General features: G+C 40.9%; 1 protein-coding gene across 1 annotated transcript; it reads right to left on the reverse strand.

Annotated features, from left to right (window-relative positions):
* Positions 1–38,015: 38,015 nt before the first annotated feature.
* On the reverse strand, positions 38,016–99,739 carry RAMP3 (receptor activity modifying protein 3). The gene is made up of 4 exons (XM_072851398.1): positions 99,664–99,739; positions 80,950–80,979; positions 78,111–78,243; positions 38,016–38,290 (listed from the first exon to the last, which is right to left on the reverse strand). The coding sequence occupies exons 1-4, from the start codon at positions 99,713–99,715 to the stop codon at positions 38,035–38,037; spliced, it is 471 nt and encodes a 156-aa protein (XP_072707499.1). The 5' UTR covers positions 99,716–99,739; the 3' UTR covers positions 38,016–38,034.
* Between the last annotated feature and the right edge of the window lie 44,440 nt (positions 99,740–144,179).

Raw genomic sequence — 144,179 nt, forward strand, 5'->3', positions numbered from 1 at the left:
ACTTGTGGAGCTAGGATTTCCAATTGTAAGTTTCTTCTAAATTGCCTGGCACTGAGCCACAGAAGATGAAATCTTTTAAAGAGGCCTTAAACAGGATCCACCAAACAAATGCAATACTCAGAGACAGGGTATTCAATCTCTACGACTGAATTGTCATCTTATACGACAAGGTGACCCGCCTAGTGGATGAGGGAAAGGCTGTGGATTTTGTCTACCTAGACTTCAGTAAAGCCTTTGACACGGTTTCCCACAGCATTCTCCTGGAGAAACTGGCTGCTCATGGCTTGGACGGGTGTACTCTTCGCTGGGTAAAGAACTGGCTGGATGACTGGGCCCAAAGAGTGGTGGTGAATGGAGTTTACTCCAGTTGGCGGCCGGTCACAAGTGGTGTCCCCCAGGGCTCTGTGTTGGGGCCAGTCCTGTTTAATATCTTTATCAGTGATCTGGACGAAGGGATCGAGTGCACCCTCAGTAAGTTTGCAGATGACACCAAGTTGGGCGGGAGTGTTGATCTGCTTGAGGGGAGGAAGGCTCTACAGAGGGACCTGGACAGGCTGGATCGATGGGCCGAGGCCAATTGTATGAGGTTCAACAAGGCTAATTGCTGGGTCCTGCACTTGGGCCACAACAACCCCATGCAACGCTACAGGCTTGGGGAAGAGTGGCCGGAAAGCTGCCAGGCAGAAAAGGACCTGGGGGTGTTGGTTGACAGCTGCCTGAATATGAGCCAGCAGTGTGCCCAGGTGGCCAAGAAAGTCAATAGCATCCTGGCTTGTATCAAAAATAGTGTGGCCAGCAGGACTAGGGAAGTGATTGTCCCCCTGTACTCGGCACTGGTGAGACTGCACCTCGAATACTGTGTTCAGTTTTGGGCCCCTCACTACAAGAGAGACACTGAGGTGCTGGAGCGTGTCCAAAGAAGGGCAATGAAGCTGGTGAAGGGTCTAGAGCAGAAGTCTTATGAGGAGTGGCTGAGGAAACTGGGGTTGTTTAGCCTGGAGAAAAGGAGGCTGAGGGGAGACCTTATCGCTCTCTACAACTACCTGAAAGGAGGTTGTAGAGAGGTGGGTGTTGGTCTCTTCTCCCAGGTAACAAGTGATAGGATGAGAGGAAATGGCCTCAACTTGCACCAGGGGAGGTTTAGGCTGGATATTAGGAAATTTTACTTCACTGAAAGGGTTATCAAGCATTGGAATAGACTGGCCAGGGAAGTGGTTGAGTCGACATCCCTGGAGGTATTTAAAAGACATTTGGATGAGGTGCTTAGGGTCATGGTATAGTGGTGGTCTTGGTAGTGTTAGGTTTACAGTTGGACTCGATGATCTTAAAGGTCTTTTCCAACCTATGCGATTCTGTGATTCTGTGATTCTGAGATACTAGCTACTTTTGAAAATTCTAAGTGTTAATTGCTGCAGTGATGGTCTTGTGATTTCGGTTCATTCCAATGTCAGCTTTGAATATGTCTTTTCACGATGACAGAGTTCTATTTTTGAATGCCACATGTTTAGTTATTGGGGGATGGAGGTTAATTCCAACATTCAAATTTAAGCAAGGTCTTTGGATGTAACATCAAGACTAATACGGACTGTGGTTATCACTAACTAATTTTTAGTTGGGATTCTGGTCTAAATTCAAAAGGTAGCAAATAGATAGTCAGTATTTATCATTCGAGAGTAAGTAATGTAGTAAACCAAATATCTGATATCCTAAATAGAGAGAACACTGTGATTAATGAATGTATCTGATGAACATGGAGCTATATTTAATATTTCCCATACACCAAACACCAGAGCTGTCATGCCACACTAAGATAACACCTGTTCCACATTGAGCTGCTGACACTTCCACTTTAATCCTCCATGATTTCAACAGACATTGAGGAGAAAAGGTGAAGGAGTATGTGTAACATTTTCAATGCTCCTTGCTAAAATCCATATGGAGGGCTGCACAGAATCCATTAAATTTAAATGTATTGTATGTAAGCATAGGAGGTAAGGAAAACAATGGACCATACCATCTTAAATTGCAGATTTTGTACCAAAGAGAAGTTGTGGAGCAGAATAACTGATACAAAACTGCTCAGCCGTAGAAAAAAATAAATAAATCATTATCTCTTGGCATTGAGGGATACAGCAGCAGTAAGATTACCGTCTACTCTTCCCTGCAATAAAACACATGCAACTCTTGAAATCATCAGCTACTTGTGTATGCGGCACAGCTATAATTTGTCAGGATTTATGATGGCTTAATTCAGTCATTAATCCTGTAATAATTTTACCATTGGTAGTTAATGGAAAAAAGTAGATATCAGATTTTATAGACTAGTGAATTTTAAAATAAACTAACTCCACCTTGAACTTTCATTGGCAAATAATACCTAATCATGGTTACCAGCTAGCCGAAATTGCAGAAATCTCTTTGCCTATTTATGTAAAGGAAACAAAGAAATAAATATAAATTAAATACAAATGCGAGTGTATTAATTTCATGACTTGCTCTTGCTAAATGCTAATTCACCTTATCCACTAAAAAGGTAGCACAAATAGAAAAGCTGCATACCATAGGGCAGTAAAGAGGCAAAGAATGAGGAGGATTGTATGGAATATTGACATTCCAAAACACAGATTGTGCAGAGAAGTATATCACCAACAAATGGTTGTATGTGTAAACAGATGAGAAAAGCTTGATGGCAGCAAAGAACGGTGCATATACAGTTGTTGCCAGTTGCTATGCAGATGTGACTAAACCTTGCTAATGAAATGAAACTCCAGAAAGGTCCAAAAGCATAGAAGATAAATGCTTTAAGGGAATTGTTACAAAACTACATCAGTCACAGATTATTTTGCTTATAGGAATTTTGGCACATTTTAGAGGACCGCTTATGTGAGTGTCATGTGGAACTCATTTTGAAAATGTGGGAGCGAAGCACATGCTTCCACTGGCAGGATGGCATACAGCTTGTGTCCTGGAAAAATCTGAAGCCTGCATAGAGGAGCCCATAGATTTTTCGCCAGTTCTATCCCTTCTTTTCTAAAAGTACAAAATGTCAGAGGTAATCTAGCAGCTCAGTGAATCATGCAGCAGCACAGAGTACAAACTGTTCTGGTTTGAAGAGTTACATAAAGATTGCAAAGGATATTTCTTTTTTTCTATTCATCCACCTCATCCATCCACTTCAGTGATTAAAGTATTACCTGCAGCACACTGACACAAGAAAACAGGAGAAATTATAACTCCTTGTTAAAGCCCTGATGAACCAAAGTTCATAGGCAATGAAGAGGCACACACAACTACACTAGCTAAGTCACCAGGTGTGGAACTTGTCCCTTTCTGTAAGCCTCTCACAGATTGATTTCATGGGATATTGAAAGTCTCATCACCTTGCAAGACTGGACCGCAAGATCTAATTTTTCTCATTCTGTTTAGTGGAAAAGGGAGAAAAAGACAGCTAATTTCCCTCTTTTTCATTTCAAAGCCAGTTTTCTATATGTATAATTTTGATTCAATATTATGATGTAAACACAGTCATCTGAACAAACCAAATCCTTCATATCCCAAACAGTCTATAAACTAGAAACAGATGAAACAGGAGAGGTACAACACTTGAATGGTCTGAGACACTTAGGACCCTCTGAGACCCTTGAGACCTAATCACTGGCAAATTACTCCTTACAAACATTTCCTCATTACATTAGTGAGAAAAAAAGAAGCCAGCTAGGTTCCCATATATGCAATCAATAGGCAGAACACACAGCCCAGGTTATTCATTTGTTAAGACCACAGCACTGATAACGGGATGCAGTTTATTTGCTTAGTGTATTCATACCATATGTCCACTTACCCAACACATGGAGCTCTGAATTATGTACACCGTACAAGCTGGCCATTGCAGGCAAAGATGTATTTGGAATAAAATATATGGATGTTGGTGGGAGCATTTTCCTGAGATTTGCCCACCTCGAAGAGCTGAGAGCACTGGATAGATCTCTGGAAATCCCATTAAAAAGTCCTGGGAGGGCATGCTTTAGGGGAGAACATGCAGAAGAGCTACAACAGGTTTCTACACTTGAAATAAGGTGCAAAAACCCCACTAAGTGTCAAAGCTGACTGAAGTCCACAGGCTCAGTGAACTGAGCTCAAAGGGTTTTGGATCAGGCCCAAAATGGCTACTCACACCTGTGTGAAATTTCATATAAGATTTGTCTCCTGGCTTCTATTTTTTTTTTTTTAAAGCAGCTTATAAACACTTCAGAAACGTGGGAAATCTTCCTGTATGTATCAGTAATGGACTTACTTTTTACCTGTCATAAGCCCATGAGGTCTAACATTTATGAATCTGCTTACGGTAACATTGCTGATTTCGACCATATTTCAGATTCTTTAGCCAGGCAATGACATTATTCACTTCATAAATATATCAGGTCTCACGTCCAACTGCTATTCTTTTTATAATAAGAATAACTAACATAATATAACTTTTTGGAAAGGAACTCAGATCTTGCTGAAGGGAAGTCTTACCTCTGAATTGATATATAATATTACATCCTCAGTGTGCTCCAAAGCCATTCTGAAAGAGAAATCTTTGTAAAAGTTCAGTAGCTGTGAGACAAAATATCATGCTTTGCTTTGGGATTTGCAAGGCTTTAGTCTTTGAGCTTTCATTTTTATTATATTTTGTGAATCACTGGAAGGTGTATTTCTCTAGCCAGAGTTGCAAGTGTTTCAAATTACATAAAACCACAAATGTAAATACACAATTCAAGTATAACCTGAAGACTACAAGGACGATCTCCAGTTTGATCCCTCTCTTGTTAAGACTGCAGTTTCTATGCCATAAAAGTGTTCTTCAAAATACTTTTCAGTTTTCCATGCTATCAAGCTAAATAAATTTAAGTAAGTCTGTTAGCACTAGCAGAGAAAGCCACCAGTCCTAAACTACTATAGACAGCTGAGCACACTCAGACAGAGCACTATTCAAAACAAGAGCTATTCAAAATGCAGCATCATGATTTGGGACAGGTCATCAGCAATTGTAAATCATTGCCATCCTTGGAAGTAATTTATATCAACTAAGAGCCTGGTTGGAAGCATTGACCAGTTTCTGTTTAAAACCTTTCCATCTGCCTTTGGGTTATGAAGCAAAGCACAAACTCTAAGCAGCAAAGTACCCTGTTCTTCACATTGTAAGCTTCTGATATCAATAACCTCCACTGGCTTCCATCCAGAAATACAGTTCAGGATGTGTTCATGTAAAACACAGCTTTCATCTGTCAATCACAGTTTCAATGCTCAGGACTATTGAACAATAAATGATACCCAGTTTATGGGCAGAAAACTGAGAATTTGCAAACAACATGCATGTTGAAGGTTTCACTGGGAGATGGTTGAAGAGTTAGAAATAATACTTGGGTACTTTCTGAGACAAGATCGTCTTCATCTTGATGTTAAGTTGCTTAACATCTGTAAAGCAATTTGAGATGCTAAGACTGCAATAAAATGCCATAATAAATAATAAATAATAGATAATAAATATCTATTACTATTTTCATCATTACTATTAATTTTGAGCTTTTCTTTCATTTTCCTTCTCTTTCTTTCTGTCCTTTAATTGTCTTTGGTTTTCACTATCTTTGTCTCCTTAAGACTGTAACATCTTCAAGACGGGAACCATTACTTAACATGCTGCAGGTTCATTGCTTGCCACACTGTGGCCCTGACTGCTACCTAAAACTATATATGTTACACATATTGTATAATGTAAAGATTAAATCTCCAAGGAGTTTCTGTTTAAAATATATACATGGATAATTTTTCAGCTAATGTAAAATAAATGCTGGCCTCTGTCAAGATTACAGAAACATAAAACATTAATCTGTAATTCTAGAGCACAAGTTTCATCTGATGAGCATGACCTGCATTTACCTTAGGGTTAATTTTCAGCTGAATTGCTCTTAAGCACAGCTAGAGAGACAGGTAGCTTCTATATATTGTAGGAAAGATCACAGCATGGCTTTTCTGCCTGTTTTGTCATTTCCAAAACTCAGAAAGAGTGTGAGTGTTTAAGAGGACAGGTACTTAGAATTTTGGTGCTCACTACTCCAAGAGCAGTGGTTACTACCTCCACACCACATTTTCCCCCCATGGCAGCAAGCCTCCCACATTTAGATCTTCAGGAAGGTTGTCGAGGTTTCCATTTTAGCTCTGGCCATTCCCCTTCCTGTAACAAGGGCAACCATGCCAGAGCCTCACTGTAGTCCAACATCCTTGACTCAGAAAAATTTGTTTTTGCTTGCACTGCAGACAAATTTTGAGCAGCCTTTCAAGTCATTAGCTTTCGTCCACTTTTGCTGTCATATCTTAACAGTTGCAGGTGCAATGACTTCTTATGCTGGCACGTGTGCAGGGACAATAGTCTGCCCGGTGCTGCAGCCTTTGAAATAGGCTGCAGCCCTTTCCCTGAGGACTTGTTACCAATGGAGTGAACATGATTTTATGAGGAATCTGACTGACTGTGAATAGCTCCTGAAAGCATCAAAATGGAAATAGTACTTCCTTTTCACATTTTGAAGTTTTAGCTTTGGGTAGTTTAAGCATTTGAACCAAGCCAGATGTCAAATACTCTCAAGGGGAAATAACCACAATGTTACCTTTGGATCCAAATTTTCTGAAGACAAAACATTTTACTGGATCAATACCATAAAAAGGGAGTTAAATCTGGACTGCAAATATGAAATAAGCAGTATGGATGCAAATGTTGTTCTAATGCTTAGACATACTTTAAAAGTATGTTAATGATTTGACTTTGTTCTAATAAGACTGATTCTGGGTTTGTGTGCAATTGCAGAGCATGATTCACTCAGTTCTAACACTTCCTAGACTAATCCAGTCATTTCTGCTCATAGAAAATTATGGAAATTCAGAAAGTTGTTAAATTGTGCCTTGAGCAACATACATAGATGTGGCCCAGGAGGAAGGTATTAAATGAGAAGTCCTCTTACCAAAGCAAAGGAGTTAATTTCTAGAAAAATACAAAGGAGTCAAGCAACTGAAAATTCTCAGACATAGAACATAGCTAATTTAGAGATACATTAAGGAATAATGTGTCCACACTACATCTGAAATTAGTTTCATTTGGTATAGCTAGAATATCAACACAAATTTGTTAAATGACATAATTTGTTTTCTTTTTTTAAATAACCCTTCCTTCCTACATAGTCAAAGACCTCTTTTTGTATAGCTCCATAAACCAAGCCTGAAAAAAAAGGTAAATAAAATGAACCAATTAATTTAATCCAAGATTTTTCCTAAGCGAATCTACTTTTGGGGTACCTACACCTTTTGGATACATCTGTGACATTAAGTGAAAGCTTACACTTGAAATAAGGAGTAGAATCACAGAATCAGAGCATCACCGTGGTTGGAAGGTACCTCTGGATATTGTCTAGTCCAACCCTCTTGCTCAAAACTCAATCAGCTAGAGCAGGCTGCCGATGACCAAATACATAATCACATTGCTAGATAACTTAACAGTTTAGATGTAGTTACTTGAAAGTCTTGGTTGACAACAGATCAGAATTACAGCTAAAAAGCATGAACTTTTCTAAAAAGTTAAATTCTGAGCTTAAAACATGGATGCTGTCGCAAATGGATGATTTAGATCGCTTAAAGAACCACTGTCAAAGGTATTAGCAAAATTGGTTTTAATATGATGTCATAAAAGTGCAACTTAACAAAGTTTGATGGCAAGTTCACTCTATTACTCTACGGCACAATCATTTGAACAATGGCTCGGAACTACCAAGGCACAAATCAAAGTTACCAAGACAAAATCAAAGTTACCATACTACTGCGTGATATCGGTCACTTACCAGGGATCTGCTGTTGGTAAAAGGTCTCTCTGCCTTGAGGAGCAACCTTGAGAGGCGTCCCAGCTCAAGGGGAGATCACCGCCATGCAGCCATGCTGCCTAGCAGGGAGAGCTCAAAGAAGGCTCACTTAGGCTGTCATATTTATGGAATAAAGTGGTTGGCTTGTAGTCAAATTACATGCTATGGGAAAGGTATGGATGAGACTCCTTGTACCCACAACTTTCTTTGTTCCTTGATAAATGAGTTGGAAAAGCCACCCGCTATTCATGTGTTAATGGCATGATCGGTGTTCCAAGCTCATATGCATTGATGCTCACTGTGTCACTCTGCTCCTTTGTGGGTTTTCAGAGAACCGATTGGAACTAGAGGAGTTCTTGGCCAGGCTACGGCTCAGGCCTTTATCTCCTTTGGAGCCTGTACCAAACTACCAGTAGTTTGATTAAGAGGTCAAGTGCATCCATCACAGATGCTGAAAGTAGGAATTTGTTTTAGTTTTAATAGTCACTACAATTCTTAAACAGAATACATTTAATGAATGTTCAGGAACTACTAATTAGAAAGCAGAAAGTAACTGGTCAGGATTCATTCCATTTTAAAATTAGGCTTCCATATTAAAATCAGCTTCTAATGTGACCATGGTTTTGTTTTGCCAGGCCCATGAGGCAAGTTTCAAGCTGTGAGCAGAAGAGAATTCATACTTATTTTCATAGTCAAGGCTTTTATACTCGCACTCATAGATTTGCTGACAATTAAGCCATCAAGCAATTCTCACCACAGAATCCAAATATTCTTCTTTAATAGGATCATACCTATCTTTAATAGGTATTCTTCTTTAATAGGATCACATGCATACACATTTTCTATGTCAACAAACAGAGACTGTGTTGTATTTCATACCACATATATCCAGACTATGGCAATAGCAGGAGTTCTCTACTTGTGAACAGAGCTGCCTAGAAGCAGTCTCCATGCACTATTGAAAGTGCAAGCATTAATTACAGCAGCTGTTCAATACAGATGTGTGTTCCCTAGGGAGGAGCTGGAAGACAATGTTTCTAATTTTAAAGACTGGCAATTTGGAGCAATAAACAATAAATGCAACATGTCTGGCCAAATCCTTGGATAGGAGAGGAAAGGTAATTTAGACAGGCCATACATTTGGATTCAAATAGAAGGTGCTACTCAGAAAAAGAGGATTCCTCCTATGCCAATTCAATTTCTGTACTAATCTTAAGTAGTAATGATCATCCAAGATAAGGATACACAGACAATCTTCCATTCTCTTCAGTGAACAATTTAGGTAGAGTCTAAATAAGAAAGCCTCAAAATAGTCTTGTTTTGAATGTGTCATGTCTTGATACAGACAGCTGACTTCATATTCTGCTCGAAGGAGGCTAATCGGATTTCCATCACAGCACAAAAGCTAACTCAGTGTGGAGCCACTACAGACTCTAACTATATCCTGGAACATCCACATTTAGTGTAAAATCAATTCTCACCTACAGCAAAGTAATCACTTTATGGTGTCACAGTTCTACTGGAAAAAGGAAAAAGTGAAAAAGGACTGCAAGTGCAGTCAATATGAAATCATGCCACCTAGGAATAAACATGATGGAAACCTCTAGAGATGTAGCTGAAAGTATATGCTTTTTTACTGTGAGAAAGTGAATTAAATGTTTTCTTATACAGTCTGCTCCTCATGTAACCCAGAATAAGTCAGCTTGTTTTGAGGGTCTGGGCCAAATTATCAGAATGTAATTTGGTCTTTCACATAGTCTTCTTTGCTGGTCATCTCCTATAAAATAAACTCAACACAAAGGGAAAGCCTTCTTGCCTCCAGTTAGTATTTTCTTTCACTAGTTCCCCCAATGCAATCTCACCTGTTTTGCAAGGAGCTTCATTTTGTGTTTAAAGAAAAAGAGAGAGTCACAGAATACATATTTGCATGGCATTGCTTTGCTTCCATCAGTAAAAACAATAATTATAATTCACTGTCACACATTACAGCAGGAATATAGTCATTTCGTTATTCCATATCAGGTGATGCCTGATTAAGAATTCTTTCACCCAGTCTATGATTTAAACGTGGTTTTAGTTCAGAAGACTTTGTTCTTGTTCACATGTTTGTTGAAACAGAACAACAGCATGGCAAATGTTTATCTTTACAGTGTTTGTTCAAGAGAACAATGGTCTTGGAGGTAATGCGCTATCTATCAAACTTGGTTATACTGCAGGGAGCAATAAAAAACAAAAGTAGTTGTTTGAGTCTGATGAGGGAGATAATATATTGAAATAATGTTTCTTTTGTTTCCTTACTCCCCTGCTAACTCCATTAAGACATAAACTTCCCCTTGTGGTAAACCAGCATATGCTCCTGTGGGTAGCCCAGAGCTACCCACAAGTCTTGCTAACTGCAAGTCTGGCTTTTTGAGGAGACCACACTACCAGACATACAGAAGAATTGAGTATTTCAAATAAATAGAGATTCAATTAAATGGGATGTTGCTGTCCTTATCCATAGGAGAACTATAGTTAAGACACTGAATAAAGCTGAAATGATTCAATTTCACTGGAGGTTTAATCCCTTTAGAATTAGTTTTCATACTGAGAAAGGGACCTTATTTCTTTTCGAACTTTGTGCTAAAAGAAAACAAGTAAGTTTGTTATTAGCCTCTGTAAGTATTGATTTTTTCTTTTTGACATATTTCCTTACAGCCACAGAGTTGTCTTTTCCATTTTAATCAAACCCATTAGAAATTGTATTGTGGCAATGCCCTGTTATACCATTACACATAAGAATTTTTAGGTGCTTTTGTTGTGAACCTCCTGGGATTTATAGGTCAGCTATAAACATTTGTTGTGCTATCCCCACATTCCCTAAAGTGACTGAATAACTATGGGATACTGTCTGTGCATGTGCTGGAGTTAAGTGCATTCAGAAAGTCTGGAAGGTTCACAATGGACACATATATGAGCATGTTTTCTTTTTGGAACAAAAATAAACAACTCAAGTAGACTCAAGTTCAGAGGGATCAGAGATCACCCCTTTTCATCTACATATCCAGAACCACATATTAACCATGCAATAAAGACTAAGTATTTTGTTACAAGCAAGTTCTTCAGTCATTTAAAAATACTTTTGCCAGTTAGGTTAGGGGAATCTAAAGCAGAATTAGTCCCATTCACGATCACACAGTCATTGTGAGACTTTTGTATAACCTTCCTGCAAACTACTGAGGCAAGCTGTTACTTCAAGTACATTGTAAGCTTCTATAAATTGCAATATTTCACCTTTCTTCTTTAATATCTTTTTCCATTGCTTTTACATTGTTGCCGTATGGTCTTATACTCCATAATGAGACGGCATGCACTACATTCTTTATTACCTCTATAATCTAATGGGTCTGATCTGGATTCCTCTTGGTGTTCTTAACTCAGGCTCTTTCCATTGCTCTTCTTCTAACCTGACAATGTTCTTCATATGTATATTTACTATAATAATGTTATTGCTTATGACCATACACTTGCAATGCAATCAAACATTCTCCATTCCTTATAGATTGCTGAATCATTTCCCTAGCAAACTTTTTTCCAAAGCAGAGAGAGAGCAATTTATAGGGGTACACAGGTCTGTGGCCTCATCTATTCTGACTTAATATCCATCCCTCTCATATTCTTATGAATATGAAGCATGGAGGTAATCACTTCTGAAAACTGGTCTGTAGATTCGATAGTGGTATAGTAATACAGTGAGAAAGCTAGAGCAAAAAGACATTATTCTGGACCATCTGACTATCACTCAACCAAAAATCCCTGTGATTTTTAATGACTGATACAATCAGATATTTTTTATTCCTACAATGGCTTGAAGTTACTAATGCTTTAGATCTTTTTCTAAGCTTCACCCTGCAAAATGCTGTGTGTTTTAATAGATGTCAAATCATAGAATGTTATTCTAAAGTCAAATGAAAGTGAGATAACTCATCACTTCATAGAACTGATTTTTAAGATGGATCTTACCCTAAACTGATACTATGATTCCTGCATTCAGCCTTTGACTGTGAATTCAAAAATGAAATTAACCCAGTGTACAAGTAAAGATATTTTTTCCTGTTTCTGGAAACTCAGCATGAGATTCGTGAATAAAAATACAACATTTCCTCTCCCCATGTGATTGCTAAGAACTATGAGTATACTCAGGCTCTTCATTTCCACATAAAATGAACAGAACACAAATCCATACATCATGCTTCGATCCATATACTAAGTGGCCACTGAAAAGCTTTCCAGAACATAATACTTAGAGACATGTGTTGTTCTTTTCAGACTATGTGACAGAATTACCGTTGATCTATACTGCAGTTTTGCTATCTCCATGCAGCAGTTTGAGTACCGGATTTAAAGCTTAGCTTTACAGCTACTTCCGCTCAACTATGAATTGAAAAATAAGACAGCTGTTTTGTAGCATTTTCCAAAAGAGAACGGGTTCCAAAGCAAAGATACTATAAACTCCCTGAGAACAGTGAAACATAGTCAAATTACATTTGGATCCACCTTTTCCGTTACAAATCCCATAGGAAATTATAGTTTGCAGATGGGAAGTAAATGTCTCAATGAGATGTGATTTAAGTGGTCCAGCAAGAGTTTTTTTTATGAAAAGAGCAACTAAAAAAATAAAGGAGATTTTATTGCTTTTCTCTTCATTCCTATGTTTTTCTCTCACACGCATTCAAAGTCATACTCTAATTCATCAAGCAACCATTACTTTACAGGGATGTTTCAATTACTATTGTACAGAAGAAATGGAATATTTTTTTATGAACATGATATCCTCTGGACATACCAAATAATATGTTTGATAATCATTTAATGAACCAAAATTCAGATATGGAACTGACCTTTTCAAAGATTGCTCTACCGCTGCCTTCACAGATTCAGAGGAATCATCTTTTGTCATAGGAGAAGTCACTGTGCACACCCATTCATAGTAGTCAGCCAAGTCATATGCTAGAATCCCTAGTATCAAGAAGCTGTCAAGCAGTTGCATCAAAAATACCTCAGGATTATTGTCAGTGGAAGACCTCAGACTCCTGCAAAGAACTACTTTATTCAGAGTCTTTTAAATGCACTTACTCATGAATACCCTTACTTTGGTTTGGTATCACCATTGGTAAGAGTGGCAGCAGCAGCTTCTCTTTCCTCAGCTATACTCTTCAACTTTCTGATTTCTCAAACCAGAAGCTCAGCTTCGGTAGTCAACCCTTGTATTACATCTCCAAACTTTCCAAACAAGGACTCCAACCCCATGCCCTCATCTACTGTCTCCACTCTCCTACCACACACAGCATTTCAGAAGAGCTGAATATCAACCCATTACACAGGCCACCAATGGCATCTATCTTCCTACCATATGCATAGGAAAAGCCATCCCACTAGGGCATGGGATAGGACTCTGTTTCCCCTGAAGTCAATGACTGTACATGAGGATTATGTAAGATAAACACTGTTGATGAGGCCAAAGGTCCATCTGCTGATCCCTCACAGGACCTATGAAGTCCTAAGCAAAGTAGAAGAAATAAGGTAAGTGTAGAACATAGTTCTACAAGCTCCTCCCATATTCCAGCAATCACTGTCTTGGTGACAATCAGGAGTTTTGCATCAGACTAGGGTATTTAATAATCTTTGATGAACCTGCCTTCTATAAATTTGTCTGTTTGTTTCTTTGATTTTCATTTTTTCTGAGTAGTGATAACATATTCATGCCATAAGGTTATTATGATATGTGGCAAGTCAGAGCTAGCAAATTTAAGTGACTAATCCAAGGTTACTCACAGTTTTTCATCAGATGAGCTACTATTTGGTATTTTGACATCTGCTAAATCAACATTTCAACAAGTTGATAAACTACTGCCTTGTCTTTGTTCATTACTTTGCTTCTCTTGACTATTGCAGCAATTACTTACAGATTAAATATGCACAGGAGAGTATTGGGTGCATATTCATTTTTGGGGGGGTAGAGCAAGTACATTGTTTTCCATGTAATTACTCAAGGTTATAATTCAGGGACCATCCTAGGTATGAAACAAAGATATATTAATGACCTTTCCAAGGAAAAAAAATAAGGTCAGGCAGATACAGATAAAGAATGCATCTCAGAAACTATGTAAGACCTGACTCATCCTTATTACAGAAAAACCATTGCTTTGTTTTGATGCAAGAGGAAGAGAGCATATGGAAGACTATAACATGGAGTAATCCATCTGTAAATAGCATACTATACTCACAATCCCCTACACAGCATTTGTCTGATGCAGGAAAAAGTCATAGCCTGTGTCAAGCAAAATAGATTTTTCCAAAGTCTGAATAAATTTTGGATTTTATGTCTATCATGATGTAGAAGCTGACAATGTCTTTGCATTTGTCAAGAAAAGGCCTGCATCCTGAAACTCTTCCTCCCAGGGAAAAGACATAGTTAATTTCTGCAGCAGGTCCCGAACTGTGAATACCAGAATTCTGGACCACACACAGGTATAAAATGCTGAAGACGGATTTCTCAACAGGCAACTAATATGCTGTGAAGAACTGGCACATGAACAAACCTATAAAAATCTTCAGCATACAACAGAAGGGGACATATTTTAGCCTAAAGCCTAATGGAAAAATAGGATGTGTGCCCTGTAAGATTTCCATTTTAATTTTTGACGGAAGTGACTAATATTTTTTCCCCTGTAACAGTTTGCAACATAAATGTGGATATTAGCAGTTCCATGTATAGCAGTGAAAAATATCCATTACAGTGCCCATGGCACTCATTGTAACTGTTGTTACCTGTACATAACACTTATCATTGGTTATCTAGCACTATTAGCTTGACTTAAGTTGTCATATCTTCACTGATTCCCAGAAAACTACATTGGTGAAGTAAGACATATCACAGGGAGAAGAGAAGACATATCACAGCAAAGAAGAGACTGTTTCATTAAAACTAACTGTCATTCGGTCCCACTTAAATGTTACTTTTTTTTTTTTAAATTATGACATTTGTATCACTGATTGCGAACAGTCCAAGAGAAGTTTTATGCTTCTTACATAACTTTCTGAATCCATACAGCCAAATAGTAAAATATAACTGTTCTCACTTGGTGGACCATCTCAGTAGACAGGCCTACAACATCACAGTGTGGTCTTTGGGTAAGCAGAGCAGAAGCCAAACGAGCACGGCAGTTATTAGAAACATAAAGTCAGCAAGACTAAATTGCCTGAAGTTTATTTGCAAAATTAAAAACTAATTAACAGGAGGAAGCTGAATTAGAACATAAAGAACATGTCTGTATTCAAGATGGAATGAAATCATTGGAAGTAGTAGAACAGGGGAAAGAATTGCAAAGTTGAAGGATTAGTTGGAATATACAATGAACACTCAAGGGAAGGTGGTCCTGGGAATAGGGCACCAGAGCTAGGCTCAGGAAGCTTGACTCCACCATCAGCCTTTAAGGGTCCTAGTTTTAGGAAGCACTGACTATCCAAACTCTGAGAAGCTGGCCAATTTAAGGTAATAGGAAATCACAGACCACAGTGGTTCATTCTGGAAGGCCCCTCTTTGCTTACGGGAACAAAATATACCCAAGTTACAGTTCTGAATTCACTTAATTATAATCACTTCCCTAGCTCTGCTTCATGTGTTTCTTTCCCAAGAGATACATTTATTTATTTCCAAAGGGGCCCTGAGAGAAGCAAGAACATCAACAGCAGTACTGCAAAGCAAATAATTCACTGAGCTATCCTAACCAACCCTCTACACTCTAATACTTTTCTTTGAACTGCTGCCAAGTTTGCATCTTTAATATTCAGAAAAAGTATGTTTCCCCTTGTAGCTACTCTGTGAGGAGCAAGCATTATTTACTATATAACTTTTACATTCAGAAAGAAAAAAACCAAAGGCATAATTCATCATCACTAAGCTTTACTTCAGGTTGCTCAGTTGAATCAGTAGAATTCAACTGAGCAGAATAAAATTGGAGTAACTGGATGACGAATCAAACTCCCAGTCTCTGGAAATTTCAGGTTACTTGTGGCCTGTGAGATGGCAGCTGCTTACAAAATCACTGTAGCAATCAATTTTTTGATCTTGGTTTCCCTACAATTTACAGCGTGAATAGATTTATAGGAAAGATCACAATGAAATTTAGGAAAGTATAAATTTAATGGGAACTGAGGATCATGTAGATTAGGTTATGTAAGCAAGCCTGTGACTAGGGAATAAAGAAATTATTCTCACAATCCATGACAAAAAAATCAGTTTTCTTACTGAGAAGTTTTGAAAATGGTGAAGAAAAAGCTTAAAAGGAAAGTCAGTACCTGATCCACAGTCATACAGGGTTTGTGTTTTTGTAAAGTCATAAGTATGTTACCTTTCTAAACATTATTTCACATAACAAAATGTCAGCATAAATATCTTGGGGAATTTGGGGGTCTGTTTAAGCCAACACAGTCCAGCAACATAAATATTGATCAAAACCTTTGATCAACAAAAATATGTATTTGTTTTAATTGAAAAAAATTAAGCCAGAAAAGTCATAGAAACATAGAAGCACAGAATGGTTTGCGTTGGAAGGGACCATCAAAGATCATCTAGTCCAATGCCCCTGCCATATGCAGGGACATCTTGCACTAGATCTGGTTGCTCAAAGCCCCATCCAACCTGACCTTGAACACTTCCAATGATGGGGCATCCACAACTTCTCTGGGAAACCTGTTCCAGGGTCCTACCACCCTCATCATAAAAAAATCTCTTCCTTATATCCAGTCTAAACCTACTCCCTTTCAGTTTAAAACAGTTGCCCCTTGTCCTGTGATTCTATGCCCTGGTAAAAAATCTTCCCCCATCTTTCTTATAAGCCCTCTTTATATATTGGAGGCCTGCAATAAGGTCTCCCCTTGTCTCTCCTCCAGGCTGAACAACCCTAACTGTCTCAGCCTTTCTTTATAGGAGAGGCGGTCCAGCCTGCTGATCATTTTTGTGGCTCTCCTCTGGACCCACTCTGAGAGGTCCATGTCTTTCTTGTACAATCGTCTGTATCAACATAGTCCTGAGCACTGAGGCAACCAATCCCTTCTGAGCAAAACAAGCAAGCAAACACCAACTATTTTTCCTCCAAAGTGGCACAATTAATAGCAAATCAAAGTGTAGGAAAGGGAGTACCAAACACCAAGTAGCATTGCTTCATGTAGAAAATTCCTTCCTCTTCATATTCAGGACCTAATGCCATTCACACTCTGTTTGCAAAATTTCCATCAGTATCAAAGCCAATTCCTTGTGAGAACATTAAGGGTAAGGTGAGATCCGAAAGGGCTCCAAAAGCTCTGAAAATAGTTTTGATAAGGCCTGGGATGGTCCTGGCAGAAACAGTATAGAAAATAGAGAGATGACAATTAGAATAAGCACATTCAAAGCTTTGTAGCCCAAATTCAGGGCTTGACCAGTGATATTACAATCACACATAAATAATTTCAAACCTATGAAAAGACAGTTTGGCAACTTGCTCATAATTCTAGGTGCCAGATGGGTTGCCACCTTAAAACAAATGCTTGCTCTTTTTAGTACTTTAATTTGTATTAGAATTTAATTCCCACTGAAAGTAATGGTCTGAATAACAAGCAGATGCACTTTCCCTTCACAAATGTCCATGACAGATGGGATGACAAAACCCTGAGCTGCTCAGTAAATTACCTACAGTACAACATGCGATAATTCACCTACCCTACCATTTGTTCTTCATTTTTTACTAGGCTGGGCCAATCCCTTACTTATATATTCAATATAGTTTACACTTTTGCAACTAAGTATATAATTTCTAGTCATCCCAAGTTTGCAAAGAAAAAAGCACATTGCTTAATGCAGAAAGTACTTAAGAGTAGTTAGAGGTCTAAGTAAGTAGTAGCTACTTAATAGTAGTTAGTGGTCACCAGAGCCATCCCATCCCCATTCTAGGATTGCTGGCACCTCAGTTACACTGCAAACATATCAAAGCTTTCTGGAAATTAGCTGACTTGTAACATGCTCGTTGTGTAGAAATAAACTTCAAACTCAGTTGGCAAAGCTGACATACATTGTTAGCTTGCGAACAGCTCCACACTGGGAAGGCATCTATTCTCCTAATATGGCTCAGCCAGCTACTTCACAGCTAGCTCAAGCTTGTGTCCAGGAGACAGATTTTTTTTGCTGTCAGTAGCTTTACCTTTGGAAAAGTAGGGGAGTGTTGGAGGCTGTACTTTCTAAGAACTCTTCTCCCCTTCTCTACTCTTTCCTTTCCCCCTCACAGAAATCACTTGGAGGCTCAGTTGTGGCCAATGAGCCAAATCAGCTCCTTTAGGGAAAATTTAACTTCATTTTCGAGTACAATCCTCTCTGGGCTAAATGGCAATTTATTGTTTTCTACTGCAAGGTCATACTCAGCAAAGCTAGTACTTCTCCTCCTAAAATGCCTTCTCAATCTCCAGCAGGCAATATGTGGATTCAAGAAACCAAATGAAAGTTGGAAGTTATACATCAAGAACAAGAAGCATACACACTATTATCCGTTGCTCCTCCAAAGCCACTCTCTGCATTATATATTTTTTGATTTAGATTTCAAGGCAGAAACCTATATGGTCTCCAAAACTAACAAGGACTCCTGTATGCTTTGATAACATTAATATTCTTGATTTCCATACAGTAAGTCAATCTGCTTTTTACTGTCACTAAAATCTTCATCTCAACAGCTTCCTGGGGCAGTAAGTTCCACAATTTAACCATATTTCATGTGAAGAAGTTCACTAGATTAGAATTTTATACCTATTAAATCTGCCTAATATTTCCAGCTCGTGGGTTACACACCAGGGAAAATGTGGTTAATAAAAAAATCTAATTGGAAAGCCCAAGACTTCTCACAGCATCTACTGTATTCCATACAAAACCTGTGATGTATTCTTTGGCACAGCTCTCTCGTCAGTGGTTTAAAAAGCTTGGACAGAAATGTGAATGGAGATTTTCATACCAAGAATGTGAATATGCTACTGTATTTTGAACAAAATAAAGCAAATTATGACTATTTTAATTACCGCCAAATCTACTGTGTGCTTTTTTTTCCATTCAGTTAAGATTACTGATCTATGACATCCTCAGAACTTGTAAGGACCAGCTCCCAAAAAGTATCACTGCATAATTCTCATCTTTTGATCACTAATAAACATTCCCCAGTAAAACAAATTTATTTTCTGTGTCATTGTACTATGCAACTGCCTGGTACTGTAGCTTATGTACCTGGTAAGTGGCAAAAATCTTACCTTACTTCGTCAGACTTTTATTTTAAAATAGTAACAATAGACACAGAAATAATTAATTGCTTATTTTACTTTTTTTGTGCAAATTTCCATCCCCGCAGAGTTGTGTTTGGCTAATGCATCACCTTGGTTCACAAACGTCTCAAAATTCTCCAGTATTTGTAACTGTGAGTTTGTTGTGTATATATATATATGTACACACACACACATATATATATAGCACACCAGGACTCCAATTTCTGACCGTGGTTTCTAGCAGATCGTGCTTCCCAGTAGCCATACCAATTTACCTGAACGATATGAAAGCAGGCAAGCATGATAAATGTTCCATGGCCACTTTTTTTTTTCCTTTATATAAGAAATAATTTTGGAAGAGTACTCAGGGATATGATCAGATATCTTCACAGAGCATCTAAGGGAATTTGTATGCCTCTAATAACATCTGCACTGATGAATGAGTCCCACTGTCCAGATCTGTAAAGTCAATAGAAAGTGGTAGGCTCCCCTATTCAGATTATTTGCCACGGATTTATAACCTGGGTGTCATCCTTAATGCCCTCTGTATTGACTGTATTGGCAGAGATACAAAACATGGCACCTTTTTGAGAGAAGATCAACTCACTCTCCTGAGCTTAATCATTATATTACACACATTAAAGAAAAGTAGCTTTCAGGCACCATGTTGATTAATGGGCCAAACACATCCATCAGGCCAACCCTCCATCCTGGTCCATATGGACAAACTGGTGCATAGGAAACCTGGGGAGTGCCTGGTTTGCACTTCAACATCAGTGCAAAGAGCCCAAACCAGGGTAGAGGCAAAAGACATTCACATTAAGCGCGAGCAGAGTGATTTGAACGTTCAGAAGAAATCAACCCAAAAAAGCCTAGGCTAGGGTATGATCAGAGTGAAGTCTCCTGGGATTCTGCAGTTTCTTTGGACCCCTACAAAAACACAAGCCAGTTGAAATAAAAATGACCTAACTTTCTTATGAATTACATTATAAGCCAGCTGAAGTAAAAGTGACCCTACACCACCAAGTAGGTTTCTTATGAATTGCATTGTCCTTGTCAATTGCTCAGATGACTCCTTGTCAATCTAATGCTAGCCTCGAAAGAGGAGTATAAATAGAGCAGGGTAGTCACTGCATGCTTCTGATCCACTGCAGCAGCCAGAAACCCTGCTAACTACTTAAGAGAGAAACACATAACACAATGCTATAAATATTTCAATTTTCTTCTTTTCTCAGGCACTTTTTTCCCCCCAGAGAGTGGAAATAAGACTGAGGAGGCTGATCATATGAGCCTGGGAGTTACTGAAATGATTGCTCTGATATGAGCAGTCTCTGGTGGGATTCTAATGAACAGTATGCATTGGTGACATCATTAGCATCAGTCATTAACTTTTGGCCTAGATCTTAAGTCTCAGGAAATGTGTGGCTTGCAGCATGCTTCACAGTTACTGCTGCTGTTCTCATATATGGGTTACTACTAAAAATGATCTTCCATTTTGGAAGACTTGTGCCTGTCTCAGCTACATCATGTTTAGTGGGGGAAATGTAATAGGAACTTGTAGTGTGTCTTAAAGAAGGAGAAAAGTTTGACACAGGCTTCTGTATCTGTGATTTCAGGTGTATTTTCTGTTACTATCTGTAAAGCTGTAAGATAAAATATTGTAAGGGACAATAAACTGAGATTCAGTTTCAGATAATTTTTTCAGCCCTCCCTTTTCTTTGCCTTCTAAATCCCATGTATTTCCTTCTTCAAAAACAAAACTTTCCAAGAGGCTAGCTAATGACTGCTAGCACACACATTAATCATTTCCACAATGTCAAAGACTGGTGCAAGAAGCAAGTATCTGTTTTGAAAGTTCTTCTGCAGCTAGCAATATCCACTTGCCTTTTAATGCCCTTCAGCCACCAAAAAGGGCAAAATTTCCCCACAGTATTTGAGGCTTAATTTGTGATGACACTCAAAAGTCCAAATTGGTGTTATTAATGCTGAATCAAAAGTGCAACATCAGTCAAAGTCAAACTTTATTTTGGCATTGCTCTTTCTCTTCCATCAGTTTCAGAGCTGGATCCATTTTTTGCTTTGTATAAATGTCATGGTTCTAGCATGATCCAGCCAAAGGCAGGTCAGTGGATCAAAACCTCCATTGACTTCACTGGTGCATGAGTAGCTCCTTAAGTCATTTAAGAACAATTCAGGAAAGAACCATGGAAATGTACAAGCTTACAAGCTCGTACAGCAAGCAACTGAAGCCATTGAAGACACTGAAATTTTGAGCCAAAATAAACAAACTTCCCAGGTCAGGGGGTTACTTGCCACCCTAGGAGTACTGACTGGTAGATTGCGTTTTGATAGATGTGCACTTTAACACAAGTCTGCTCTCTGGCTTCAATTCAATTAAGACATTCCCAGGTTAACCAGGTGATTTAGCTCTACTGTTCTTACTGCCATTAACTTACAAACATTGAGTGACATTTGCCGTGGAGATTGCTCTTAAGTTACATATTGGAATTGCATCCTTTCACCCTGATTTGTAGTGGTTTATTTCATGTAATGTGAATGGGACAGAAGCACCTTGCGGTTGTCAGTAATCAGAGGCTTGTGAAAATAACTCCATTTGATGTTCTTTTGAGGCATGAAAGTGTGTATAATAAGTTAATCAGCTTTTCCTTAGTGTCCAGGTGTCAGGGAGCAAGGCAGCAGGCCCTAACCCCTGCAGCACCCAGCCAGGTGAGGTGGCGCGAGGCCCAGCTGCAGCCAGCAGGCTGTGGGGACAAGCCCAAGACGAGGCCTGGCCGGGAAGCCATGCTGGCAGGAAGGACATTGCTGGGCATGGCATGGCAATGACATGGTGCGGGCTGAGACTGAGGGCTGAGATTAAAGCAGCCGCTGACTGAGCAGGGAGGCCCCAAGGGGACTCCTCACAGCCCATACCCACACAGCTCCTTCCAAGCCATCCTGTCCCGGACCCACGGCTGCCCCCAGCAAGCCTGGCTGGGCACCACCACCAGGTCCCCCAGGGCAGGAGGGACAAGGCCACAGAGCCCTGGGAGGCAGGGGAGACAACATCATTCACTTTCAGCTATTCTTTTTCAGGCTACGTCATTAGCAATAATGTCCTCCTTGATAGAGGATTTTTTCGTAGCTTGTATATGCTGACTTCACTATCTTCTCTTCTTTAAAAGGCTGCCTCCCAAAACCCTATGTGCTTCCCTCAGTAAGTGGTCAAGTGACACAGCTTCAATGAGGGAACAGTGATGCCAACAGCTCGCATGCCACCATGGGACCGGGGTTTCTGCACTGCCCATGCGTCTCCTCTGCTTTGTGGTAAATGAGAAGCAGCTCACATCTGACAGTAGGAATCTTCTGCCTGGCTGGACCGAAAAAAAATTTGGAAGGACCTTCTAGAGAAGCTTTTTCTCTTAATGTCATACTGAGTTTTGATCAAGGACATGTACTGTCTGGGCTGGCTATCAGTGAAATGTGACACTTCACAGAAGTCATACATAAAAAGATGACTTGGAAAACCTAGTACATGAATCACAAGTGATAATGATCTACCATAAGTGGCAGATTAATTCTCCATGTCAATAAAGTGCATTGCATAAGAGCAAAATAGAGCCAACTTTTGTTGGATGCTCACCATACTGTATGGCTGGCCATTTGTAAATTCCACCAAACCCAGTTAGGCATCTATTCCCTTGGCTGTATCCTTGAACACTGAAAAAAATGCTTCATAAGAGACATCATGAACTGTAGTTTTTTTTATTCCAAGGCTTTTTTGGGGGATAGTACATTGCAGAAGGGGAAAAAGAAGTGAAGCATTCCATTTATAAGAAATATTTGGAAGATCAACAACCACATTTTTCCCTCCAATTAAGTATTCCCATGAGCTATAATAGCATATATTCAACAAAAAGAATGCTGCTTCTATTTTTGCCTGTGAGCTGGGTGGTCCAATTGGTTAGTGCATTGGCCTTTCTTCTCTGAATGCTTTGATTTTAATAACAGCTTTGGGCACAACAGAATATAAGTATGACAAATTCATCCTACTTGTCCCTACTTGTGTTATAAAACCTCTGTACAATATTTACTGTAATACACTGGGGAAATTTGGAAACCCAGGGAAAACATCAGTGTATAACTATTTTTGCATAAATTAATTTTACCAATATAACAAAAATTTAAACAAATACTTCATTGATCATATGATTTTTGACACCACACTTGTTACAGCTGCTGTAAAACTTCCATCAAGTTTTACGTAAGCTAGCAATTTTGTCATAATTTTTTTCTCAAGAAAATATGTGACCGTTTCTCTTTACTTTTCCTTATATACATCTTTCTAACCTATCTAGAAGTCAAGATAAAGGGAGATAGATAATCTTTTCCATCTGCTAACATATTAATACCGGCAACATTTTAAAAGAACCTTAAATGCTGATTGGCATATTTCTGGAGGCCAAAAGTTTGTAAGACTCTGTAGTCTGCATTGGGAGTGGAGAAATGCAGTGGTGAAGCTGATGTTTAACTGACATTTGTTTAAAGCCATTGAGCTAAAATGAAAGTTAACATCTTTAAAGGAGGGTGTTAAGACAGTCACACACTGAAGTCCAAAGAGAAAGTTCTTGTTCTTTGAATTCTCCAGACTGCAGAGTATCTTTATCATTGGACTCAAAGGCATTTGAGCCAAACAGAAAGTGTACTGGAGGACCAGGAAGGATCAGATCCAGAAGTGTATTTCTTTGGCTGTTCATAAGAAGAGAATGTAAAATGACTGCCAAAGGATACACTTCTCTACTTCTTACTTACTACTTCTCCCAGAACCTTCTCATCATGACCATCAGGGTGATATTAATCTGCACACTTAACATCCACAGGAGGAAAACTTTAGAAAGCACCTTGTGTCTCCAGCCAGAGAGATGGTCCTCCCTGTTACTGCTCTGAGAGCAAGGGAGTCCAACTCTGATCTCCTTCTATGAAGTACACTGGGAGAAAATTAATATTTTCACAACACTCTATAAATGCTATACACTTAGAGAATGCAAAGCACGGTTTGAACTGGTACAATTATCCCAATTCTAACCCAGTGAAATAAAAACTTTCACGTTTGAGAGCTTAAAGTGAGATACCCAAGTTAAAGGTAACTTGATTTTCAAGTACAGAGCAACTGCAGTTCTTAACCAACCTCTGTTTCAACTGTCTGCTTTCAAAAAGTACTATGCAGATGATATTGTACTCCAGCCACAAAAATGCATCATCTCTCAATCATACTACTCTAGACTTAAAAAAAAAAAAGAAAACACCAAACTTGCTCAGTATGGGGGCACAGGACTCTGCAGAGAGACTTCACAGTAAAGAAAGAACGAACTAGAATTCAGATAAATTGCTTTGATTACTGTGAGAGTTTTTAAGAAGATAAATTAACAGTTTAGAAAAAAACCAACAACCCTCACTTATTGCATTACTGCAATGTCTTACTAGGTAGAATTTTGGAGCATTTTCAGAAGGATGGACCACAGCCAACTATATAAAGATGCATGCAGAAAACACCTACGGAAGCATTATGCTTTATTGATTTTATATGTCAAACTTCTTATACCCTGGAAGATTTTGGGGTTTTATTATAGCCCCATATCGTGACAGGTTTCCAATACTGTATATTGTTTTGGAGCAATGGTCTTCAGTAATATGGAAGATACTCATTCACTGCACAGAAATTCATGTATTAGCTATACAAATCACTACTTGAGGAGGGATTTATGGATAGATCTCAGGATGCCTATTGTACATGATTAATTTGTATGCAACATGCTGTGAGCACAATTTATTGTCTCCTGTTAGCAATTTTTTTTAATGTAACAATCTGGGAGAAGCAGGTCTCAATGTATTCTTTCTTTACCATACACCTTTACCAACATACACCTTGCAGTAGATTTTATTAAATCTTTCCATTCTACCCGTGAAATGTTACACAGTGTACTTGTCTAAGCAGGATCCAAACCTTAATTTGCAAGTTTTTCATGCTCCTTGGAGAAGTATGAGACATTTTTAATTAGATTTTTAAAAGACTATTGGTACATGTTTACTAGGATTCAAGTGTTTTCAGTAAGACATAAATTATTTCTTTCCATAATCGTCTTTTCATGCTGAGTTAACAGCAATCAGACATTTTGTCTAAGTTCTCAATGTCTACAACTTTGGATTCATCTGGATACTTTTTACCCACTTCTTTCTTTCTTTTCTTTCAGCTAACCAATCACATAGATTTTTTAAATAGAATTACTGTCAGCAGAAAATTATAATGACTGACTTATATTTTGGTCTGATTGCACAAGTTCATTACAGAGAAAAAATGAAATTATTATTATTATTATTATTATTATTATTATTATTATTATTATTATTATTATTATTATTATTATTAATGCAGTAGAGCCTAGTGGCTAAGTACTGATAAAAGAGATATTGTAATTCCCCCATGTACTTTCCACAGCTGCTGATATATTCAGATAATTCGATTTGAAAGGCTAGATGAATGTTGATCCTTTTTCAGTGTGTATCTAACTCTGGCCCTTTTACAGACTGAGAAGCAGTATAATTGAAGAGTATTATCACATTTACATACACAGTCTTCCAAGTAAATTTTGCCATTATGGTGGTTACTGACCTGAAGACTCAGATTTCAGGCTAAAGTCAGATCCTCTGGTTTTCAGATTTCACTTCAAATCAATAGACATTCAGAGGCTAAAACTGTAATACAATAGATAACACTAGGAGAATGTGAGCAGGAATATTTGAAAAAAACACAAAACAAAACAAAACAAAAAAAAAAAAAACCAAACCAAAAAACAAACCACAAGATGAGCAATGTGGGTTTTTTAATGCAGAATTCACTGCATTATGGTCTCTGGAATCCATGTTACTTAAGCTGCACTCTGTTTTATAAATTTTACTTGATTAGCTGTGTTTGCTCTCTTGAATTTAATGTTCTTAAAACTTCTGGAAACCAGGACTATTAATCGTAGTAATCCACAGTGCGGCAAAAACATTTGACAGACTCAAATCAAACACTGTTTATATTTAGGAAAATTCAGAAGCTGATGCAGATCTAGGTCTTTGCTCTTTCAAGCCTTCACTTAACTGTATTCTTACTCTTTACCAGGGTTTGGTTTTTGTTTCCTTTTAATAAAAGCCTCATCTGGCATAAACTATCATACTGGATCCTTGATGTATCTAAGGAAATATTATAATGTTGTTTTTTCCTCAGGAAAACCCTCCAGTTTCATTAGTATACTTTTGCAGTATGTGAAATATGTGTGGCCTATTACTGTCCTTTATTTCTATTTCTAAACTGTCACCCTACAGCATAAATTGACAGTACTGCATGTTACACAAAACACTGTATCTTTCAGTCTTACAATCTGCCAAATTCATCGTATGTAGCCAGAGCCATAGCCATTTTCCTTCACTTTTTGCAGTTAAATCAAAATTATTCAACCCTGTTTCATAATTATTGCAGATTATACACAGCATGCAGATGGAGAGGCTCCAGTGATCAATCACCACAGTTGAAGTACTAAAATTGTGCTTATTGGTTTGACTTTCTTATACTTATTTCAGGAAAAGAAAGTTTATATAGTAGATTTATCAGAGTATTTTGCATTAAGTATTACAGATTTAGTTATTAAATGGTGTTTTTAAATTTGGACTGCCAGTTCTGCTACTCTGCTGAAGAAAGTACTCCTAAAATAGGCTCTTTTTGCTAGCAAAATCAAATTGTTGAAAGACAGAAAAAATGAGAAGTCTGCAAATATTCTGCCAACAAAGTTGTCAAATACTGGTGTTTCTCCAAAGGTTTTACAAAGTAGTTTTAATGCCCAGGTAAATTCCTAAAAAGGGTAAAATTTGCTGGCAAAGCTTTTCACTTTAAAATAATCTGGGACAAATTAGGCTCTCCAAAAGAGCTGGGATTCACTCACTGCTGACAGGAAAATTCATTGCAACCACCTCATGAGTATTATACTCTAAGCAAATATCTCTCCTTAGAGACTCAAGCTCATGGGAATCCACTTATTCAAAATCCCAGCAAAGGTACATAGGTCTTTAAGATGCTGATCCTATAAAATTTCTATAAATGGTCACTTCACTTATTAATAGTTATACTTAGAAATTATTCTCTTTTTCAAGACCCAGCAAACTTGAGTCTTCCCAAGTGAGGCTTTTAAGTCTGCAGACTGACTCCAGATAGCCCTAAGCTGAACCAAGCACTCCTATTACAGTGCCCCATTAGGACTAATAAGATTTCCTTTAAAATTTGACCCAGCTGTTCCTTCAAGTTCTGCTGGCTCAGAGACCGTGACCCTGCCACAACTGTCTCCAAGATCTTCATCTGAAGATGTCCCAAAAGACTAACCAGCAAACAACAGTGACATCTCACCATTCGCTAAACAGAAAGCAAGGCACCTACATTGCCAAAGGTGACTGGGTTAATAGCTTCATGCCTTTGAAAAAGTACACATGCTTGACCTTAAAGAAAGTAATGTACTTTTATACAAAGTCTACATTGCAGAGTAAACCAAAGCAATAATAAATAAATAATTTATTTATATGAATAAATAAAATTCTTGATACTTCATAGAATATTTTGGCATTTTTATTTCTCTTTCTTCTTTACCATTCTCTCTTCATTCAGGTTAAAATTCATGCAAGTGGTGAAGACCCACTTAAAAATCAATGTGTAACTTTGCATGCATCATTTTATTTAGAAGTGAGTATGTAGTTTATTTAAATTCCTACAGCTCACTCAAATCCAAGCCTCTTTCCAGTAATTTGGAATAGGAATGATTCAATGTGACATCGCCTTCAAAACTGGTTCCTACTCAAGTTCCTAACAAAAACCATTTGTTTGGATAAAGTATGTATCTTTGCTTTTACAGTAGTTGACCAAATATAAAATACCTAACAGCCCTCTCCTGCTCTAACTGACAAAATCTGTAGGTAACAGTGTTATAGGAGTCTGATCACACACAGGCACGCTTCAAGACTTGTATCAGTTGGTATCCCCTGAGTATTTTGGTTCCAGCGATGCTTGGCTCTGTGTTCCTGCTAGTGGCTGAAACATGCTGAAATGGCATACATACCTCAAATGGTTTGTCACGCAGATACACTGGTGGAATTTCCTCTTTCAGTGACAAGCACACACATCACCCTGACTGTTTTGTACAGAGTGTGTTTATGCATCAAATATTGAGTAGAAATACCATTCACACACAATCATACACACACAGTCATGGAGAGGAGTCTCCATAAAGTATACACAAACTATTAGCCCAGCTGGAAAATAGCAGCATATCGCCTTGCAGCTATGTTACAGTCCTGTTAAAGAGAAGGGAGAAATAAGGTAGTCTCTCATACACATGATGGAGCTAGTTAGGCTTTCTTCAGTTGTTTTTGAATTACTAAGCTGAGGTGTTTGTATGAGGTGAGCAATTAAATGTATCATAACTTCCTAGGATTTAAAGTTAAGTTGCCTAGGATTTAAAGTTAAGTCGTGCCAGTGGAATTATCTGTGTATTCCCACTCACTGTCTGTATACAGAAATATGCATTCCTTTGGTGTGCTCTCCAAGAATAGTTCAATTGGTTTCCAAGCCAGTCAACATATTTCAGTTTTAAGCAGCTATGTGCTAAAAAGCTTCCACTGTTGTCATTCTGCATCTTTAATGATACTGAAACTGGCAGACAAAAATTACATTCTTCTACTGCTCTGAGCAGCAGGAGAATGAAGATGACAGAAGACCCATGCTAATGTTAATCATAGAGGGGAGATACAATGGCATTTTTCAAATACATAGGGCTGTGCTTTAACAGGCATAGGCTCTTTATTTCTCCTTTCTAGTCCATTTATTGTTTAAAATGAATAACTGCAAAGCAAAGAAAAATATCAACAACAAAAACAATTAGCCAAATGAACTGAATCGTGAAAATTCTCCCTGCATGCATTTCCCATTTATTTTTTAATTGCTGTTGGTTTGAATTGTTCGGTTGTTGTAAATATGTTTTACGTACTCAGTATTGTTTAAGTAACTTGTGGTCATTCACGTTTTTATCCTCATAACACCCCTCTGAGATTATTCCCTTTTCAGACAGGGCACTGAAGAATAGAGGACTAAGGTGCTTGGGAGCATGATTAACGTCCTCTATAATTTAGCTGTCTACTTTGTAGCTGAGGCTACAGTAACACTGTAACTAGAATCCATTTGACAGTTCCTAGAGAGAATTTTTGACCATTAATCTGACCAAAACCAGGTGTCTCCCTTAGAAAGTGATGAAAATGAGATTAGAGAGCATGCTCTCATGTAGATACCTACACTCTAGATAGAAAAACTTACAAAGAAAAAAATATCCCACCCTGAGGGATTCATATAGAATTCAGATATCTCAGAATGGCAAATCTTCCAGCTACACTGGTGCCAGCCCTGCAGGTTCCCAAAAAAGCCAGTAATGTGCCTGGTAGTCTTGTCTGTATATGCATACTCCCAGGAAACTCTACAAAGGCACATCTTCTCCAGCCCCATGTTTCAAGTTGTCTCCAGCCCAGCAGTCAGGTCATTGCATTAGTAAGGCTCTATGCATAAGGCAATACAATAAGGCACATCTCTCAAAGCCAAGTACTGTGGCTCCAGCACTTTAGAGCAGAGTTAGCTTTCACAGCGAGCTCTAAGCAGATTGGTGCCTATGTGCTACCTGTGACCACCCGGGATCCAGAAACATGGCATTTTCCCACCTCCATTCCCTGAGTGTCTTGGCCCAGTTGGTGTTGACAGAATATGCCCATTATGCACCATTACTATTTGTCTCCTTTCTGAATGTTCTGCTGAGAGTTTACCTAAAGACAAGGTAGTAGCCTCAGTGCTCCAGAGCCTCTAGTACTCTCTAGCTCTCAGTACCTCAGCTTTCCTATTATGCATGCTTTTCTTATCAAATTCACACAGCTATTTTGGGGTCTCAGCTCATTCTTCCAAAGTTCTGTTAGAGTAGCAGAAAAAGAGATTCCTTAACTAAAATTAAATAGCTTGTGCTATGTCCTGAAGTACTTCTCAGTTTTAAGGTAACACCTCATGCTCTTAGGTATTTCTGTCTAAGCACTGACAGGGATTCATTCTTCTTTTATTCAGAAGCAATGGCAGTCATTAATTGCCCTTATCCTCCCAACACACCCATGAGGTAAAAAACTGCAACCTTTTGTTTTCCCTTTGGAACTCAGACACTGCAAATTCAGGTCAAGATCTTTAATTCCCTGGGGATGAAGTACCCTCATGCTTTTGATGATTACAGCTTAAGCAAAATAATGTCCAGCATTGCAGCATTACCTACACATTGTACTGCTGCCTCGCAAAATTCATACTTCGCATCAGGTTCCAAAAGATCCAAACAATGCATTGGAGCAGGTAGACACCTACCGCCAGGATCAACAGATGACATTTAGATAGGCAGAGACAACACCTAGACCAGGCAAAGAAGGGGATGATCCTAAGTCTTATTCCCCAAGGTAGCAAATCACAATCTGTCAGGCAGAGGGGTTCTCAGCCACAACTAACCTGCAGAAATTACTAAGCAAGGCCAGCCTGAAACACAGAGACTCTCCCCAAATCAAAAAGCTTTGTAAAGGTTAAGTAAGGCTATTTTCAAATATCCACTTAGCCTTCCCAGGATAGCAGATTAAATCCAGGATTCAATCAAGCATTGCTGGATTTTGCACCTGGGATGCAGTAACGCCAGGCACAAGCATAAACTGGGAGAGAAGTGGCTGGAGAGCAGCCCTGTAGAAAGCAGTCTCAGGGTACTGGCTGACAGGAGGCTCAACATGAGACAGCAGTGTGCCCTGGCAGCCAAGAGGGGAAACTGTATTCTGGGGTGCATTAAACACAGCATAAGCAGCTGATCAAAAGAGGTTATTATCCCACTGATTACCCTGCTGATTATCCCACTGGTTATCGCAATGATTATTCTGGCCTTTAGTTTCCTCTTTGCAAAGGCCCCTACAAGGAAAATGCATGTGGAAATAGCACGTCCTGAAATAATGCACTATAGCTGTACTAATTGCATTCCTGTCCTGTGGGGCATCACAGTATGGGAATCCAATCCCATAAAATGGGCCCCCAAATTTAAGAAGGATGTCAAGGTACTTGAATACATCCAGAGGAGTGCAACAAAGGTGGGGAAGGGGCTGGAAGGCATGTCCTATGAGGAGCAGGTGAGGACTCTGGGTTTGTCTCGTTTGGAGAGAAGGAGGCCAAGGGGCAGCTTCACTGCTCCCTACAGCTTCCTGAGGAGGCAAAGTGGAGCGGGAGGTGCTGATCTGTTCTCCCTGGGATCCAGTGGCAGGACATGAGGGAATGGCTCAAATCTGTGTCCGTCAGGGGACGTTCGGACTTGACGAGGAAACATTTCTTTACCAAGAGGGTGGTCAAACCCTGGAACAGGTTTCCTAGAGGGGTGGTTGATGCCCCATGCCTATCAGTGTTTAAAAGGCATTTGAACAACGCCCTTAATACCATACTTTAACTTTGGTCAGCCCTGAAGTGGTCAGGCAGTTGGACTAGATGGTCATTGTAGATCCCTTCCAGCTAAATTATTCTATTCTATTCTCTTTGGTTTTTCTTCCTACCTCCTTCTTTCCCTAACACTACATGCTGAGGAAACCTCTGATGACATTTCTTCCCAGCCCTGCACTAGCAGAAGGCATTGAATGGGCAGTCATGTCCCATCCTAGGCATTGGCTCTGTCACGTTGTGGGAAGGAGGCACGTACCTTCTGATGAGGGTGAGAGCTGTGGATTGTCTTGAGATAATTTGACCATCTGAACAAATTTGCAAAAAGCATGTGTGAAGTGCGATTTTGGAAAGTCTGCTATGTTCATCCAGTTTCGCTGGATGATCACAGGATGGCAAAACCCTATATCTCTGACACTAGCGAGGCTCAAAGACCAAGCACTCAGTCTGAAGCAGGACACGCTCCTGAACTAAATGGTTGCAAATCTTTTTGAGGTGAGCAATGCCTGTTCATTTCTCCGTGGATTTTTTTTTCTCCTTGTACTCATTTTTAGAAATACCTGAGCTGTTTCCCTTGGAAAAACATACTAAAACACAAGAGCCCCAGAGCAGTGCTCCCTCAAAGCAAACATCCATCTGGCCCAATACTCTTGTCTCCAAAGTGGCCAACCATCAATGTCTAAAGGAGAGCATATGAGCAGTGCAAGTCTACTTCTGCCAGGGTCCTGGGCGTGCTCATAGGCCTCAATGGCTGGGAGTGGCCTCCCCTGGCACCCCCACCCACACCATCTCCCACCAAGGGCCCAGGGAATGTGTCTCAGCTCAGCCTGGGGCCGAGCAATGGTGTAGGTGTGCCCGTTTCTGCCCCTCTCTCCTGCATGGGCCTGGGACCTGCACTGCAGAGAGCTGCTCTCCTGGATGGCCCCCTCAGACCTAAGTCATGGCTTGTCATGCAGAACTCTAGGCATAACATAGCATAACTATTCTATTCAATTTGATTTAATCTTCTATTCAATTCTATTTTCTATTCTCTTCTATTCCCTGTGCTCACCATGAGTTAAATAACCATGAGACAGTTATTTGCCTCAAATGCCAGGGGTTTTTCAGCTCCAAAAACACTTTCAGGACACATATCACAAAGGTTACAAGATTTGGTTTGATTTTATTTTTCTGAATCCGTTTCAGAACCCATGCTCACCAGCATTAACACAATATGCATGTGTTGCCAGGAGCAGGCTGATGCATTCTTCAGTTTAGCTTGAAAAAACATTCCTTGCAGTCTGGCAAAGGAAAGCCATAGAGCCACAGAAAGTAGCAGCAGTAATACGGGCCAAGCAGTCCCTCTTTTCTGAACACTGAGAACTTGAAGAATGAGCATTGGTACCGACCACACACAAACGCAGAAGAAGAAGAGGTGCATGGTACTGCACGATATTTTCAAATGTGTGACACGTATCGATGACAAGCACACTTTTTGCCTTCCAAAACTTGCTCTGCTGTGCTCCTTGGCCAGTGATGCATGAAAAGTGCTCTTGTGCCTGCCCTGTGCTTGTATTGCACGCAGGGAGGGCTGCAAAGTGGCAGCTCCGGATAGTGCAGCAAGCCTGGAGCCCTTCCAAGCACAGGCTATTTTGCATAACAAAGAACACCTGGGGACACGGAGCCAAGGCAAGAGTGGAGCTCACTCCCCCTCCAACCTTGCACTGGGCAAGAGAGCCTGAGAGACCCAGGGCACGAGTGTCACCTTGGAGGTGCAAGAGCAGCAGGCAAGAACCTAACCAACAGGGCCCAGAGGAGCCCTGACAAGGGGCTGTGCTCAGTGCTACAGAGGAAAAGAAGCAAGCCCCAGGGGCCACCCTGGGGGCCCACCCTGGGAGTCTAGAAAGCTTCCTCTCCCCGCATGCGGGGCACGAGGGCCACCTTAGTGGAGCAGGAGCAGCAGGCACCTAGCCAAAATGGCCCAAAGGAGCCCTGGCAAGGGGCCGTGCTCAATGCTGCAAAGGAAGGCAAAAAACCCCCACGGACACTTGCTAGCCCAACGTGGGGGGAAAAAAGCCTTCCTCCCCAGAGCCGCAGGGCACAAGAGGCCATCATCGTGGTGCATGAGCAGCAGGCAGTAACATAGCCAAAATGGACCAGAGGAGCACTGATAAGTGGTCATGGTCAATGCTGCAGAGGAAGGCAAAAAACCCCCGGGGACCAGTGCCAATCTGCCCTGGGGGAACATTCCTTCCTGACCTCAGCGCTGGCCTGAGCACGTGAGCAAGACCTGCCTCCTCTTCCCACAGGCTGGTCGCGCCTCCCAGGAGATGCCCAAGCCCTATTCTTCCTCAACCTGGAGCCATCTCAGGGGCTTCCAAGAGTGGCAAAAGGCCCCCAGTCTGATCGTCCTTGGGGGCAAGAATCCTTCCTGCACCTGGCAGGGCACCAGTGACTGCTCCACAGCACTGGCACTCCTGGCAACATCTCTGCATCCCATTTCTTATGGCTGCTGCCCCTGGCTCCGCAGGGGATGAGGACGGCGAGCTCTGCAGTGCTCCTCAAGAAGGCATTCCCTTGGTCCGGCCACTGCTATCCAGCTGAAAAGGCCTGATAGCCTCGGGCACCTCCAGGTGTTGGTGGTTCTTCTAATCTCCAGCAGCCTTGTCCAGCCTCCTCTGGTCTTCCTCCCTCAGCTCCCTCCAAATAATTCCACCAGCTCCTCAAGCACTTCCTCTCACATGTCTTCAGGCTGTCCCCAGGCCATCTCTGGCAGCAGGACACAGGAGAAATATTCCCTTTTATCCTGCCCCGGGGCACTGTGACATGGGGATGATGGGGCCCCCCCACCCCTCCCCCCCCACCCTTCAGAGGAAGGCCTTTGGGGTGCTGGCCCTGAGGCACTCCTTGTGTCCAGGAGGCCCAGGGGGCTGTCCCTGCCCTTGGTGGCCATGCACTGGGCACAGCTGCTGAGTGTCCTTGTAAATTCATCTGTATGCTCAGACTATGTGAATAAGGGCATTTATAAATTTGTTTGGATGTGAGGATGCCAGAGGTGGAAGAAAGGCTTTTGGTTGCCTCTGCATGAACTTTGCAGAGACGTAGAGAGCATGCAGGATTTCCTCACCATTCCTTACGAATGCACCAAGGCACATTTGCTACTACCCTGCTTATGATGAGGTCATCCTCTTGGAAAAAAGTCCTGAATTGTTTTGTGCTCTTGACCATGTTTTTCCTTGCACTTTGGTAGCTCTTTTCCTCCTTTGGCCTTCACCCTTGATACCTTTCTTGAAAGAGATAGCAGCCCTCTCAGCCTTTGTCTTGCTTCTGGTAGTCATCATCTTCTACTGTCAACTCTTTGCTGAAGCTCTTATACCCCATGGAAACACACACTTTCCCAGTTCTTCCTGAATGCAAAAAGTCCCACAACACACAGGAATTAAGCAATGTCAGCTATCTGCTTAGCAAGCCTGTCACTTCTCTTCCAGCCTAAGCATTGCTTGGCATCAAACACTTTTCCAGTTCTAGGAAGGATTTTGAACCAGTTATTTTCTTTCTGTTTGAATCTCTGCCTATTTTCCTCTGAGATTCTGTTGTAACATAGAATTAATTTGCAATTACAAACCGAACCAGATTCTTGGTCCCAGATGTGATTTTCTTGGCAATGGAAACAGGCTTTGGGGGAAAGGTAGCAAGCTCCATGCAGTACATAACCACTAACTCTCACTAACACATACTACAAGTTGTGTCAAAAGATCCAACAGTTACCATTCTGGTTCCCTATTAATGTGCACATCTGTTAAGAACTGGACACTATAGTTGCTTTTTTCCTTAAAACACTATAAATGTTTCTCCAGATTTAACCACTGAGGCTGCATTAAATTAGCAGTGTCATTTCCCATGCAGTGTTTCGACTTCTCTGCCCTTCTATCAAGTATATAAAAAAAATAGTGGAAGATCACACTTTGGATGGGGAAGACACACAAAAAAGACTACATTTTCACATCCAAAGCACACAGCAGTGACAGAACCCTTCCCCCTCCCCCACAGCACATGAACGAAAATCCACTACCTTTTATTCTTTGAATCTTACATTTCTTAGACTCTTTGAAAAGTTCACACTAGATTTTATTTTCAAATTAAACAGAATCTGTTTAAACATGGCATTTGTTTAAAGAACACAATACACATCTAGTAACATGATGTCATCAAGGTGACAGTTTCTTCTCCATTTAGCATCCAGGCCAATCTGTTTTCTATTGAATTAAGCTGCCCGATATCTCTCAGATGACCAGGTGAACACAGTTTCAAATGAGCCAGAACTGGTTCAGAACTGAAGAATTTGCACCAAATATGGCAATTAAATTGAAATGAACATATTTCCGAAAAAATCAAAATTTTTGCTATGTGGTTTCCAAACTAAAGTTTTGAAACTTGCTTTGAAGGTTGTTGAAATTCAAAGTAAAATGAAGATTAAAATGAAACTCCATGCAGAAAATAAAATTATTTGGTTTTGGCCACACAAAATGCTTAACCAAACTATCTTTTGGATCAAACGAATGGGTTGGTTTTTTTACTTCACAACTAGTTTTGGTGGACCAAAGCATTTTAATACAGAAAATAATAGTTAAGTAGAAAACTAAACCAAAATCCTTAGTACATATTTCATTCTTCTTTTACAAAGAGCAATTTTCTGCTAACATCTAGAGAATGAAAAAGTAATCTTTGGAAAAACAGACAGGAAACACCTTAGAAAATGAACCATTCTAACATTAGGGTAATGAAAAAACAAGCCAGTGCCTTCAACCCTTGTGAAAGGATGTGAAAACAAACCCGTACAGCTACAGGTGTTCTTTATCTATCTACATATAAACAATTCTAGTAAAGGGGGCACTTCTAATTTGATTCAAGCCTGGAAACGCTTCTCATACACACAGACCTAAATCTCAACACTGGGCCAGAATCTTAAAGGAGAAAATCTAACTAGCAGAGATAAGAAACACCATTACTTGGCCATTCAACCTGTATTGTATTTGTGTGCATAAGGTATGGAAAAATGAAGAGTCACTTTTAACAGATATTGCTCACTTATAATAGAAGAGTGTTCGACTGAAAGGCATTTTGTGAAATGACAGAAAAGAAAGGTTTACAACACAAACATAGAAGTTGGTTTATTTTGGGTATATGATCTTTATTTAAACTGTTACATAGGAATAGCTTCATAGAATAAGATTTCTGAGTAGCATTTTTTCATCTTTCCTCCCATGTCTGTTCCAAGCTTTGATGTTCATACTTTAGTTCCCACACTCTTCATGGGATGAATAATTATTTATGTACAAAACTGTACTCTAAAAGGCACCTCAATCAACATGACACCTTTATATTTATTTGGAGGACATCACTTGCACAAATTGAAGTGAAGAGCAGGGAGTATACAGTGAACACAAGTCATCAAGAATAATAATTATAAAAGAGGAAAAATAAAGAGTCTGGCATATGAAAGTTTCTTCATTACTCCTTAGTATATTTATAATCAATCAATTTCCTCTCACATTTTCCAGCTCTGTAAAATAAGACCTGTATATCTTCCCAGAGTTTTTGTAAGCCATACAATTCCAAGTAGCCATGCTTAAAGGAATTTTATAAACTATTTTATAACATGGCATGATAATTTCCCTGTGGGGATAGTCACTAGACACATAAATTCTTCCTTTGCCAGGACAATACTTCCAGTTCTTGATAATGATGTTTTTGACTAGCTTCCAGGAAAAGCTGCCACTTGGTTACCTCCACGTTCAGTTCCTTTTCCAGCGATCTTCTATGCAAGTCACAAGGTTCACAGATTAAAACCTCAAGTGTCCTGCACAAAAACTCAAGAGATATCTCCCCCGCAGTCAATGTTACACCATGCGTACATACACTTACATGCAGTTTTGCAAAACTTAAGTTTACCAACCAGCTTTACCCATGGGAAAGTAACTTTACCCCTTTTGCAGCTAAGGGGTCCATTTTCTGGGGACTCTGCTGTTTCTGGGAGCTGCCTGTGAATTCCATGTTGATGAGGCCCAATGGAAGCAGAGAGCTTTGCACCAGCAACACCAATAGCCAAGCTGAGAAGCAGTGACTTTTGGCAGCAGCTGCAGGCAGCTCTGTTCACAGCAGCATTGTCTCTGTCTCAGTATCTCACAGGTTCTGTTTCAGCAGATCTGAAATCCTTATGTCAAGTTTCTCTTTGTCCTCCTTTCTTACTGTTTTTGGAAGAAGGAAATGGAGAAAAAGAAAGCCCAAAAGAACAACTTACAGCAGGATATCACTTCTCTTGCTGCACCATACTACCAGTGTTATCATGGCACATGTCAACATGACTGGGATCAAGATCAGAGTTATGAGAATTTCATCCGGTGGATCTTCCCAGTGAACCTTTTCTGAAGTACAGTTTGAAAAGAATTGTTTATGAATTCCAGTGATAAAGCCCTCTGCAAGGGGGTTTGGCCAAAAGCAACTCGCATTGTTGGCTTCACGTTCTGTGCACTGGGTAAAGTTGTCGTAATACCTACGAGAAGAAGAAAATGAAGAGAAGTTTAAATAGAACACATATGCATATTACACTTAGAGAAAGCTCCACAGGGTGCCATATAGAATCTATAAGAGTGGGTCTATCATGTAGATACTCTGCTGAAGGACCTTTAATGGAAGCTGTGGGTACCAAATACTACAGTGAGCCAGAAGGAGAACTGACTCACACGTACTCATACAACTAAGAGATTTCATGTGAAATCCTGAGATCCTGGATGGACAGTGGTCAAAACCCTGTCTTTTGGGTGCTGTTACTACAGCCAGGACCTCCTAATGCCACTTAAGTAGAATTAGAATCCCCTCACTACAGACATCTACAGTATCTTTAAAAACCATACACACAAATGTGCCAAGAACAGGACATTTTGAGCAAAATGTGGATAATTCATGCCTCATCTGTCATTGGACATGAAGTTGCAGTGAAAATGATGATGTGATGCTGGGACTGAGCCACAACATGCATTACTGTGTAACAATTTCAGTTCTGTTGTACCCGCACTAATAAGATAATGGGAAAATAAACACACAGAAAGTTAGCTTTTGACAACCTTTATCTTTTTCCCAACTCCAGCAAATGCCCAGCAGGGGGAAAAAAAAATCATCCCTAATTACATGCTTGCAATGCTCATGAAAGACTAGGAACCCCTTGTAATGCCTAACACTTGATTTCAACACAGCATGTGCTGAAATTTACCTGTCCAGGGATAACTTAGGAGATATTTATGAGAATTGGCTACCCCTCAGGAAAAAAAAGGAAACAATAAGCTTAAGTGAGTGATCAGATGGGTTTTGTGGTGTTATCATAAGCCAAAGAAATTCAGGAAACGAATGGAGTTTGAGGACAGAGATAGGAAATTAAGACGATGAAGGGTGTCTGGTCAGTACATGAACAGGGCAAGAAATAAGGAAGCTGAATTATTGTCTGTTGCATTTTTAAATATTTATTTCAGTCCTGTGTCACTCAATAAACTCACTTCAAAGGGAAATTAAAAATAGAAAGGAGAGAGCAAGAAAACACATGACACCTCAAGGGACAGTATTCTGCACTACCCTCCTCCCTTTCAGTATGTATAAATACGGTAACTCCTGATGAATGACTCGTTCTGACATTAAGTACCACAGGGGACTAATGCTGACTCAATCCTTTGCTGTGAAGTAGTGGAGGAGAGACATTCAGTGTTTGGGTCAAGACTGAAGTCCACTGTCTATTGCCTGTCTGTCAGGGGAAATGTATGCCCATGCTACAAGCCCATAGGTTGAGAATACAGGCTGCAGAGCATCTGTGCTCTCAGGGCTGTGTTCACACATGAAGAAAAAGCCTCACAGAAAGGTCCTTCTGCAACCTCCTCACAGTTCTCATTCTCAGGGAGTTTGAGCTGATACCGCTTTATTCATAAGCAAATACACTGGACGATCTGGCAAGTCCATACCCAGATGCTCTGGCACGCAGATACATATATGCACAATGTATGTATATTTTAAGCAAACCAACTAGAAAGGAAGCTTTTGTGACAACATCAGCAGCCGCATGGAAACAACAGGAAATAAGCTAAAAATAAAATACAAATATTAGCTGTTTGTTATTTTAATAGTGTCATTCTTCCATGCGACCCAGTAGCATCCATTCTTTATGTCCTTGGACTAAATTAGAAGCTGAAGATGTCTAGCTGAATATGGGAGACACAGTCCCAGAGGACCTGAAGAATAATACATCTAAAGGCATGCCTACAAGGTTCAACAGACTACAATGGAGAGACGGTGGAGCTAGCATCCAGTTGCCCAGACAGGTCAGGGCTCCGTCTAGCACAGACACCAGGCAGGGCTCCAGAGAGCATTGGGCTCTGCTCCAGCCCTGCTCTGGGCCATGCTCTGGTGAGCAAGCTTGTCCCATCAATGGCTGCTTCAGCTCCCCACTGCCACAGCCACCTCAATTTGCCCATCTGTTCATGCAGAATAACAAAACCAACAATAAATCATAGTGACCTGAGTGGAGTTTATATAAAGTACCCTAAACTGAAAGATTTAATGATATAAAACCTTTCTTTTTTCTCCCCCCCCCCCCCCGGGTATAAAATCCTATGGAAAGTTCACTGTCCTTCCAAGAATTCTGTAGATTTTTTTCATAAATGTTAGATTGTGTAAACAAAAACATTTCCCACTGATTTTGCATTACAAGTACAGCATAGCTAGAAAAATCTGATTAAATGTTGCCAAAAGGCCAGATAAAAATAATTAGGGAGTTCTATTGTATTTGAAAGACTGAATCCCTAAGAGCCAAAATAGAATAAAAATGTTATCTTAATAGTTTGAATTCCTTACAATTTTCCCTTAATACCCTCTCTCAAAAAAAAAAAAAAGCTACCTGCACTATGACTTTTTTCACACAATTGTGAGAATGTAGATAAGAAAAAAATCTCAACTATTTGAGAATTACATGTCTGCCAGCAAAGCTCAATTCACTTAAATATATTTAGTAATTTAGAGTTTATGCACTGCAACAAAAAGTTCACGTTAAAAAAAATCCTCTGCATGGTACTGTGTAACAGCTGCCTCAGAAGGGAGCAACTGAATCCTCATTACTACAGCATGGGCGTTTGTAGGTGATCAATTGGTTTGCAAGTTGTTGGGCTTTTTTAAGAGGGAGGTAGGGGTTAATAGATATTTAACTCAAATTTCATTCTCCTATGCTTAATTCTCTTATGCCTTATGTAATTCTCTTTATTCAAATGGTAAAGGCTAGAGTAGGAAACCTTTTTATTCTGTAAAATAAAATGCCTATCACAAAGATGCGCTGGCCTCTGACTGGAGTACTTCAACAAAAATGCATAAAAGTTACATACTTTATGAAAGGAAAGAATGAGAATTTACATTTTCTACTTATTCCCAGAACAAGTGATTGGAGAGCAGTACAGTAGCACAAGCTCCTTCACCTCTTGGATTATATGGAGGTGTGGGAAGGTTATTGTCTGTGCTGAGTCACATTTTCATCTCTTTCAGGCTAGCTACAAAGACCCTAGTTAGTTAATACTCAGAAAAGGTATATTCACTGGGAGCCAGGTCACAAGCTTTGTGATCAGTGGGCTGAAAAATTAATGTATCTGTGACTTTCAACTCAGTTCAGTAGGCCAGTACTGAAAAACAAAAACTAAGCATAGTTTGAGCACCAAAATTCATATAAAGCTATGCTTTCCCCTGATATGCTCAGGAGAATCATTGTAAGTTTTACTGAGGAGCCAACTACTTGGTCATGCAGCATATTACTGAAAACACTCACTTTCAGAGAACATGAAAAATACTTAATTCCTCTTTGGAGCAATGTCTGAGCTATAACACATTTGTCTTGAAAGACAATTTTCAGTATTCTAGAACAATACTTCATTTTCAGAGCACAAACACTTTTTCTCCTATACTTTATGTTTCCACTAAAACACATAATAACAATTGTATGGTTAGTTTTTGTAAAAACTGTGGAAAATTTTATTTTGTGAGTTATTTTACCCATGAGAAAACCTTATGTATATATATTTACCTATAACCAAGAACCGGGACAATAGGCCCTTATCAGGAATGCTAGTGCACACATTTGCCTTAATGGGACAGTGTTTCATGGAGTGCCCACTCAAACTATTTAAATACACAGCTGGATGTATTACATTCACCCACCTCAGGCTACCCAGTTGCCTACCACTCAGGGCATTGCTCAGTCTAAGTGGGGGCTTGAATCTCATCCATAGTTTCCCACATCCCCAGGGAGGAATGTGGTAAATTCTTGCTCTTTTTTCCTCAACATCCCTGCACAGAAAAACTGCAGAGATGATTGGTTTACAAACACAAAAAAAATACAACTTCCCCCTCTAAACAGATTGTTTGGGGACAAACAAGAAAACAAATAGATTGTTTCATTATGAGTTTCAACAAATAAGCACTTTCCAAAGAAACATTGTTCTTTCAAAAAATCCCAAACAATTCTCAAAAAGCAGAGTACCATATATCATGTTACTAAAACCAAACTTTTGAAGGCATTCACTGGCTGTAGGCAGTAGACCCACCGGCAGTTCCAGTAGGAGAATTTTGCCATCTCTCCAGCACTCATGGCTAGACCACCCCAGAGACACTCTGCACACATGCAGTCAGGGATGTTTTGCCATTGCTTAATGAGATGGGTCAGGAATTAAAAAACAAAACAATCACCACACTTTCACTACCCCATTTTACATAAATCAGCCTCATGATTAGTGATATAATTATGGAAGGGTACAGCAGGGTACATACATTATGAGTTAATTTTTGTTATTTTGAGTCCACTAAGTATTCAGAAAATACTGGGAAAATTCTCTCTAGCATAAACGAGTTTTAACGTAAATCAGGCAATAAATACTCCAGGGACACATACTCCTTCTGCTACTCTACAATACTGGACAGGAATCTAGAGGCACTGTTCCAGGATAGTACAAGTTATGTGGTGTATTTTAATAAAGATGTTTTAAAATTCTTTTTCCCCCCCCAGATGGTTCAACCAAGAAATTTCTTTATACATAGTCATATATTAAATTAGAGTTCAAAGTGAACGGATCATCCTTGTAACCTCCACCCAGTCTGGAATGAGAAATGCTGAAATAATAATAATTATAAATATCATATGATGAGAAAGACTCTTCTTACAGCATTTCCAGATGAAGTGGAGGCAGGAAGTACCAAACAACCTCACAAAAAAAAGCCTATTCTTGTGTGATATGCAGCCAGATTTTATAGAATTTAAGGGTGTAACAGTCTGGATGAACTTCAAATAAGGATCCAATCCTTAAGATGATTATCTCCTGAGGTTTCACCATCACATTAAAAGGAAAGCTTTAGTTTTATAATCAGCTATGAACATACAAATATGGTGGAATATTTCTGAGCTTTTTTCCTTCAACATCTCTCCAAACAGATTTGTGGCTGTATCCCACCATTCCTTTAATCACATATCTTCTGCCAAGAGGAATATTCTTACAGACACACTTCTACCTCCCTAATCAGATCAGATCTGCTGTTGTGGATCTCCAATACAGAATTCATCCAGAAGAAAATAATGCACTACAAAGCATAAAGAAGGAAGGGGTGGGGGTGGCACAAAAAAACCCTTGCTGGTTTAATGACAACTTTATAAAGTATAGTTTACTGTCATGGCGCTAAATAATGGGCATTGTGACAGATTTACTCACTTGGGTTAAAAATAAATACATTCTGGTGTCCTTTGAAATAATTACAGATCTCCACCCTTGGCTTCACATCAACAGCTGTCTGGAAAATGAAAAATGGTTGAATAAACCTAACTGAAAACCCTAAAATGCACAACTATTACTAAATTGTTGTTAATTTCCTAAATATACAGTAAGAAAATGTAAATATAAAGAGGAACTGTAGATGTAAGCAGTAGTTTATATACCTAACGTCCATCTCCAATGAGCAACAGAAACTACTACATTAACCAAATGTAGAACAAGGAGGGAAATGTAGCCTGACACCAGGTACTATGTTATAAAGATGAAAAATTTAGTAGCACTGGAATTTTACCAAGCCAGAAGCTTCTACTAGCAAGTGGGCTTTGCCCTCCACCACTCCTAAGCTATATTTTAATGATTACTTATTTGTAAACTCAGCCCATTTTTGGGGAACACCAGTTCACAAGAGAAGTACTCTCTGAAGCCATCAATGTGCCACGTAACTCCCTTGAATTAGAGTCCCATAACTCCCTTGAATTTGACAAAAATCAAAAGAGTAAGCAAAGGCAAATCCTAATCCCACAAAAACTTGAGCATATGTATCCAGCTTCTTATATGCACCACACCTCCTAAATAGTGATGATGTGTGGAAAAAGATGTACTTAACACGCTGAAGAATCTGCACTGCGTCTCGGATGCTGTCAGCCACCTCACGAATTCCCACCTCTCCAGCCAAGAGAGAAACAGAAATACAGGGGATGCACTGTGGAGGACACAGGAAAATGCTGGATGCAAGAGCAGCACATGGAACTGGCAACCTGCAATCCAAACGCTGAAACGCTCTGCAAATGTCTGGCTTGCCAAGGTTCGTTCACATACTGTATCTTCCAGGTAAGAGTTTGTTTAGCTCCTCAGAGATGATTACAACATTGCAGTGTCACTCTGCTCTATGCAGTGATCTGGGTCAAGAGCTGTGGCTTTAATATAGTTTGTCTAAACCATTATTTACTATGCTGTTGCATGAACAATGAATTATGTCAGAATACATTACTTAATCATGAACTCAGAGACAAAGACTAAAATGAAGAAGGCTGAACTCCTCCAAATAAATCCTTCTTGAGTTAACTTTCAGAGTAGCAATGAAGAAACACGTGCTAGTTTAGTGGTGAACGTGAATTCTCCTGGAAGTTGCCAAGTTGAGGCAAATCCCTTCACCAGTTTGACACAACAGATATTAAGCTGCTATGTTAATTAACACACACATCAGACACTTTGCATGTCTGGCTTGAAATTGTACATCTCTTTATCATAAGAATAGGGTCATCTGTGACTCACTGCTTTCAAATCATCACTCACTGGTCAGTTTCTAAAGTTGACTTGAATTACAACTTTGATGATAGAGCAGCTGATTGAGACCACAGTTACAACTGCAGCTCATTTCTGCGTAAGCTCCTGAGACATAGCAAAGTTGCTCGTTAACAAGTTCATTGGTAAATAGATGTCCCCAGGTTTGCAGCAGCAACCCCACTATCTCAATTTGGAATGAGCTTAACATGTAACAGTGCAAACAGGACTGAGGATTTGGTACTATTTTAGGAAGTCTGATGCCTGCTCTCTGCCCTGGTCCAACACCAGCAGCTATTGTCATAACACTCACATTTGATGGAAAACAGAGAGAATGGCAAGGGGGAAAGAAGGGCCAAATTTTATTCACTGAAAGCTGAAAGAAAGCAGAGTAATTTTTAAGACAGACTTTAGTGCTGTGAGCTAAAGAAGACACCTCCAATTCCCAAACCTTGAGAAGAAAGCTTAACCACAAAATGGTATTTGGAAGGACAATGAGACTGTATGTGGAGGATAAAGAGGATTAATTAAAAATGTACCTTTTTACTATACTGTACCTTTCATTTTAGAAAACTATGATATTACAGCTAATGAAGATAACAGTAATTCCGATATATTTTCTCACTTTTCCTCTTTCTTCTGTCTTGTGTGAAGGGTTGTTTGGGACATACTTGTTTAATATTTTGTGCTTAATTTTATTTTATAAACAGAGCTTAAGTGTGTAGTGTGGGTCTGGAGGGACATGAGCCTTTATGAGATCTACAGAAATTGTTTAGAGACAGATTTTTTAAAACTAGGGAAATCCCTAAAGACAGTCACTAAAAGTCCTTGAAATCATGTGTATTATTTGTAATTTCAGCTACAATCATTCCAAAGTGATTGGAAGATAGGGATGGGAACCAGAATGGAGCCCCCATAATCCAGGGGGAAATGGTTAGTGACCTGCTACACCACTTAGACACTCACAAGTCTATGGGGCCTGATGAGATCCACCCAAGAGTACTGAAGGAACTGGCAGAAGTGCTCACCAAGCCCCTTTCCATCATTTACCAGCAGTCCTGGCTAACTGGGGAGGTCCCTGCTGACTGGAGATTAGCTAATGTGAGACACCCATCTACAAGAAGGGCCGGAAGAAGGACCCAGGGAACTACAGGCCTGTCAGCCTGACCTTGGTACCGGGGAAGCTGATGGAGCAGATCATCCTTAGTGCCATCACATGGCATGTAGAGGATAACCAAGGGATCAAGCCCAGCCAGCATGGGTTTAGGAAAGGCAGGTCCTGCTTGATCAACCTGATCTCCTTCTATGACAAGGTGACCTGCCTAGTGGATGAGGGAAAGGCTGTGGATGTTGTCTACCTAGACTTCAGTAAAGCCTTTGACACGGTTTCCCACAGCATTCTCCTGGAGAAACTGGCTGCTCATGGCTTGGACGGGTGTACTCTTTGCTGGGTAAAGAACTGGCTGGATGACTGGGCCCAAAGAGTGGTGGTGAATGGAGTTTACTCCAGTTGGCGGCCGGTCACAAGTGGTGTCCCCCAGGGCTCTGTGTTGGGGCCAGTCCTGTTTAATATCTTTATCAGTGATCTGGACGAAGGGATCGAGTGCACCCTCAGTAAGTTTGCAGATGACACCAAGTTGGGCGGGAGTGTTGATCTGCTTGAAGGTAGGAAGGCTCTATAGAGGGACCTGGACAGGCTGGATCGATGGGCTGGGGCCAATTGTCTGAGGTTCAACAAGGCTAAGTGCAAGGTCCTGCACTTGGGCCACAACAACCCCATGCAACGCTACAGGCTTGGGGAAGAGTGGCTGGAAAGTTGCGTGGCGGAAAAGGACCTGGGGGTGTCGGTTGACAGCTGCCTGAATATGAGCCAGCAGTGTGCCCAGGTGGCCAAGAAAGCCAATGGTATCCTGGCTTGTATCAAAAATAGTGTGGCCAGCAGGACTAGGGAAGTGATTGTCCCCCTGTACTCAGCACTGGTGAGACTGCACCTCGAATACTGTGTTCAGTTTTGGGCCCCTCACTACAAGAGAGACACTGAGGTGCTGGAGCATGTCCAGAGAAGGGCAATGAAGCTGGTGAAGGGTCTAGAGCAGAAGTCTTATGAGGAGCAGCTGAGGGAACTGGGGTTGTTTAGCCTGGAGAAAAGGAGGCTGAGGGGCAACCTTATTGCTCTCTACAACTACCTGAAAGGAGGTTGTAGAGAGGTGGGGGTCGGTCTCTTCTCCCAGGTAAGAGGTGATAGGACAAGAGGAAATGGCCTCAAGTTGCGCCAGGGGAGGTTTAGACTGGATATTAGGGAATTTTACTTCACTGAAAGGGTTATCAAGCATTGGAACAGGCTGCCCAGGGAAGTGGTTGAGTTGCCATCCCTGGAAGTATTTAAAAGACGTTTGGATGAGGTGCTTAGGGACATGGTATAGTGGTGGTCTTGGTAGTGTTAGGTTTACGGTTGGACTCGATCTTAAAGGTCTTCTCCAATCTATACAATTCTGTGATTCTGTGAAAAGTACTTGGGAATTCAGGTCATATAACCAAAAAGCAAGGGCAGTTTAACTTGGCACATATGACAAGGTTTCTACACTCTACTGTATTCCTCCTCCTCCACCACCACAATATGCACTCTTCACAAATCTGTTTCTGAACCATCATGCTGTACAGCACGATGCTAGAGCGCCACAAGGAACTGTGGCAGTTTGTCATGCAGATGCTCATGAAGAAGAGGTGTTGCCAACCCAATCTGCATGTGCTCATCAGTTAGACATCTCTGTTCCTTATTTGTCCCTCTGTAAGATGAGGCTAAAGTAGCATTGTCCAACCTCACAAAAATACTGTGTAATGAAAGACAATATGGTCTCTGATGACTACCTTAATAGGGACCATATGTGTCAAATACAAATAGTTGGCACCCAGTTTACATGTCCAAAAACTTCCCAAGTAAAAAAAAAAATACAGGGATTGTTGTTATATATCAATTGCCTTGCAAGTGTTATAAATGAAGCCCACAGTAGCTGTATTTGTTTCTTAGTCTCAATCCTGTTTGCTGTGCTGCTGTAGGCAGCAGGTTAAACAAAGCAAAGAAAGCCTTCCCTTTACAATTTCTGCTATAAAAGAGCCAGACAAATGTGGCATATTTTCCATATCACTTCAGAACATTTGTACTCAAAACCTCACACATGTAAGTATCCCTGCAGTGACAGTGAGAGACCAGATACCACTGAAAAATGAATAAACAAATAAAACACCAGCATGGATAACTGTATACTTTTGGTTTCAAAGTCAGACAGCAGTTATGAAATGCTAGCTAAAGTAAAACAACTAATTTCTAAATAAGGGATGGTAACACAAAAAAAGTGTGCAAGACTTATTTCAGACACTGACTTTTATACGCAAACATTTTAGTGGTTTGTATTTTTTACTAATGAATACAGGCAAAAAAATATTGCTAATAATGCCTATGGGTCATCTAATACATTTCATTCATTAATTTGCAAAGGAAGCAAACGTCCTCATTGTTTTCTAGATGAGAAAACTAAACCATAATATGGAATTACAATTTGCCTGCAGCAGAGTAGTTCATGGCAGAACTGGGAATAGAATATTGATCTCCTGGGCTCAGGACCAGGCTCTAGCTACAACCCACACTGCTTACAAGGACTCCGATTCTTATCCTGCAACTGGGGTACTGCAAACCACCCTCCTCTTGTGAAATCTCCACTGTTTGAGCTACACACACAGAGCATGACTACATATTACTTAATTCCTTAGCAAATCAGGCCAGAAAGTGGCCTGTTTTTTCAGAGAAAGCAGAGCTCCAGAAAAGCTCCGACTTCAGGGATTACTTGGACAACAGAGCACCAGGTCTGCCAGAACCTGACAGAGGGGAACGGAAGGATGCCCTGAACTTCTTTCTGCTCTTTCCTTTGCACCTGACTGACATACACAGGAAAGGAAAATGCTGTCCACACTGAACTCAGGGAAAACAAAGCACAAGGTCACACCTGAGCAGTTATCTCAGAATATACACAAAACTGCGACAGCCTGAAGGATATCCATGAGTGACCGAGACCTGAGCTGCTCATTTGCAAATAAGGAATATATGAATCACCATCTTTAATTCAAAGTATAAAAGACACCCTGCACCTCAGTCCTGAGCACGTGCAAGAGGCTCTCCTCCCAGAGAGTTCATGCAAGCTTTGATATAAATTCCAGTTTCATTTATGTTACTGAAGACTGCAACACAGTTCCCAGGTTAAAGGGACCTCAGTTACAAACTAATTCTGCATAGTTATCCACTTCCTCTCCCTTTGTTTCCACAAAAGGCAAACCTCAGCACACAGGCCAGATGAGACCCCTGACATGCTTCAACAGAGCCCTAATAACGAGCTATCAGAAGAAAAAGCTTCTGGAGCATTGCACAGCAAGTGAACCAAACCACAATACCAGAAATCAGACACAAAATGGAGGCGGGACTCATTACATCTTGCTTTCATCTCGCTTCATTCCCCTGCAAATGCATCAAGTTTGTATTTTTCACCCAAAGATCAAACCCTTGTCTACATTCAACAAATGGCTTGTCAATTTTAAGTTCTGCACAGATCCTGCAAAGCTCACTAAAAGACATTTGTTACCTAGACTTGCATATCCTGACAACTTGAAATCATACTTTTGAGACATGCTGCAAATAAGTCCATAAAGGTGAGAAAGTAAAACAGAATTAAGAATTCACAATACTTTTGTGACTACTTCAAACTTGGTTTTCATACCTGCTGTTTCTCCCTTCCACAGTTTCTCATGAAAACGATGACCTTTGATGAAGGTCTTTGATGAAGAACTTTGATGTCTGGGAAAATGCATATTTCATAGCAGAAAAGAGAAAGTCAGGAAATTCAATTTAACAATAGACCAGACGTTTGAGTTCAGCTCAGCCATGCAAAAAGAAATCTCAGTGTTCCTTATATACGTGGAACCAGGAATGTTCTTAGGAGACCAATAGCATTTATGTGCCCTAAAGAAGCTGATCTTTCAGAATAAACTCACAGCACTGATTCCAGTCTTAAATACAGAAAAATGCATGGACACCGGATAATAGTTTACTCCCTAGTGAGAGGCAAATTTTTACTCCTGGCAATACTTGTGCACCAGGCTTGCTGTCACCTATGGAATCTCATCACCATCAACTCATCTGTGACCACTCATCACCTCTCCAGGTACTGCAAAAAGGAAACATGGTCCTTGACAGATGAAAAGCAGGTTTTGTACTTGCTCATGGGTAGCTAGGTTCTTCTGTACTTTCAAAACTTATCAGACTTCTCACAAGATCTTTTTTGCAAGCCTGTTTGTCTTAAGATTATATGAAGTACTGTTGTGGTGGATATTACCAACTGATACTGTCTTCTACTCTCTCCAAGTGCTATTGGCTTTTTTTCCCCACAATGCAGAAGCCAGCTTTGCTCTTGGAAAAACATACTGTGCTGCTAGCTTTAAAGTAAGCAAAATGATGCATGGGAGCAGCTTAAGAGACAGAAACCTATATGAGCAGCAGCAGCAGAGTTTGCAGTCTGTCTGGGGCCCTGGTTAGAGTCAAGTCGCTTGACTAACTAAGTCTCAACAGCAAAACAAATGCATACAAAACCATGAAGACACCTTCCCTAACATTGCAGTCCCCAGCAAAACTCCTGCTGATTTGCAAAAAAAAAAAAAAAAAAAAAAAAAAAAAAAAAAAAAGTGCTGATTTCCATCAAACTCTGCAGCAATGAACCAGCCCCTAATCCTGTAAGAATTAATCCTACTATTAAACCAAACATATTAATCCTACTATTATTAATCTATTTCAAAGTGTAGATGAAAATCTAGATGAGCATGGACATTAACTGTTTTACTGGCAAACCAATGTGGGAGTGGTCTGCTAAGCTGCAGCAATGTTCTGCTAAACTTAGGTCTAATGAAACATAGTGCTCCCATAGGAACAGAGTTCCTCCTCCAGCCAAATCACTGAACACACTGAAAAATCCTAACCCTCAAGTTCAGCAACAGGAAAAACAAAATCACTGCTAAACCACAGACCTAGAATGGAATTCCTCAACAGTAATGTTTTATTGCTATTTAAATCATCACTTCCAGACCCAGATAAAGGAGGTGGTGGTCTAGTGGGAACAGCAGTAAAAAAAGCTTCCCTGTGAACAGCCTACATAATGTTGTCAAAAGACTCCTCCCTTCAATAGCATAAAGTGGCAAGGGACTGAACCATATTAATCTGGCCAACCAGCAATATAATAATTTCTCACTAATCCTGGAAAGAAGTTACCTGGAAAGAACTTAGGTAACTCTAACACAGCAACTTTCCCTGTAATTATAACTATACAACATTAGTCCATAACCTTTATTCCTATGGTAAATGAACCACAAATAAAAAGATGTTTTTGCAATCCGTAGATCAGTAAGCCACTAAACCAACACAGTGCAATACAATTATACCATGGTAACTTTCAGTTAGCCAGCCTGAATATTAGAAACAGTTTAGCCTTACCTACATGCACCTCAGAACAAGCTCATGTATCTCATTTTTGCAGACAGCTTTGCTCAGCTCTATTCTCCTGTGGAGTGGACTAGTATTGTTCCCAATCTACCTGGTTTTAAAGGAAGGCAGCTGAGCTGACATTACACTGCAGCTGGTGCTGGAGCTTTTGTGTGGACACACCCACCAGAAGACTCCTTTTCTTCTGAAACTCAAAGCACAGGTGCCTACTGAACTCCAAAAGCAATAATTCATATGAATGGGAAGAAAACTTGTTTGCTCTCATTTGAAGAATGGGGATCTCATTTGCAGAACTGTAGCCAATAGTGAACATCACAACTTATTAGTAAACATATTTTTATGCTTCTGCAAAGTGTTTTCAGCACTACGTGGAAAGGAAGAATAGCAAGACCCACATCATCTAGACAAATGGTAAGTGCCCTTGCTAATCAAGTCCTATCCCATTTATATTCAAAGCAATATCACTGGAAGTCTAAGGAATGCCATAGCAACATTTGTACAAGATTACTGAGCTTCGTTGTTCCAAGATTTCTATAGCCCCTCCAGCTTCTTTCAAGAAAAACAAAGCTGAATGTAAATTAATCTAACAACGGAGGGAAAGGGGGCTTGACATGTTCCTTGACATCTTCAAGTAAGCAGAGTCAGAGATAACAAAATTAAAGGACCTTGAACAATGTCCTTGAAGATTAAATTTTTGAGTTCTTATTGTTACAAAATAGTTGTTTTCCTTCCTGGAGTATTCTGACTGGACAAAGCACTATCTGTGTGTAGAAAACCTTGGTTGTGTCAAGTTTACAAATTTGCTGGTGACACTGCACCCTCAAATACCACCACCTTAATCACAAATGAATTCTCACATTTGTCACTTATTTCCTGCTCAGCATTGCTCTTTACCTCCCAGTTGAAATGCCATAACAGATGGCTGTGGACTTTCCATGAACAAACAGGTATTTGCTTGCAAACAGTCAGTAGAGAAAAAAAATACAACTTAACAGCATGCTGAAAGGTGAAATTGTACAAAAGCACAAGAAAGCTCAGCAGCTCAGAGAATTTAATTGCATTAAACGTCCTAAGTGAGGACAGTTATCTTGATACAAGGGCATTATACTGAACAATTCAATACTGTTCAGCAGTGATTCTCCTTTAAGAAAAACAAACAAAGAACACACTTCCCCCCAAAATCAGACTAATTAATTCATATTAGAGTATTACTTTGAAGCAGAATGGGTCTGAATGCTCAATTTTGTAAAAGCACCAAGTACTTCCAAACCTGTGTGACATAACATCATTTTTGAGGAAAAGAAATATTTTATAAGGACAGTTGTCTCAAAAAAATAATGTTCTAGCTGTATTTTGCTGTCTCTAGAATGGGAAAATTTTATCAGTAGCAAATACCTTCAGTGCATGCAACCAATAAATTTTCAGTTTAGCAGCAAAGACATTACATAGAATTGTTATTTTATTTGAGGTATCACATGCTGCAATTTTTTTAGACACATCTCTAATGAAGGCGAAGAGCCAATACATAGAACAAGTTACAGGGAAGAGAATTGCTACAGAAGCCTGTTCTCTCACTGAATATTTAACAGTGTCCAACCACTGAATACTTTTCATGGGGAGAAGATAACACAGGTCTGCTCAGCAAGTGTCCTGGTTTCAGCTGGGATAGCTGACCCAAAGTGGCCAAAGGGATATTCCATGCCATACGATGTCATGCTCAGTATATAAACTGGGGGGAGTTGGCTGGCAGGCAGTGACCGCTGCTCGGGGACTGGCTGGGCTTCGGTCGGTGAAGCAGTTGCATCACTTGGGTTTTTTTTCCTGGGTTTTGTTTCTCTCTCTCTCTCTCCCTTGTTCTTTTCCTTTTCATTACAATTTATTATTAGTTATTATGATTATTGTTATGATGATGATTATTATTAGATTTTATTTCAATTATTAAACTGTTCTTATCTCAACCCATGAGTTTTCTAACTTTTGATCTTCAGATTCTCTCCTCCATCCTACCAGGGGAGGAGGGTGAGTGAGTGGCTGTGTGGTGCTTAGTTGCCAGCTGGGGTTAAACCATGACAGTCCTTTTTGGCACCCAACATGGGGCATGAAGGGTTTGAGATAACAGATTAACCAGAGTGTATTAAGGAATTTATATCTGTTAACAGTTGCTGGTCACAATATTGATTCATCTGTTCTTGATATTAGTTTATCTGCACCATGCTCTTTTTTTTTGCTGTACATGTTTAAGATCAGTGTCGGTCTTTGCAGTTTGCTGTGCTCTACAGTGATTAGTGATGTTTTGCCTAGGAGATTTGTTATTAAAACACTGGCCTTGAGCTTAATCTGATATCTGAGTTTTTTACTGAAGCCATTACTGTACTTCAGGTACCACCTTGTGGAGACAATTAGCAATTATACTCCTTCCTGAGTTTTTTTTTATGGAGGAAATACAGAATGGCACCTTCACTACCTTCTTCTATGTTTCCTCCTTCGTTACCATAACTTTTCAGTATCTTGAACATCCTTGGGTAGTTAAGATACTTCTATTGGTATGTCTGGAGAATATTGTTTTGGTTTTGTCTAAGGTTAATAAGGAATTTAAGAATATCATCCAGAGATGTGCCCCAAGGCTGGATAGTCACGAGTGGCAGGGTGTGTGGGACAGTATGGGCAATTATGTAGGACAGTGGGCACCTCCAGAGTTTTGGAACTTCATCCCTGAACAAGTGCAGAATCCTGAAAAACTAGTAAAGTATTTGGAAAAATTATGTTGTCACCCTGGCAACTCCAGAGACACAAATCACTGCAATGTTCTGGGGCCTGGCCCATGCCTACCAAGCCCTGTTCAACACTATTCAGAACCCTCAAGGGAAAGAGAAGGTCTCTGGATCTGACAACAAAATGACAGGCACTGCAGCTACTCTAACCCCCACAACAGGTACTGTAACTGAACCAGAGAACCAACCCATGCCAGTCTCAGTTGCCCCTATACACAAGAAAATCATCTTGTTTAGTAAGGGATGAAGACGAACCAGGGCCATCATGAGAACAGGAGGAGGAAGAGGCAGAACCCATAAATGAGATGGTAACCACCCGATCCCTGTCCATGAGTGAGCTGCGAGATACGCAAAAAGATTTCAGTTGGCATCCAGGTGAGCACATTGTCACCTGGCTGCTCCAATACTGGGATAATGGGGCCAGTAGCCTGCAATTAGAGGGTAAGGAAGCCAAGCAGCTGGGATCCCTTTCTAGGGAAGGGGGCATTGACAAAGTGATTGGAAAAGGGGCACAAGCCCTCAGCCTCTGGAGGCGACTCCTGTCAGGCATGAAGGAAAGATATCCCTTCAAGGAAGACGTTATATGTCACCCAGGCAAGTGGACCACCATGGAGAGAAGTATCCAGTATCTGAGGGAATTAGCCATGCTGGAGGTGATTTATGATGACCTGAACAACGAGCAGTTATCCAAAGATCCAGATGAAGTCAAGTGCACATGACCCATGTGGCGGAAGTTTGTACGGAGCGCACTAGTGTAGTCTATCAATCAGGAGCTGGTGGAAGGCCAGGACTTACGTAAAGTTGATAAGGGGGATTCAGACTGGAACGTGGAACATCTAAACAATAATTACTATCCTTGGGAGTAAAGCACGTCCTGGAGAAATATGTAAGCTAATTAAGATGTTTTGGGAACCATCTGAAACTACTAGTAGAAGTGAGATAATAAGCACCCTCACACGAACTATCTTCATTATAATACTAAAAGTGACACCCCTTAAACTGGAGACCCCTGCCCAAGCAGAGACCCCTCCCCTTTGAGCATGCACAGAATATTAAAGTAGCACTGTAGCTTTAAGTTGAAATAAGAGAAATGTAGACCAATAGAAAACTGCTTTGTGTAATTACTTATGCATATGCATAACTAGACTGTATAAATACTGTACCTGTATGACCAAACTTTGTGCTAGCTTTGTGGAGCTACCACCTAGCACCTATCTCTGTGCAGACATGAAATAAAATACCTCTGCCCTGTGTGTATATTGGTGTCTCACACACTGGGTAAATGACCTCACACTTGTGGGGTAACACTAGCATCGCATATAAACTCATTGGCAGTAATGACCTGGAAAGATAGAGAGGAACCAACGGTGGATGAATTGGCTGGCCAACTCCAGCAATATGAAGAAAGTATCTCTTCCTCCCTTCAGGCCTGCATCTCAGCTGTAGACAAACTGCCGGACATGCTAGCTGAGAAACTGTCCCCCCGGGAGTTCCAGTGATTCAAAGAAGGGATGTCCTGCTCCCCACCTCTATGAACCAGTATCTCAGCTATTAGGAGTAAGTGTCCCTCTGCTCAAGAGAAAGCATGTAGTGGATACACACCATGGGCCACCCTGCGGTTTTACCTGCGTGACCATGGAGAGGACATGAGGAAGTGGGATGGAAAATCTACCTTGACCCTAGAGGCACAAGGTATGTATGTGAGTTGCAAGGAAAAACAATCACCAAAGGGGGTTCGTCCAGGAAAATCGCTGCTCCAGTTTCCAGCGAACTGTTCCCCAGACAGAGTAGAAGGGCTGATTTTACTTTGAATCTTAATAAAGGGACTTTTGATTTGCATTTACAAGAAGCAAGTAACAAATAATCTCACCAGGACTAGAGGGGCCCTGCCTGCAGCCAGGTGGAGGAAAGGGACAACCGGGTTTACTGGACTGTGTGGATTCGATGGCCTGGCACATCAGACCCACAGGAGTATAAGGCTCTAGTAGACACTGGTGCAGTGTACCCTAATGCCATCAAGCTATAAAGGAGTGGAACCCATCTGTATTTCTGGAGTGACAGGGCAATATGCTCTGTTCACTGATGGGTCCTGTCATATCGTGGCAAAGTATCAGAGGTGGAAGGCTGCTGTATGGAGTCCTATATGACAAGTCGCAGAAACTGCTGAAGAAGAAGGGGAATCAAGTCAGTTTACAGAGGTGAAGGTCATCCAGCTGGCTTTAGATATTGCTGAACGAGAAAAGTGGCCAGTGCTCTCTCTATACTGACTCATGGATGGCAGCAAATGCCCTGTGGGGGTGGTTACAGCAATGGAAGCAGAGCAACTGGCAGCGCAGAGGCAAAAACCCATCTGGGTTGTGGCTGGGTAGAGAATCTGGTTGTAAAAGTACGTCATGTAGATGCTCATGTACCCAAGAGTCAGGCTACTGAGAAACATCAAAACAACCAGCAGGTGGATTGGGCTGCTAAGATTGAAGTGGCTCAGGTGGATCTGGACTGGCAACATAAGGGTGAATTATTTATAGCTCAGTGGGCCCATGACACCTCAGGCCATCAAGGAAGAGATGCAACATATAGATGGGCTCGTGATCGAGGGGTGGACTTAACCATGGACACTATTGCACAGGTTATCCATGAATGTGAAACATGCGCTGCAATCAAACAAGCCAAGCGGTTAAAGCCTTTATGGTATGGAGGACAATGGCTGAAATATAAATATGGGGAGGCCTGGCAGATTAATTACATCACACTCCCACAAACCCGCCAAAGCAAGCATCATGTGCTTACAATGGTGAAAGCAACCACCGGATGACTGGAAACATATCCCGTGCCCCATGCCACTGCCCAGAACACTATCCTGGGCCTTGAAAAGCAAGTCTTATGGTGACATGGCACCCCAGAAAGAATTGAGTCAGATAACAGGACTCATTTCTGAAACAACCTCATAGACACCTGGGCCAAAGAGCATGGCATTGAGTGGATATATCACATCCCCTATCATGCACCAGCCTCTGGGAAAATCGAATGATACAATGGACTGTTAAAGACTACACTGTGAGCAATGGGTGGTGGGACGTTCAAACATTGGGATACACATTTAGCAAAGGCCACCTGGTTAGTCAACACCAGGGGATCTGCCAATCGAGCTGGCCCTGCCCAATCAAAACTTTTACATACTGTAGAAGGGGATAAAGTCCCTGTAGTACACAAAATATGTTGGGGAAGACAGTGTGGGTTATTCCTGCCTCAGGCAAAGGAAAACCCATTCGTGGGATTGCTTTTGCTCAAGGACCTGGGTGCACTTGGTGGGTAATGTGGAAGGATGGGAAAGTCCAATGTGTACCTCAAGGGGATTTGATTTTGGGTGAGAATAGCCAATGATTCGAACTCTATGGTATTATTTGCTACGTAATACTGTATATCATTACTACTATAGTTGTTATATGTCATATCAACAGTATTACAGTACAAATCACCCAGATTGGTGAAGAATAAACTTCGATGAAACCGAACAAAATGCAGCAGTGATGGAACCAGAACTGACTTCAGCATGCAACAATCCAACACCACACACCATCTCTCCTGCCCTGAAAGACTGTTATGACAGATGGAACCCAAAGTCATGGACTAAATGAACCCAGCGGACATTTTAGAGGGATGGCCCATAGACCAAGGGAATGGTATCTGTGTGTATATATTAAAAGACAAGAAAAGCGGTGGTGATTAATTGAAATGTATTGGAAAGTATGGGACCTGGGCATGTCATAGATAGTATCGAATTAGCAGCGGATACTGTCCTGGTTTCAGCTGGGATAGAGTTAATTTTCTTCCTAGTAGCTGGTATAGTGCTGTGTTTTGGATTTAGCACGAGAATAATGTGATAACACACTGGTGTTTTAGTTGTTGCTAAGCAGTGTTTATACTAACTCAAGGACTTTTCAGCTTCCCATACTCTGCCAGCAAGGAGATGCACAAGAAGCTGGGAGGCAGCACAGCCAGGACAGCTGACCCAAAGTGGCCAAAGGGCTATTCCACACCATATGATGTCATGCTCAGTATATAAACTGGGGGGAGTTGGCCGGGAGGGCAGCGACCACTGCTCAGGGACTGGCTGGGCTTCGGTCGGTGGGTGGTGAGCGGTTGCATCACTTGGTTTTTTTTTCCTGGGTTTTGTTTCTCTCTCTCTCTCTCCCTTGTTCTTTTCCTTTTCATTACAATTTATTATTAGTTATTAAATAATAATAACTGTTATTATGATACAATATATCTAATGTTAGATATATTAGATAATATTAGATATAACTAATAATTGTTATTATGATTATTATTATTAGATTTTATTTCAATTATTAAACTGTTCTTATCTCAACCCACAAGTTTTCTTACTTTTGATCTTCAGATTCTCTCCCCCACCCCACCAGGGGAGGAGGGTGAGCACGCGGCTGTGTGGTGCTTAGTTGCCAGCTGGGGTTAAACCATGACCTAAAAGAAATGCTCTTCTGCCAGCAAACCAAACCTCCTTCAGAGAGCTGAAGGGACTGCTGCTAGAAAGCAGCTTTTTTGTTCACATGATGTACATGACCTGCTTCTAGTTTGTATGGGGATAAAATACTGTTTCCAGTGATGATTAATGTCCCTCTAAAAATTAAAAAGGCAAAATAGGTCCATACCAGTTGTAATTAGTTTTCCTGTCTTATTTATCAGGGGGCTAAATAATCTTTAATCTTCTTTTTCTCACCAACATACCTGTAGCCCTTATTGTTCTTCACATCCCTTGCCAAATTCAGCTCCAACTATGCCTTAGCTTTCCTGATTGATAGCATACCTACACATCTGGGCATCATCCCTATACTCTTCCCAGAATACATGTCCCTGGTTCCACTGCCTGTGCATTTCCTTCTTACACTTTCATTTGACCAGGAGGTCCTTACTTAGCCATGCTGGTCTCCTGCCTTCCTTGCCTGATTTCTTACACATAGGAATCGAGAGCTCTTGCACTCTAAAAAAAAAAGTCCTTAAAGAGCTGCCAGCTCTGTTCTGCTCCTTTATCCCTGAGGGCAGTTTCCCAGGGGGTCCCATGCACTAATTCATTAACAACTGAAAGTTTGTTCTCCTAAAATTCAGGGTCCTGAGTCTACACTTCATCTGGCCCATATCCCTCAAGATTGTGAATTCGACCAGGGCATGATCGCTGCAGACCAGTCTGCCACCATCTTGACCTCTAACATAAACATTTCCTAGTCTGCTTCCAAAGGCCTTGTGAGCAGTGGTACAATCAGAGCAGCTACAGAGATGGCAGCAGGGGCAACACTCTTTGTTGAGCAAAAAGCAAGGGATGCAATTCTCTCTTCAGAGAAAACAGAGTAAATCAAGAGTTGCTTTACAAAGGCACTCAAGCTACTGCCTGTTTCAGCAGCCTCCTAAGTAGTCTCCTCAAAGGCTGAGAGGTTGCATCCACTTTAGGTTCTTTTTCTTCTGAAGTTGAATAGATCCTCAAGGTAATGCTGTAATTCAGACCCTCACAGGCACACCTGCAATGCTGACATGCAAATAATATATAAAAAAAAATCAGAATCTTTACAGAACCACAGAGGTTTTGCTTCCAAAGAGGTGTTTTAATATGGCTGTTTATCTTCCCCTTCTAGTTTGCTTTCCAAGACACATGAAATGCTGAGTGGCTACATCAGTGTGTCTAGTCCCTTAATCCTGAGCTTTAACATCTGCACTTTGGATAGAGCTTCCAAACAACTCTGTCAAGAATTAAGACCTGTGTTTCCAGCACTCACCAAACATCTTGTCCACTACTCCTTAGTGTCTCATGTTCCTGTTGTCTGGTGCAAGCTTGGCAACACCTTCTGTGTAACACAGCAACTTCTAAAGCTGTGTTGGGGCCTGGCCCATGTCGACTGAGCCGCTGCCCAGTGCCCTCAAAGGGGCAAGAAGGTCTCCTGCTCTGAGGCCACACAAACAGGTACTGAGACTAAACCAGAAACCTAACCCTCAACCATAATAGTTGCTCCTGTAGTCAAGAAGAAACAGTGGAAGCAGAGGTCAACTTGGTTAGTAAGAGGAGAAGAAGCTCCTCCTGAGAGGGGGGAGAGGAAGAATCAGAAGAGGCAGCCTATTGTTCAGCAGGACAGGAGAGGAAAGAGATATAAATCATAAAAGAGGCAAAAGCTATTCAGTCCCTATCCATGACCAGGCTCCGAGACAGGCAAAAATATTTCACTCATCAGCCAGGTGAGCGAATTTCAACATGAGAACATCCAGGAAGAGATGCAACATACATTTGGGCTCAAGATCGAGGCGTAGACCTAACCACCAAAGCCATTGCACAGGTTATTAATGAATGTGAAACTTACACGATAACCAAGTGAGCCACACCAGTAAAGCCTCTCTGGTGTAAAGGATGGTGGATGCAATATCAGTAAGGGAGGCCTCACAGACTGATTATATCACACTGCCACAAACCCGCCAAGGCAAACATCATCTGCTTACCATGGCAGAAGTAAAAACAGGATGGTTGAAAACATACCCTGTAACCCAAACCACTGCCCGAAACCCCATCCTGGGCCTTGAAAAGCAAGTTCTGTGGCAACATGGCACCCCAGAAAGAACTGAGTCAGACAATGGGACTAATTTCCAAAACAACCTCATTAGCACCTGGGCCAAGGAACATGGTGCTGATTGGGTGTACCACATTCCCTATCACACACCAGTTGCCGGAAGAACTGAAAGATACAGTGGACTGTTAAAGACCATACTGAAAGGGATGGCCACTGGGACATATAAGCAGTGGGATTAAAATTTAGCAGAAGCCAGTTAATACGAGAGGATCAGGTAACTGACCTGGCCCTGACCAAACAAAACCCCTGCATATTGTAGAAGGAGATAAGGTCCCTGTAATGCATGTGGGACACTGGCTGGGAAAGACAGCATGGTTTGCTTCTCCCTTCAGAAAAGGCAAACCTGTTCATGGGATTGCTTTTGTTCAAGGACCCAGTATACTTGGTGGGTGATGCAGGAGAATGGGGAAATCCAATGTGTACCTCAAGGAGATTTAACCTTAGGGGGAAAATAACCCATTATTTAAGTTGTCTATTTTAGGAAGTACCACAGCAGGAATCACCTAAAGCAACAGAGCAAGAGCCTTGCAAAAGCTGAACAGGTACAGCAGTGACCTAACCTGAGCTGATTTTGGTGTCCAGTAACACAACACAACGCATTTCTCCTGTTCAGAGCAACTACCATAACAGAGAGAACCCAAGTCATGGACTAAATTAACTCAATGGACATGTTATGGACATGTTACGGGCATTTCACAGGGTGATCTGTAGACTAAGGGAAGATATCTGTGTATAAATCAAAGGATGGGAAGGGGGCTGGTGATTAACGAGGATGTATTGGATAGTGTAGTTCCCGAGCGGGACGTAAATGGTATGGAGTAAGGGGTAGAGATTGTACTGGGCCTGGCTAGGATAGAGTTAATTTTCTTCATAGCAGCTCATACGGTGCTGTGTTTCAGAATTTTGACCGAAACAGTACTGATAACACACTAATGCTCTAGCTTTTGCAGAACAGTGTTTGCACAGCATCAAGGCCTTCTCTGTTTCTCACTCTGCCCCCCCCCCCCAGTGAATAGGTGAATAGACTGGTGGATGCACAATAGGCTGGAAGGGGACACAACCATGCAGATGACCCAAACTAACCAAAGAGATATTCCATACCATATAACATCATGCTCAGCAATAGAAGGGAAAGGAGGAGGTTTTAGGGAGGTTAGCCATCTTTTTGCTTGGGAACTGGCTGCACATTGATCTACCCATGGGAAGTGGTGAGTGATTGCCTTTGCATCACTTGTTTTGTTTTCTTCTCTCTCTTTCCACTTATCCTTCACTTTTTAAACAATTTAGTGTTTTATTTGTTTTATCTCGACCCCCACGTTTTCTTGCTTTTATTCTTCCTTTCCTCTTTCCCTGCCCAACTGGGGTGGAGGTGGGGAGAAGTGAGCGAGTGGCTGTGTGGTACTTAGGTGCCCACTGGGGTTAACCCATGATATCTTTAATATAAATTCTCCCCTCTAGTTCAAAGTAGTATCTGAATTCAGAGCATTTTCTTTAGAAAATAGTTTTTAACTTTCCAAAAACATATATGCAAAAGACACCTCATATTTAAAGTACAAGAACTGGAAAACGAAGGAAAGGCAAAAAACAAGGTATGGTTCTGAAACTAACAGGGTTAATGTGTGACAATTCCTGCCAGCTGCACAATTAAAATATCACCTAGGTAAGAACACAATTGGCCAGACAACATACTAGGGAACACCATGGCCTTACAGATGTCTACTCTCTACCAGACCACACACAAACCTGTCAAGTGACATCAGTTGTCTACAAAGTAGCACAAATCATTACATACCTACCCCTTACAGTCAAACAAATCAGGCTTGTGTTTCTGTAAGTGAAATGTAAACTTTGAAACTTGATCCATAAGTAAGAAGTTTTAAAACTTTTTGTCAGGTTGGTAAACTAGTGAAAGCCCTTCATCTTCTTGGGCTTCTCATGATAGGAGACAGCATGTTTGTGGAGCAAGCATTGAAACACATCACATGTTTTTATGTCACTATATTCAGCAATATTTAAAATTTTACATCTAAAATTTTAATCCTTGTACTAGAACATGTGAAGGGAAGCAGGAGGTACTCCAAAATTCAGACCCAAGTGATCAGACCATCTTTTGATTTCTAGTAAATACTTCCCACTGCTGAAAATCACAGATGCCCAGTCTCTGCTGCCTCATCTGCTTTTTCTCTATTACAATCAGCTATTTCTCTATCTAATTCAGATTATTTCACAACATGTCAAGACAAAGGCAAAACTAGACTAAGATCTGGTATATTTTCTTTCCCATCAGCTTTGCCTCTCCCTTCAGTCTCATTAAGAAAACCAATAGCATTTTCTAGTGCATATCCTCCTTCAAAGGCTAAGTATCAAGGAGATGAGAGCCCTGAAAAGGTAATAACACCATTTGAAGGTGCATTCCCACTATTCCTTGTCAGGTTAGATTTCAAAGCAAACTTCTGCATGCTTAGAAACTAGGCTGCCTTTATAGTCAGTGTAGAAACTGGAATAATTGTAGGGAATGATGTATATGATCTCTTTTAAGACACCTTCCTTAAGTTTCCACTGACAAGGAAGGGACTCCAGGACAACTAGTACATTGGACAGATGAATCCCACACCTGTTCTGTGTAGCAAAAAAAAAAAAAGCATCACAAAAAAAGCAAGCTAGTCAAGAATTACACTCAAATATGCCACTGTCAGTGATGGAGAAACATGCAACCAATACGCTATCCTTGTATGTACCTAAGCTCAACTCCTTTCCAAAAGTATTACCATCAGTCACCATTGGTTTGTACAATCTTCCCTCCAGTCAGCCCAAGTGCAAATGCACTTAGTGCATGCAGGTATTCAGGTTAGTCACTAACATCAGTCATCTGTTGAGGCAGTTCTGCTTTCTCCCAAACACATCAGTCACTTTTTTCATTCACGTTGTAAAGTTTGCTATGAACAATGGCTTATTTGAAACCATGTTTCTCAAAATGTTCCAACTCCATGTAAAACCATTATTCCACCACTGCTTCCAAAATGAAATGCTCACCTGGCTTCAGTCCAATCCTCCAACACCTGAAGAGGAGCCAGAGTCAGGAGGGAAGCGCCAGTCCCCAGCCCAGAGCTGCTCTGAGCTAGCCGTTTGCAGTGCACTCTGTTATCATATCAGCAGCTCAAGGCTTTTCTTTCCATCTAGATGAACCAAGCTGACATGCAAGCAGAGAAAATGTGGCTCTAATCCAGATCAGTACTACACAGCTGGGCCTCCAGACAGCTATTCAAAACAGGCACCTGTGAACATAGTCATTTTTCTGAGCAGCAGACAAACTCACAGGGAAAGAAATAACAGAAGAGCCCTCCTCTTTCATTCCAGCTTACATCTACAAACAACTGCTTCAGATTCCATTTTTAAAAGGATATTAAAGTGTCATCTGCTGAGTGGAAGCTGTTATTAGATTCCACGTAGTCCAAAGTAGCACAAGCCTTTTGTAACACCACAACATCATTTCTTAAAGTGGAAACAGGGAAGAAAAATATCTGATGATATCCAGCTGTGAAACAGAAATCACAGGTCAACCAGGCTTACACTTTGAGAAACACCCAGTGGACAACGTGCAGAGAGTGAAAAATAAATAAAATAAAAAAACAATTCATCTGCTTCTGAGTTGAACTTTGCGTCATAATTTCCATACCCCTCCTTACTAAATTTTTATGAGCACACCAAGAATGTAGATCTTTTTTCTGATTAGTTACGGAAAATGGGTTTTATATACACCGATAAAATTCCTGTAATTACAAAATCCATTTGCTTTGGGAGGAGAGTGGCAGCTGTTTTCTGTTCCAAGCAGAACACAAATAATGGGAGTCAAAAATCAGGTTACTAATTACAGATCTTAAACTTCAGATGATTTCAACTACTAGTTAACGAACAAGTGATTTTTGCAGTTTTGAATAATAAACATACTCTTTAAAATTGCAATCTGTCCACGGACAGTTCACAAACGAGACCAAAATTGATGAAAAATGAGTGACAGAATCAGAGGAACAGTAACAACATTAGAAAATAATTTAAGGTATAGCATAAAGATCTGACAGGGGAAGTGCCATGTATAGAAAAGTCCTGCATAACTACTATTCAAGTACATGATTGTGTTTTAACATGACTTTGACGGTACAGCCCGTACACCACTGAATGTACATTTTTTCCTTTCTTACATCCTCCCCTCTTACTCGTGGAGGTAAAGACACATGCCCTTGTAACTTCTTGTTGTGATTTGTGGCTTCCCAAGTCTGTTCTGACATCTCAGACAGACAACAGAAGCAAATGGTGGACCCGAAGGGCCCTACTCCTTCTCCACAGGCATTTATGGAAGACTTGAGTGTTGCAACACTCCCTGGAGTTGCTTAAGGACAAGTCAGCAGCCTCCTAAGCAGGTGCAAAAAATACTATGGCAGGAGATTTTGGATGACATTCAGTAAGACTGGCTGCAGATCAGAAGTGGGACTCAGCATCTTGAGGCTGTCACCTGAGAGAGGGAGCTGGTTCTCAGGTTCTGACTCTGCTGAGTTTATGCAACTTCTTCTTGGGTCCTGCTAAGCTCTACCTCAATTTGAGAATGAACAGTGTAATATGGCACATCACCTGTGAAATATTACAAACCCTTGCCATAAGAAAGCTATTATGGGGTCTGTTAATTTTTAAGCACAGTGATTGGCCAAGTAGTGGTTTTACATTTTAAGCCTTTATCTAATTCCTCTTTGGATAATGAAAACACTGCCTTATTTTCACACTGACAGTAAAATAATTATTTTTTTCCACAGACAGCAATAGTCAAAAGCAGAAACAATCTTAGATTTTTGTACCTATTTTTTCATAAGTAGTAACACTAATACCTTACACCTGTATAGTACCTGTCAGCCTAGATATGTCTTAGGTATATATACTCCCCAGTAATATGATGCAAGAATCCATGATAGATTACAGTGCAACGTGATAAATTATACATAACATAGACCATCTTAAGATCATTCTGCTTCTTAAGCTACCTTCCTGTACACAAAAATCAGATTTAGGGCCTCAGCGATAACTCCTAGTCCCACAAGCTCCATAATGGAGGCAAACACAGAACACAGCTCTAGATGCCAGAATGTTCATTTTAACATTTCCCTTCCCAAAACTCATCTATGCTATGAACCAATACTCACCTTAATATGAAATGGTACATTTTAGCAGTCATTGAAATGTGTGAAGGACATTTGTATACCCAGAGAAATGTAAAACATCAGTTTCATGAAAGCTGAAAAGAATGGTGCTCTTAATTGTTTACCTATGCACTATGCCGTGGCAACCTTTGTTCTTTTCCGTGGCAACCTTTGTTCACCCCTTACACATTCAGCTCTTATCATAGAAAAAAAAAATCTTTAATTTTACAAAGCTGCTGTACCTCTTATTTTTCGTAAGTACTATAGTAATTTCATACATTGCCATCAAGTTTATCAGTGCAGCTAGCAACATATATGTCTGCCCTTTGCAAATTATACAATAGGCTGTAGCAGGTGACTAATGTCTTTAAGAGTGCAGAACACTGCATTTGTTGTCTTGGATATACTTTCCAACATTGAATTATACACTGTTTTGCAAGGGTAAATAGAAATGCCAGAGCCTTGTCAATTAACCATGTAAAATACTCTTTTAAAAGTATCGTTATATAATAAACTTCTGTAATTGAAACAAGACCCTGAATACAGAACAAATGGGTAGTATTAATTCATACCTCTTCATGCTGTCAACAGTTAACCACATGACTAATACCACATGTAGCTTGAAACAAGAAAAAATATTTTTTTGCCTCTGCTGAGTTAATCTGGATTATTATATGTTCATGGTTGATCCATTTAGAAAACAAGAATGTAGAAACTGTCTTGCAAACCTAAACAGAAGAACCACAAAAGTTTTTATTAAGTATTCATTTTCATAACACATTTATCTTCTTTTGCATTTGCACTGCCTATAAAAATATACTGTCCATATTTGCATTGCATAATTGATACTAGTCTATCAGTTATGCCATATTATTTTACCACCAAGTAACTTTAGAAAGAAATCTTATGTATTGCTTATTTTGAAATACAATCTTTAATAATAAGCTCCATTAAGATTGTTTTCTATTACTGATCTTGCCACAGTAAAATTCAAAGAGGGCATGAATGGTGTTGAAAGGGCCTATCAAATGACAGTCATGAGATTTAACAGCAGAGTGCTTTCTAACATCACCTCTAAATTACTTATTTTTTTGCAAGTGACTTTACTTATTAGGATTATTATATTCTTACATCTTGAACTATTTGTTGTTTGACTTGGTAAAGTAAGCACTGACATACCGATCCCACCTTGTGGGTGCAAGCTACCAGCCATTAGTCTGATGTATTTACTGTGGTACACATCAATTTGACTCACAGCACCCTTGCTAAAATATTGTAACTGGTGTCTTCTGTTGACCTTAACTTCACCAGTGTTGAAAACTCTTTCAGAACTTCAAGAAGCAATTATCGATATTTACATTGGTGACCTTTTGGCAAATGCCAGATTTCACTCTCTTTTTGAAAACAATGACTCATGACAAATAAATGTAACAGATGTCAAAACTTGTTGAAAAAAGCACTTGAAAAACTGAAATCTGATATTAAAAATTGAAGGGTTTTCAGCTATTGATAATGAAAAGGTCTTTTTTTTCCTACTTAGTAGCAGGCTCAGAGGATCCTTCTCTTTTCTCACACTGGTAAGAACTTTCATAAAGATTTGAAAAATTATCTGTAAACTGGAGAACGGGAAGGTCTGAGCTCTTAAAAACCTTGAAGAGATGGAGAATGGGCTGCGAAAGCACACTATTTTGGCATGTCACCATCATCTTCTCAATGGCAGACCCAGAGTCTCCAGTGGTTTAGGAAGAAATAAACAGTTATCCTTGACGAAGAACAAACTCCAATCTTCTCCTCTTCTCCCCATTCCTCAGCCATGGTATCCCTGAGTTGGGGCTTTTGTAGACTGCAGTTACGACATGTGTTGTGGTATAAATAACAAATAACATTGTTTTATTTCACCAAATCTGAGCTCTTGGAAGTTTGTGTATTTAATTCAACAGCCTCCCGAAAGATTAGCTAATTTCTCCTTATCCTGTTCATTCAATGCATTTACTGGTTTCAAGGAAGCTCTTCAAAGCAAGGTTTTCTTTTAAAAAGCAAGATTTTGCAGTGTCTACAACAAAACCCCAAGAAATCTCATCAGATGAAAAGCTGATAAGGCTTTGCTAGTTTGTAGCATAGCTATTTCTACAATATGCTGCAGAACAAAATGATGGCTTTGCATTTATAAGCAAAATGGTCTGCAGGTCTTCACAGATTTCACAAATGCCAGTGTCCTTAATACATCATTAAAATTCAGAAGTCATACTTAGAATAATTCATTAAAAATTCGATGTTCATTAATGTTTTTCACCACCTTTCTGCACCACGTAAGGTGGCCATTAGATTCAGGAGTGCATTGCCATAACTTTGCACTAAAGAGAGAAAAAATATTAGAAACAAGTGTCCAAAGCCATGAGCCTATTCAGTCCCTCAGCTGGAATTATCAAATATAGATTTCATTTTCACAGCCATGAATTGTATAAAATTTCCTTCCCTCTCCTATGTACTAAAGGAGTAAAATTACAACTGCATTAAGTAACCGTATTTCAGCCTCTGCATCTATCAGGAGGAAAGCAATTATGCAGTAATGGAGTATTCTTGCCCGATGTGGAATCCTGGTCTCTGAATTCAAACTAACCCCTTTATTCACATTCATCAGGACATGCTCTTATCTAAACAATATAAAACAAAGCTAATATATTTCATATGACAGTAATGGAGATTCACCTGAAATACAGTTTCTCTTAAAGATATTATAATACAGCCTCATTCAGGGAAAAGCTGTGCCTTTGCATTAACTTCACAGCAACTTTTATGGCTAGAACGGCTGATGCCAAACAGCACGGGAATGTACACATTTTCAGCACAGCCCCGCATCTGGCAATCTGGTGAGATTTTATAAACTGTAGGGTTCTTTTCTTTCCAATTCTTTAAATAATAGATGGCAAACATTATTATTTCTGCAATGAAAAATTGCTATTGTCAGCTACCAGCATGATGGCAACAGAACTGCTCAAATATGACATTCTTTTCCATTGCTTTACTTGCTTGCACCTAACAGATTTATAAGCTGCTTTTCTTTGCTTTTGAAAAGAAAGGCATGAGTCACAGAAGAAAAATAGGTTCTTGGGGGTAATTAGTACCAGTCTGGTTTTGCCACTGCTGCCATGACCTCTAGGAGTTTTTAGAAGGACTTTTTAATACAAAATTACTGAAAGTTTTGATATTTGAAGAGGTGAAAGAAATACACAGGTAGAAAGGATGAAATATCAGCATTATCTGCATTTCACTGAGAGCTTAAAAAACCCCATACTTTATCTGTATGGAAAGCCCAAAGGAAGACCACCTTATTAAAGAAGGAGAAAATGCTAGCATCTACCACAGCAGTTCCTGTTTTTCTATACTGCATCAAACACTTAATGGTAAATAAATTACACTGACATGAGGCCACATAAAGCGCAGGTTTCTTCAACCTTCCTTCAGAGACACTAAGCTGACAAAGAATATTTTCTTCTACAAAATCTGGGCTGACAAAACTGGGAGGGGTTACACCAGGCTAAATAAGGAATTTTGGTTCCCTTCCCCATTAAATCTTCAGGGAAAAAAAAGAGAATTACTCTTCAGACATATACAGAACATTACTCAAAAACATTACAGAAGATAATCTGGAGAGCAGGCAACAATACAGTGAGCTTTTCTTGTGCAAGCACATTTGTGATTTGCAGCATTTTACCATGACTTCGTCCAAGATAAAGCATAACCAATGTACTAGTCTGTCTACCGGGATATAAACCCTAACACAAATACAGACACACACGCACCCCTACGTGGCACAGCTGAGGAAGAGTGGGACTCCCTTTAATCAGTATTATTCTGGACCTAAAATCACATGTGTGCTGGCCATTCAAAGGTTCAGCTCCAGGCAGCCCCAGTTTGTCTTTTCTGTGAGAAAATCACATGCAAAAATCCAGAAGTGAGGCTTTTCTGATAACATTGAAAAAAAAAATGAGCCAAAGCTGTCCACTTTCTAATTGTGAGACATGTCACTGTGGGAACGAATTAGCTCACACGAATCAGTGCCTCACCTTAGCTGCAAAACAAACCCAGTGGTTTGTCTGAGATTTTCACAGTACCTTCCTCTTCTACAGATGTTTTGACATTATCAGCTGGATGGAATCACCAATCAGCATCTAAATCAGACTTCCTGCAGCAGTCAATGGGGAAGATGAAAAAAGCTTATACAACCAACCAAGAAAATGACTGAGTTTGGAAGGCTCTTACATACACACTCAGCCAGCAGAAGTTATTAGGTCCAAGCTTCAAGAACTGGGGGCATATAATTTAATCTTGGATTGCACATGCTTCTTCCACTATTTGTTTTCCCATTGATCTTAATGTCATCTGGCTTTCTTTTCTTAATATTTTACTATGTTGCTTTGAAAACTAGGCACTTTCATGATTAGTTTAGTTTCGTTGGGCCAAATTGTAACTCCCATTGACTTTAAACTCCCATTGACTTTAAAATTGAGCAACAGCTTTAGGATTATTTTTCCAGAAGATTAGATCAAATTTGGCTCTAGTCATGCACATCTTTTTTCCTTAACTCCTTTTTCAAATCTTCAACATCTGTACAGAACTTGGGTGGACCTCCTTCGTCATTTTCAATGGGATTGAAGACTATTGCTTCTGTTTATAGGATTCATTTTTGATGTAAAGGGTTCTGGGAAAACTACACTGAGGCTGTACAGAAAATAAAATGGTTGCTCAGCATGGGGACAGACCTTGGACCACGCTCACAGCAAAGTAGGGAGTTCTACCAGGTACACACATACATGCAATGAATCAGCTTCAGACATATAAAGCAAATTTTGCCCCCTCCTACTCTGCTAAGGACTCAAATTTAAAACTTTGGAAAAATCAGAATTGTAACATCTTCTAGGTACCCCAGAGCAGTGCCACACAGCCACTGCCTCACTGCAATTAAGGGCTCTCTGGGCTGTGAAGCCGGCTTGATGAGGTGAAAAGAAATGTAGGGACTGCAGGAAGAAGTCTGTTACAATCAATTCTTTTGCTGAAACAGAGAAGCCACATCTTCTCGTTACATGCACTACTCTGCTAGAATTCTCTTCCAAAACATAAACTGCTTTTTCACCCTCAACCTCTCAATCCACAGCCAGTCCTTGGCTGGCAAACACAGAGTGGCTGGGAGCTCCCAGGGTAGCAGGTATGCAACTTTATACACTTGTGAGATGACTGTTGCAACAGTAATATCGGCTTGAAGTAACAGAATGCCTTACACTTAAATAGATGACACCTGACTAGATCAAAGATAACAATCAAATCCTACATTTCTCAATTTTAGTCCAATAGCAAATAAATGTTACTGAGGCTGGTCTGTCCCCTCATGAAATGTTTACTGGACTCAAACACTGGAAATTACATATCAGCACTCTTTTTCGGATATTACATTATCAACTGTTATTTCATTTATTGATTCAGCTAAAGAAAAGCACTCCGTAATTTGCTTTGGATCCGTGAGAAATTAGTCTGGGGCTGCACTCCTTAGACAACTCCAAGCTGGCATGCCTATGTGGAGACTCAGTTTAAGAGAGGACTGTTGGAGTGACAAGATGTATAAGGATGCAACTGAGTAAGTGTGCAGCAAAAGACACCCATTTCCATTTCTCTTTGGTGAAAGGAATGTCTCTGAAGGAAGATCATTTTCTGGGCTCATTTGCCATCACTGTCCCTAACAACATCAGAGAGAGACTGATCAGCTCTACTCAGAGATGTAAGGATGCTCCCTGCACTGTATCTTTCCCTGTCCAGAACCATGCAGTATCCTGCCTTCATTTTGATTTCCTGATACGCTTGCCTGAGTGATGGCAATAGGGTCATGTTCTTTAGTGGCATCTGCTGTCCAGTGCCCCAGACACACAATGTGCATCTTCTGCCTAAAACAGGACCCTTCTGGCAGCTGAGTAAATTAAGCATCAACTCTGAACATTTCAATCAAAGAAAGGAGATGGCCTATGACTAAATATCTACATCATCGTCAACTTTGCTCTTCCAGTAGTGACCTCTTGATTATTTCTCTGTATTCTTACAGCCTAAGAATTTTTATTGCAGAAAAACTTAAACAAGCCCAAATCAATTATAAGGAGACCCACATAATTCTAAAGAGAGGAGGTGCTTGGTGGTATGTCAACAAAAATATGTGAACATCAGAGAGCAATGCCATTAGCCCTATTGCTACCAAAAATAATTTATTTCTAGATATAATGATATAATAAAATGAGGAAAGCTGACTGGATTGTGCTACAGTATAGTTGAATTTGGACAGGTTTTTTTCAACTGCTGTCTTTGAATGGAGTTACTGAATGCCCTTGTGAAAAAAAGTAGTATAACTCTGTCTATAAGGAATGCAACATAGGATTAACCAACAGCAAAGATTAAAGTTAATCTAACAAGACTTGATATCATATACTAAGTAAAAGTTTCAATTTAATCAAAGCTCTTCATATATGTCTCTTTTTTGGTATACATTGGTACCAAAACTTTTCGCATTGAGATACCATATATATCTGTATTTCTTACCTTTATAGTGGTTGTTCTCACAGCAGCCAATCAACCAGAAATGCATACATGGAGTCCAAAAATTTTCTTATGGATTTTTCAAATTTATATTTTGGGACTTTTGTGTGAGCAGATACCATATGCTTCCTATAATCACCATATTTCATTCATTCATGTTTAAAGATTGAATGTTTCATCAAATTTTTTAAAAACATTCTGATTAAAAAAAAACATGAAAAATCATGGTAGCCTTTGAATTAGTAATAAATGCAACGGGAAAACTAACAATAAACAAGTAATTGCCATTCATGGAGGGCAGCTGCAAAAGTTTTGGCCCAATATCTTAATCAACGAAGTGAAGCAAACAAATAATTTTTGCCTAAGTATGCAAATAGTATAGTAAATGGTGAAGAAGGAGTAGAAGATGTTGGTATAGTTATATAGACTGATTTGGATCACTTACAAATGTGGACTTATCTAAACAATATGCATTTTAACACTGGTGAATGCAAGATGATAGATCCAGAAAAAAAATAATGGACGTCACACTTACAAGTCACCCTGAAAGGGACTTAAAATCATGTACAGCTTTTAGAGCATGTCCTCCTGGAATTACTAGGCAGCTAAGAGTGTTAATGCAATACACAAATATTTTGGCAGAAGAAAAATGCTGAATACCCAGTAGGATTAGAAGAAAAAATAAGCAGTCTGTACATAATACTATGCAAGCTACTGCTGGGTGAAATGTTCAATTCCAGACGAGAATCCACTCTCCAAAAGAAAAAGCTGCCAAAACTTGCAAAGGGTTCAAGAAGTCTGAAATACATGCATTATCATGGCAGGCTTTAAAAGTTTGATCGTAACCAAAAAGTTTGATCTTAACAAAAAAAAAAAAAGTGATTGAGAGGTGACTTAAAAGTGACTTGCTTGTATTTAATTGGGAAAAAAAGGATTTCTGACAACAGAAGGAATATGTAAGAAAGTGTAATTGCTGGGAACTGGAGTCAGGCAAACTGATGAGAAATAAGACATTTTCCTCTGAGACTATGAACAGTAAACCCTTTGGAACAATCTGTCTATAGACGTAATGGATTAATACTCATTTGATATCTTTTAAATGAAGAGTTGATGCCTTCCCATAAGATACTCACTCACTCTTACAGGGTTTAAAATAGTGACTACTGGGCAGATTGCATGGCCTGTATTATTCAACAGTGCAGACCAGATGGCCATAGCCATCTCTCTAGCCTCAAAATCACTGAAATGCTAGTCAGTACACTCAGAAACATTTGGAAAATGGGGATGCAGAAGAGAGAGGAGATACCGGTGCTTGGGAGCAGGCCAAAAGCTTAACAAGCCACTGAGAACCAGCATGAGCACATTTCCGTCACATATTTCCACAGGGGTTAGGCCTGGGACAGACATAGAGATTTGTTTAGAGACTGTTTGTTCTAGCTAAATTGTTTCCAGAATCTAGTTAGAAGTATTTAGAAAACCCTTTCATTAGCTAAGAATAGAAAGTAATCTATGCAACTACAATAAGCAACATTTTTTGAGGTTCATGTAAGACAGCTCTGGGTACTCCCATCTTCATCTGGCCTCTTGCTTAAGGAATTAGTTATACCTGGCCTCTTGACTACAGTCCCATTGTAACCAGACCAGGATTTATCACATCGAGCACGGTGAAAATATCTGACTGTTAATAAGGAGCTTAGGTTTGTGGACAGTAGTAGATTTTACATATTTAGCTGCTGTTGCTAAATATTAAGAATATAATACAAAAATATAATATATATGTTATTAGATATATAATATATATAAAATACAGAAATATATAATATATATGTTAGTGTATATATATATAAATAAAATAACATAAATATTACATATTAAGAATAAAAAGCTTTCTGCAATTTCCAGTCTTCTGGCAAACGAAAAGTCTATTTGCTTTTGTTAACTCCCCACATAGCTTTCACCCACTCTTCAGCCTCTGCTTGTTCACTTGCCATGTACCATAATTTCCTGTCATTTAAACCACACAGTTGCATTTTCATTTTCAGGGCTCCCTCTGAATAGCCTAAAAGCATCAACAAAACTGTGAACAGCTGATCCCCTCCCCTTATGTCAATGAATGTCTCCAGCTGTTTTTTTGAAGGTTTTACCTTTCTTGTAAGGTATTTCTGGTTGTCCTTCATATTCCGGTGTCGAAGCATGAACCATTGAAACCCATGGTGTCTAAATGACTTAAAATATTTTAAAATCCCACTTGGATCCCTCATCATATTTAAGCTTTCAAATACCTTTGGACAACCTGACCCAGAGTATTTGTATCCTAATTTCTTTATGAATCCTCACAGAAAAATGCAAAAACTAATAGGGAAACTTTCTCCTGATAGTGCTTCTGTAAAACTTTACCTGAAATTTTACGGTTTATATGTGATTGTTACACATTTCCAGCAAGACCAAGACCAGCTGTGGAGGCTAAAACTCTTAATTGGTTTCCGGTACCAGAGCCTCATCTGTTTAAAATCAGTCAAAAGGCTGCTTTTGAAGGAACATGAGTTTGTTAAGAACAAAGTTAAGAAATAAGTAATGGAGCTGTCAGAAAATCTTACAGTATAATTAAGTTACAGCAAATTGAAGTCACTGAAATCTCTCTCACGACTGTTTGGCCAAACAGTGAAGCAATGCAGATAATTGTTATTTAAAATCCCATAACCAAGGACAGCCATTTACCGTGAAGAGCTAAAACTCCTCCATAAAACAGAGTTTAGTAAAGAAGCAGATTTCCATAAATGATTACATTTTGATATAAGATACAAAGCCAAATTTTGCAAGATCTCTAAGTGAAAAGCACCGTGCAGAAATTACTGTATGCAGAAACAGTTTCCTTCATACAAAACTCAGTTTTACCCACTATCTGATCCAGGTTGACTAATTTTTACTGCTGGAGGCTAGATCTCAAATCAGTGTAAACTAATACTACTAGGTTTAAATATCTGAATTGTAAGTGATTATGGCTAGAAATACCATTTTTTCATTAATCTGTCAGAATACTCCAAATAAAGAAGTGTTTCAGTCCCATCCGTCAGGGTTCCTCCAATGAGCTGGAAGAAATTAGCCTATATGCCTCTTACATAAAGCATGACATCAAATCACAACATCTGTTCTCCAAAGAGTAAAATTCTTAAAGGTAGATGTAAATGTGCTGTTTCTTCAGTGCAATGAACCCTTAAGATAACTTTGTAATCAGATGGATAATGCTTGATTAATACTTGATTTAGGAAATAAATTCCAAAACAAATTCCTCCCTCTACTCTCTCCTAAGCTAGAACTTGAAATATAAGTGACAGAAAGAAGTTTTATAAAATAGTGTATTATGTAAAACTGTAAAAGATTTTTCTTTGGAAGAGGTTGGAATTCTTCTGGTACTGCATATGGGGAAAAATGAGCAAAGCCTCAAGACTGACCAATTTCTTCACACAAAACAATCTCCATAGATAGGCAGGAATTTCCTTGTACAGGGAATGAAAGTGACACCAAAGGAGAAGCGCAATTGGAAAGGATAAAAGCAAGGTGGATTCTTAACTCTAACTGAAAGTCAGGAGAACTCAGACACTTCCGTCACCTCCAAACCTTCGAAAAACCTTGCACCAAAATATTTAAACTCTTGAAGAAATTTTAGTGCAAGGCTTGCAAAAAGCTGCCTGCTTCTTCACCTGCACTAACAAAAGCAGAGTCTATTATTTTGACCCCTGAAGGTACCTTTCTCTACTGCAAGTAGTCCCACTAGTTGAGGACACTTATCAATACGAACAAGATATTATCAAAGAACTCAGTTTTGTGATTATAATACAACTGTAACAAAGATCAAATGGAGCAAAATTACAGTGCTTCCTTCAAAATACATAAAACAACTTGCACCTAGATCAGTTGCAAAACTAAAATTATTGCCCCATAATGTACAGATACTTGTTAAATAAATTTAGCAGTACCTGCATTGCAAGGATTTTTTCCTTTGTATATGCACATTTCTTTGTCAGATTTGAATGCAATTTCTGCCAGCTGGGTAAGAAGGGCTTACCTCCTCTTGTTCTTCCCCATGGTTGGAGAGAGCTGCGTGAATGCATCTTCCACTCCCGTGCCAGGAGTATTAAGAATCAACCTTTTAAAAGGTTGTAAGGTTGTAAAATCATCTAGGGCATGAAGGAATAGCATCTAAGTTGTTAAGAGGCTGTCAGATTATGAAACATTATCAACAGGTCGGCCATCTGAACATGGGTGTCAGTGGTAAGAGACACGTGGGGAACTGCTGCAACATAGCACAGCAGCCCAACATTTTGTTATCTATCATGTCTATTGGTGATCAGCTAGTTAAAATCTTGCATTAGGTGACTGCAAAAACTTGCATCACATGAAGTGATACTAAATAGGAGACAAGAACAAAGATCACATGAGACAAGAACATAACTGGGGCTAAATGACGCTGTAACAGATGTGGTGACAGCTAGCTTGTGGCTACCCTGCCAGCCCCCGAAACAGCATCAGCAGAGTTTCAAATCCAGGAAGATTGTTCTGCTTCAGGCTGGCTCACACCGCACCAGAGCTAATTCATTTGAGTCTCGTTTTCTGAAGTGCTGAACACCTGCAGTTTCCTCTGATTTTAGTTGGTGTAGAGGGTATTCAGCGCTTCCGAAAAACAAGTGTTACGCATGAGCAGACACGCACTGAAGGAGCAGATGCTCCACAAAGCCAAAAATGCCACCAATTACACAAGCCCTGTGAGTTTCCTTCAGAGCAGAGTTTGAAGTGTGCAGTTTTATAGAGAGATGTTTAAATACCGCCAGCAACTGCAGAACAGAAATAGAGATAAAAAATAAAAATGCTACCCTCACTACTGTCAGTCTTGCAGTATTTTAGTAATCCAAACAAAACAAGTGGTGCTCACTCTCTCCATGCTATCTGGCAGGCAAAGAAACAACCCACAGCAGTTTCAATAGGATGAATCATTTTACATTTGGACAAGATGATTTCACACAAGAGGTGGATTTCTGAAACTGTGTCTGAGGAAATGTTCCTTTTGTCTTACTGAAAAAAAGAAATCAGAGGAGGGAACTGCATTGCTACCAACAGAGAAAACAGAATAGCATGATTCTAAAAGCACATTGCTTTAGTAGTTTCACAGAAAAAAAATTATTTAAGTAACATTTGTCTAAAATGCACAGAAATATAAATTAAATATACTGTCTGATGTAAAAGCAATAGCAGCTACTATTGATTAGCCCACTGGTTAGTTTTGATTCAAGTGCTCTATTTTGTGCACTCTGAGTTAAGAGCTAGGTCTCTGCTCATGTGGCTATATTGCAGGGACTTAAGAGCTATAGCATAGCCTTCTGCAACTGGTAACCAAATACAGGAGGATTTCAATTTATCTGGAACAAACACATTTTACATGCATTAGGGATATATTAGGGATGTAGGCATTACAGTGTTCTTGGTATTTAGGTGATCTTTTTTTTAAAGGACAAACACCATTATAAGGTGAGAACTATCAAAACCAAAACTCTTACATGATAAATTCTGTCAGGTTGCACCATTTTTTAGAGTCCACTTTCTTCATCATCTCTTCAAATGATTTTCCACAGGCAGGCAACTTTTCTAACATGAGAGATTCATTGCAGAGATTAGTCTGTTGACGTGCACCTAGGTAAAATCAGAAAGCACCTTAAATCTCCAACATTGAAATAGAAGAAGCACAAATACATCACTCACAAACTCCTTCACCTAATTCTGCTTGCCACTTACATTGTTGTAAACCTAACATTCAACTTTCTAAACAATTTTAGAAGATAGATAAAATATACCTTTAGTAAATTTATTAAAAACATAACTTAGTATAAAATGCTATAGGTTACCATACCTAGTACCATCTTTTAGACCTAGCATAGAGGAACCTACCTAGTCACTTTTCTAATCTTACTTAGCTTCTACTCATACTAACTTACTACTGTCCATTTGCATTTTTAGCTAAAAGTTAACTGGAGTTACTGATCATATACTTCAGTGTAGAAAGCACTTCTCAAGCTTACACAGATGCATCCCGTTCAACTAACTATATGACTGTAAATGTACTTCAACATCAGAAACATTTGTGTATCTTATCAGCTAAAGGGCTTGAATTCCCACAGTCACTATTAAGCTTTTTCTTTAGTATATCCACTAAAGGGATTCTCTACCATTATCAGATGTTGATGTTACAGCATAACAGCTACTTGCAAAGAAAGAGTTAACCTTGACTTGAGCAATCCTGTATCTTTTGCAACCTGTAATGGCAACTCCACATTATTTAGAGTCAAAGTAAGTCGAAGGTTTTTCTCATCCAGCCCATGCTTGCATTGGAATACAAAGATAGTATTTTGATATTTCTTATAAAATTAAAATTCTGAAAAAATTCTATTCAGAGTAACTAAAGCATTTGATTTTGATAAGGCTGAAACATTTTGTTTTGATTAAGTAGTTAAATATGTCTTGCTTTATCTTTATAATTGCCACTATTTTGATTGTTCTTCTATATAAAAAATGCATACATTTTGTAGAACATTAAAAATTACCTCTAAGTATATGTATGTCAGCATATTTAATACAAATGCCTAAATTAAATCAGTCAGAAAAAAACCAGCACACCTCTCTTTACAGCAGCACAAATCTGAGAAAAGGATTTACCTGAACGAAACTGTAACCTTAACAAACCCGTGTGTCAGGCAACCCTCCTGAGAACTCTGGAGGAACAGCTATTTTTAAGAATAAAGCCAAGAAGAACAGACCACTTCATCCTTTTTTCATCATAGAAAAAGGAAGTCTAAGTAGAATCAGGTCTTGCACCTTTTTCTTCTGAACCTACATTTTCGCCAAGACTCTATTTACACCATGGAAAGGAGGTATTTCTTTTCCTTCTATTAGTTACTTTCAGAGCAGGATCCTATCATTGCTGAAAAGAGCTGGTGGTTCTAATTTTGTGTGGTGACAGCCAAACACGCTGCCAGGTGAAGTGAGGTCAAAGGTGTGTAAGCCTTCGCTTGATGAGAAGTCAGGCACAGCCCTCACTCTCAACAGGGCACTGTTCCTTACTATTTAGTCCAAAAAAACCTATGGCAAGATGACTGGTTTCAGGCTTCACATCACGACCCAGCCGTCAATCAGAAACTTGAACATCTCCATTCAAAATGGAGCATGTGATTGTAAAACAGGCTGAAGTGCACATTGTCACACCCACGAAGGAGATGGCTCCTCCAGAGCCCAGGCAGGAGCACCTTGCAATTTAACTCCAGCTATTGCAGCCGACTCCTTAGCTGGGAAAGTCACTGACTCAATGATGCCATGTGCCAAACAAGAGACAGCCATCACATATGACCAAAGAAATACTTTGCTTTCACATACTTTCCAAGAGCAGCAGGCCGATAACTGGACAGCCTATGCCACACCTGTGACCCTATAAGCCTATTATTTCATACAGACCACAAACCTCTCCCGGCATATGGCTGACTCACTGCGACCTGACCCTACCTCCTTCATTATGTCTGATTGTCAGAGCTCTTAGAGCTGACACTAAGTCTTCATCCATGTCAGAAAAAAATCAGAACTACAATTAATCACCAGTGATAGAAATGGGGAAAATTACGAAAAAGGGCAGCGTAGTTTTGTCCTTGGGAAGTTAACATGATAGCATGGACCCTGCCTATTTAAGCATTCCCGCCAATTCATCTGGCAGCTGCAGCAGTTATAAGTTATACTTTCGACAGCTAGATCTGCAGATGAACACTAAAGCTGGGTAGAATTCAAAACCAGATATGAAAATTGCATAGCTGGCAACTTAAATCCTGCATTGATGCTTTGACAAAAGTTAAGCAAAGCTGCATTTCCTGGCAGAGTATTCTAAACAGCCAGCTACCACTTGATTTATAACCCTGTAAATCCAACAGAATACAAGTTTCTCCTCCCTTATGTCATGTGCTCTGCCAATTTACTCCAGCCCCTTCCCAGCAGGGTGTTTAAATGGATTTTCCATGGCCTTGGTGGTTTCGGTTGGCTTTCTTTAGAACCTCAGTATTTTGCAGGGTTATAGAAAAAGCTCCGATAGAGTGATTTGACAGGAACAATCTGACAACACAAGTTTCTGTCTAAATCCCTGGGCAAAGGGGTCAAAATTATTAATAATTCTACAATTTTACCATCGCTATTGAGACTGACCTTTACAAACCACTACAACTCTCTGTTCATACAGCCAATGGACAAGACCAGTTGTAAAAAATGCATGCCAGTTGACTAACTGAAATGATATGTAAGTGCTTCTCAAATGGCTGCCATTAACAAAACAGAAACAGAAGACTGAATTTTAGAAGTAAAACTCACCTGCAAATCCAAGCGTCATTAGACCATTAACTGGGGGGGGGGAAGAGAGAAGAGAGAAATTAGTTAGATACCTCCATACTATTATATAAAAGAATTAGTGCAGATACAAGCAAACTTGAGCATAATTTATTTTTCAACAGAATACTCAAAATGTTCATTCGAACATTAGTTTCAGTTTTATTAAAGAGTGTGTCTGAAGGGAAAAATGAACATTTAGAGAACATTATGTTTTTAAATTCCTTTTTATCTATCCTTTAAATGGCTGAGTCATGCAGACTTGTTACGGGTCTGTCCACACCACTCTTTCCTGTAGCTTCCAATGTTAAGGATTAGGGACAGGGAAATTTTTACTCTAAGCTTCTTGAAGGAGAAAAAGTTGGAGAAGACATTCACTCAAAATGTAGGTGAACTGCACATTCTGAAGCATAAAGCAAAAAAAAATCCTTTTGCTATTAAAATTAAGCAAGCACAGAATCATAAATAAGTGTGTACTCTCCATTTAGAATCATAACGCTGTGTTTCATGGTCTCCACCTTTTGCACAGTGAAGTCATACATTTTCAAAAACATTACGTTCAAAACCCATAAGCTTCTCATGTGGACATTACAGTAACACAGGTATGTCAGAAGAGCATCCAAATGGAAATACAGACTATGCCAACAGAAGGAGTCTTCTGATCAGTGATTTGCAGTACATCCAGATGGATTAAATTAACAGAAGCCCACTGTGTTCGCCCAGCTCCAGCCACACTTAGGATTTTGCAAATACAGCTAAGCGGGATGTGGCTTCAATTATTTTTGATGTCCCACTGAAAAAAAAATTGCTGACAAATCTTTATAGTGTTAACCTTGCATCAGAAATGAAATTAGTAATTTCACACAGATTGGTGCCTCCTGCTCCTTGTTTATACCCTACACATCACTCCAGTAAAATGAATCAAGATACACATAGCAGAATATCAATCCCAACCATATTGATCTAGACTGTGTGTTCACTGAGATATGCCAAGCTCTCGACTGAGTTAACTGCAAATTGTTGCGTACATACATCTGAGAAGAATTTAGATCCTTCTAAGGAACATATTTTTCTTCCAGACAAGCATTAATCTCTTTCTTAGTTACTAATGAGCCAGAATGTACTGAAACTGTGAAGAGCAGGAATCCAGGTATCATAAAATTCTGTTGCATCCAAACTCACAGAGCTGAAACTCAATTATACACTCTGATGGCTGTATCTCTTTCACAAACAGAGCACTTTTCTTTCCAGGCTATTAGCTGTTATACTAGTAAATATACTTGAGTCCCTGGGTAGGTTTTTCTTTAATCCCCACTTGAAAACGTGCCTTATCAACTGCAGAAAACTAAAGATCAAATTAAAAGCACACACTTTATGACGAAGCCAAACCCACCCATTCTGAGGAAACAGTCTAGATGCACATAGGTGCCCTAGATGCTCCCCTTGAGGACCACAGACTGCACCTCCAATTCTTACTCTATCAATTTCTATCGCTGATCTCTACATCCTTCATAGTTATTGCTGCAGTAATCCTCACAAGACCACGGTCAGGCAAATAAAACAGGATTTAGGAGAGAGAACTGGTAAGAGAAAACAACGCATCCACATTTTACAGAGGAGAGCTTGAGCAACTACCCCAGTGTCAGGCAGGGAAGCTGTGATAAACTAAGTACTAAATAAAGGCTCACAGGTTTGTGCTCACAAAACCCCCTGCTCACAGGAAAACATGCTTTTTCCTTTTTCTGATCTGCTCATAACAAAGTAACAGGATGTTTTGCACCTAGCCTCAACCAAGAGAGTCCAGATACCTTCAGAGAAGGGTAAAACAACAATCCAGACTACCACGTGCTATCATGCCCCCCTCTCTTCATCTTCTTTGCTCCCAGATACTCAACTCATTACAAAGATTTTATCAGGAGACTACAGCTTGTTGGCCGTGATAGTTTACACAAAAAGTATGACCTTTCCAGCAGCTCTTTTAAGAAGGGGCAAGTTCAGCTTATTTCTTGAAAGGTTGATGCCATCACTTCTCATTAGAAGATACACAGAGGAAGCAAAGTGGGTCACAGTGTTGGAAGATGTTGCCATGATCCCAAAACAGTTGCCACACACTCCTATCTGAACCAACATTTAAGGGAGGGAAAAGGAGGTTCAGTTTAACTGTACCAGTTGCCTGCAGGTTAAATCATGTTAATAATGGACCACAGCAATGGCATTTAACTTTTATTTTCTCCATACACTGTAGCAGCATGTATGATCACCCCTAGCATTAGTGGAATCAGATGTGAAGGGACCAACCAGCTTGGAGCCGGAGCAAGAGGTAAAGGAAAGCACCATCGAATGAAAGATGGAGAAAAATAGGTTTGAAGGGCCTTTGGAAACAAAAAGAAAGGCAAAATAGGATAAAGTAATAGAATGAGGGGTGGAATGTAATGGGTTTGCATGGCCAGGTTTTGCTAGCAGGGGGCTACAGGGATGGCTTCTGTGAGAAGCTGCTAGAAGCTTCCCCTATGTCCAACAGAGCCAATGCCAGTCAGCTCCAAGACGGACCCACTGTTGACCAAGGCCAAGCCCATCAGCGACAGTGGTAGCGCCTCTGATAACACAGTTAAGAAGCAGAAAAAACTGCGCAACAGCAACTGCAGCCAGAGAGAGAGGAGTAAGAATATGTGAGAGGAACAACTATGCAGACACCAGGGTCAGTGGAGAAGGAGGGGGAGGAGGTGCTCCAGGCACCAGAGCAAAGATTCCCCTGCTGCCCATGGTGAAGACCATGGTGAGGCAGGCTGTCCCCTGCAGCCCATGGAGGTTAACAGTGGAGCAGATATCCACCTGCAGTCTGTGGAGGACCCCACGCCAGAGCAGGTGGATGTGCCTGAAGGAGGCTGTGACCCTGTGGGAAGCCCACATTGGAGCAGGCTCCTAGCAGGACTTGTGACCCCATGGGGGACCCATGCTGAAACAGTCTGTTCCTGAAGGACTGCATCCCATCGAAGGGACCCATGCTGGAGCAGTGCGTGAAGAACTGTAGCCCGTGGGAAGGACTCACGTTGGAGAAGTTCGTGGAGGACAGTCTCCTGTGGGAGGGACCCCACGCTGGAGCAGGGGAAGAGTGTGAGGAGTCCTCCCCCTGAGGAGGAAGGAGCAGCAGAGACAACGTATGATGAACTGACCACTTCCCCGTCCCCCTGCTCTGCTGCAGGGGAGGAGGTAGAGAACTCCAGAGTAAAGTTAAGCCCAGGAAGAAGGGAGGGGTGGGGGAAGGTGTTTTAAGATTTGATTTTATTTCTCATTATCCTACCCTGATTTGATTGGTAATAAATTCAATTAATTTTCCCCAAGTCGAGTCTGTTTTGCCTGTGATGGTAATTGGTGAGTGATCTCTCCCTGTCCTTATCTCGACCCACAAGCCTTTCGTCATATTTTCTCTCCCCTGTCCAGCTGAGGAGGGGAGTGATAGAGCAGCTTGGTGGGCACCTGGCGTCCAGCAAAGGTCAACCTACCACAAGAAAAAAACCAAGTTTTTATTAACAACCTACTTCAAAATCTTGTATATGAAATAAAAGAAAATCTGATCCTAGACCTTCACTGCAGCTTCTTATTATCTACTCTCTACTCTCCTTTTGTAAACAGACATTATTCTGACATTAAAAAGGGAATTCAGAATGGGATTCACAGCAGTATGTAAATTCACTATTGGAATACATGAGAGGGTAACTGTCCTATAATTTTTCAAGTATATAAACTTCTGTTTTTCTGTGAAATGGATAAATATTTCTCAATGTTTATTTTTCTGCTATACTGTTATTATTCACTGGTATTTTTTTTCCAGAGGCTTAAAAGTAGCACTGTTGCAACTACTCCATAAATCTGAAGCAGCATATGTATTGCTGTGTGTTCTTCTTACTTCACATTCCTCCAAACACTTTGTAAGAATAATTTTGAAAACCTTGTGTAAGTATATAAGAGGGAAATGTTAGAATACTGTTTTCCCTTGCCTGACCATTTCTTCAGGATGCTGCAATTACTGACAGGATAGTGAGATTTTTGAGCAGCTCCAATACTTTCTCAGAATACAAATATCAAATAATTCCTGTTTTACCTGACTGCTGTGTGCAGTTTTTCACGAGCAATTAAAGCAGTGTAATCCTATGTATATTCTTTGAAATTTGTGATGCCTGATTCAAAACCACATTTTTATCAATCATAATTTTCATAAGAAAAAAAGAACATATAATGACCTCAAGTTAAACATCATGTCTATAACCCTACTTCTATACCTCTTTTTAAAGACAATGCTGCCAATTACCATAATCTAATCTTTAACTATATGTCAGGACATCAGATCTATATTGGAAGTTATGCACTAAACAAACACCTGCGTCTCTGCAGAATCTGAAGTTTTATTGATAGCAGCACGTAACTGTGCAGAACCGCTCCAACATACAGTTCATGAAAGCAATTAAAACTGCAGTTTGAAATGGCAACTGCTGCTCTGCAGTCATGCACCTATGATTTGTTGGAAACACAGGAGAGAGATTAATACTCTGTTAATATCATTTTGTCATATTGATCAAATCTCATTACCCACATTTATTTTATAAATCTGATTTAAATACTGAACAAATCAATCTTACAGAAGTGTACCAATGTTTCTCGAGGTGTTTAAATGTTACATAAAGTTACCTGTTGCATAGGTGGTATTAAAGATCATGTTAAATTCACCAATCTTTTATGTAAACCCCAAGTTATACCACTACAGGTTTTCTGGCAGGAACGCACAGACACTTCAGGGTATCTAATGCATAAGAAACTCCCATGGAAATAACTTCACCTATGCTCTGACACAATGTCAAGAGGCATCCTACTGCATCAGAAACCACTGGTTACAACTGGGTTAGGGTCTCTTTATTATCTGTCTTCCTGGGCATTTATGAGCTCAAGAGCCTCATTTCACTAGGGTCTGTATGAATACAGAAGGAAAAGATGAGCTAACACAGGTGTCATGTGACTGCCTTCCAAAGACTTCTCTAAAAGCCTTCTATGGGGGGCAAGTCAAATGTATGTGGCCAAGACACCTCAGACTCTGAAGAGGCTGAGCAATCCTGAAACTTGATGGGAAAGCCCACAAAGGTCCCACAAAGGTCTGAGCCCTCCTGCTTTAAATAATAGGACTGTAAGACAAAACAGTTTCTTCAAATATATTTCATCAAACCCACTTTTTTCCCTGCATAATCTCTATACCCACCTTCAGCCAAGCATTTCTTAAAGGCATATGAAGGTACATCTCTCTGTTCCAATTTTGCATCACATTAGTGCACACAGTTTTGTATTGCCACCTTGAGCACAGTGCTGGCAGGAGGGGCAGAGGTGAGACCAAGTTAGGATATGGCCTTGGAGCTGGGAGTGCAGAAACTGGTCCCGACAGTAAGAGAAACATGTGAAAGAACTTACCATTCTGTCCTTTCAGCTAAAAGCCAAGGTTTGCCACGCCAGCTGTTGGGAGAAAAGGGGCTGATCCTTAGCTAGTATAAAAGAGTACTCACTGAATTTTGACCATCTCAGTCCGCTGAGGAGCTGACTGACATACATTGACTTACCAGACATGATAACCGAGTTACTGAAACAGATTTGCCTTTAACATCCACAGTGCCACTGCCTGCAACTCGGAGAGAAGAGTCTTAACACGGATAGCTTCCTACAGGGCTGTGGAAGCTTGAAGCAATGTATTTCTCAACCGCCACATAAGACACTTGGCTTAAGTGCCACAGGGAGCTGGCTGGTCCTCCCCCTGCTGCAGCCTGTGCTTAAGGATCTAAGCCTTTATCCTCACTGCCCTTAAAAGCCTACTTCGTATCCCCACAAACTGCAGCTCCGGGTTATTTTTTAAATGATAAATTGCTTCTCTGAGCCCAATTCTTATTACAGCTAATCACACCAGGATGTTAACACTCAACAGAGATAACAAAGTGATAATTTAGCATGAAATTGCTATATAGATGGGCAAAGCATAAACTTCTGCTATGAAAAACTCTGAAACACACTCAGGAAAAAAAAATTGGTCATGACTGGTGATGAGCTGGGGTGACCCCGGCACTGTCCCCCCAGGCGGGCAGAGCCATGGGTGGGGAAACAGGCTCCATCGACGGCTCTGACATGGCAGGGGATGAACCAGGGAGTGCAGACAGCAGCAGCAGGAGACAGGGCCAGAGATGGGATGGGAAACAAGGTGACCCAGTAGGTAGGTCCAGAGCACACACAGGAAAACAGCCAGTAAGCCAGGACCGCTTATGGTGTAGCTCAGGGCATGATGGGGGACCCAGGCCCGTACATGGGGGCAAGGGCGGACCCAGTGGGCTGTTCAGGGCACTGTTAATGCACTGAGAGTCCTGACAGCATGTCAGCAAGAGGCCAGCAAAGTGCAGCCTTCCACCTGGGCTTAATGAACATGATTCAAAAACTGGTCCAGCTGGATGTACCTGCTACACAGTGAAATGCAAGCATATATTTATGGGGAAAATGAAACATATCTTCTCAGGTGTCCTGCCCTCAGAGAGAAAGCTAACATGAATGACCATATTGTTTCAAGTCTAGAGCCTGTTGCAAAAGTACAGAAAGGAAAAATAACACTATTGGGACAAAAACTAAAGCCCCACCTGCCCATCTTTAAATAACCCTCGCTACAATATATATGGCTCAGAAGGTCATCTTTTGTTCTCAGCTACTAACTGTCCCTTTGACACTTTTCTTTATAAGAGGAGTGGGACGGGGAGGGGGGGACAGGGACAGGACGCAAGAACGTCATCACATAGTGTGAAACCAGCCGAGGAAATGAGGCAACTGAAGTTCACAGAGCCAGGCAATGACAGGAACCCAACACAAAGGAAGGATGCCAGGAATAAACAGAAGCTTGCAATAAATATAGTACTTGAAAGAAGCGTTATACTTGCATTCAAAATTGGCCCAGAAAAAACATGCCTCAGCACATGGAGAGGCAGGAGCAAGGTAAACCTGTTGGCAGGGTGATCTGTCCCTACGTCCAAGAAGTTATCTAGAGACCTAGCATAACATGGAAGTCAGCTTTGCATTATCCCCTGCTTTGAAGCTGAATCCTTTTTAATACTTTTTTTTTTTTCTTGTGTCAACTGTATGGAAGGTATATTAGCCATGGAAATGTAATATTCAAAACTAAAAGCACAGTTCAGTGCTGTACTTTATCACAGTTTGAGGCATTACATTATTGCTTTTGAATTGGTAAGGTAATTTCAGACAGTTAACAATTTTGAACATTAGAGTCCTCTTCCTGCAAAGAAAGAAAAGCATGAAAGGAAGCAATTTAAGATTTTTCATTTCATCACTGCAAATCAACAGGGAGAATTACTGAGGGCATCAACTGTTCAGTCTCGTGTTGGTTCAGAGTTCCCTAGCTTTCCAGTGACTGCAAAGAAACATGCCAATTATTCTGAATTCATATTTCAATTGGAAATTTTTCAGAGCAGGAATACAAATGATTGTCCTTTACATTCCTTTCTGAAGTTGTTAAATCACTGCTGGCAGCATATAAATAATACTTCACAATTTCTGAACAGCCTATGTCTACTTCCAGAGGTGTTGGATGGGTTTTCTGCTACTTTGTTTGAAACCAGTATGTTTTACTTAAATAAATATATTAAGCAGTATGTTCTATTTAAATATTTATTTATTATATGCTAATTATTTATTTATTAAACAAATACTTAAATTAACCATACCAGTTCAATGACATACTTAGGGAGGGGAGTACTTAGCAATCAGCTGAACACTAAGATCTGTACTGTAATAGAAGTTGTGTGACTCAACCTGTAATGTCATGTTTTCTTCACCTCCTTTCTGTCCTGTTATGTTTGTGATGAAGCACTGCGTAAATGAAATATAAAATGGTATTTTTTATAGCCACTGACTTTCAGACAGTGGATGAACTAAATATTCCAATAGCAGAATCAATTACTTGAAGTAAACTCTCTTCAAACTCTTTTAGGAGAGTGGTATAGACAAATGTGCTCCTTGATGGTAATCCCAACTCGAGATCCTTCCAGAGGGTAAAACTGAAGAAGAATAAGAGGAGTCCCTTTGTTTCTAGAGTAGAAAGAAATTTGTGGCATTAGCAACTGTTTGAAGTTGACACTCAACAACAATACAGGGACTACAATCTGATTTAAGGTGGCTGGAAGAGATCCAGAGGACTACGCTCCTCAGGAGGTGCTACAGCCTACAGCCAGCAGAGACGAGTAGAACAGCTTTCCTAAGAAACCCAAACCATCTCTGGCTGAATTCACTTGTGTGTATTCCCCAAGATGTTAGGAAAAGATTGTTATTGGGGATGTATCTACAGGCCTTCCAAAGGCTTCGTGCTCCTCGTTGCCATCTAACTTCTGCCTGTGAGACCTGGTCTTCTGGGTCTTGGGATACAGTGGTTGTCACACAGATGTATAATCTCTAAACCAAACAGATCATAGCTCTTAATAATTCATCATTACAGACAAATACAATTCTAGCAAGAGGAGGTGAACATCTTTTTTTCACCCCCTAAACATCTGCACTTCTTCAGGTTCATTACAGCCTAGTGACATACTGCTACTGCAGTCTCCATCAACTACAGAAATAATGACAGAACTAGTAAGGAGTTTGTCTAAGGTCACAAGCAGGAACCAGCACCACACTGAGTACAGTGTGATCCCAGCAGTGGTCCTGTGCCAGGACCTCTGTCTCACCGCTACCTCCTTCTCTCAGAAAATGTTACCAAAGCAACTGAAGAACATGATGATCTCTCTCTGCCTGAACGATAATGGTGAAATGTGTCTGCTGTGTAAGTCATGGGAAAGGTATATCAACAAAGGAGGCAGCATAGTTCAGATTTATTCCCCCCAAAAGGCTAGAAAGCTTGCAATTACTGTGCAGAGACACACACCCCCAGTCCACATGTGAACTGTGATAGCCACCGAAGTTGGTCATCCACATCCAGGACCTCAGTCTGACACTGTACTTACTACCTGATCACCTGGAAACACATATTTGATCTAATGGGTGCTCATTATTGTAACCCAGCTGCCTGTCATTAGTCAAAAAGGCAGAAAAACACACGAGAAAATGTGATGTTACATAAGGTTTTCCTGTAATGAGGAAACATAAGGTCAGCACAATACTTACTTTACTCTATACCTATCCACCCATGAATGAGTGTAAAAAAACAGTCCGTCAAGGCAAATAAGGACTCTAATCTGCTCCTGTGGAGTAGCCTGAAAGAGAAGCCAAGAAACTTTTCTTCCTTTTTTTTTAAATAACCTTGGGAAGGGGAAATGACCCATGAAGGTTTCACAGACGAGGGTTACGGCACACTCCCTCCTGAGGAAGTGTTTAAAACCATGGGATACTTGAAGACATTACAAGTTTCTTCTTCCCTTGACAGGCAGAACATTTAAATCAAGATACTGCCATCATAGAAGGCCTGGGAAAATGTTTTTTTCCTTTTTTGACCAGACAACAAAAATCTCCACCCTGCGCACCCACCTTGTCTTGATGCTATGTGTACTCCTCTCACAGACTCCTAATGCTGTTACATACCATGTCGAGTCATTACATCAACATAATTCCAGTGGAGTCATGCTTTCAGTGAACTCTACATCTACCATGAAATAATGTTAGCCTGACCATTCAAATGTGGGTTGTTTTTCTTCAGTAGCCCAGCTCACCTACCAGTGGTCCAGAGCTCTGGATACCAAACTACATGATCACAGAATATTTTAAATTACATATTGCCATGAAGAACTCATAAGAGCAATAAAAAACTAACAAAATCTCAGAGCTTCACGTCTACTTATACTGCTATATATGGACCTGCTTGTAGTAGGTGTGTATCTCTTCACAACAGCATCCCTGCTCCAAGGAATAAACACTGACAACAGATCCTTGCCAGCCTCGCATGGCAGCACGATCCCTGCACAACATAATTTTCCCTGGATGGATATCCACATAGGAAACTTTGCACAGCAGCAGACTGGCATAGGAACTTCCTTAAGCCAATCCTGGAGTAAATCATTACTCTCAGTGGATCTGAGGAGCAGAACTGAACCCCAGAGGAGCACAAATTCCCAGGTATACCCTCTCAAGGCACGCTGCCTAGCCGGCAAGGCAGGGCACATCTGTCTGCTCATGCAGAACCCAGTGCTTCTCAGTTTGCACTTTCTTTCGTTTCACGTTTCTTAACAGTTATTTTGCTTTGTTTTTCAAATAGCATGTGCCACTAAAAGAGTAAGAGGATATAACAGTGAAAGGTTTAAACTTCTCTTTTTTCTTTCCACTATCCGCAATCTTCATACATTAACACTGTACTGAAAGTTGATTACAATTACTCCCGAGTAATAGAAACAAAGCATTTACTACTAAGTGTTCCCTGACCTTGTTTTCTCAACCAGCCCAAGACCAAAAGACATTTTAGCAACAGCAGATCACCAGTGCTTACATTTACATGGGAAAATGAAGACTGTGCTAGGAATATGCCAGTTAACAAGTATGGAAACCAAAGAAAGTAAACACTGTATGGAAAAATGTTAAACCGTATTTCTTCTTGAGCTAAGAGAATTGCAGGGAGTGGGGAAGAAATCATTCATCGCTATTTGTGGAGCCAGGTTGAAACAGTGAACGTGACCAATCCTGAAGAGCGGGCTCCTAAGAAGATCTTCAGATCTGTACATTTTTGATCTGTACATTTGGAATGGTTGATGTGTAGCCCCGCATCCCCTGCTGCACAGCTATTGTGGTCACTATCCAAACCTTCTTCGCAGAGGCTTTTTCTCAAGCTTTCACCCTATAAATAATAAACATGCCTTCAATAACTTCAGAATAAAGCAAAAGCTCCTTTGGGGGGTTATACAAATAAACATCTACATAAGGCCAGCTGCAAAAAAATTTATGTCCTGCTATTCAAAAAAAAGCATCAGAGCTGACTGTATTATTGTGTGACTGTCTCCTCAGCTAACACTTCTCTTTTGTAACTGGGACTTTAATTGGGGGCATTAGAGCTGACTGCTTAGTTTTGCATAAAACCAACCTCCCTGCATTGCTATGAGAGCCTTTTTATAAGTCTTTAATGGTGCCCTGAGGAGTAAGTGATGTGCTTTAACTCACCCTGGCTTAAAGAAAAGAGCGCTCAATACACCTCTAGCAACTTCACTGCGTATTCAGATCTTTCAGCCCAAAAAAGGGGAACTAAAATACTAGTGTAGACATAATCTGACCAATATTGGTTATTCTCCATTGATCTATAGAACATAAGGGTTTGTTAAAATACCACCAGTGACGCTACAAAACAGTTTATCTAAAGCTGACTCCTTTCACAGTCTCGGAGATGTTCTTCTTGGGCTGAAATTTTCCATGGTTTTGCTCCCATACTGGGGTGAACTTTTTTTCACCCTGAGGTCTGAGGAAAATCCTCCTCAGGATTTTTGAGTCGTGCAAGAAATCAGTAGAAAGGGGAGTAGCGAAGAATGACGACTTCCCTCCCTCTCATTTTGCAAATGTGTCAACAATTCTTTTATTCACAAACTTACAAAAATCTTTATTTTAAAATTGTGTGGAGTGATACACCCCAAGGCCAGAAGGAATCTCTCGGATCATCCAGATCTACTCCTTTTGTAACACAAGGTAAAGAAAGTCTTCCAATAATTTCTGCACCAAGCCAATAATGTCTACTCAAATGACAGGATATTCTTCATAAACATTTCCAATGTAGATTTCGAGATTGCAAGTGATGGAGAATCCCCCACTTCCTACAGGAGGTGTTTATTTTCAATTATTTCTGCCAACACTTTTTATTTCTTTGACAAGGTTTTTTATAATTCATTGCATGATAAAGTATGAAGTAGCTGAGAGGAAAAGAAAACCCAAATATGCCTAAGGCATACTCAGCATGCAGCAGCCAAAATCTTCAGCAGACCAGTACAGGATCAAACATCCTTACGGTGTTGTAATGCATATTCTACCTGTTCTGTACTGCCCCACCAGAAAGGTAAGAAAAAGAGGAGCTGGAACCTACTTTAATTAAAACTCCCTGAAAATACCAGGCTTAAAATGTTACGTTACTACATAGAGGGAGATTTTTTCCCCCACTGTTAAAAATATTTAATTAAATGCAAGAAAAGAGCATTAACACTTCTTTCCAAAATCTTAAAGTGCAGAAAGACATGAAAACACAAACATTTTGAGGAGCTTAATTTTCCTTGGACCTTTCCTTCACATTGCTCTGACTTTCTTGGTGTTTCTGGTTTACACTAGAGCTAGTTAAAGAGAAACTGGACCAATGGTTATTCCAGCAACACTACCTCTACTTCATTGTTCATCACTAAGTATTTTATGGCAGAACACTTCCCACCCCAAACGTACCCCTGGAAATATGTTCAGCAGCAACATTAACAGCAAAGGCTGGTTTGCCTGAATGCAAATCCAGCCTAGGCCCACTGATCAAAAATAAGGAAGGAGATTTCCATGATTTTTTTAATATGATGCAGTAAGTTCTAATTTTGAGTTATTCTGAAGTATGTATTTAGCTTATAACAAAATTATCTATTGATCTGCTTTTCTAAAAAGAAAACAGGAATAGAGGAGATTTCACACATACTGTATGACAATCCATGTTTCTATGGAAATATTAGCTTTGAGCGTCTCTGAATTGAAAGCCAAAACAAGTTTATTTTTCCTATTTCACTTGAACATGTAAGCTTAATGCTGTATCAGAGTAAGTGTACATCACACATTGCTAAATACATTTAAAGAAATCTCTCCTAATATTAAATTGGACAAGCTATGTTCTTGATACATGGAGATCCTTGAGGAGTAAAGCTGGAATAGCTCATGAACTCAAGGGGTGTGGAAGGACAACGTAACACTTGCAGCGACTCACCAAAAACAAACGTGAAGAGAAAATCTGTTCCACAGCCCTATGTGGCTACCAGGCAGCAAAGCTCTAATGCCAAGGCTGAGATACCCTTGGAGCAAAGGGCCTCCTGCACTCCAAAGCTGCAGAACATGTCCGGGTACCCCAGAGACAGCAGTCTCTTCAGACAATGAGACTGACTGCAAGCACTGGCGTGGCCTTTGCACCGCCACATCAGGAGGACATCTTCCTCACAGCCTTGAAGATACTCTTCTGTGCGCAGAGGGTGAGCAAAACAGAGGACTACAGACCAAAGCTAAAGTCCAAGAGCTTAAGCCTTGGAAGAAACCTGGACTTTGTGTCCTATTGATGAGCACTTGAATGACTTCTACAAGATGCTATTTCTGTCCCAGTATCTCCCAGTCTCTTCGCAATACCCTATGGCTGTGAACTCTCTTTTCCTTTCTACTGAAGGCTGGAGGGCCACACAGACTGAGAGCAGCACACCCTGTCAAATCCTGAACTATGTATTTTGAAACAAAAAAAAATGCAAGAATATTTTTCTAACTATTAGAATCTTTAGCATCAATCTCTCTGCACGCAAAGGTATGCAAAAGAAATCTGTCCAACATTTGGAAACAAAACTCTGAATTCCCACAAGAAGTGACAGTCATTACTGGCCAACATGAATTACAGTATTTCTTCTCACACCACCCACAGAATTTTTCCCCAGATCATGCTCTCCAAACTAAGGGCAAATTAGTCACATTTATTAGGGTGTGAAAGTAATAAGACAGATGCTTTATTGTAGGGTGTGGTGCTTCTGCATAGTCCTTTGGTTACCCAGCTTAATCTGGTTAGATGGAAACAAGACGTGCTTTCGTCAGCCCGGTGCTGTGCTAGGACAGTGCTTCTCACATTGTCCTCTTCAGATCAGTCTCCCTGGCTTGGAACATAGGTGGAGCAAGTGACATCCCACCTGCAGAAGGCCATAAATCTGGCTTCACACAGACAAAATTCTGTATTCCAGGAGATAAACTGAGGCCACCAGCTGTTATGTAGACATGCCCCTTGTTCAAGCCAATATGGTAGGTCACATCCAGCTGCTCTCAAGACAAAGGCTGGGACCCTCTCTAGCTTTCTGATCATTTCTAACAGCACCAACGCACTTTCTTATAAAGCCTTTAGAGAGGAATGAAGCTGTCTCCTCTTTTCAGACAGGTTTCAGGGAAGCTAGCATATGAACGGAGATCAAGCCTAAAAACTTGTGGAAAAGAAGGCTTTCTCCTATTCTGCTTTCCTACTCCTTTCTTTTTTCATACCCACACATCTTCCTCCCAAATGACCCAAAAGTTCTTCAGGCAGCTTTATAGGTTGTTCTATGTATACAGTCAAATTAAAATAATGCCATTTTTTTCATTTATATTTTCCAGTTTATCTCAATGCAAGCCTGGCTGTGAAGAGACTCTTATTTTAGAAAAAAGCCCAGGCTGTTTTCATAAAACACAAAATAATACACTTCTACACTTCTATTCTGAAATAAGATGGTTCATGCGACAGCTTTTGCTAAAACAAAAAGGTGTGAATTAAAACAGGCTTCATTATGTTTGTGAAAATTAATCTCTTTACAAGCCCTAAATGAGAACACAGTTTGCTTTCTTCGTACCTCTCTCTCAACCACTAATTTCAATAGCAAAGACACAGATGGTAGCAAATGTTGTTTTGTAAAGGACCCCTTCACTGTATTTCTTTTCTTGGTAGGAGAAACTAGAATTTCATTCGTTTGCCTCCAATCCAAGCCATGAATCATCTCTGTTATCAGTAGAGACGTGGGAGAAACTGAAACAACAAACCGTACAAAAACCGCTGGTGCTGCAATGTTTAAATACAACTTAATGGGCAAAACCTCCCAGAGTTCCCCTTGAGCCCACTCAGTCATGCTCAAGACCCTTTCCTTAAAATCTCGTGGTTTGCGTATATCTGTACCTATAGCGGTACCTGTCTCGGTATATATTTCTATTTCAGTTCGCAGCCTCTGACAGTTTGCCTCAAACAAACCTAAACACTAAGGCCTCAGACCTCAAGGGTATTTAAAAACCTAACTACTATGTAGGTAGGAAAATCTTATTAATTTAAGAGCAAGAGCTCTAGCTAAATGGTTTCCAGGATTGGATCTCATTGGTGTAAATCAGGTTCAGAAAGCCCATTTTCTTCCTTCCCACCTTCAATCTGGAGTTACCTTCAAACACGGAGGGTCATTCCTCCTGGCTGCTGGGACCAAGCCAGCTGGAGATGGCATTTGATGCTCTGTGCTACCATCTGCAGTCCACTTGCAGTCACCACAGACAACTCAACTCCGACAGAAAATACTGCCGTTCGCCCTGTCAAGTGTGCGTAGCATGAACCTGTCTCCTGTTGTCCGTGCAGACCTCAGGAAAAGGGCAACACCTTCCCGAAAAAGGAATCAGGAGATACAAAAAGGGTGAAGGATAGTGGGAAGGATGTCTGGATCCAACAGCAAGTTGGCAAAGGTTGCATTTACACTCAACGCTTTGCTTTCAGGATGGATGTTGATGGGGTCTGCTGACTGTCTTCCTGTTTGCCTGGTGTTGGAAATCATGTCTTTAGAAAACGAAGCATCGTTTTGGTAGAGAAGTGTTTTTGTTAAAACTCTTTGGTCTGTCTCAAAATCAGATGTTCTGCTTTGCAAAGGTTTATTTGTTTTACACGCACACCTGCCTGGGTCTGTTAAATTCAGAACTCCCACAACGGTTTTCCCTTTCTTCGTTCCCTTTGCAGCTGCAGAACAGCATGATATATTCATAAGAAAATAATGGAAAAAAAACCTTGATTTGGTTTTCAAACTTTAATCCAATAAAATTGTTTCCCGTTTTTTTTTTCCTCACTAGAGTCCAAACTCCCCAGGATTTACAGATGCTGTGTTCCAGGCAAGGGTAGCTTGGGACCTTACAGAATTTGGACTTTAATACACAGCTTTTTCATCATTGTTTGCAGGATGAGGTATGGTCTTTAAAATAGAAAGTAAAAAAGGGAGCCTGGAGCCAGGCTCTCTTCCCAGCTTTCCAACTGTCCAGTTGTTCACCTCTGGCCAAAATGCTAAGCTTCGCTAACTGCTGTGAAACAGGATTATGAAATGTGAACAACTATAGAGAGTCTTTGAAATCTGCTCCACATAAGAATAACACCACCTCTCTCTATATGGGTATACATACATATACTGAGAAAGATTCCTCTAGAATTTAAAAAACATCCAGCTTTACTCTGATAGCATCTTTCAACTTGTATACAAATAGCACCTCTGAGAAGCAGGCATTATGTAAAGGATGAAGGAGCAGATGTTTGGACAGGGATGCCGAAAAAATGACTTGTGTAAAAAACCTACTTAGTCTGTTAAAAGTCTTGGACAAGCCCTTAAGTTTCTCCTTGCCTCAGTTTCCATACATAGAAGTGGAATAAAAGAATCTGGTATTATGGTAAATACATCATTATTTCTGAGATGCTTAGATCCTGCAGTAAGCAGATATCTTCTAAGTACCTACAGCTCTGCTAAGCAAAGTACAGAGGATTTTCACCTGACAGCAGGCATTTCCAGCTCTGCATCTCACCCCATTCTGTATGTTATCTGTACTTCATAGGGGAAACAGTACCAATGACATGCCCGTGTACCAGGTACCTCAGTTCACACATTCCTTCCCCCCCAACACAAACATGCCACACACACAGAGCAAATCCAACTTCTCCTATAATCACTGAGCTTCCAGGAAGCAAATGCACTGCCTTTTTTGCCACCTAAGGAGGCAAAAACCCTAAGGAGGGACAACACAGCAGATGGTTGTACATAGTGATAATGTTTCAAGAGCCCTAGGCAGAAAGATGTGCAGAAAGCAGTGGTCTGAGGTTACAAAAGTACACTCTCGATCCCCATCCAGACAGGCTTCACACTGAATTCAGTGAGAGCTAACACGGAAGAATCCTGACAAGAATTTTACCTTAATGAGAGAGGTCACAGGTTACCCTGGTTAATCAGAGGGAGGAAACCACATTCAATTCAAGTAAAAATCCTCCTGAAATAACTGATATTAAAAGTGTGTCTGTATTACTGGAAGAACTTCAGTTTTCTACCACTTAAGGCTTTCCTTATTAAAAACCTCAATTTCACATCATAAAACTTTGAGGGCTTTTCTACTAGGAAATTAGTCTGATTTCATTAGTTCTTGACTATATCTATCCTTTCCAATTCCAAGAAAAAGTAATGTATTTTCAGTTAACAGATATCCTTAAAATCATTTTTTTGTTCTTATTCTATTAAGAAAGCAACTAGCACAGTCAAAAATGTCTAGCACAATTGATCTACCCATGTCTCTCTGGTTAAAAATGTCCTTCTGTAGCTTTCTGAGCTACAGGGACATTGTCCCTCCCTCCACTCACTCTGAAAATAAATCTCCAGTGAGCAATTTTGCTTTCTAAAAGTCACAGTAACATCAGGATGTCTCCCCACACAAAAATATTACTGTCTGGTTCCCTAAGTTCAAGACTGCATCAATCCTTCACGTGTCAAGACAGGTGTTGGCCATTTTTTTATTCCTTTTCAGCTGTGAAATAACAAAAAATTTCAGCAATCAAGGTAAGATTTTAGCAGTCATCAAGCCACAGAGAATCAGAAAATTTATGCATTTGACATGTCATTCTTTTGACAGACCAGATCGAGACAATGCTACTGAACACTGTCAATAGAACTATCCATTTATTTGCAGGTCTGTTCATAGGAAGATGTACAGTGTTTAGCAGCTTTGTACTTTGGAAGGGGCACAAAGTTAGCAATTGAAGTTATAGTGCTCAGATAAACCTTCTAAACGTATGAGGCCTAATTTTCTTCTCCCCTATCTGTGACTCGTGGGGAATTAACTACATCTCTGGATTTACTGTTGAGTGAAGAAGATCAGAAGTGACTTCTCGCAAACAACTTTTGACCTGACTGCAACGTATTAAATCTGGGAGTCCTAAAGCAAGCTACCTGACAAGGAAAAAACCCATAGTTTTTCTAGCAGTAGAGTTATTCTTATATTAAGTGAAAGATCTGAAGGATATCCGCACTTTTACAACTGCCTGTTTGTAACTCAACGGCTCTAACGGCAATCGACCCCCCGCCCACAGCAGAAAATCCTCCCCACAGCCGAACCTGCCTCCCCAGAATCGCTTTTGGGACCCGAAACAGAAAACCTGACTAACGCTACAAGCCGGCGAGATCGTTCTTCCTGCGGGGTGCGCGCCTTGTGCCGTGTTTCGGGGCTCCCCCCCGGCGGTAGGTAGCTGGCGGCGGGATGCTGGGCTGGACCAGCAGCGCAGATGCTGCGCCCGGCCCCGCAGCCCAGCCCGCGCTGCCGGAACGCTCCCGCCGCGAAGCCGCCGCTCTGCTCGGGACGGAGAGCCCCGGAGGGAAAGCGGTCCCCCGCTGCCCCCCGTGGCGCGGCCAGACCCACCCGCAAGGCTCTGCCTGCCTGCCCTCCGAGCGGCCCCCGCAAGGGACCCCCGGAGAAAATCCTCCTCCAGAAGGAATGCTCTTGCAAAGGGAGGGGGGAGCTCACACCTCTCCCAACTTCACCCCCACGCCCCGGCAGAAACCGCTGCCTGTGGAGGCCGCGCACACGCCGCGAGGATGCTCGGCCGGTCCCCGCCGCCCCCCGCGAGGCAGGCGCCGGCGTCCCGGGGTGGTAGCGGCGAGCCCCGCCGCACGCTGCCGGGACGCCCCCGGCCAGCCCCCCAACACTTACCCCACAGCAGCAGAACGGGGAGCTGCCGCCGGCAGCAGCCGGGCGCCTCCATCCCGGAGCCCGCATGGGGCGGCCGGTCCGCAGCCGCGCAGGGCCCGCACCCGCCTCAGCCCCCCCGCCAGGGAAGCCCCTCTTCATGCCTCGGCGTCCAGCCTCGGGCGGCGGCGGGGGCGTGCCCGGAGGGGAGCAGCTCCCCCGCCCCGGGGTGCTCCCAGCGCCGGGGGGGGGGCGGCCGCCGCGGCCGGGCGGGGCGCGGGGAGGGGAGGGGCTGCACCAGGGAGGCGGCCCCCGCGGAGGGATGGGGGTGTATGCGCGGGAGGTGTGCACTGGTGAGCCTGAGTGTGTGTGCACGGGTGTGCGTGTGAATGCGCCGCGGTGCGTGTGCCTCTGAGTGCGTGCGCATGCATGTGTGCGAGTGCCTGCGGCCGTGCGTGTGAATGTGCACGAGTGTGCGCGGGATTGTGCATGTGTGTGCATACAAGGGCACCCATGCCTTCAGGCCCTCCAAAAACCACACCAAGAGGGGATGTTTCTCCCAACCCACAGGGCCGGGTGGGTGTTTGAGGGGGAAGGGCCCACCCCCCCAAGGGGAAGATTCTGGTCCCAAGTGTCCGAGGGGTTCAGGGACCCCTCACCCCCTGCCCTGGGAGCCAGAACAGCCTCTCCCCTCCTGCCACAACATCCTGGCAGTGGGAGTGAAGGCGTGAGGGTCGGGAGGGCCACCTGTGTTAGCCCACCTGCAGCCCTTTCAGTTTGGCTTGCATGGCACCAACATGTTAGCACGCTTAATATTTACAGGTGAACGTGGGCAGCGAGCTAGCCTAACCCCACAGAGTGCCAGAGCAGAGCAGCCAGGAGCTCTAAGAAAATGCTTAATATATTTTTATGTTGCCTTTTCATCTCTGCATGGCTCTGTTCCGAGAATGGTAGGGGTCCTCATTTTCATCAATATTTAAAGATGGTGTTCCTGGAGGTGCCTCTCTAGGAAATTAGCATCTCCAGCAAGAAACACCAGAGTGAGAAACTGCTAAAGAAGCCTTTTTTTAGCTAAAAATAATTGTACTGCTTAGTAATAAAGAGCCAGAATATGTTTGTAGGTATATGGACACTCTGCCTAAGTAACTGCCTTTCAGTAGAACACTAAATCACTGCCATTGTTAAAGGTCAAATGTACCACAAAACTTTAAATTTCAAAAATATTTTCATGCCATACACAAGAACATAGGGTACTTTCATATATCAGTTGGGTTGTTCTCATTGGCTTTGTACACTTGCATAGCACTGTGCTTTCAAACAGTTTTGGGGAGTGGGACCCCAGCGCAAGCAGCAGGTTTACCCATTGCACATGCCTCCAAAAGCAAACTACTCAATACACAAACTCTGTCTGATTTATGCTGTTATGTAGGCTGAAAGAAATGGAAAACTAGGGAAACCACAGAAGGCTGGGAATCCATGGTGTTGAAATAGCTCTGCAGACATTTAAGCGTGTCAGTTATAATGAACCTCCTATCATTTGTGTGCCACTTTTTCCTCTTAGCTGAAAGCAAATCTTGTAAAATACCATAAATCATAAATAAACCATAGCTTAGGGAGATCATCCTTCAGCAGAGGGGCTGCTGCTTCTGCTTTGCAAGGAGCCTTTGCAAGCTGCCCCTGCCAGAAGGAACTACAGTGAAGTGACAAGCGTGAAGGTGCATACACTTCTGTAACACCCTTCCTAACAGTAAGATGTTGATTTCCCTCATAAAATCTGTTACTGGCAATATCTGAAGTTACAAGTAGTATTTTCAAGAATTTGGACTGATCTTCAGGATGGTTAGGACGTATTGTGCTTTACATGCAATATTACACATTAAAAAATATACAATATATTATACAATATGCAGTATACAGGCAACATTTTTTCACATATGATATAGCGATAATGCTGATAATTTTTCTTTACATCTTTTGTATTTGTTTTCTTCACCTGTTTCAGACAATAAACTGGCAAATTTTGTAAGTGAATGTTACTGCTTTCGACTAGTAAGATTCAGCAAGCACTTACCATTTTATGCTTGCAGCAGATGGTATGAAGGTGCAAATAGTATCCTTGAGGTAGAACAATAGCTAAAATTTATAGGCAAATGCACTAATTTAGAGTGTTGTATTGAATCACAAGCCAACTATGCTAGGTGATACCTTCAGCAACATGATCTAAAATGAGTAAGTCTGATTCACAGGTGTATCTGAACAAAACTCTCACAGCATTAGCACCATCAGCAAGAGGCAACTCGGGCTGTTTGAAGGTTTTTCTTAAGGCTGCCTGTCCCCCTCCATTGCAGTAATGCCAACAAATTTACGCCAGAAAGGCTGCAAAACTTTTTATTCTGCAAATCTGACTTAGTAGCATCATTCCTCTACACCAGCAGCAGAAATCCGATTCACCTTCAGGTAAGAAATGCTATAAACTCCCTTTGCTGTGCAGAGCTCTGAATCCCATCCACAACAACATGCTGTAAAGATAACCTCAAAACCATAGTCTGTTGTAATTTCCAAACATGCAACCTCCAGAGGTCACACAAACCCCTTTTCAGGTACACTGCAGGTGGTGCTGCAATCACATTACTTCAGGCATTGTTTTAAAATACTTAAATCTGCTAATAAGCCACTGACTAAAAGATGATAGCAATAGACAGGTAGGTAGTTGTTTCAGTATGGAAAGTTCCCAAGGAGTCTGAGACAGGAGACGATGGAAGGAGTCAAGCCATCCAGGACAGGTATTATCGTGAGCACTACAGTGTTCAGGGCAGTGCGGGATAAGGTAATAAACTCCCCTGCTCCAGAGGTTAAATTCACCCAACAGAAACTAAAAATTTTTTTTTTAAAGTAATAAAATAAAATTTAAAAGTCTGAAGACATTACACTATGAAAGCAACATTACCTTTCCTTGTCGCATCAAGTATCAGCCTGGATAGAGGGGCTGCTTGCCTGTGCAGAGACACCTTGCCCAGTGTTGGACAGAAAGTTTTCTTCTCCTAGGCACAGCTTTTCTTCTCCTAGGCACAGCTAGGAAGATACATTAAGATTTTAAGACCGCATTTTAACAGGATTGCTTGATGGGGTGAGGTTTGAAAAAGTAGGTTCAGTTCATCTGTGGTTTTAAACTGAAGTAGGTCATCTTTCTCATTCAGTGCTCCAAGGAGCATGCCTTTCCTGCTCCAGAAATTTAAAAATCTAAAAGGCATCTGCAGGCATTAAATTAATTTTCTCCTTTATATTCTGCTTGCATAATTCCACACAAATCTTTTCTCCTGTCTTTTTACAATCAATATAGGAAATGTACAAACATGCTAAAAAAAAAGTTAAGAACATGGCTTCTTCCTGTGACTCAAAGGCCACACTGTGATATATTGACTGCACATAAATGCCAAATTGATTTTAAGTCAGTCAAATTTAAGGATTAGGGTAACGCACAAATATTTTGCCAGCCTTCTAAAACTGCATTTTTTAAGCCACATGCAAGTGTGCTCTGTGATTTCAGCAAGGTTCCCGTGTTCAGAGCAAAGCATCTAAGCAATGCGTACATGTTTCAGTCTGCCCTTGATTTCAGAGGTGCCGAGCTGTGGGGGTTAAGCACCTCTAAGACCATTTTATTTTGCATACCCAGCTATGACATAACAGCATTTCCACTGGCATAACATGTGGGCTTTCTTTGAAGGAACCAGAACATTCAATTACTTTGCTTCCATACTAGTTTCTAGGATGGAAAACTTGACAAGGGATGTGAGCGTGAATCTGTAAGAGCTGGGATGTCTCACTGATTCCCAGCGGTTTTTCTCTTATCAAAAGGAGCATCCCAAGGCTGCTGGTGACCGCATGTCATACACGTCGTGATCTTCTCTTCCTGTTGCGCGTGGCTATTCGTCTTTTTGCACATCAGGCAGAAGCTTTAGCATAACAGAAAGTCTTTGTAATTTGGCTCAGGCATGGGAAACAAATCATGCCTTCATTTTTAATGTAAACATTAGCAAAGTGCACGCAACGCTCTATTCCTTCTAGACTAAATAAAGCCAAAATTAATTTATGGGGTTTTAAACACTTCACTGTCAGTTATGTTCAAGAGGCCCTGAATTTTTACTCAGAAAATGCATTTATTTTTTCATGACAAGCTGTCTAAGCAGCTTGGGAAATGCCAGCAAGGGAATATGTAGACTGTCTCCATACATGGTTGTGTGTCTGAGAAATAACTCAGCTTGGAAAATCAGGGAGAAAGGTACAAGAAGAGAGATGGAAACACACACATATCTATTTTTCTTTTTAGAAATAATAATGCTGTTAAAATTTCTCTTTATATAAAATCTTACAGGGCTGAAGTCTGAAATCTTACAGGATTGAGTCATCAATAGTATTGCAGCCGTCTGAGGGAATATTCAAGGATCATTCTATAACCCTTGATATTCATCTGACTCTGCAGAGATTGGTGAAGCAGCACACAGTACCAACATAAACCTACCTGCAACAGAAAGCAGCAAAGCCTTCAGTCTTTGCTGCTTGTGAGTTCAGTCTGAGCCCAGGATTTCTGACTCCACACGTGGACTCTGATCAGTGCAATTATGAACCAGCCAGCATCTCCTGAGCACAAAACCAGAATAATTGTCCTTAGGCACATGAAAGACTGGCTTTAGGGCTGAGCAGGACAGATCCTAGAACACTTCTTAGGTGGGAAATTCCATAAATTTCCATTCCATGGAAAAATGCAGCACTATATAAAATGGAAAATATTGCCATAGTAAATAAAACAGTTTTTGGAGGCTCGAAATGAGTGCAATACTAATTTCTCATTTTCTCCAGTCCTAATTCCTACTCTAGTTCTCCTTCTAAAGTGAAATAGAAAATTTTAAAAAAACATGGTTTAATTAAGGCTGAGTTCAACTTGCTATTGCATTCACACTGTTAGATTTCTATCATAATAAATCATTCTATTTTAATCATCATCTTTACAGCCCCAAGGCAACTCCACTTCATGCACAGATCACTTACACCTCTTTCCACAGACCCATCTCATAGCATTTGCTACACGTTGCATAAAATGTGAACCCAGGCACAAAGATTGCCTCATGGTGTTCTACTTGTCCAGTTTCCCTTACGGTGTGATGGCACAGAGCTCCAGCTTCCATTACTGGAGGACAAGACCCAGAGAGCTTCCCCAGTGTCATACATTCACTTTACAAGTACTGCCTCCCTTTCCCCTGATTGAGAAGTGATGCACAGTAAATACTTTTGCTTCTTAATGAGAAATTTGGAGAAAATTCGTTGGCAGTGTGCCTAAAGCACATCACTGATCGTCACTGCCATTGAGAAATGAGAAGGGAGGAAAGAAAGATCATGTGTCAGAGACACATCATTGCTCGTGTTTTCCAGCACTGTCATAGATCTTTCCAGGGATCTCAAATGTGTCCATTCACAAGGGCTTTTTCACCCTTGGAGCACATACTGTCATAAGCCTCGGGATTCCCTCCAAATGACTTCAATAAAGGAGACCAATCATTTCCCTCACATACCAATGAAACCACTGTTTGCATTTACAAGTGCATCAGTTAAACCTTTAAGCAAGTTTATTGCACTTACAGAAAAGACGCCATCTGCTCGGGTTCTGCTGACCCCAAACGACAGAAAGTTGCTCAGTGTGCCAAGTGACTGTAACTCTCATTTGAGAAAATGACGTGTCTCAAACATCTGGAGCAGCACAAAAATAAGAAGACGACATGGGTGGAAACAGTGAGTTGAAGATTTATCTTGGTAGTACTTGCTATCTTCACTCTACATCAAACAGCAGCATATGCTGCTTGAACGGCTGTGCTCAATCTCTGATTCACTGAGAATTAACCTCCATTTTAAGGAAATTCCAGTTATTATTAAGAAAAGTAAAGTGTGTGTTTGTGGATTAGTTAACATGAAATAGTATCTATCCTCAAATAAAAATATAAAATATAGAAGAAAGGAAAGAAGATTCTCTTTTCAAATGTTCACTGTTTATGAAGGTTTTATTCTTCATAATTACCTTTAACAGAATATCTAGCCCTTCATATTTAATTTATTTGCTGTAAAAATCTCTCACTGTTTTTAACTCTAGTAGTACAATGTTACTGCATCTCATGGAAGTATCAGTGAAATCTTACACAGTATCTCTTCTTACCATTGCTTCTTTTTGTTTTCAACTTAGAAAAGATCAGAAACAACAAAATGAGATAGCAATAGTACCGTAACAAGTTAAATTTGCCAGACATTAAATTGTTCCATGGAAAGGAAGTGAACAGCTAATATAGATGAGCACAAATACTTTAAATAACTTATATTAATTGAGATAGGCAGCTATTTTGTTGGTAGATACAGATGTAAAATATTCCAAAGGCGAGCTATCTTTACCATTGTCTCCTGAGATTTCTAAATCAGAGGAAGGATGTGAGTAAGTCGATGACAGGCACAGCAGGTGGTGTACCACCAGCATGCATGCACACTCACTGTCTCCATCTACTGTATTAGCCAGTTGATTAATTAGTTGCAGCTCAATGATTTCAGGTGGAATTTACTGCTTGATGTTGGCGATGGTAACAAGAATACTTGAAGCAAAGCTCAGTGTAAAAAGTACAGCACTGCTCTAGGGGAAGTGAGAGGTATCAGATAATATGAAATCTCCCCTGGCCAAAAAGCCAAACCAAGATTTAAAGTTCATAGTGAAGTCAAGCAGTGTTGAACACACGCAAGTAGGGTTTTTTTCCACTGGTGTTACAAGTGTGTTGTTTGCCTCAGTCATCCATCAATAAATCAATGGGATTTTCAAAATCAAACCCAAACAGAATAACTCAAAACAAAAATATGATTATACTTCCCCAAAAGTGCTCAAAGCGCATGTTGCGGTGAAAAAAAAAAAAAAGGCATAAATATTTAACCAAAAACATATATTTGTGCACACCATAAATTAGGCAACTACTTTTAAAAGACAGTATTACCTCCAAATATTTTTAAGTTGCTCTGTCTTCTGCACATGTGTCCCAACTGTTTCTCTATCGGAACAATCTCTGTTTATTTTTTGTCTACTCTTCAAAACATTGCTATTTTAATTCTGAATAAAATACATGGCTATGATTGAGCTTGTGAGGAAAGCTGTTTTCATGGGTTGAGACAGCAATTCCATCTCTTAAAGGAGTAAATTTCCTTTAACAGATTTCTTGTAACATTTCTTCCAGGAAAGGAAGAAATGAATAAAAAGATCAAAAAGATCATAATTTCCTGAACAACATTTCTTTCATTTCTCTGTTTTGCTGAGTATGAAATCAGCATTTTGGGTAGCATTGTGACAGTTTGTGGGATGGGCTCAGAAAGCCTGAGCATGAGACTTCCTCAGGTGAACACTTCCATGGATTTACATTAAATCGGTCTGTGTAAGAGACGGGCACATTTGTTTCCTGCAATAATATAATAGAGGTTTACTTTTCTCAATTAATTCATTCTGGAACCTAGCAAATACTAATTCATTGATAGAAGGGCTTCCACTAAAGTAAAGTTCAAAAGACACCAATCTTCCTTAGTGGACTATAGAAAAATGTGCTGTCCAAACAGTAACTGAGAAGACTCAAGCAAAGAAGCATTAATATTATCTAGAAATCATATTAATGTATTTTCTTAATCAAAGAAATCCTTTGAAGTGAATTATCTTGACCAAATAAGAGAAAGTAATTATCGGCCTGGAGATGATATGGGTCATAATGGATAGGATGCCAAACTCTACCAGTGAGAGACACCCTGTGGTAACAGCCTAAACTGTCACTCTTGCTGTCTCCTGCAAAGAAACAGCAGAAGAATGAATGATTTACGATGATTAAATAATAGATTATAAAGCCATCTCTTTTAATAATACATGTAGCAACAGCATGGATCTGATGTAAAAGTGGCAATTTCTGTTTCCAAAATGCTGCTCACAAATTTAAGCTCATCTTTAAGCTCACGACAAAATGCAGATCTTTTTTGTGCCTTCCTCTCCCCCTGGCTGAGGTGTGACTGTCCATGCAGCTAGAGCTCTCATTCTGCCTATCACATCCACTATTAATTCAATTCACAATAATCACCTTTGCCATCAGTTTACGCGCTCCCACCAGCTCATCATGTTAAGAAAATCTTACTGCTTAAATCTGTTTTTTCAAACTTCTTGTCTTCATTTACAAGATCTTTCAAAGCCCTCCCCTCCTCTGCCTTTTGCGGACACCTTTGTATGCTTACATTACCCCTAGACCTCTCTAATCCTCAAACAAATAAAGAATATGAAGGAAAACAAGGCTCCCCTGATAGTAAGAGCCACAAGGACTCACACAGACGGAGGTCACTGTGGCTTTGGACAGACATGGTATCATGACATGCCCAAGCTGTGTGATGAGGTCTCCTCACCTCCTCTGCCCTCTGCTCTACTCTGCTGCTCCCACCCAGGGGAGGCCACGCAGCAGACATGCCCTGAAAGGTGGCAGGTTAAGCTGGCCCCTCTCTGCAATTAGGAAAGCAGCTGGGCCCCAGCCGAATTGCTCAAAAGAAGTTCTGCCCTCAGCAGAGCAGAGAAGCTGTCCTGTGCTCCCCTTCACATGTTCAGAGATGCCTCTGAAATAGCAGGATTGGGTAGGGCTGCTGCCAGGTAGGTAATTTTTCTAACACTGCCAAAGGACAGTGAAGAAAATGGGATGTTTTGTTCTTTGGAGGGTTTCCTGATCATTCCCATGTGTGTTGAAAATAAACACCCATTGAGGGACTTTTCATTAGAGCGTGTGTGGTGCCTGTAGGTCTGGGAAGCCGAGATAAGACAGGTTTATATTTTCTTCCAGATCTACCAGACCAGCTAAACATGCAGCCTCTCCTTTGCCTGGTTTTATCAAAATGGGTCTAGCATAAATAGTTTAATCCTATGGAGGTGGGAGAATGAGAGGTTAACCTGGATAGTTTTCACAGAAACAGGCTCAGGAGTAAGTACACGTGCCTTTATACTGGCAACTCCGATGGACTGAATCTCAGGCTTGACTGAAACCAGTCTGGCAGCAACTAAAATAAACAGATGAAGAAAAAAAACAACACTTAAAGAATATGGAAATATTATTTCATTCTCAAAGCATGAAAAAGTAACGGAAAAATTTCTCTTATAGATATATATCTCATTTAAATTGTTCCATTAAATGAGTATTTCTGCATTCTATAAACAGCATCAAGGTAAGCAGTAGTTCAATAAAATCAGCTGTGAAGCATGTAGTTGAGCACCGTGTTGCCTCTACTCTGCTGTCTTACATTCTGCATGGTAGTGCTCCCAGGTAAGAACCTTAACACCACTGACTTAAAATCCTATTGACGCATTTCACTTAATAGCTTGCAATAAATGTCCATCATCTTCCTGAACTGCAATGCTAAAACCTCATGCATTATACCACCCACATTTCTCATCTTTACAGGCAAGAACACACTAAATATATATTTTTAAATTTCAGCTCCCTCTACTGTGCCAACATTTTTTTTTTAAAAAGAAGCTTAGTGTTTTATTATTTAAAACAATGTAGGAGTGAAAAGATTTAGACCAAAAATAATGTAAGAAAATACTCAAAGTTATTTCCTTGTTTTCCCCAGTGTTAAGCAGCTAGGTTTTGAGCTGCTTCTGTGCTGACATCCAGGAATCAGGCATCATGGACCTAAGCTTACATTACCCTAGAGCATGACATCCCAATAGAGGAACTGGCCAAGCCTCACTACAGCCTCTGTGTACTCCTTCAAAAGCTTAGTCAGATGCACTGGACATAATTACTTAAAGAAATTCATGCAGCAATCATGGTGCTGCGGTGATGCAGAACATCAATTTGCTTCAATGTACACGTGTCTGTGAACAGCTGCCTCCATATACGTCATCACAAAATATCAAACCACTGAAGGAAACAAAAAAAAAGGAATATATCTTTTACTAAGCATCAATGAAGCTTATCTTTCTGCTTCATTAGGAGCAGGTTAGCTGATAAAAAATAATAATAAAAAAAAATAAAATAGAAATAAAAATAATGAGAAGCATAACCAAGGTTGTCTTTCAGTCTGTAAAAACTCCTGCAAAGGAAGAGCTCTAACATGTTAAACCAATTCTGAGTCACTTGGATCTCAGGCCCAAGAGAAACCTTCAGCCCAATGAAGAAGATGACGGAAAAAGAAAAGGCAGTGGCTCAGTGAGTTATTTGCCACAGTACACAGCAGAGGCATTAGCAGAAAGAGACCATTTCTGACTGAAAGCATTTAATCTACAAATGATTGAGAAGGAAAAAAATTACCAGCATCTTCTTTTCATTATGATTTCCCAGAGCAGACATGTGCGTTTGGATGTGCGAACAAATATTCTCAGTTCTGGAATTTAAAATACCTTAAAGTTGGGATCAAGGTGGAGATTTGCTCATCTTCCATCCAAAGAGACATAATTAGTCTTTGCTCTGCATGGGCAATGGTGCTCTACTTACAATCTTGTGGCACTACATTGCATGAAGTCTCTACATCGTACCTTGAGATTAGAACTATCTTTAGGATTATTTTGTAAAAATTCCTTGGATAAAATTTAGCAGTTGTACCTTAGACAGCAAACTTTCTTTAACCTCAGGACCTGGAAGAATGATGGAGAAGATCATGCTGGGTGCTATTGAAAGACTTTTAAAGAACAATGCAGTCATCAGGCATGGTCAACACAGGTTCAGAAAGGAAAAATCCTGTCTAACTAATTTGATATCCTTCTACGATAAGGTCACCCACCTAGTGGGTGAAGGGTTGATAGTGGATGTAGTTTTTCTCGGGTTTTAGTAAGGCTTTTGGTACTGTCCCTCACAGCAACCTTCTGGACACGTTGTCCAGCTGTGAAATGAGGAGGTACACGGTGCGCTGGGTGAAGAACTGGCTGACCAGCAGGGCTCAAAGGGCTGCAGTGAACAGGGCTACACCTGCCTGGCGACCGGTCCCCAGCGGTGTTCCTCAGGGCTCAATTCTAGGGCCAGTTCTGTTCAATCTTTTTATTGATGATCTAGATGCAGGAGTTGAATGCACCCTTAGGAAGTTTGCTGATGATACTAAACTGGGAGGTGCTGCTGACTGTCTCGAGGGACAAGAGGCCTTGCAGAGGGATCTGGATAGATTGGAGCATTGGGCAATCATCAATGGCATGAAACTGAACAAGAACAAATGCCGGATTCTGCACGTGGGACAGAGTAACACCAGGCACAAGTCTAAATTGGGAGAGGAGTGGCTGGAGAGCAGCCCTGCAGAAAGGGGTCTGGGGTTGCTGGTTGACAGTAGTCCTTCTGCAACAAATTACGTTTCCAAATAGAGACTGTCCTACAGAGAAACAAGCATTTCAGTATCCCTGTTTGCTAATGAACATTAATTACATCATTACTTTAGAAATGAAAAGCCATAACATCTGTGTTCAAGTGGTCAATTCATTAAAATGCAAGGACTGTGCAGAGAGCATTAAAGGCTGAGAAAGCTATCCATTTACCTAGTAAAGAAATCAAGAGTTTCATGAAAATTCATCTCTTCAGTTTTTTAAAGTTGAATGAGTTCATACCTATGATGAAATCTCAGAGATTGAAAATGGAAGAAACAGGCAGATTTACAGCTCTTTGAGACACAGTAAGTCATTGACAGGGACAACACTAATGATGAAAGATTTTTAAATATCCAAATGCATTCCCAGAGCCTCTGAGGTTTCTTTTTCCCCTCATCCTTGGTCCAGCTCAGGTAGAGTCCATCAGGTACTCTTTTTGAATTGACCTGAGTACAGAGGGTTAGTGAAGAAAAATCCAGAACTGCAAGCTGACCTGACGTAAACTTATTCCCTGTCCCTTCAACATGTCTACACCACTAGTCCCGTAGCACTCCCACATCTCCCAGCAGATAACCTGCTCTCCTCCTGCTCTGCCCCCACGTTTGGTATTTTCCCTTGAACTCCAGAAAGGTTCACCAGACTCTCCAGTGCTATCGGATCCATCTATCTGCAGACCTTTTGTCACACCCAGCTCTCTCCCTCTGAGAGCCTCCTAACACTGTCCCAACTTCTACCTTTCTAATGTTCCTCCGGGAGAAGAAGGGAGCATTCCCAGTGTTTGCAGTAACATCAAAGCACTCTGTCCGATTTAAGCCTCCCTGTGTCTTGTGCTTTCCTAACAGACACATAGGTTTCAAAGCCTGTTCTTTGAGGCAACATCTACCACAAAATTCAGTGTCTTTATCCAGTTCAGCAGAACTTGGCAATGGAAGGGTGCTCGTGGCTTATGTGTCCCACCTGTCTTGAAGTTCTCTGTACTTTACAAAAGAAAAATCACAAAATCTCTTTTTTCAACTGTGTCATCCTCTAGATTGGATGCAGATATCTCCACTTGTACACGGAGGAGACTTTATCCAATAGAATGGTGCACAAATCCCCAGAGAAAACCACCTCTTACACAGTGACAGGCTGCTCTGCAGGCACATCCCAAGACAGGTGTTGGCAAGGTATCTTTCAAGGCGAGTCCTTCCAGGTTCATAAATTCTGGAGACAAAGAATAGAGAGGAAACCACACATGGAGTGGGGACCTACTGAAGCTTCTTCTCCCTCCTGGGGTCTTGGTCCCCCACAGAAATAGATCATTATCTTACTTTGCACTTCCACATTCTTTTGCAGATTGTCAAGGATCTCAAAATGCAGCACGTGCTATTTTTTGTTCCCATTGTGGGCATTGTCAATTTAATTTGATGATCACTTACTATGACCTGCAATTCAGTCTCTTCCATGGAGACTGGCAGGACTGCTAAGTAAAAAGTGTTCATCTTCAGTACCATACAGATAAAGGTATTAGAAACAATAATGAAATTTGCAGTGGAAAAGAACTGTTCAAATCCATCACAATTAACAAAGACAAAGCTTTAAACAGAGGCCAGAAAAAAGACTAATACTGGTAACAAAAACAGACCACAGAGATTTTTTAAAAAAATGAGTAGTAAGAGGCAGACATGAAATCATGGCTATAGGGTAAAGGTCAAGAAAGAATATTTTTTAACTCATTGGAAAAGGATTCTTGCAGTTCTTACAAATTTAGAAGTACAATATGCAAATAGCATTAATGAGAAAAAATGGTTGAGTGCGAAGAAGATAAACTAGGGAGCTATCAAGCTACTGTATAATTTTATAATACAAATAACTAACACCTTTGTATCTTTTGATATTTAAAAATAGACGAAGTATTGGAAAATACTAAGTAGGGAACAATGCCACAATAGTCTGAGGGACTTGGACTAGGTGACTTCCATTTTTCTTTGATGATATGCACTTTAACAAAAGCCAAGATGACTCTCTGAACAAAGAGTCTGACAGGAATAATATAAAAGATAATGAAGATGAAAGCCAAGAGGTTCAGAGCTTGAAGAAAGGCTCTGCTTAGACTAAGGAAAAAAAAAATCATGCAACCTGTAGAAGAAAGAACAGGTATTATAAGGAGAAGAGCAAGGGGAAAGCTATTATATGTGGTTTATAAATCAATATAACAGAGACCAGAGATTCAATGTAAAATTGATCACTTTTCAAAGCTGACTAAACCAAGGTTACTCCAATGATAATAACTAAATGAAAAAAAGATGAAAACCAAAGAAATGAAGAAAACCAGAATAATTTTGGAATAAGCATCTCTGGGAGTTGTGGGGTTTTAGTCACTGACTCAAATTGATCTGTCAATAACTTTTATGTTAAGCACAAGTTTTAGCATTCCAAAGTTAGCAAAATGATAGGAAAAAAATTAGGCACTTTTTTCTTTCATTTTTATTTTTCAAGAAGTTCTGTGTTTATTGGTGAATGTGCACATTTGGAAAAATAGGTATCTTAGGACTTAGTTTTCAAATGGAGTTTTGATTTTGGTGGAAACAGTTTTTCCAACAAGGAGCGCTGCACACAGAGAATAAATAATTATAATTAACCAATGGCATGAATTCGGAGCAACAAGATCATGTAGCTCACAAAGTGCAAAGAAGCAAAAGTGCTTCTGTTCATGAAGTGTTTTACATTGTGTAAAAACAGACCTGTGTGTCTGTTGCTCTAATAAACTGCACTCTTCATTAATCTAGCCACGGTAGTTCTCATTGAACATGACCAGACTCTTTAAGTGTGGCTGTGATAGTTCATGCAACATGACTAGACTGGGGGGTGCATCATGTTATTTGTGAATCTGTAATCGTGAAGTTCAGTACGCTGAACACGACTGGACTTAAAACGTTGTCAAATTAACACTGTTGCCTCAATTGACTTTGCAAAGCTGTTTTAGTGAAAGCCCTGAGAGGGCTCTGACAGGCAAACGTTGACTCTGATGGGTGGCTACCTATACAGTCCTTAGAAAATAAACCATTGACCAAGTCTGAGACTAAGACTGGAGTTAGCCGCACCTAGACTCCTCCCTGAGAAGGAGTTTAGAAAGCAAGGGGGTCCTGTCTGAACCTCGTGACTCAACGGGAGGGTTCTGCCCCCCAGCCACTCCTCAGACTCCCATGCAACAGTAACTTTTAATGCAAAACAGGTCACTCCATGCATGGTCTGCTTCCTTCATCTGCTAGACAGTAAGGTTCATTCAGCTCATTTTTCTATTTAACTGATGTTCACAGGCCTTGTGCCTACACAGTGGAACCGGTGGCTGAGAAAACTATGCAGGTAAGAGAACTGAAAAGAGGACAATGAAAGTAGGAATTAGGGCAGGGAGGGAAAGAGAGGAAAATAACTATCACACAAAAAAACACAGTGATCAGCAAAAGGCTTGAAAGAGTTCAGAAAGCTGAGAAGTAAATATAACCTATTAGCAAATCTAATAGAAAGAAACAAACCAAACAGAATTATAAAGAGATTTAAGAAACAGGAAATTCACTTAGGATGCATGACAGAAAAAGAAATAATCATATCACAGAAAACAAATATCACTGTTCCCCGTGAGGAGCCTGGAGGTCCAACCGATACTTAATTATGCTAACCAAAGAATAGCTCTCAAGGTGATGAATGCCAGAACTATTCAGTACCACTCTGGCTAAACCAGAAAGGTAGTCAATTTTTATCAGATCTGTTTCAAACTCTGAAAGAATGCTAGAAAGCAATGAAATAATTAGTCTGTAGAGCATCAGAAAACAAAACTATAAGGATTCAGTCCCTGGACCCTGTACCGTGGGGTACAGGGGTCCCTGTACCCTGAAATAGTACATTCATAGATGACCAGAAAGCTTGAGATCTAAAAATCTGATGGAATTCCAGGTCTGAAAATAATATGTTGAGAGAAGAACAAAAAGTGAATGAAATTGAGGCATGGGTCCAACATATTTAAGTTTTCTGCTTTGAAAATTCCTGTTACAGTCATGGCTACAATTCCCTTAAAAAAGTTGAAAATAAAAAATAATAATAATAATAAAAAAACAGAAAAAGAAGACAGGTCTATAATCTAAAGATATAGAAGAAATCTTGCAAGTGTTTTATGATGGCTCATTTATATGTAGATTCCAGCTCCTTCAAAAGACTTTAAATCAATATAGCAACTGAACTTCAAATTAATATTCTATTCATACAATTTAGTATTACATCCATTTTGCTGGCAGATAAACTAACCAGAAGGTCACACAACTAGCCTTGAGTCATGTAGCAAATAATTTACAAGTGAAGATACAAAAAGCCTTCCTTCTAAGCCTCCTCTGAATCCCAGAGTGCAGTTTCCAGAGTAATCTCTACTTTTAGTGCAAAAACATGATCAGTGCAGGGCCAATGACAACTGAGTTTTTGACTCAACATGGCCATTTTACAGCCTTCCTCAGTAAACACTTCCCTGCCTCCCTCAGTTAAAAATAAAACAATGCAATTTATTATTTTTTCACTTGGGAACCAAGAGATTTTATGTCCCTGTGGGAAGCTGATGTTCTAAAAAATTCACTTGTCTGGTATTTGAATTACCACAAAGTTGTCTAAGCTATGGCTTCCTGCTGGCTGCCAGCGTCATTCTTGGAACACTCAGCTACACTTACTCAACTTTTGCCATCTTACCCAACCACTTTGGCCTGCCCTCTCAAGACCCAAGCATCATATTTGCATTGGTGCTATGATGGGAGAAGTGGATAATGAAACACATGTCTCAATGGAACTAGGGATATTTTCTATTAAACACTAGGGAAAGGTTAAAGCGGAGACTGTTAGCAATATAAACTTCATATACACACCCAATAAACGTTTGATACACCCAAGCACGATATAGAAAAGGTGCTCTAGGGCAACATCTCAGAAGTCCTTTTTCTCTTGATGGAACATCCTTGCTGTGATAGCTCTGAAAACATGGGTTACAAGAGAGTCTGACTGAAAAGCTGTTTCATTGTCACAGAGCTGGGCCTCAGTCTACACAGTGAACGTCATTAAGAACCAAATAAATAAGCCCAGCGAGCAGAAAAAAAGCATAATGCTTAACAGAGGGATTTCTAGGCTTTCTTTGCAGGAAGGAAAGGGCAGTAGCACTTCAGTAACTCACTGAAGGTTTGCAAGTAGAAACACCTGAGTGCAGCTTTACCTGTTTATTCTAAATAAGCAAGATTTTTTCACTTATTATGAAGAAACAGATAACAAAATACCCTGAGATCCTTCCATGATTCCAAACAGAAAGTGCTGTGCCTACTGACATTAATTATTAGACTTTCCTGTAGGGTCCGATTCAAACAGCTTTACCATCACATTTTACAAAGAGGGAATTTACCCTCCCCTTCTTCCTCTGCTTTACTCTCATGATAGATATCAAATATATTTAATGACATATTTCAGACTTGCCATTGATAATGTGTAAAGTAAACCTTGGCATAAGACAAATCAAAGAAAGTAGTCATTATTTTGCCCTTCATAATGATTAGTTCCCCTGTGGCAGCAGAAAAGCAGGTGGAGCACATCCTTGCTTGGTTACCTGGGAAGAGTTCAGACTTCCCCCTTGAGGTGAGAACTGCTGCAGAGTTTTGTTATGACACAGTTACTTCCAGGGAAAAACACAGAGGAAGAACTCAGCTCTGATCAGCTGACAAATACTGCTGCATCCCAAAGAAGTGGTCACATTGACCTTTTCAAACATTGTTTTAAAATGCCCACGCTGACTGGTATGACAGTCTTACCTCATACATCTTTCTAACTTATTTCTTGAAAATTACTTGCTTAAACACAGTCTGGCTGCCAGTATGGACAGGACAGGTTACCAGACTCATACGCGCCACTCATAGTATTAACTTATTTCTAATGAACACTGTCTTGTTTCCTTCTTTCTTCCCTCTGTAAACTACTGTAACTGCTTAAAGAAAAAGGAAAAAAACCCCAAACAAACACAAGACAGACGTTTTATTCCTAAAATACAATAAAAACCCAGTGCTGGAATCCAGAGGTGATCTAATTCTCTCTCTGGTACCCAACGACAGGAACCACAATATTTATAGCACATTTGTAAAAGACTTCCAAAAACAAAGGCTTCAAAACCACCTCAATCTCTTTCAATACTTCAATACCTTTATCACAAAAGCTGTTTTTCCCTAAATGTAACCTGAATTTCCTTTTGTTGCAATCTATGTTCATTACTTCCTGTGCTGTCCATTGTTGATAAACGGGAACAGCCTGGAAAACAGCCAGAAGCTGTAGCTACATCTAGTGCTAATAGTCTGTTAAAAGACCTTACAAAGAGCTCACTGGTATTTTACAGATAGCTAAATGCTAGTATGTCAATATGTCAGCTCTGAAAACTATATCTAATCCATTATTGAGGTGATATATATTGGACGTAATAGCAGTGTCAGATGTTTTGGGGTACTGGTCGTGAACAACTTTTCAAGACATGAAGGAGATAACACCTTAAGTGTGGGAAGAAGCTGATAAAGACAACAACAGGAGAAGCAGAAAGCCTTAGCTATAATACATGATTTTATACAGTGCTTTTTTTTTAGAAATGGAGCTGCACACTTAAGTCTGGGTTGGAAGCTAAAACTCATAAAAATTCAGAAGAAATTGGTTCCAGGTCCTGTTTTTGTGGGAAGTTTGATCCAGTATGTAGATCTCCATGCAGGAAAAGCCTATGCAGTCTTTTGCAGCCAGAAAAGAGTTTGCTCTGCCCATATTCCAAGGCAATCAAGAAGCTGCGTGGCTGCAGTAAGGGTGGCATTGAGCCTGTATCTGCCTAAGACCATGATGTATATAAACACAAAATCAAGGGCAGCGAACTGGCTTAGGGAATCTGGAGTCCCTTGGCTTCCTTTTCTAAATGGCCTCAGAACACAAAACATACAGGGTCAAGCATTACAGAAGTGTTGGCTGAGAAAGAACTGAAGTAACTGGAAAAAATTGTGATGAGAATGCAGAAATTACGTAGCCTGGAAATTCTGCAGTAAAGAATAAGCTTGCCTTAAGACATAAAAATAAATACACACATTAAGAACCCAGGAAAGTATTCTATAGAAAACTGAGATGCGGTTGCTCAGCTACTAGCATAATCATTGTTTTCTCTATTATTTATGGTTTTAATAGTAAAGTAGCATGATGACATCTATTTGCACACCATTAACTGTGGTAAAGTATGGGTTTATTACCACAAGATAAGTAATAAAAATACTTTAAACAAGAAAAAAATTATTTTCAGCGTGGAACTGTTACAGTGCAGCACAAGTTATTAGGTGTGAGTCAGGCAATCTTAACAACAGATGGCACTGATCTATGAGTTGGGTTGCTAAACATAGTATATTATTACACCTATGCAAAATGATAAGGAATTATTTTCAAAACAAAAGCATACCAGATTCTATATATGAACAGGATAGCCAACATATAGACTCATAGACATGAGTATATTTATGAATATATATCTAAAGTTTATATAAACCAGATTTTTACCAGGATAGTAGGATGGAAAGACTAAAGAGGGGAGTTAAAAGAAAAAAAATGGTATCTCTGGCAGAAGAATAATTTTGGATGGAGTAATTTATTAAACACTGCAGTCCCTTCAGGCACCTGCCCCATAGGAAAGCCCACTAAATTTTCTGCCTCATTGGCTGTAAGGCTCTCTGCTTTCACAGTCCCCTCAACGCACCTGTAGACCATTGCAGACCTAGTGCTTCTCCTCCCTGTAACCATTTCCCATCTCTACTGGCATCTCCTCAGCCCTGACCCCAGGTTTTACCGTCGTGGTTTTCTCCTTTGCCCTTTTCTTGCACAAATTCTGGTCATCATTCTCTTTCAATATCCTGCCTTTTAACCCTATTTTCACTAGAAAACAGATTCTACATACTAGAAAAAGTGCAAGTTTTTCATATTACCTCTAGGAACTATTCCTAAGGCCCCTCAGCTTTTTGTTACTTCTCTTCTTCAGTGCCAGAAGGTGGTGCTCTTGTTACTCAAGGAGGTTTTTTGTTAGTTTTACTGTGGCTTTGAGGAAACCCACATTGCTCTGGACTTGGTCTATTAATACCATAAAGTATTCTGTATGCTCCTGTATTCACCTGCATTCATAATTCAATACACAGCAATGTGATTTTCAATAAAAAGCTTCAGAGCATCTCTAATTCCTGAAACACAGTAAAATGTGATTTTTCCTGACTGAATTTTATGAGTACAAAAGTAATATGTACCTGTTTACTGTCAAGAGGGACAAAATTAAGATTATTAAATCTTTTGAGAGCACAAGGGCATAAGTCTGACAAAAGACTGAAATGTTACTGCAAAAATATGTTGCTGAAAGTTATAGTGGTAAGAAACAGGTGTGTAGAGGAAGATAAAGTCACGTTAGCTGGGACTGTAGACATTTTCCATGGAATACGTCACCATTCCTACCTCTTGGCACACTGTGGTTTAAAACTGTTCATAAAATGTTTCCTGATTCAAATATAGCACAAAAATTTCCTGTGGGAAAACTGAGTGCAAGACAACTTGCTGTAATCTGTTACCACCACAGATGGGTGGAAACTGTGTTAGAACAGCACGGAGCTTCCAATGATTTTTCAGCTGATGCATATAAAAAGTTGTTCCTGCCTTGAAAGGGCTCTTGAAAACAAAAAAAGTTTTTTAGGTTTCTTAAGGAATGGTGAAATCTCTTTGTCTGGACACTGGATTTTCGAGATTTTAAAATGATGCTTATAAAACCGAACAGTAGGAAACAAATGCTTATAATCCAGGTCCTTCAGTGTTTCCCTAAAGTTTGGAGATGTGGATCTGCAGAGATAACCACTTCCTGTATTTTACAGAGATAAAAGAAACATTTTTCATAAAACAAGAGGGGCTGGCAGCCCTAGGTCAGCACATGTCCCAGTGACAATGAAAGCACGTGCCAAATGCATGCAAGTGTTTTGTCATCTCTTGTCATGGCTATTGCTTTGAGCAGGTTTGGGTCCAGGGAGGAGGGGAAGAAAATAGCACTAAAGAGAAGAAAGAAGGAAAAAAGAGGCACAGGCTTACTAAAGGGCACTTGGCTCTCAAAAGAAGCATTGAAAGACGTTTTCTGGGACATAACTGATTATCTGGGGGAACAAGGAACCAAAAGACTTGACTTTTACCTGTGGTTCAGGACTTGGCACATACCTTTTAAAAGGCCATGGTTGCATTTTAAATTTTCAAACTCAAATAACTAGATTTTATCCTTAACTCCTTTTTTACCTGCAAGACCATACAATTTTGTCCAGCCCCTCACGTCAAAATGGATAACTCTTTCTAGTCATCCTTGATGAATAAAACTAGATATTCCTAAGATTATATTTTAGAGCAACAAAACCAACTACGGTTGTAATTGTCAAACATCACAATACTTTCAAATGTCTCCAACTTTAGACGGATAAATGGTGTCATCTAAATCAAACATCAGTGAGCTATTTCATTCATTTATATACACCATTGAAATGCTCAGAGAAATGTGTTATATCTCAGCAGGAAAAATATTTTAAAATTTCCACCCATGCACTCTTAATTTTGACCCATAGAAGTCATCAGTAGTTTCTAGCTCAGGCTTTAGCATTAATTGGATGTGCAGAGGGAGCTCAGAATAGGCTGGCAAACTTATATAATTTATTCAATTACATAATTCTTAATGATTAGCCTAGTATGCTCCTAATTAAAACTATACCCAACCCCTTGGCATATTCAGTTATGACTCTGACTGGCATTGGGTTTATACATATGTATACTTCAGGCAGTGTAATCTTACACATTTATTTAGTTACTGCACACACTAGAAAAAAATTTTTAAAAATACCAACAGTAAATGACTCAGTCATATTTTTAGTTTAGCTGATGTGTCTGGAGTTATTCTCATGTAATGAAGAAAAGAGCTACAGCAGCAGCACACCACAAGTCCGAAAGAGTACAAGCATTCCAGATTTGAGCCATGATGCTGGCTGCAAAAATATTTCCTCATTGACACATAGTCCCCTTTGCCACTCATGGGCAGACTTTTTGAGGCTGAGGTGGCATATATATGACATCTCTTGTGGCTTTTGCCTTAGATTTGGCCAGAGGAAGTTAAGAACATGGGGTGAAAATAAACACACTGTGGACCACGCTTAATAAACAATGGCCTTCTCTCTCCTCACCCCACCTGGAAACCCAAAAAAGAAAAATAAATTATTTGTATAAAGTATGAACAAACTTAAATGCAAGGATAACTAAACTCAATAAACATACATAAGCATCGCTAAGGTCACCATTTTCACCGTTTTAAAAATAACTGTTTTAGTGCAGTGTAGTACAATGTAAAGCATAAAAAGCAAAAAAAGCAAAAAAAGCGTAGTGCAGTGCAAAATTATTGTAGCTGAGCAGGAACCAAAACTTTAGGCTAGGTAAGCCTAAAGTTTTAACATTAACCTTAAAAGGACCTAGAAAAATGCTAAGGAAGGGCATAGAAGTCTTAATGTTTATCTCTACCCACATCTGAGTACAATGGTACTTCTGAAAAACAAGCTAGTAAGACAGACCCTGCGTAGAACAGTAAGCAGAATGGGGAGCCCACCCCTCTGATGGGCTCCTGCTTCCTCCTGGCAGTGGGCTGAGCACCCCCAGCCTAACCGTGCTGGTGAGCTGGTGAGCTTCTGGCTTCATTTAAAACACGTCACACCAGTGGAGGACTGGCGTCATGGAACCGTTGTCTGACGTTTCACCCAGGTCAGAGCCCAAGGGAATGGAGGCATCAAAGGAACCTGAGCAAGCGCACAGGTAATGACAACAAAATATTACCCTTGTGCCCCACTTTTAAAAACAGGTCCAGCCCCAAATCTTGACCAGCTGCAACATGTTTCCTTCTTAAATTGCGTTACAAATAAACGCTTTCTTCTACTTTAAAGCAGACAGATCAGGTGCTCTGGTTAAAAAACTACCACGAACAACCCCATCAACACATGTGACAGTGGGGTAGGATTCAGTATACCTCAGGAGCAGGCTCCTAAGAAGTTTCTTATTTTCACTGGCATTTGAGTATCTCAAGTGGAGGAGCTGTGCTACTGACAGCAGGGAGGAAAGGCTTTCTGACACATAAAAACAGAACACCCTGGAAAACAAAGGCTGCCCAGTCATCTCCACGCAGACACCAGAAGGTGATATCAGACACTGAAATTGGTTTCTAGTTCTCATCACTAAAAAAGTTGGCTCACTCTGACCAAGATGATGGAAAAAGTGAATAAAATAACAATAGCAATTCCCAGTACAAGGAGAAAATAAACCTTCCAATACCTGATGGTTCTCTAAAAATAATTTTGTATTCTTTCATATGTTTCTCCTCTTATTTTTATTTCTGGTATTTGGTATATCTAAGCATGTCCATGGACAGCTTTTTCTGCCTCTCCTGACTCTGAGGCTTGACAAAAATAACAAAAACATACTTAAAAATGTAATAAGATCACTATTTTAAAAATCTTAAATCCAAACCAGAAGAGAGCTAAAGGTATACAGGACAAGAAAACACAGCAATGGAAAAAGTATTAACTATGTTCTTCATTGTTGTGTTCATTGTCTTCTATGCTGTGTCTTACATGGAGCAGTTAGCCAATATTCAGAGCCATTCATGTGAAAACAAGTGAATTTTAAATGCTAATGTTGTCTTTGACAACTAATGTACACAAAGTCCTGCTTCTCCAAACACATGAAAAAAGCAGATTATACCTTTGCTTAGAAACCCTAAAGTTTAACAATTAAAGCAAGCTCTTTACCCAAAACCCTCCATGTAAATAAACCCATATCATCTATGAACAGACTTGGTTTATTCTTCCTCCTCTCCCAGAAGACATTACCAACCCCTCAGATTACCTCTGCAGGCTGAGATGTTTATGTATCCACTACTATAATGAAGACTGCATTACCAAGCAGCGTGGCCCAATGGCTGAAATAATTGGTGATAAGGTCCCAGTCTCCACACTACACACATTTCAAGAGTTTTACTTAGTGCTAGCCTGATCCTATGGATCAAATGCTGGCTGGTATCCTGAGTTCATGAGGTATGCACCTGGACCACATCTTCCAGCTTTGTTTCTTTCCGGTGCAATCCAAATCATGTGCTTTGAGACTGCTCTACAATGGGAACTGAGGTGCAGTAAGGGGACGCAGTCAGGAGATACACTTAAAAAATGCGTAACATCTACATTTGGGCTAAAATACTGATGCAGATGCACCCAAAAAGACCTGGGATAGCAAAATCTTACTGCTTCATCTGTTTCAGCTAACTATAACTTCAGGTGGCACAGGGTCAGACAGAACAGAATGCTTTTCAAAACGCTCTGTCTTCCACTCTTTTAGATTTTACTCACAATGTCTTCCATAAGCGTTGGTATATCTGAGAACCAGTATCTTAGTCCATCTGCCTGTTCAGTCAAGGAGCACCTTAATGCCAAACTGAAGCAGGAACTGCCACTATTTGCAGCTGAACTGAGTAATCCTGTTATGCCCTTAGCTTTTGAACCGTCACACATCCATCAATCCGAGCTTCTGAGGTAATAGGCACCAAGAATTTCAACAGAATAAATATACCCATGGAGAAAAATTGGTTCAAACCAGTAAAAACTGCAACAGAAACCCAAATCATATCAAACTCAGGAAAAGATTAGACACCTGCCACACTAAGAAAATATAACTTTCTAAGGTAAAACCTTAGCCAATGGTAGGCTTTCTGGCTGGCCAGCCAAAAAGACATCTGAAGCAAATTGCACATGGTGTTGGTCAGTCCTCCTTGCTTTCAGCCTCTGTTTTCCCTTTCTTCTGCCAGGGAGAACACTCAAGAGATTTCACATTTCCTATTATATCTTTAGTTTAATGTGAGTTTACTACTTCCCATTCCTTATTCTGATTACATTATTTTGAAATGAAAAAAAAATTGTGTATATTTATTGAATAAATTGTCTATTTTATTAGCTGTTGTTACTAAGCCTATATATTTTAGCAATTAATTCAGTGTCGATCAAAACATTAAAAGATTATTAAAAAGTGGAATTTTAAGCAAAAAGTATTTTTGTGCAAATAATACAAATACAATTCTTTAGGACTGATACTGGAAACAAACTACACATTTGATAAGTAACTTATCAAATTGCTATGACATTAAAATAATATTCACAAATGTAGAATACATCTAAAGCAAAAAAAGGTAGAAAGGGCTTTTGTAGAAGTATACCAGCAAAAAAGAACTAAATGCACATAGCACTTATAAAATAACTAGCTTTAAGGATACAAAATGTTGTGTTCCACATTACCTTGTATGTTCTTTTTAAATGATTGTATCCTTGAAAATCTTCAAATTAATCACAGAATCATACAATGGTTGAACTTGGAAGGGACCTCTGGATATCATCTGGTTGCACCCCAGTGATCAAGCAGTGCCACTGAGAACAAATTACCCAGGACTGTGTCGAGATGGCTTTTGAATACCTCCAGGAATGGAGACTCCACAACCTCCTTGGGCCTCCTTGTGCCAGTGGTCACCCTCAGAGTTAAAAAGTGGTTCCTGATGTTCAGAGGGAACCTCCTGTGTTTCAGGTCATGCCCATTGCCTCTTGTCCTACTTTATTGTTTGAGTTCTGCTCCTTGTTTTTCTGCATAGGCCTCCTGACATTTTTGCCTGACTCCATATTCATTGGGATGGAGCTCTCTTGAGCTTGGAGGAGATGATTCCTGAATATTAACCAGCTCTCTTAGGCCCCCCCCTTCTCCCTTATACCATGGGACTCCTATATACCATGGGACTCCCTTATACCATGGGACTCCCAAGCACATCCCTGAATGGGCCAAAGTCTGCTCTCCTGAAATTCAGGGTTGTGAGTTTGCTTTTTACCCTCCTCCCTTCCCTCAGGATCCTGAACTCCACCATATCATTAAGCAGACCTCTAGTAATCTCGAATTATCATTTACATTTTGCTGTGTTACATATTTATCAAATGTTTTTTAGCATTTCTTTAGGGTGCAGAATATATCTTCTATGTTATTATTTTTTCAAAATGAGGGGAATTTCTTAATTGTATCTATATTTAGGAAATTTTTTTTTCCACAGGCAATAAATAATAAATTGTGTGTGCTATGGAATTAATATTTCAATAAATATGTACTCTAAAAATGTAATACTACAGTATTGGCTTATCATATGATGTTATGTCTGTTTCATAAAAATCCAGCACATCATATAAAAAAAAGTAATTTCATAAATTTCTTTGCTTTTAAAAGAGAGTTCCAGTGACATGAAAGGAAAATAATAATGAAAAATATATTTCACATTATTTGAAAAACAAATAAATACGACTTAGACATTGCAACAACTTCTATTTGCTTTTGTAACATAAAGCAGAGTGAAGACATACATACAATTTCCTGCTCTTTCATAAAAGTAAATATTCTGTAACACATGATCTTCAACACGTAAAGGCACAAATACAAAAGGGAGTTATAATTTGTATCTATTTTATTAATTCAGTTTGGGTTTTTTTTTACAATCCTGAAAAATAATTACATTTTAAACAAAACCAATGAAACATGGCATTTTATGATATTTTCATAGCAATTTTGGAGGGGAGAAATAGAACTGTGGGACACTGTAGTTCTACAGATATTTATTTACAAGTGTGGTGTATTTAAGATATTCTTTCACTAAGACACATATCATTTCAGTGGACGACAAAGGCAAATTTAAATCACTGGGATAATTGTTATAATAGTTTAATGTTTCTTAGAATTACAGGAGAAACTGTGCTGCAAATAATCAAAACATTGAAGACACATGAATGAAACGTAGAAGGACAGCAAAGGAGAACAAAGCACTGGAAACAAAGAAATAAAAAGTGATGGTGTCAATATTTACCTTTTTTTTACAGTTAAGTATCTGAAAACACAAGAACACAGAAGAGGAGCTTTTTTGATTGGGGAGACAACTGCAGTTGATTTATCAAGATAGAATGGTAAAAAGATTCATACTGTTTTCAGTGAAATTTCCATCTCCAGAATAAAATATAGTAATGTAAATAGCTTGAAAAGTGCAGTGTCTTCTGGCAGCATTAGTTGCAGATGCCCCATGTTCTTTCTCTCAGTCCTAAGAAGCAACTTTTTTCCTCCTAAGGCCCACTTGGTATCAGAAATTAACCTGATGCAAGTCCTACCTGCTCCGTAGGAGGGAAGATACATTCTTGTTCATGCCATAGAGTTCCCTTTGCTTAAGAAGTGGTTGGAGAGACAAGAGATAACCCTTTTGGCTACAGCCTAATTAGCACTTCCAATCCTTTCTAGAGTAAATCTGTGCCAGAACCTTCCACCATTTACAAGTAGAAACGTAATTATGATTTTAGTCATGTCAAGTTGGAAAATCTCAGTTTAAGAATACAGAACCTTAATCTTTCTGCACTTTTGACATGGAAATGAAAACATTTTGACTTCAGTAAAGCGCTGTGAAACACAGAGGAATGTGCTAAATAATATATATTATTAAAAAATTTATTTCAGCACAGCCATTGCATTCTTACTAAATAGGTCCCCCATATGAGTGTCTGTAAACTTAATGTAATGTTTACATGCAAAAATAACAAACTGCTATTGTAAAGAACCTATGCTATGAATCATAAAAAGCTTCTTCTAAAGAGTAAAGTTTGAGTTTTATTAAGTGAATCCTACAAGTGCTTAGATATTGAGGTTTACAAATGAAATAGAAGTAAATGTCAAGGCCTGTTGCTGTTATCTAAAGAGCAAGATTAAAATAAATTATCTGAAATAGATATATTGAGTTTAAACCAGTTTTAAGAGTCAATCTCATGGATAAGAGTATCTTGTACGTAGCTGAGACTTACCGTTTTCATTGCTTTACTAATAATATTCCTTGTATCAGAGAAAACCAGCTGTTGAAAAATTGTGAAAATAAACATGTTTTATTACTGCATAACTTATACATACACACACACAGATATGGTATGTTCTTAGGAAAAACAGCAGAATACTGCACCCCGCTTAGACACATTATCAGCTTGCAAGGAGAGCAGTGTTGACAAAGGACTGAGTTTAAGACCTTTCAGACCTTCAGACCCCCTACAACTCCTAAACAAGGCTGCAGGAAATAAATTGCTACATATGAAAGAAATTGCTTTGCCATCCTTTAAATAAATATGTGTACATTTCCTTTGCCCAAGAAGCTTCACTGGCTAGTTGATGAGTAAAACCTCCTGTCTGAGCTGAACCTTGCTAGTTCAAGTGGTGACTCTGGCTCAGAGGAACAGACTCATATGCCAGCTGCAGCACACCTGCCCATATGGTTCAGAGCACCATGCCTTGACAGCCTCCTCATGAACACAAAGGAAAGAGAAGGGCATGTAAAACATTATTCACACCATAAAAGAAACAAGAAAAGCCTGAGTCTTTCCCTTCAAAGTGTTACAGATTTAAAATACACCATGCAGATCATTTGCAAATTCTGAATTAAATAACTTTCTCTCTGCTCCCCCAAGACTCAAACTTTTACATTATTGAAAAATGATGACTAAAGACAAAAAAAACATAGATAAACAAGCACAAACCTTTGGAAGCCTTTCCTCATGCCTGAAGGCAGTTATAGAAGGACCAGCTGTTTTAAGTCAACTATAGTCTGTTTAAAAGTACCATCTAGTGGTGATTTTATATTACACAAACACACTGAATTCTACACACTGAAACTTTCTTTGGCCTATTAATGTCAGAACACAGATTCCGCAAAACTGAATTAAGCATTATGATACCAGCCTATATAACAATTTCGCTCAAAACAAAGAAGTACATTATCCTTTGCTCTTACCTATGTTCACATACTAGCTTGTGAATCACTGGAAAGGCATGATATTCCGGAAGAGAAATGAAAGATCTGCAACCTTGTTGCTGAGTTTACCTCATTTTCAGGATTGGAGTAGTAAAGGAAAGGACATTATAATAATTAACAAAAGTGGCTTTTTGCCCTCTTAGCAGAAACCTCAGATGGTACTTTCTATCAAGTTAACTAAGAGAGCAACCTAGGCAAAAAGTAGCACCTTGACCTTTTTCATGTTGCCAATTCTTCGTGTAAGCAGAGATATGTTTAATGTAAATAAAAATAGAACAGGATTTATTGGATTTTTTGCTATTGATTATCTACAGTTGCTATAATTCAGAACCCTTCCACCTCTCTTTGAAAGTCTAATCCACATCAACTATGAGGTCAAAGCATAGACTAAATCATTCAACATATAGTTTATCATAAATATGACTGAAGAACACATTACTAAACCCCATGATCTCCTGAAAGCAGCAGGACCCAAAGAACAAAAATAAAATGACAATTAATGGCCAATCACATTGCTAATATGATTTTTGAGGGTCTTCAGGAAATAGGGTAGCAAAGTAAAGGGTTAAATCCCTGCCAATCCCTGACTAACACCTTACTGTGATACATAGACTTGCATTTTTTTTTTAGTTTCACTTGCATCCTTCTTCTCTTTTGTTTTCTTCCCCTGCAAAGATAGTTTTAGTTACCTGCTGAGCAGAGTTGATGATAGGACATTTCCTGTAACTTCTTACCTGATAGGACTAAACAGGCCTTGAGCAAGCTCGTTAGGCTTCATTAAATCACTGATAACAGGAACTCAAGACGATTGTGCCAAAGATAAGCACCAAAGAACTAGTTGAAATCCACCCCCTTATGACATTCTGAGGCCGAAGGACTGATGAGCTAATTCAATGACTATATATGGACAAAGGAAGCCCAAAGTTCGACTAGTGGACAACGTGAGGAAGACTATGGAAGACCACAGGAGGGTGAAAAGACCCTAACCCTAATTTTACTGCGCATGCTTGGACTATGTAAATGAATTCCGGGAACTCATCACCATAAAACGGCCCTTTTCAGGAAATCTGATGACTAGGTATGATTTTTCTGTATATGAACTGATGTGTTGTGCTAACCTGGCGGGGCACTTGTGGCGGAGCGATCCCAGTGCTGCCCAGCGCTGCAATAAAGAATACCTGCTTAATAGTCATCCCGACTATTGAGTTCTGATTTCAGCTTTTCACGGCAACAATCTGGTACCCCAGGTGGGACCCGCTCTGCTCAGCTGCAGGATCCGCTGAGAACAGGACTCCCTAGGGTACCCCCGGGATTTCCTGGAGGGACTCCTCGCCTCAATCGGATCACTGTGGGAGCAGACAAGGACCATCTAAAGGAAAAAAGGTATTCTTTAAATCTTTTCTGTTTTGGAATTTGGGACCGGTCATTTGGAAGGTTCTCGTAAGTTGTAGGAGACGTCCTATGCTGAGCGCCGTATACCAGGCTACTAGTGCCTGAGGGTATACATTTGGTATTTAGCACGTTGGTACAGGCACGCGTTAAGCCTTGTACTTCTGCAATAACGTGCCTTTTGGTATTGGTACACTTATGAAACCCGCATGAGTTTGTACTGTTGGTGGTACATTGGTACAGGCACGGGTTAAGCCTTGTACTTCTGCAATAACGTGCCTTTTGGTATTGGTACACTTCTGAAACCCGCATGAGTTTTGTCCTGTTGGCAGTACGGATTTACTGGCACCAAACCCAGATATTGTTTATTGGTATTGAATTTGGATATATTTGTCAGGCACTGCGAAATGAGCAACTAAGTATGAATGAGCTGAGTTAACTCTGGTGTAACTGGTAAGTGACTGAGACATGGTGTGACTGCAAAGTGAGTGTGGAAAACCTGGAGACCTGTGTGTGTCATCCTGAAAATGAATGTGAACCGCTTTTCCTCGTAAATTGTTTCATTTCTGACCCAAATATATGGGTTTTATTTGGATGAGATATTTAATGTGAGAATTGTGGAACATGGTCAGAGTGGGAGAATAAAGCGCGACAGGTTGAGGTTATTGAAATAATCTGTGGGAGAATAACGGAAGTACAGAATCAATAAGGTAGAATGGGGGGACAGCAAAATGGTGGTACTGTAAAGAAAACCCCCCTAGGATGTATCTTAGCACATTGGAAAGAGATAGGGGGACAAGCAGGTAGGAGTGTGAATAAGAAAACACTAATCAAATATCGTAATCAGTGTTGTCCCCTGTACAAATTAGAAGATGGTGAAAAATGGCCCTTTAATGGATCTTTAAACTGCAATATAGCATTATAATGTTGTTCTTATGGAGAGAGGAAAATGAGGTGAGGTTATGTATGCGGATATTTTTTTTTTACTTTGCAGAATCGCCCGGAGTGGCAGAAGGATTGTGGTGTTAACCTCCCGCCGCATGGAAGCAGCCTTGGAACAGAGAGGAATGGTGAATAGAGGAGGATTTAGAGGACAAGGAAGGGGAAGGCTCTCTGAAAGTAGAGGAGGACTGGGAAATGTATTGGGAAAGAATCAGTGTGTGTATTGTCGAGAGGAAGAACATTGGAGGAGTGGAAGTCCAAGACTCAGAGGAACCCCGCAAGTGTTGATTGCTGGAGCAGAGGCCAATTGACAGGGACCTGGGGAATCTACCTTAGCGGATCCACTGGTTAAGATAAGGCTGGGAGACAAGAGAAAAAAGTAGAATTCTTAGTAGACACAGGTGCTTCTTTCTCTGTTTTAAATCAAGAATTGATACCTGTGAGTAAAGACTTTGTGACTATAGTGGGAGCTACTGGCCAACAGGAAAAGGCGTTCTTTCTAAAAACCCATCAGTTTTAAAGATTTACACCCTGTGGTGGCCAATCTTTACACTTGACATACTAAATTACGAAAATCAAGTATGGTTTACAGTATTCGATTTGAAAGATGCATTATTCTGCTTGCCTCTGGCCAAGGGGAGCCCAAACCTATTTGTATGTGAATGGGAAAGTCCTACTACCGGTAGGAAAACCCAACTTACATGGACAGTGTTACCCAAGGTTTTAAGAACAGTCCAACCATCTTTGGGAACCAGTTAGCACGAGAACTTGAGACACGGGATCCACCCTCCAGAGACGGAACTCTTCTACAATATGTGGATGACTTATGAATAGCAACTGAAACAAAGTCTGATTGTATTCAATGGACTATTAATTTGTTGAACTTTTTGGGACTGAATGGATATCGAGTCTCTCAACAGAAAACTCAGATGGTGCGACAGCAAGTAACCTACCTTGGATATGAGCTATCTGAAGGACAACGAGAATTAGGAACGGAACGAGAAGCAGCCATCTGCGGAATGCCCCTCCCTCAAATGGTAAAGGAACTCAGGACCTTCTTGGGAATGGCAGGTTGGTGTCGATTATGGATTTACAATTATGGAATAATAGTAAAACCTTTAGGTGAACTTTTGAAAAACAATCCCACTCAATTGATTTGGTCCAGAGAAGCTCCAAATGCATTCAAAACACTTCAAAAGGAACTGATGAAGGCCCCAGCCCTGGGCCTACCTGATGTTACTAAACCCTTCTGGCTGTTTTCCCATGAAAAAACAAGGTATAGCTCTGGGAGTCCTAGCTCAACGACTCGGACTCTACAAAAGAGCTGTGGCCTACTTTTCTAAGCAGCTTGACGAAGTAAGCAAAGGGTGGCCAGGATGCCTACAAGCTGTGGCCGCTGTAGTAGTAAGTATCCAAGAGGCCTGGAAATTTACCTTAGGCCAAAAAAATCACAGTGCTGGTTTCACACACGGTATCAGCCATACTAGAACAAAAAGGAAATCATTGGCTTTCTCCATCCCGATTTTTACAATACCAGGCTTTTCTAGTTGAACCAGGCAATGTTAATATTGAAGTGACTAATGTTACGAACCCAGCTTCTTTCCTCAGTGGGGTGACATCTGAATCATTGATACATGACTGTTTGGAAACCATAGAGACTGTATATTCTAGCAGACCAGATTTAAAAGAAAAACCCCTGGAAGATGCACAAGACTCCTGGTTCATGGATAGAAGCAGCTTCGTCCAACAAGGTATTCGAAAGGCTGGGTACACGGTGACAACAGCAAGCAAAGTAATTGGATCTCAATCATTAGCTGCTGGAACATCAGCTCAAAAGGCTGAAATTATTGCCCTGATTAGGGCCCTGGAATTGGCAAAAATTAAAAAGAGAAATGTATGGACAGACTCCAAATATGCCTTTGGAGTCGTCCCCGCTCACAGAGCAATTTGGGAGGAACAAGGACTACTAACCGCACGATGGAGACAGATCAAGCATGCCGAGTCGTTAAAGAAGAACACAATAAGACACTTGGGGGGCAGATTCCCTGTATAGATTTTTAAATCTGAAATTAATAGGGAGAAATTTATATACTACAGTTCGACAGGTGACTCAGCGATGTGAAATATGTTTGAAAAATAATCCCAATACAGGTAACCAGGCACAATTAGGAAGTATTGGGAGAGGAAATGTACCAGGGGACCACTGGCAAATTGATTTCTCTGAACTTCCAAGAAAAGGGGGGTACAGATACTTATTGGTACTTACAGACACCTTCTCCGGATGGCCAGAGGCGTTCCCTTGTAGGACAAACAAAGCAAGAAAAGTAACTAAGGTATTATTAAATGAAATTACGGTTACGACAATAACTTCATTGACTTTAAGCTCATCAGTAAATGCTTGGAACGAGAACTTGTATTATAATGCGAATCAGATGATAGCGAATGCTGCAGGGGCTAAGGATTGTTGGATTCGTACTGCCCTACCAAGAGGTAACATAAGACAGCCTTTGTATGGCATAGGGTCGACTCATTGGAATTGTGACAAGAATACTTGGCCTGACTTTTGGAAAAGACAAGATGGAGGATACTGTAGTTATGATAATTCAAGCTATGAGATCAGACCAAGATTTGACCTGCAGGTACAAGTTAGAGGAACCAAATTTCTTAGCTTTGTTAGATGGTTCTTACCGTGGCTAGGAGCAAGTGAGCTACAAAAGGCCGTAGTAAATATTTCCGCAATTCTAGAGCAGATGGAAAATGTAACCATAAATACTATAAAAAATTTACAGACGGAAGTATCTTCCCTCAGGAAGGTTGTGTTGCAAAATCGTATGGCATTAGAGTTATCGACAGCCAAAGAAGGAGGTGTATCTATGATTGATAACACCAGTTGCTCTGCATATATCAATAAAGAGAAGCAGATAGAAGCAGATCTAAAGGCACTCTGGGAGAAAGCACGAGTATTCCAGGAACTATCTTTGGATGATACTTCACTGGGGCTTCAAGGTTTATGGGATAAATTGACAATGGGATAATTGGGATAATTGGTTTCCCAACTTTGGACGGTTCAAAAAATTATTCATGGGATTAAGGACTTTGGCGATATTAGGAATATTTGTTTATGTATTTCTTAAGTGTTTTCTTTGGTGTTACCGGAATGCAGCAGAAATGTACAGTGATTGGAAAAGAAAGATTACACATCAAGCAGAAATGGGAAGGTATTTTACTCAGACCCTTGAAAAGGATGAAATATTACAAATTTTGCAAAAATGAAATAATTAAGGATAACACCCTGTTAGGCCTAAAAAGATTTGAAATATTTTACTAGTCGTAGTTAAAGACCCTGACTATTTTCATAGTAATTGTACTAATTGATAGGCTCTTAGTTTGGGAAACTGTACATATATGACGAAAAGGGATGTAAGCCAGAAAACATAAGTTTTAAGAATTTGAGATTTCAGCACAGCTTATGCCCTGATATTGTTTGAAACCAAGAAGACAAAGAAGCGTTTCTTAGTGCTTTTACTCCTACAAAAGATAGAAGAACGACAGGAATGACAGAGATGTTCGAGGATATAATATACAACAAACTGCAACTGCATGTCGGTGCTTGGAAATAGGAGTAGGAGAAAAACACATTAGATAAGCATTTAAAGCATAAGAATACAGGAGTACCTTGGAAAAAATACAGTGCTACTTAGAAAAATATATATCTCACAGTTCAAGGACTCTGGTTCCGATTTATTATAAACAGAACAAATTTTTGATATACAGTAGTGCATGTTTTGTTATTCAGCTTTAATTGGTGGTAGAAGAGAGGGAAATAGGACTTCTACTCTTGTTTCATAATTCTTTTGAAATGTTTCCCATGAAGGAAGTATCGAACATCTAAGTGAACCTCAAGCAGACAATGTCTTACCTACAGTTCTGGAAAATGATGATTCAGTAGGAACCGTGAGTTATCCTGACATGTTTTTCTTTATTGAAAACAACGGCTTCCCAAAGCTCATGTCTGAAAAGGTTTTCATAGTTTTCTGAGCTTTTATTTTGTTCTAGGTAATTTTTTATTTCTAGACAAAGACAGTCAAACAACAGCTTCATAGGGTCAACCAATACATACTATTCAGGTATAAACCAACTTATTTTTTTCGATATTCTCCCATTATAAGGAAGTTCAGCACTGACAGATGCTTTAGCCGTGGGGTTTGACCTGCTTTAGCCAACAGATCAGCATTTGCATTGCACAGAGACCACTTCTGCTTGACTCATGAGCCAAAAGAAAACCATTAGCTAATTAGAAAAAGGACCCTTAGTTGCTCAGTCAGACTGCTCTTGCACACTTCTAGTTTGGGATGAACCCATACACTCTGTAATTTCCACTAATTAGCCAAAGCAAGCAAAATCTGCTCTGCACTCCCAAAAGACAGACATGCTTTTGTTACAGATGCCTGTAGAAGACTGAAGGAAATTTTGCACTGCAGCAAGAAACACTGTCAAAAATGAAAATACATAGCACAGCCCCTAGGGCTACTGCACTCTGTAAAGGTAAAAGAAGAGATGATGTAGTGTGAACTTTTGATTACGTGCTGCAGCGCAAGATAAGATTTTGGTCAGAAACTTACCAAACAATAATCAGTCCTTACAGATAAAAATTGTTAAGCTTCATTTATTAAATTCATATCAAGATATCGAAAATACTTCTATTTTGATTTAATTTCATATATTCGCCAAGTTTAACATCTCACTCAATATTCCATGCCACAAATACCAAAGAAAAACTAAAATACAAAGTTTTATAATAAAAACATTCACAGTAAAAATATCTGCCAGGTAGATTAATATTCTGTAATGTAGGCAGAATAGCAAGCAGAGAAAACCTACTGAGCAAACGCTGCGAAGTTTGAAGTACACATGGATTGGATAAGAAATTAATAAATACTCTTTTCTGAAGTCACCAATGTATTTAAAAATTTCTGAGAAGATAGTTCGACATTATAACAGAAAATTCAGTTGCCTAGCTTGTCACATTGCTGCAATGCGCAATGTGCCAGAACTGAAAGCTGTCGCTGATCCTCATTATCCCTGAGAACCCTGCTCTAAACACTGCTCTAAACACTGCTCAAAAACACAAGGCACCAGCACTGAAATCTTTGCGAGTCCACATTGTCCTTCGGAATCGAATTGTCAGCCCACAAACATTGGGGCTCCCCACTTGCCTAGCTTCGTAAAGGGTGCAAATCTGTGTATCTATCTGAGTCTCGGCAAAGCCCAGATCTCAAACTCTTGACATCCAGCAATTGCTCCAACACGCAGGTGCCAGGACGTCAGTCTTTGATACTCCTCATTGTACCTTGTAACTGCGTTCACAACCCCACATATATTTGGCTTCCTCACTTGCCTAGCTAACTACGGGACCTACCCTGTGTATCTCACTCTCGGCAGAGCCCAGGACCCCAAATATAAATGCCCAGCTATTGTTTGTAAAGTCATGGTTTTAGTACTGAATACTCTAGCTGGTCCTAATTGCATCTCGGAAACAAATTCATGCTCCACAAATACAGGGCTTCCCCGCTTCCCTAGCATCGTAAGGGGGCGACTCTGTGTATCTGTCTATCGGAAAAGCCAAGATCCAAAACTCTTGACGTTCAGCAATTGCTCCAACACGCAAGGTGGACGACCTTCAATCTTTGCTAGTCCTCATTGCACCTTCTAACTGTGCTCACAGCCACAAAAATACAGGACTTCCCAACCTGCCTATCTGCCTACAGGAGCAACACTGTGTATGTCAGTATCGCGCGGAGCCCAGCTCTACAGTTTTTATCATCCAGACACGGCTGCAGGACGCAAGGTGCCAAAAATGAAAAATCTTCCTGCTCCTAATTGTCCTTGGGAACCGCAATCACTGCCCACAAATATTGGAGCTCCCCACCTGCCTAGGTTCGTAAAGGGTGCGACTTTGTATCTGACTGTTGGTAAAGCCCAGATCCCAAACTCTTGACGTCCAGCAGTTGCTCAAACACGCAAGGTGCCAGGACGTAAATCTTTGCTAGCCCTCATTGTACCTTGTTACTGCATTCACTGTGCCACACATATTGGGCTTCCCCACTTGCCTATGTGCCTACGGGTGCTACACTCTGTATGTCACTCTCGCACAGCTCCAGCTCCCCAGCTGTAAACGTCCAGACATTGCTGCAGTATGCAAGGTGCCAGAACTGAAAGCTATCGCTTGCCGTCATTGTCCTTGGGAACCGTATTCACTGCCCACAAATGTTGCAGCTCCCCACATGCCAGGCTTCGTAAGAGTTTGAGTCTGTGTATCTGTCTCTCGGCAAAACCCATATCAAAAACACCTGATGTCCAGCAATTGCTCCAAGGCGCAAGCTGCCAGTACTTCAATATTTGCTAGTCCTCATTTTACGTCGTGACTGCGCTCACAGCCACACATACATAGGCTTCTCAACTTGCCTATCTGCCTACGGGTGCAAAACTCTGTATGTCACTCTCGCCCGGAGCCCGGCTCCCCAGTTGTAAACGTCCAGACATTGCTGCAGTATGCAAGGTGCCAGAACTGAAAGCTATCGCTTGTCCTCATTGTCCTTGGGAACCGCATTCACTGCCCACAAACATTGGAGCTCCCACTTGTCTAGCTTCGTAAGGGTGCAACTCCGTGTATCTGTCTCTCGACAAAGCCCAGATCCCAAAATCTTGACGTCCATTAATTGCTCCAAGACGCAAGCTGCCAGGAGTTCACTGTTTGCGAGTCCTAATTGTACCTTGTAACTGCGCTGACTACCCCATATTACTCTCGCGCGGAGCCCGGCTCCCCAGTTGTAAACGTCCAGATATTGCTGCAGTACGCAAGGTGCCAGAACTGAAAGCTGTCGCTTGTCCTCATTGTCCTTGGGAACCGCATTCACTGCCCACAAACATTGCAGCTCCCCACTAGGCTGCCTTCGTAAGGGTGCAACTGTGTTTATCTGTCTCTCGGGTAAGCTTGATCTCAAAATATTGACGTCCAGCAATTCCTCCAATACGCCAGGTGCCATGACATCAATCTTTGCTAGTCCTCATTGTATGTTCTAACTGCGCTCACTACCCCACACATATAGGCTTCCCCACTTGCCTTTCTGTCTACGGAGAAAACTGTGTATGGCACTCTCATGCGGAGCCCAGCTCCCCAGTTGTAAACGTCCAGACATTGCTGCAGTACGCAAGGTGCCAGAACTGAAAGCTATTGCTTGTCCTCATTGTCCTTAGGAACCGCATTCACTGCCCACAAACATCAGAGCTCCCACTTGTCTAGCTTCGTAAGGGTGCAACTCCGTGTATCTGTCTCTCAACAAAGCCCAGATCCCAAACTCTTGACGTCCAGCAATTGCTCGAATACGCAAGCTGCCAGGAGTTCACTGTTTGCGAGTCCTCATTGTACATTGTAACTGTGCTGACTACCCCATACAGAGTGGAATTTCCCACTTGCCTATGTGCCTACGGGTGCAAAACTGTGTGTGTTACTCTCGCGCGGAGCCCGGCTCCCCAGTTGTAAATGTCCAGATATTGCTGCAGTACTCAAGGTGCCAGAACTGAAAGCTGTCGCTTGTCCTCATTGTCCTTGGGAACCGCATTCACTGCCCACAAATATTGGAGCTCTCCACTTGCTACCTTCGTAAGGGTGCGACTAGGTGTATCTGAATCTCGGCAAAGACCAGACCCCAAACTCTTGACGTCAACCAATTGCTCCAATACGCAAGATGCCAGGACTTCAATCTTTCCTAGTCTTCTTTGTATGTCGTAACTGTGCTCCAAGCCACACACATATAGGCTTCCCCACTTGCCTTTCTGCCTACGGCTGCAAAACTGTACGTCACTGTCACGGGGAGCCCAGCTCCCCAGTTATAAACGTCCAGACATTGCTGCAGTACGCACGGTGCCAGAACTGAAAGCTATCGCTTCTCCTCATTGTCCTTGGGAACCGCATTCACTGCCCACCAACACTGGAGCTCCCACTTGTCTACCTTTGTAAGGGTGCAACTCCGTGTATCTGTCTCTCGACAAAACCCAGATCCCGAAATCTTGACGTCCATTAATTGCTCCAAGACGCAAGCTGCCAGGAGTTCACTGTTTGCGAGTCCTCATTGTACCTTGTAACTGCGCTGACTACCCCAATCAGAGTGGGCTTCCCCACTTGCCTATCTGCCCACGGGTGCTACACTCTGTATGTCACTCTCGCGCGGAGCTCGTCTCCAAAGCTGTAAACGTCCAGACATAGGTGCAGTACGAAAGATGCCAGAAAAGAAAGCTGTCGCTTGTCCTCATTGACATTTGGAATCGCATTCACTGACCACAAATATTGGAGCTCCCCACTTGCCTACCTTCATAAAGGTACGACTAGGTGTATCTGACTGTCGGCAAAGAGCAGATCCCAAACACTTGACGTCAACCAATTTGGCACGGCTGCCAAATTCGAAACGTCCAGCGATTGCGCCCACAGGAAAGCTGCCAGCACCGAAAGCTGTAGCTGGTTTTCACTGTCCCTTGGAACTGCATTCGCTGCCGCACAGACATTCGTGCTCTGTAATAGCTTTGCTTGGTAAAGGGGCAACACTCTGTATCTCACTCTCCCGCAGCCCGGTTGCCAAATTCGAACGTCCAGCGATTGCGCCCACAGGAAAGCTGCCAGCACCGAAAGCTGTAGCTGGTTTTCACTGTCCCTTGGAACTGCATTCGCTGCCGCACAGACATTCGTGCTCTGTAATAGCTTTGCTTGGTAAAGGGGCAACACTCGCTATCTCACTCTCCCGGAGCCCCGGAGAGAAATTCGAACGTCCAGCGATTGCGCCCACAGGAAAGCTGCCAGCACCGAAAGCTGTAGCTGGTTTTCACTGTCCCTTGGAACTGCATTCGCTGCCGCACAGACATTCGTGCTCTGTAATAGCTTTGCTTGGTAAAGGGGCAACACTCTGTATCTCACTCTCCCGCAGCCCGGTTGCCAAATTCGAACGTCCAGCGATTGCGCCCACAGGAAAGCTGCCAGCACCGAAAGCTGTAGCTGGTTTTCACTGTCCCTTGGAACTGCATTCGCTGCCGCACAGACATTCGTGCTCTGTAATAGCTTTGCTTGGTAAAGGGGCAACACTCTGTATCTCACTCTCCCGGAGCCCCGGAGCCAAATTCGAACGTCCAGCGATTGCGCCCACAGGAAAGCTGCCAGCACCGAAAGCTGTAGCTGGTTTTCACTGTCCCTTGGAACTGCATTCGCTGCCGCACAGACATTCGTGCTCTGTAATAGCTTTGCTTGGTAAAGGGGCAACACTCTGTATCTCACTCTCCCGGAGCCCGGTTGCCAAATTCGAAACGTCCAGCGATTGCGCCCACAGGAAAGCTGCCAGCACCGAAAGCTGTAGCTGGTTTTCACTGTCCCTTGGAACTGCATTCGCTGCCGCACAGACATTCGTGCTCTGTAATAGCTTTGCTTGGTAAAGGGGCAACACTCTGTATCTCACTCTCCCGGAGCCCCGGAGCCAAATTCGAACGTCCAGCGATTGCGCCCACAGGAAAGCTGCCAGCACCGAAAGCTGTAGCTGGTTTTCACTGTCCCTTGGAACTGCATTCGCTGCCGCACAGACATTCGTGCTCTGTAATAGCTTTGCTTGGTAAAGGGGCAACACTCTGTATCTCACTCTCCCGGAGCCCCGGAGCGAAATTCGAACGTCCAGCGATTGCGCCCACAGGAAAGCTGCCAGCACCGAAAGCTGTAGCTGGTTTTCACTGTCCCTTGGAACTGCATTCGCTGCCGCACAGACATTCGTGCTCTGTAATAGCTTTGCTTGGTAAAGGGGCAACACTCTGTATCTCACTCTCCCGGTTGGCCTTTGCCAAATTCGAACGTCCAGCGATTGCGCCCACAGGAAAGCTGCCAGCACCGAAAGCTGTAGCTGGTTTTCACTGTCCCTTGGAACTGCATTCGCTGCCGCACAGACATTCGTGCTCTGTAATAGCTTTGCTTGGTAAAGGGGCAACACTCTGTATCTCACTCTCCCGGAGCCCCGGAGCCAAATTCGAAACGTCCAGCGATTGCGCCCACAGGAAAGCTGCCAGCACCGAAAGCTGTAGCTGGTTTTCACTGTCCCTTGGAACTGCATTCGCTGCCGCACAGACATTCGTGCTCTGTAATAGCTTTGCTTGGTAAAGGGGCAACACTCTGTATCTCACTCTCCCGCAGCCCGGTTGCCAAATTCGAACGTCCAGCGATTGCGCCCACAGGAAAGCTGCCAGCACCGAAAGCTGTAGCTGGTTTTCACTGTCCCTTGGAACTGCATTCGCTGCCGCACAGACATTCGTGCTCTGTAATAGCTTTGCTTGGTAAAGGGGCAACACTCTGTATCTCACTCTCCCGGAGCCGGAGCGAAATTCGAACGTCCAGCGATTGCGCCCACAGGAAAGCTGCCAGCACCGAAAGCTGTAGCTGGTTTTCACTGTCCCTTGGAACTGCATTCGCTGCCGCACAGACATTCGTGCTCTGTAATAGCTTTGCTTGGTAAAGGGGCAACACTCTGTATCTCACTCTCCCGCAGCCCGGTTGCCAAATTCGAACGTCCAGCGATTGCGCCCACAGGAAAGCTGCCAGCACCGAAAGCTGTAGCTGGTTTTCACTGTCCCTTGGAACTGCATTCGCTGCCGCACAGACATTCGTGCTCTGTAATAGCTTTGCTTGGTAAAGGGGCAACACTCTGTATCTCACTCTCCCGGAGCCCCGGAGCGAAATTCGAAACGTCCAGCGATTGCGCCCACAGGAAAGCTGCCAGCACCGAAAGCTGTAGCTGGTTTTCACTGTCCCTTGGAACTGCATTCGCTGCCGCACAGACATTCGCGCTATCCAAAAGCTGTGCTTGGTAAAGGGGCAACACTCTGTATCTCACTCTCCCGCAGCCCGGTTGCCAAATTCGAACGTCCAGCGATTGCGCCCACAGGAAAGCTGCCAGCACCGAAAGCTGTAGCTGGTTTTCACTGTCCCTTGGAACTGCATTCGCTGCCGCACAGACATTCGTGCTCTGTAATAGCTTTGCTTGGTAAAGGGGCAACACTCTGTATCTCACTCTCCCGGAGCCCCGGAGCGAAATTCGAAACGTCCAGCCATTGCGCCCACAGGAAAGCTGCCAGCACCGAAAGCTGTAGCTGGTTTTCACTGTCCCTTGGAACTGCATTCGCTGCCGCACAGACATTCGTGCTCTGTAATAGCTTTGCTTGGTAAAGGGGCAACACTCTGTATCTCACTCTCCCGCAGCCCGGTTGCCAAATTCGAACGTCCAGCGATTGCGCCCACAGGAAAGCTGCCAGCACCGAAAGCTGTAGCTGGTTTTCACTGTCCCTTGGAACTGCATTCGCTGCCGCACAGACATTCGTGCTCTGTAATAGCTTTGCTTGGTAAAGGGGCAACACTCGCTATCTCACTCTCCCGGAGCCCCGGAGAGAAATTCGAACGTCCAGCGATTGCGCCCACAGGAAAGCTGCCAGCACCGAAAGCTGTAGCTGGTTTTCACTGTCCCTTGGAACTGCATTCGCTGCCGCACAGACATTCGTGCTCTGTAATAGCTTTGCTTGGTAAAGGGGCAACACTCTGTATCTCACTCTCCCGCAGCCCGGTTGCCAAATTCGAACGTCCAGCGATTGCGCCCACAGGAAAGCTGCCAGCACCGAAAGCTGTAGCTGGTTTTCACTGTCCCTTGGAACTGCATTCGCTGCCGCACAGACATTCGTGCTCTGTAATAGCTTTGCTTGGTAAAGGGGCAACACTCTGTATCTCACTCTCCCGGAGCCCCGGAGCGAAATTCGAACGTCCAGCGATTGCGCCCACAGGAAAGCTGCCAGCACCGAAAGCTGTAGCTGGTTTTCACTGTCCCTTGGAACTGCATTCGCTGCCGCACAGACATTCGTGCTCTGTAATAGCTTTGCTTGGTAAAGGGGCAACACTCTGTATCTCACTCTCCCGGAGCCCCGGAGCGAAATTCGAACGTCCAGCGATTGCGCCCACAGGAAAGCTGCCAGCACCGAAAGCTGTAGCTGGTTTTCACTGTCCCTTGGAACTGCATTCGCTGCCGCACAGACATTCGTGCTCTGTAATAGCTTTGCTTGGTAAAGGGGCAACACTCGCTAACTCACTCTCCCGGAGCCCCGGAGAGAAATTCGAACGTCCAGCGATTGCGCCCACAGGAAAGCTGCCAGCACCGAAAGCTGTAGCTGGTTTTCACTGTCCCTTGGAACTGCATTCGCTGCCGCACAGACATTCGTGCTCTGTAATAGCTTTGCTTGGTAAAGGGGCAACACTCTGTATCTCACTCTCCCGGAGCCCCGGAGAGAAATTCGAACGTCCAGCGATTGCGCCCACAGGAAAGCTGCCAGCACCGAAAGCTGTAGCTGGTTTTCACTGTCCCTTGGAACTGCATTCGCTGCCGCACAGACATTCGTGCTCTGTAATAGCTTTGCTTGGTAAAGGGGCAACACTCTGTATCTCACTCTCCCGGAGCCCGGAGCGAAATTCGAAACGTCCAGCGATTGCGCCCACAGGAAAGCTGCCAGCACCGAAAGCTGTAGCTGGTTTTCACTGTCCCTTGGAACTGCATTCGCTGCCGCACAGACATTCGTGCTCTGTAATAGCTTTGCTTGGTAAAGGGGCAACACTCTGTATCTCACTCTCCCGGAGCCCCGGAGCGAAATTCGAACGTCCAGCGATTGCGCCCACAGGAAAGCTGCCAGCACCGAAAGCTGTAGCTGGTTTTCACTGTCCCTTGGAACTGCATTCGCTGCCGCACAGACATTCGTGCTCTGTAATAGCTTTGCTTGGTAAAGGGGCAACACTCTGTATCTCACTCTCCCGGAGCCCCGGAGCGAAATTCGAACGTCCAGCGATTGCGCCCACAGGAAAGCTGCCAGCACCGAAAGCTGTAGCTGGTTTTCACTGTCCCTTGGAACTGCATTCGCTGCCGCACAGACATTCGTGCTCTGTAATAGCTTTGCTTGGTAAAGGGGCAACACTCTGTATCTCACTCTCCCGGAGCCCCGGAGCGAAATTCGAACGTCCAGCGATTGCGCCCACAGGAAAGCTGCCAGCACCGAAAGCTGTAGCTGGTTTTCACTGTCCCTTGGAACTGCATTCGCTGCCGCACAGACATTCGTGCTCTGTAATAGCTTTGCTTGGTAAAGGGGCAACACTCGCTAACTCACTCTCCCGGAGCCCCGGAGAGAAATTCGAACGTCCAGCGATTGCGCCCACAGGAAAGCTGCCAGCACCGAAAGCTGTAGCTGGTTTTCACTGTCCCTTGGAACTGCATTCGCTGCCGCACAGACATTCGTGCTCTGTAATAGCTTTGCTTGGTAAAGGGGCAACACTCTGTATCTCACTCTCCCGGAGCCCCGGAGCCAAATTCGAACGTCCAGCGATTGCGCCCACAGGAAAGCTGCCAGCACCGAAAGCTGTAGCTGGTTTTCACTGTCCCTTGGAACTGCATTCGCTGCCGCACAGACATTCGTGCTCTGTAATAGCTTTGCTTGGTAAAGGGGCAACACTCTGTATCTCACTCTCCCGGAGCCCCGGAGCGAAATTCGAACGTCCAGCGATTGCGCCCACAGGAAAGCTGCCAGCACCGAAAGCTGTAGCTGGTTTTCACTGTCCCTTGGAACTGCATTCGCTGCCGCACAGACATTCGTGCTCTGTAATAGCTTTGCTTGGTAAAGGGGCAACACTCTGTATCTCACTCTCCCGGAGCCCCGGAGCGAAATTCGAACGTCCAGCGATTGCGCCCACAGGAAAGCTGCCAGCACCGAAAGCTGTAGCTGGTTTTCACTGTCCCTTGGAACTGCATTCGCTGCCGCACAGAC

This window comes from Ciconia boyciana, chromosome 2 (genome assembly GCF_034638445.1).
Source record: "Ciconia boyciana chromosome 2, ASM3463844v1, whole genome shotgun sequence".
NCBI classification, from domain to species: domain Eukaryota; kingdom Metazoa; phylum Chordata; class Aves; order Ciconiiformes; family Ciconiidae; genus Ciconia; species Ciconia boyciana.

Bases quoted from the DNA above. Each gene is read 5' to 3' on its own strand.
- RAMP3 (XM_072851398.1), bottom strand. From the start codon at position 99,715: ATGGAGGCGCCCGGCTGCTGCCGGCGGCAGCTCCCCGTTCTGCTGCTG. The intron at 80,980-99,663 runs GTAAGTGTTGGG...CCCCCCCCCCAG, and splicing joins CCCCGTTCTGCTGCTGTGGG to TTAATGGTCTAATGACGCTT. The intron at 38,291-78,110 runs GTAAGAGTTTTG...TTCTTCTCGTAG, and splicing joins AACCTGACAGAATTTATCAT to GTATTACGACAACTTTACCC.